The sequence below is a fragment of the Amblyomma mixtum genome, chromosome 8, assembly GCF_055824585.1.
Source record: "Amblyomma mixtum isolate Tamu chromosome 8, ASM5582458v1, whole genome shotgun sequence".
Lineage (NCBI taxonomy): Eukaryota > Metazoa > Arthropoda > Arachnida > Ixodida > Ixodidae > Amblyomma > Amblyomma mixtum.
In genome coordinates, this window is record NC_143019.1 from 77,045,287 (window position 1) to 77,159,700 (window position 114,414).

At 49.2% G+C, this 114,414-nt stretch overlaps 4 protein-coding genes across 4 annotated transcripts; 2 read left to right on the forward strand and 2 right to left on the reverse strand.

The window, feature by feature from the left end:
* The first annotated feature begins 17,034 nt into the window (after positions 1-17,034).
* On the forward strand, positions 17,035-20,855 carry LOC149333084 (putative protein-lysine deacylase ABHD14B). Its single transcript, XM_089555983.1, has 2 exons — positions 17,035-17,124; positions 19,992-20,855. The coding sequence occupies exons 1-2, from the start codon at positions 17,040-17,042 to the stop codon at positions 20,834-20,836; spliced, it is 930 nt and encodes a 309-aa protein (XP_089412109.1). The 5' UTR covers positions 17,035-17,039; the 3' UTR covers positions 20,837-20,855.
* Positions 20,856-31,820: 10,965 nt separating this feature from the next.
* LOC149333085 (uncharacterized) lies at positions 31,821-40,955 on the reverse strand. Its single transcript, XM_089558554.1, has 2 exons — positions 40,626-40,955; positions 31,821-34,990 (listed from the first exon to the last, which is right to left on the reverse strand). Exons 1-2 carry the CDS (start codon positions 40,635-40,637, stop codon positions 32,993-32,995), a joined length of 2,010 nt encoding a protein of 669 aa, XP_089414680.1. The 5' UTR covers positions 40,638-40,955; the 3' UTR covers positions 31,821-32,992.
* Positions 40,956-53,110: 12,155 nt separating this feature from the next.
* Vha36-1 (V-type proton ATPase subunit Vha36-1) lies at positions 53,111-76,921 on the reverse strand. The gene is made up of 7 exons (XM_089558555.1): positions 76,769-76,921; positions 76,493-76,610; positions 70,259-70,406; positions 65,956-66,000; positions 61,525-61,695; positions 55,739-55,817; positions 53,111-53,451 (listed from the first exon to the last, which is right to left on the reverse strand). The coding sequence occupies exons 1-7, from the start codon at positions 76,807-76,809 to the stop codon at positions 53,295-53,297; spliced, it is 759 nt and encodes a 252-aa protein (XP_089414681.1). The 5' UTR covers positions 76,810-76,921; the 3' UTR covers positions 53,111-53,294.
* Positions 76,922-88,451: 11,530 nt separating this feature from the next.
* On the forward strand, positions 88,452-110,166 carry LOC149333087 (uncharacterized). The gene is made up of 4 exons (XM_089555984.1): positions 88,452-88,493; positions 90,289-90,555; positions 100,627-100,935; positions 109,894-110,166. The coding sequence occupies exons 1-4, from the start codon at positions 88,452-88,454 to the stop codon at positions 110,083-110,085; spliced, it is 810 nt and encodes a 269-aa protein (XP_089412110.1). The 3' UTR covers positions 110,086-110,166.
* The last annotated feature ends 4,248 nt before the right edge of the window (positions 110,167-114,414 follow it).

Here is a 114,414-nt window from a genome sequence, read left to right on the forward strand (position 1 = left end):
GGAAGAAGAGGAACATCAGCGCTGCTAATAAGGCTGGCAGTTAGCCTCTCTATACATGTGCGCCATTAGTTGTTTGGATCATCATCATCCGTACTATGATGGGCTATTTTTCATTCGAAGACGACAACAACAGCAGCCTGCCTTGCTTCTCGATGCGCTCACTCCTGATCTAGTAAGGAACGCCCAGTCGGACCTAGGACTGCATGGGTGAGGCCTTTTTTTTTCAGCATTTGCCATTGTCTGCCTCCTAGTTAGTTTTTGTTGTTGTAGACGCGCAGCAGCTTTTGAGGTGTACTCATAGCCACGAAGCTCGAGGAAATCCCTGATTAGAGCAGACAGCTTTCGAAGAGCCATTACGTGAGCGCGATTCTACGGAATGCTATGCAACAGCTCCAATCTTACTCCTTTTAGTTTCTCATTTCAGTATGTTTGGCTCTAAGGCATTGACTGCACCTGTGTTGTCCCAGCGGCATAACAGAGTTTCTACAAAGTTAACGTCAGCTTAGGTGGTAGCGTGTTGCAACCGGAAACTCAGTCGGTCGTCTGCTGCCGAAAGGGAATTTTATCCTGGTGGACTTAGTCACGAGAGGTACGTGAGTTGTGAACCGACGAGTTAGTGCTTTCGCGAATGTATCGGTTGTGGTCACGTGGTTTTTATGGTCCTCGGAAGGGATGGCTGGGAATAGGGTACTGTACACCTTGCGCAGCCAGCTTTCGGGTACTCTGGCGTGCGACCTGTGCCAATCCACTAAACCGTGCGGCAGACTAGACAGAAGCGCGACTCGCATCGCGCGTCGCCTCGTTTTTACGTCACGCAGAGCACGGTCATTCAAAAATATTCATGAGCATGACAGCTACGTCCTAAGCGCAATAGTTTTTTTTGTGTGTGTGCTGCGCGTTATGCACCTCAAGGCGATGGCAAGAGCTTGGATGATAGGAAGACGTGGGGGATGGCTTGAAGCTGGTCAGCGAGTGTCGCCATGCCCGTCTTAAAGAGAGCAGGAGAGAGGGCGGACCATTCGGTGGTGGTGGTGGTGGTGAAAAACTTTAATCAAAGAGAGCTCGAGGGTTAAAAAAAAAACCCTGCTGCATGGTCGGTATCCTTAGTCCGGGACACCGCATGACGAGGCCCCATCTCGCGCCCGCTTGACCAGAGCCCTTTGGGACTCCAGTGTGGAGCAGTTGAGGAGGGCAGTCTCCCATGCCTCTCGGGTGGGGGTGGGGGAGGGGGGAAGGTGAGGATTCTGAGTACATGCCCACACCATGTGAAAGATATCGCAGATCTCTCCACAGTGCGGGCAGCGCCCATCTGCTTTCGGATCGAAGTGTTTTGCTACTGCAGGACAGAGAAGGGTTCCTGTCTGCAGGCGCCGCAGAAATCACTCCTCCGCCTTACTCAGCCCCTTGGCAGGTGCCGGGTAGAGACGGTGGCTGTCGCAATAATAAATTAGTATTTCGCGGAACCGCAGAAGCGGTTTATGAGCTTCTGAGCCAGGAGAGCTAGGATGAGGAGCCCGGTGTGTGAGCGCTCGGGCGGCCGCATCAGCGGCCTCATTGCCGCGTAGACCCTGGTGGCCAGGAGCCCAGATCACTTTTGTGCGAGTTGGATCGGCGAGAGCGCGTCTTAGAATTTGCGAGGCAAGAGGTGATATTTCGCCTGCAAGATAATGTTCACAGGCCCGGCGAGAGTCTGTGATAACCGTTTTCGATTTTGGATCGGCCGCAGCGAGAGCTATTGCGACTTCCTCCGCTCGTGTTGAATTTGGGGCCCGAAAAGATAGCCCATCGACATTCATTCCCCGGTGGACTACGGCAGCCGTGAAGAATCCCGCGGGCGACGGCCCTGTGATGTCCACGTAATAGACGCCCTCTTTATAGCCATATTGCCTCTCAAGCGTGCGAACCCGCGCTTGTCGTCTGCCTTCATGTGAAGCCATGTCCATGCTACGCGGGAGCGGAGCGACCAAGAGCATGTGGCGCCACAGCACCGGGTTGTTCTCCGTCCCCTCTGGTATGCATGTGTGTTGGATGTGTAAGCGGTTTAGCAGGCGGCGCCCAGGCATCGTCTGCGATAGCCGCGTATATTGGTTCACGAGGTGGGCCTCCCGCAACTCCTGATAGGAGTTTACCACTCCCAACGCCTTCAGTTTGGCGTTGCAGGTAGCCACCGGGAGGTCCAGTGCTCGCTTTGTTGCCTTCCTGATGATGGCGTCAATGCGCTCGTCTTGTTGTTTGTTGGTGCGTAGGTACGGCACGGCGTAGAGGATCCGGCTGGTCACGAAGGCATAGGCGAGCTGTAGCGCGTCCCTGCCCCGCAGACCACCCCGCTTGTTGGAAACACGGCGGATCATGCGCCCTACCTGTTCACCTATGCTCTTGAGTTTCGCTATAGTAGAGTCCGGCCTAAGTTTGTTATTGATGAACAGACCCAGGATCCGGAGCTCCGCCACTTCTCTGATGGGACCGCCCGACAGAGATATGTGTAGAGACGTGTTGTCCTTGTGGTTTGTACTGACGTGTAGAAGCTCTGATTTGGCGGGAGCACATTGGAGACCACAGTCGGGGGTACAGTGGGTAGGTAGTCAGTGAGAGGATGGTTCACATCAAGCCACAAACAAGCCGTGCGATTTCGTAGAACGGTAAGAAAATACTTGCTCATGCATCCAAAGCTCTCCTCGAGAAGTAGAGGGCACTCTCCAAGTGGTCTTGGATGTCGGCGCCTCCCATCGTGCTCACTCTGTACTCCCAGGTATCTAGGAATGTTAAATAGAAAATGATCAATTTCGCATCTATGACGAATTTCGCATATAAGGATATAGACCAATGACTGTGTATTTTGTCTTTGTCTGAAGCTTGGTTGACCTTGAAAGCCGAGCCTCGAACCGCAGCTGAACTGAGAACCCGAGATGCTAACGCACATAATTCCCATTTGACATAACCACTCTAAATCGTTCGCCATTTTATCTTAACAGCGGAGCCCCCTGAGAGGTCGCAGGTGCCTGCAGAGGGCCGTAAGTACCTTTACAACGAGAATAGTATTTAGCAGGGGTTTTAGCGTTGACAGCATCGTATACGCAGTACGACTACAGTCTGACCTCGCTATAACAAAACTGGTCATGACGAAATAATGGATTTAACGAATGAATAACGATTCCTCTAGGAAGCTCGGTCAACTCAGGCTGTAACGAATTTACGGCTGTAACGAAGTAATGGCCGCGCCACTTCTTTATAACTAGGTTTAACTGTAGTTCGTAAAGGAACGCTTGGTGACGAGACAGCTCCATATGACCGTATATACGTAAATACTACCAATAGTCAAGTGCAATGCAACGCAGCCATAACGTCGTGTGCCTCGGAAACATCAACTTTCGTAGCAGCGAATCGTTATCGCAATTGTGGTTCTTGATAAAGAACAAAAACAAGAACGCCCCGCGAAGGGGCCATAAAGCAGAGCCCACTGTGGTGCTTTTCATGCTCTGTGATGGCTGAAGGTGCAGTGGGACACGTTAAATGCCTGGTGAAGATCAGATTCTAGGTGTGGCGGAGGGGAACCTAGGCGAAAGCGTGCACGCCTGTTTCGCCACGTTTCGCCCCGTTGCGATGGCGCCGTGAAACATTCCACAAAAGATCAACGTGCGTTGAACCAGGTCATTACCTCTGTGGCATGGATGGTTCACCGGCCCTACTGACGTATTAGAGCGCAGCTCTTAAGCGCCCTTTTGTGAGTTGAGCCGCGTCGCCGTCGGCGTAACCGACCGAACGAGAGTACCGTCGCTCGCTCAAAGATGGCGCCAGAGTGGTGGCGTAGGTAAAGCCCATGGCGCGGGTGCGCGCCCTGCGTGCTGTCGTCCATCACTACTGCATGAGCGGAGGTGGGGAGGCTAGGAGAGGCTAGGTCTCTCTGCGGCGCTCCTTTGGCGGGTGGTGTTGTAAAATGTGCTGCACGCGATAGATTGTCCGCGTCGGCCCCGCCACTCGCATTGTTGTCTTTCTAGCATACACCATCTGCTTATATAATACTTTACAAAATAGTCTCATCCAGTTTATTCCGAAGAATAAGCGACGCAACCAGTGGAAATGCTTGATCTGCCGCTGCTGCTCAACGAGCTGCCCGTGCAGAGGCTCAGCGCCGCCGCCGAGAGACCTTCCCTTTCTTGCCGCCGATGCAGACAGAGCTGCGCTCATATATCGCGTTCGGGAGTATCGTAACTGTCCTTATAATTTTTTGTCACAGTTTTACTCTAAATATACATCTTATGAGCGCTGTTACATACATTTGTTAACTCTAATGAGATAGAAGAGCCACTAAGAATCACTGTGCAGGCTTTCTGGTGCCAGCAATACAGAGAGAGCATTGGAAAAGAAAATTTTTACGCTCTAGTGAAACGCTTTCAGGCGGTAAAGGGACAGGGCAGGGCTTATGGGGCAGCGAACCTATATTTCTAAAGAGATGATTTGCCTTGATTAGAAAAGAGTGTGTAAATACGAGGCGCTGCTAATAAAAATCGATGAAAACGTAGTAATAACGGTCACATGACAAAAGAACGCATAACTGCTCAACATAACTGTACATTACCTAACTTACGAGACGAGGCACAAAAAAAAAAGAATGAATACAGACACTTAAGACAGCTTACGTGTGGGAATGCGAAATCATTAGTTTTTGCGCGGCCAATTTTTTCTCTCAATTCTGTCTGCGAAATGGTTCGCCTGCATAGTTTGTTGTGCCCGAAGACCGAAACACGTTCGGAACTTCGAGCTGCACACAAGGAATGCAGACAAGGCAAAGCGCGCTACAGTGGGACCAGATGGCATCGCGTCTGGGGAGAGCCGTGGACGACCCTTCAAGGCCGAGTAAAGTCACTGGAACTCAGAGTTCCAGTGACTTTAAGGCCGAGAAGGCTGCAGCGCGCTGCATAGACAGGCGGCCGCGGCGAGAAAGTGCCCTGCGCGCGGGCGATCCCATCTTGGCCCCGACTCGGGGGGATCCGTCAGATGACGTCACTAAGCATGCGCCGTAATTCCTCCCCACCTGCCTCCCTCCCTCTTGAGTCGGAACAGGAGGGGAAAATCCCGCGCTCGGAGTCGGTGCCATGACGTCACCCTATATGACTGCGCCATCTATCGGCACAACGCATGCGCCATGCTCGGAGACGGCGTGATGACGTTATATTTTTGGAACCGTCTTTCGACCTCAACAACAACGACGGTCGCCGACGAAATTTCGTTTAATAGGGGTAGTAATGTTTTTGCGTTATTATGAAAGTAGCTAGGCGACGGTAGGCATCCCTCAGGCGGCGGCGTATCCTTTGGTACTCCCTATATGCGCGCCATTCTTTCGCGAAAACCCAAGCCGTCGATGTTGCGCCGGTTGAGCTGCAGCTAACGGAGCGCCTGCCAAAAAAGGCGGGCGTTGCGGTGTGATTGTCATGGAACGCAAGAGGTGACATGACATAGTTTCTTCATGGCCACATCCATGCATGTGGCAATAGCGGGGAGATCTTCAACTTCGAGTAAGTTCTGTAGGAGCTAAGCATACACCGGCGTTAGCGTCGGTCTGCCTCCCAAGATCATTCACACTGGCGTGCAACGGGAGCTACGCGTTGGGAAAAATCGTAACTCGCGCCGTACGTCGACAACGCACGCACTTGAACCTCTGTGTTGCATCTACGAGCTCCGGAGGCTCATCGTCCCTGGCGATCCAGCAGCGACTCTGAAACCACTGCAGGCACCCGCTAGCCGTAGCTTGCTGCAGTATATGTCACGCATGTCCTGTTACGTGGGAATTTTCCGAGCAATTTCAATGGATATCAGCAACATTCGATAGGTTTGGGGCAACCAAAAGGAAATAAAAATAATAAGCCCCTGCCTGCACCACGTACGTACAACAAGCTTAGCCCAATTTGGCAATAAAAGAATAGGCCCGTAGGCAAAATGTAATTTCACCACCCGTGGGTGGAAAAGTAAAATAAAAGGGAAAAGCTACTATAGCGACCCACAGCCGGGGGAGCGGGCCCGGGGAGACTCCCCTGATCTCCCCTGGGAAGTAGCGGAGAGGATGGACAAGTGGATGGGAAGAATGGTTGTAGGGAATGGGTTGGGACAAAGGCTGGGAATGGGGACAGCGAGGTTTTTGTTCGTATCCTTCGATTGTCTCGACTCCATTGCTGGCCTGCCTGGCCAGGGCAGGGAGGGCATCAAGATTGCCCAATGGTGCGGCCCCACTCACGGGATGGCCGACCACCCTCCATACGCAACGGGCTCCGACCGTCGGAGACAGGAAAACTTTACACGGGGTCAGTAGCTACCTGGGGCTCCTCTACAACACTAGGAGGCTATTCCAACCTGCCGGCTACTCACCGTCGAGTGCTTTTCGCGGTTTTTCAGACTCCGGAAGTATGTGTGATGCAACAGTAGGAGTAAGGGACAACGGCCTGAAGAACAAACTACGAGCCAACACAACGATTTGTACCGACTTGAATATGCTGACGGTGAGCCGGTAAAGCAAACGTCTTCAGAGAAAACTCATTTTGATAGCGCTCTGTGCCTTGTGAATAGAAAGCTTTTCCAGGATTTTCCGCATCAAATTTCAAAGCAATCTCAGCGTTACCACGACGCCGAAGTAATTTTATTTGTTTCCTTGTCTTCCAGAACCATCAACAGCGGCGCCATCAAGCGGTGGGTCCACTTTTTCGACACGGGATTTTTCCTTGACGAACTAGCACTAACAGTAATTGTAACCGAGATAATTCTTTACAACTCTTCAAGAATAGACACGAAAGGGGTATAAGAATAGTACTTTTTCCGAACCAAATCGAATCCAACTAATGTAGTTTCGCCTCCTAATCGAACACGAACTGAATATTGGCATAACCGCATGGTATTCAAAAATGACATAATTTTACCAATATTCGCTACTTGTACTAATATCCTGTATACAACGAGCAATCAAGTGAAACGCTGAAGCGAAAGCGACTCTGCGGTACTGTGCAATAACTTATGGAGTTAAAGCTACAGCCGTTAGGAGACGCAACATTAATTCCACTATGAGGTCTTAACCTGAAGTCAATATGTTGACTCAATTGCCGTCATATTATACGTATAAGAAAACTATCTTTTGGTGTTGACAACAGGAAAAAATAAAGTACAGCCACACCTCAGTTCATGAGTAGAACGACAGCTCTGTATGAGCCATGTTCTCCAGGATGGGCTACAAAGCCAGGGTTTGCTGAACTTGCTTGAGCCTTGTTGGGTGGCCCAGTCTTAGAGGCCGTGTATAAGCATTATGAACGCCGCCACATGAATGGACCGCGTCACGGCGCTGAACCCATTACCACGCGCATGCTAATCGCGGAAGGCTGGTACGCGGCGTCAGTGTACGCTCGGTTTGCAACAGTTGTCGAAGAAAATTACGGCAGCCCTTAATCGAACTTCATGCCATTACTTGAAAAGTGTTCAAAAACTTAACAACATATTCCATTCGTTTTGAATCATTTTGAAAGTACACCATCTGTTAAGCAACAAGGGAGTCATTACTCATTACAAATCTACTCTTCTTTGGGGGAGTCTCCTAGACATTTAATCAAGACTATCTGATTCGTTCGAACAATCGAGTAAAAGGATAATCTAATCAATATTCCAAAAATTTAAGGGGAGCACTTAGTTGACCTAAAGTGCGGTGAGGCGAAAGCCTTAAGCGCGGTGTTGCTGCTTGTGTCTCTGATGTGTGGTTAAGATGTACGTATCGCCTTTTAAGAGTGGAACGCGACAGCCTCTTGCAACGCTGCCAGGGAGTCCTATTCGGCTCTACGCCTTGCTCGACGGCAAATTGGTTTTTGAGGAAAGGAAATCCATCTTTCTCTGGCATATATCTCGGTGGACACCTGAATCTCGCCGTAAGGGAAGGGAGGAAGATGGGAGTGAACGAAGACGCCGTATTAGCTAGACGCGCCTTTGTTCATTCCAAACCACCGCGTTGGCATGGCGGAACCCCATCCTCATTTTGCTGATAGGCCTCCACTGTGTATAGCGCTCCAGAATGGCAGGCTACTATTGTGACAAAGACACAAGACCTGCCCGAACTTACTTCCGGGAAAGCATGGACTGGTTTCGAGCCATCCAGAGAGCCGCTGCGGAGCCTCCGGAGTGGCTCTCGAGACTAGAGCCCCTCTGCAATTTGCGTCAATTTTAATGTGACGAAGCCAGATTCATGCTGGCAGACCACGACAGTGCCGTGTGTATGTACATAGCGTTTAGTGTGCTTTGTTGATTGTGTGTTTTGTTGAATGTTATGTGTAAAAGCCAGGCAATAAAGAAAAAAATGCTGGCATGGCGGAGTGCTTAGCATGTTCGTCTCGCACTCCGGAGGCCCTGGTTCGATTCCCCAACTCGATCAATTTCTTACTCGGTTTTATTTATTCGGGTGAAAGCCTTTAATATCTCATGCTGTCGTTAGCAATCCGTGTCGGAAGCCGTGTCTGCGTCCGTGTCTGCAGCCGTGTCGACAGATGTGTCCGCGTTTTGAGGGATGTCCACCGAGATATGTGAGACAGTTACTGCGTATTTTCCTTTCCTCAAATACAATTTCCAGTTTCTTCATTACGGCCCCTCTTTCTTTTTTCACTGCCACTTCCTCCCTTCCTGTACGGTGCGGTTAAGGTGTCCACCGGGATGACCGAGAATTACAGCGCCATTTACTTTCCTCAAAAAGCGTTGCGTTCAAAGGGCAAGGCATGGCGCCGAACGGATGGTGGCGTTCCGTGGACTCCCTGGCAACGCTACAACACGCTGTCGTGTTCCACTCCTAAAGAAGAAGCTTAGGCGCCATTAATTAGCAGTCAATTAGTCCTGAGTGATTAATCAGTAATAAGTCATTAATTAGTGATTTGTCATAACTTCGTCATCAATTATGTGTGACGACATCCAGTGGTGACGTCACCAGTGTCATATAGGCAAAGTGGTGCGGAAAACGCTTTCGCCTCTACGCACTTTAGACAATCAAAGTGCCCCCTGAATTTGTTCTGTGGTCTGACATGAAAGGTTAATTAGACTAATTGGTCTTTATAATTGTTCTAATGTCATGTATCATGTCCTGTCACTCACCGGTCAAGTGGTGGAACTCTCTAGAATTTTTGACGCAATGTCTATGAAACGTCTAGAAAGGTATAACTATTAATGAAGTTTAATTATAGTTAAGCATGACTTCCACATTTCGTGGTACAAGTTAAGGTCACGTTTACTATAACTATTAACGTGACCTTAACTAGTACACTGATTAATTAGTTTTAGTTAAGGTGCAGGCACAGTCCCACATGCCACTTCTTAACTACTACCAATTACCAATTAATCATTCAGTCATTAAGTACAATGATATAATCATGAAATCCCTTTACATCATGTTCCGATGTCTTTCGATTGCACCCGATTAAGTATCGATTGGCTATTGATTGGCATATGTCCATATAAGGCGTGCATCCGAAACGCGGACACATTTGCTAACAAGACTTCGTCACGACAGTGTGAGGCGTTAAAGGCTTTCGCCTTAAAATTTTAATGCCAAAGCACTCATACGCGCTCACCAACACTAACCGAGAATCTTGTCAGCTACTTACGCACTGCAGTCAGGTCTCTTAACCCGAACGCTGGACAGTGTGCCTTGGACTGACGCCAGCGCCGCGAAGCATTGGCTGCTGTTGCCGAGATAATGGCTCGCTATGTTTGCGGCGGAGGATGATATCTGGAGCGCATCTCCATTTGACTTATCTGCCACTTGTGTCTGAACGACGGGGAGAGCGCTCTCAGTTCACAATCCCGCTTCGCGACATTTCGCTCGTAGCTGCGGTTTCCCTCGCGCCCAAAATTGGATTGAAAAACATTTATTCACCGGCAGAAAGAGTTTCAAGGTGAGGTCTTCGTCGCGCTAGATGGCCGTCAGCCCGTGGCTTACGGCGACCTCGTTGGCTCGCTCCAATTCCTGGAGTTGGATCACCAGGTCGGAGCTTGGTAGCATGGCCTCCCACTGCTCGGAAGTTAGGAGCTGAATTAGGTCCAGGGCAGAAGGATCCACCGGACAGTTCCACAGGATGTGCTATAGTGTGGCTCTGTCTCCGCACTTATTACATTGGGGGAGTATTGCCCGGGGTACATGAGCGAAAGTACCGCCGGGTTCGGGTGGGAATGGGTTTGCAAGCGACGCCAGGTGGTCTCCTGGGTCTCTGTGAGCGATTTATGCGGTGGAGGGAAGGTTCACCAGGGTGGAAATTTGGGCAAGTCGGTATTGATCCATAACGTAAGAGTAGCGCAAAGCCAGGACGACGGACACAAGGGGAGAGAACACACACCAACAACACAGGCGCTAACTTCCGACTGACGAAGAAAACCAAACCCAACCAAGTGAACGGAACCTCAGCAAAAGTAGCGCATGCGCTGACCTAAGATAAAAAATCGAAAAAGAAAAAAAAAAGGTGCGAAAAATGCGATAAAAAATGTGAGATCACGGATGTTTTGAACCCAAGAAGGCCAGCTCTCGTTTAGACAAGGAAATGGACGGAGTACTAACGCAGTTATCTTGTAAGGCAGCAATCTGTGCAGCTTCCACAATTTCGCGAGTTAGCTTATCTCTACTCTTAGCAACGACTGAGCATTTGTCCAAAAAAGGCACGCACTTGCAATCTTTGCAGTGCAAAGCTAGATTGCTGCCGGTATAAGTCTTCATGTTATTATTGTGCTCTCGAAGCCTATCGTTCAGGCACCTACCGGATTGCCCAATATACTGCTTGCCACAGGAGAGCGGAATGTTGTACACAATGCCCTCAGTACATTTAACAAATCTTTTCCTGTGGCAAGCAGTATATTGGGCAATGCGGTAGGTGCCTGAACGATAGGCTTCGAGAGCACAATAATAACATGAAGACTTATACCGGCAGCAATCTAGCTTTGCACTGCAAAGATTGCAAGTGCGTGCCTTTTTTGGACAAATGCTCAGTCGTTGCTAAGAGTAGAGATAAGCTAACTCGCGAAATTGTGGAAGCTGCACAGACTGCTGCCTTACAAGATAACTGCGTTAGTACTCCGTCCATTTCCTTGTCTAAACGAGAGCTGGCCTTCTTGGGTTCAAAACATCCGTGATCTCACATTTTTTATCGCATTTTTCGCACCTTTTTTTTCTTTTTCGATTTTTTATCTTAGGTCAGCGCATGCGCTACTTTTGCTCAGGTTCCGTTCACTTGGTTGGGTTTGGTTTTCTTCGTCAGTCGGAAGTTAGCGCCTGTGTTGTTGGTGTGTGTTCTCTCCCCTTGTGTCCGTCGTACTGGCTTTGCGCTACTCTTACGTTATGGAGGGAAGGTGCGTCTTTCGAGACGAAAGTGGTGTGTTCAGGCGATCCCTCCCGAAACGCTGGTCATTGAAGCCCACTGCCCGGCCGCGAAACCTCGGCCGTAATAGTAGGCTACCTCGTTCCCCGGGTTTCCCGAGTGAGCCGGAACCCATAACAGCCGATCTCCTTGCGGGTGTGGTGGGTGCTACCGAGGATTTGGAGGGAGATGGAGGAGACGCGTCCCCTCACAAAGTTGCGTATGGCTGCTTTTGAATCGCTGAAAATAATGTCAGCTGAGGTGTTTGCTATGGCTAATGCAATTGCCGCTTCGTCCGCCGTCTCGGAGCAGCTGGTGTATACTGTGGCGGCTAAGGGCGAACCGATCCCGGTCACTGCGCCTATCGTGTACGCTTTGTGCGGTGTGAGGTATAGCGCCGCGTCCACGTAAGCTGCCGCGGGTTAGTGTGTAAGGCGCGGGCTCCCGCCTTGCGCCTTCCCTCACGGTGCGTAGGGTGCATGTGCTTAGGTATGTATTTGACAGTGAGCTTACCGGGTTCTTCGGGAAGGAGTTGTTTCATGTCTTCGGTTAGGGGCTCAGCGTTGATCTTTATACGGTGCAGGATGGCCTTGGATAGCGTAAGACATGCGTATTAGAAGGTGAGGTGTGCTTCGCACACTTCGGGTTGTGTGTTGTGTATGCCGAGGGCTAACAATCTGTCAGCAGGCGTGCTGTGCAGAAGACTTGGCCCTGTCTTGTAAGCTTGACGGATGAGACATTCTATCTTGGTATTCTCTGCTTGATAGAGGTGCAGGTACAATAGAGTGTACGCGAACCTATACTGAGGACGAATGCCTGGATCAGTCGGTAAAGGTTGTTCTCCCTCATGCCGCGTCTCTTGCTGGCTATTCGTCGAATGAGCCGGGTGGGTTCAGTGACTGTGGCGGTAAGTTTGCGTATTGTTTTGTTATTCGTGTGGTTGCTCTGAATGAGCATCCCGAGAATTCTAATAGTAATGAGCATCCCGAGAATTCTAATAGTAATGAGCATCCCGAGAATTCTAATAGTAATGAGCATCCCGAGAATTCTAATAGTAGGTGCTTCCTTGATAGGGTGTCCTCCTACAGTTTGTTTGGTTTGGTTTATTGAGGTTTAACGTCCCAAAGCAACTCACGTTATGAGAGACGCCGTAGTGAAGGGCTCCGGAAATTTCGACCACCTGGGGTTCTTTAACGTGCACTGACATTCTGTGTAGTGAAGGCGGGGGTGCCTGGCATCTGAGACTATCAGCTCCAGCAATTCCGATTTAGGATGCGAGCATTGGAGCCCCGCGCCCGAGGCATGGGACTCGATTACGTTCACGGCCTCCTGCAGCGTCTCCACTATTTGGCCGTCACTGCCAGTGAACATCCACAGGGTGATGTCGTCCGCTTATAAGCTGTGTGGTAGACCCTCGTTTGTGGCCAATTTCGGGGGTAGCGTAATTAGGGAGAGGTTGAATAGGAAGAGCGAGAGGACCTAGACTTGCGGCGTGCCTCTGTTTCCTGGGGGATGGGATCCGACGTGAGACCTCCGAGCGATAGCTCAGCCGTTCTCTCCGAGAGGAAAGAGAGAATGTAATTGAACGTTCTCTCCCCTGGGTCGATGCGCGAGAGGTTCGTGAGAATGGCTTCATGTGGGATATTGTAGAAAGCCTTTTTTATGTCTTAACCTAAGATCGCCTTCGTGCCTTTCCTGTATGCAGGGTCAAGTTCGTTGCGGTTTGCTTTTTTTTTTATCGCACACTCGCCACAAAGGGACAATTTGGGTTCACTTTATACTAATTAAAGGAAATCATGTAAGGTGTTTTCATGCAGGAACCAGAGAAGGATCCTGCTCTATTGTTGTCGGTCAGCCACTTGGAGAAACCCTCCTCCCTCGTCGCCGTTAATCCCACTTCGTGTAAAATTCGTGTCCTTGAAGCTCTTGTCCCAGCACAAGTCCGCAGCAGGTCGCGAGCGTACACCTCTGCAGCCGGTGTGGAACACTTCGGGCAGGTGGTGGGTACTGCGTCTTCTTCAGAGCCTAATCAGCACGTGACCGACGGAGTAGGGGCCGCCTCTGCCCTGATATTTCTAAGGGATACCTCCTCCAACCTCGATAAGTTATGAGGGAGGGGAAAAGTGCGCGAGGGAATGAGGCACGTGTACATTTCCTTAAAGAAATTGCTGCGATGGGGACAGCAGAGCGGACATCAAAAGGGAGCCAAGGGAGGAGGGGGGAAGCATTAGTGTTTGGTACTTGGTCTGTACGGTTGTTTACTTTATCTCTGCATAGCGACATGGCGCGCGACAGCTCGCGCGCATTTTAAATTGTGCTTCAAAGGTGCCGCTTGAAAGAAATGAAGATTTACGAAAAGCAAATAACATGTGGCAGCATTTTATAAACATTCTCAATACGCTCCTCGAGAGTTTCGCTAATCGTTGCTGCCCCCTGTTACGTCAGTGCCTCAGCTGGGAAGAATTTTCCTTCGCTGTCTTCGAAGCGAAAGGCAGTGGGGACTAGTGGCGAAGGAATAGAGAATGGATCGCACAAATAAGCGTTGTTAAATGCCCCTTTTGCTTAAGAAAAGGAGATAGCACTGTGATGGATGTCAAGTTCTTATAGCCTCATATTGTCGCCATACTATCATCGCCTACTCAGTGTTGACTACTTTCAACTGCGGTAAGAAGGCGATGACTGAGGAAACGTGTTGTATGTTTTGTGCAGTCGAAACCAAGCAATGAAATGAGCCAGGCAGCTGTCTTTTTTGAATATTAGTCACTTCTGATCACTATTTTTTGGCTACGTGTCTGTTTAGTATCCTGTATTTTGTCAGTGTATGCACTAATGCGAATACGAGTGCGACGAATCAAGAAATCCTTGTCTTGCTTTCATTTTCAGCCGTCGCAGAGTAAGTAGATGGTTCTTACTGTACACACGCGTGTACATATACATTACAAAATACAGAAATTTCTGGTTCAGCGTCTCGATCACACACCCGGAAAATACGCGAAAAGGTAGTTAACATGAAAGCGAAATGTTCAAAGCAATACCGCCGAAGTTCTGGCTATAGGATCAAATTACACGGCCGTCTTCGTACGCGTCCTCTACTAAACACACAAAAATTGAAGCTAATACTAGTTTTTGACCCAGTACCGTAAGGTATCCATGCACAGCCAAGAGAAATATTAAAGGAACACTCAATTTTCATCCAAGATCGAAGCCTGAATTTCTGCATCGGATCTAAAAGACTTTTATTTATTTCGAAAAAACAACTGAACACCAGGTATGTTTGTGGCTAATATCCATGGGGAGTGATCGTTGACTCCCTATAAGATGTTATAGTTCTTCGGCCAGCGATTCTATTGCGGTCGCGTCTCTCAAAGAGAAAAATTTCAGACCACCTAGTAATTAGCCACTGCGCCGATTGCCGTATCACTAAAAGTGTAAAGGCGCACCGAAGAGAATTCTTTCCGCAAACTAACGGAATCCTGATGCATGATGTGACACAGGGGAAGGACTTTATAACACATTCGCTGTATGTGAAAAATCTGCAGAAATAGGAAAAACTATGAAAATACAGCTAGGGCTGTATTAAAATCATCCCTCCTCCTCCCCAGCCGTCGCCTTTATGAGTCGGCCATAGGTCCGCTCAGCGCACACGCAAAATAAGACGGGTGTGGTCGATGGCCAACAACAGAAAAGCCGCGAAAATGTTTGGTTGGTTTATGGGGTTTAACGTCCCAAAGCGACTAAGGCTATGAGAGACGCCGTAGTGAAGGGCTCCGGAAATTTCGACCACCTGGGGTTCTTTAACGTGCACTGACATCGCACAGCACACGGGCCTCTAGAATTTCTCCTCCAAAGAAATTCCAGCCGCCGCGGCCGGGATCGAACTCGCGTCTTTTGGGTCAGCAGCCGACCGTGAAAATGAATGGAAGGTAATCGACGCGGCAACACGAGATAAGAGCGCATAGCAGAAAAGGCAACGAATTCGCTCTAGAGCCGTGCTGAGAAGCCCAGCTTCGATGGCGTGCCTCCCAAAGGCGGGGAATTAAGGCAGCGAATTATTTCCACGGTGGTAGTTAGCCTCATCTTGCTGTGGGAAATGCTTTAGCAGCGTGCCGTCTGTGTCCATGGGTGTTGTAACCACCCCTTTATGCTTAGACGAACCAGGCCAAGCCATTACTCCTAGTGGGACTCCTCGGTCCAAGTCATCGAGGTATCCTGGGCTGATAGAATGTGGAACATGGACATAAAGACCTACCGAATGATGACACGCATAGCGCGGTCTCAGGCTACAGCTTCTGTAAAGAAATGATGCAGGTCCCTTCACGGAATTCGGGACGGTGTGGCGAAGCTAACTTGCCTCTGTTTGCGCTCTCAATACCTTAAACCCAAGTTTAGCAACATCATGACATACACACATCTGTTAATAAAAGCAAGCCTCTGAAATATAAACCCTTTTAAGCCTTCTTGAGCAGGATGGAAGTGCAATAGTGAGCGTAATTTTAGCGTCAATAAGGTTCAATAGGATTTAAAACAAGAAGCCTCCACCAGGATAAAGTTACCACATATAAGGGAAAGAAGTGGGAGGTGCAGGGAAACAGATAATCAGGAATGCCTGCCTCCGCATTCAGTCCTCTGGCAAAAGTTCTGAGATCTACGATTCTAGAATGCAAACTAGCATATACCCTATATAGTAAGGAACAGGTAAAGGCACAGGAGTTAAGATAGCGGTTTCAGGAGAACCGCCTCTTAGCGACGTTCCGAAGCTAATTTGCGATTATTAATGGCGCCATGAAATCGAAAACGCCTAGAAAGTATTCTAATTTTATTTGTATTTACATCGACAAACCTCAGCCTTAAGAAGCCTTGTGCTTGCATTGTTTTTTAAGGTACGCATGCGTGCAAACAATTATTTAGGTATAAAATTTAAAACTGGTAAGGTGTTGGGTTATCGCCTGATTCTGTTCCAGGTCGATGTTTGAATGCGGGCCTGTTTCACCAAGCTTGCGAACAAGAGGGTTTCCTTCAGTACCCAATTTCGATTGTATAAGCGAACAATTTATTTCATCCATGGCACATTGCTTTATAAGGAAATGTCCTGACATAAACAGGATGATCTGTTGTCACTGCCATGTTCAACTGTACCTATCCTTTCCAAAAAAATCATTAACAGGCAGCTCCTAACAAATGTTTCTTCGGCTGCAGCACAACATAAAGTGCAGTCATAAGCGGCGGTGACCAGAATTAACGTGCGCTGTGCGCGAAAATTCCTTTTCATTCTAGCCAGTTTTGAATTTCCCCGTAGTGCATGCTTGTCGCCGTTTTTGTTGTTGTGACTGGGAGAAGGATGAAAAGGAAATTACACGGGCCCGCCTACAGGCTCGAGCCGAGCCACCACCGCTGCCGCGTGCAGATAGAGGAGAATTAAAAGGTCAGAGGACAGAGAAAAAGAAAAGAAAAGACGCGCCTCGCAGCAAAAACCGCGTCCGCCGAAGCGGACGCTGCTGAAAAAACAGATACGCGGCCGAAGCCGCTGTCGCTCCACCATCCGACTCGCCGTTTTTGTGAAAGGTCACGCATTTTCATAAAGCACGTACACGCTTGTGTGCATGTGAGGCAGTAAGAGGGAGTGAACGAGTGAGTGTCTGCATTTATAACTTCGCACGCAGAGGAGCGGCGGCTAACGGCAGTTCCAACATGCCGCTGGTCATTGGCGCCGTTGTTGGTCTCCTGCTTTTGAGCGCTGCTGTTGGCTTCGTGGCGCTGTCGCGGAAAACTGATGGTGAGTGTGTCTTCTTTTACACATCAGATAGTAGCAAGCGGGGGCTAAGGTATTGGAAAATAGAAGAAAACATTTTCTTCTGTCACGACAGAGTTTCCTGTAGTACTTTGGGATCGGACAACACAAATTTTTGCAGCAACAGGATTTTGAGCAGTATTGAGCAGCCTCCTGTCGTAACGACAGACATTTCTGTCGTAACAACAGAAAACTTCGCAATATTTTTGAAAGATCTGTCCGAACGAAAGAGTGACAGAAAATCCTGTTGCATTTTGGGACCGGCTCTGTCGTATGTATCGATTGGGCTTGCAAATCACGCAATACTACGTATGCCTCTCCATCGACGCAATGTAGTCCTCAGCGTCCTTTGAGAACGAGACAGTTGGATAATGGATGTAATTCTGCCGACATCAATGCAGGTCTACGCCATTAGGTCACCTTGCCTGTCATGTATCGCTAGCACAAGGGGACACGTATAGAGTACGAGAGCAGAACGACGGTGCTCGCGCTTCTGTGTCGCCATTCATTTCTGGCTCTCTGTCAGTTACCTCAGCCGTTAGTGGCATGGCTCTAAGGAAAACAAATTTGACTAGTTTGTCACGCTCACTGCTTTGCTTGTTGTGTTGCTAAAATTGGCTGCCGTCATGATGGACAGCCTTCGTAAAATGTCGTCAAGCCAGATGGTGTGCTTTCGAGCCTTGCACAGAGTATTAGGGCCCCTCTGGAACTGAATCCCTGGATTGGAAGGCTCGCCCGTATAATGACATCAGCTTTATGTACGCGCACGCGAAGGCGAAAAGGTGGCTGAGGTGGCCGAACGTGTCGCTAAAGCCAAATGAGAACAGGTCAGCGCTATGGCACGTCAAGTATAGCAAGCCGCGACTGATATTGAGCACACCGTCCAGCGCAAAAAGTCAAGGGGCTGGAATCGACGGGCCGCAAACGGTCAAGAGCGGAGAGGAATGTCGAGACCTCTCTCTCCAGCTGAAAGTAAAGGTGGAAGCGAAGCAGGTTCGGGAGCAAAGGGGTTACTTCTATGGCTTACGCCACACAAGTAGCCAGAGGAAGACTAATTACGCTGACCAGTTTGAATAATAGAAGCAAGCATAGATGGTATCATGTCAGTCAGCCAAAGCGCTTGGCAGAAAACTTAGTGCTGATGCCATCATCTATGAGCCGTTTTGTAATGTGCAACGTCTTAGCTACTATCGATCTGCTGTTAGCACCTGCTCTCGTCGAAGACAATGACTACAAGTTACTTTTTCTGCCATCAGGTAGTGAACTGAGCTGGCTGCCGCGACTTATGCTGGTTGTATATCTCGCATTTGCACTGGCGTCCGGGTAAAATTATGCTCTCGTGAGACGTCGCTGTCAGGGCAATTAGGATTTCTCATGCGGTTCCCATGTTAGGTCAGGCCACGTGACACGACGTCGATTTTGACTCCTAACTGCCCACGTTCGAAACTGAAACCGCAAAGGTGAAATCTGTTCTGCCATTGTACTGTTTGAGTGACGCCGACATCTGTGCGTCCGGTAATTTCGCCTTAGTATCACAGCATCAATGTAGCGAACAGGCCACAAAACTACCTTTGCGTGTCTGTACCAGTTTAACCTTTGGCAGCTCTTTGTGTGATGTCTTGAACAAATTATTTATTCAGTTACCTTGTTTTCCGCGCAGAATTGGACCCAGATGTGTCAGGTAAGCTCGCCCATTCCGCTCATGACATCTCTGTCCGCTCAGACTTTAAAATAATTCAGGTATAATATGTTTCACTAAGAGCCGCACGAAAGTGGACCAGGAGGCGAAGGTCAGCGAGCACACAGTGCTTCACGGAAGCAGTAAAATGTGGCAAGCGCCATTTTGATTTGCCCAGAAGCGATTTGTGTTCATTATACGAGGCCAGCTATCAGGTCAAGAAATGTAAAAGGTGCCATAAATAAGATGTTCTTACTTATTCTTAGAAACTAAGTGAAACCGACCACATTTGAAGAAAGCACGCTGTTAAATGCATTTCAGGAAAAAAAATGAAGTCTGTGACAACGCTGGTTCTTCCCAGTTGCCAAAGAAGTGCTCCAGTAAACCGTAGTGGTGGTCATAGATAAATGGATGATAATGATTATGTGGATGAACGATAAAACTGCCCTCTTTGAAATAAAATGAAAGAGGAGGCCATTTTCTCAACAGGTATATATTAGCGCCACACAGCCGGTAATGTTTCTATCCTAGCGGCAAAAGCTTGAACTAGAACATGCGAGCTGGAGCAGTGCCATGTGTGCAGGTGTGCAGTTTAGTAGGTCTTGCTTTCCGGGAAGGAGTTCGAGCGCTCTACATAAGTGTGTGGACGACTGTGCTAATCTAGACACAGCAAGCACATAAAGACACCTTTAATGATTGTCACTACCATACAAGGAGAACTTTTGGAGACTGTGGCTATGGCAGGGCTCTCAAGTGCAATGCAAATGTGTATGGTAAGGACCAGAAACGGACGTTTTCATTCATACGTTTTTAAGCTGGTAATATGTCTAGTAGCAACAACCTGTGCCCTGAGTGTCCGCGCAACTTTTCGGAACCTCGAAACCTGCTAGAACACCTTTGTAGAGCCCTGGACGCGCAGCCAGAACTCATGATGGCGGGCAGTATCCCAAATGTTACAAAGGTAAACTCGATAACAGGGTGCACGCTGAAGTGGCGATACGAATAAAGTTTTTCGCGGTTGTCGTGCTCTGAATGCTAAGTTACCCTTCCTCTTTCCCTTCGTTCGTTGTTCCCCTCTTCTCTTCCCTTCCTTGCAAGCGTTAAACCTTGTGCTGCTTGCTATTTAGCCTCACCTAATGTCTTTCCTTTGTCTCTTCTCATCCTATGACATTAGAAGACAAGAAGACACCCATCATCCCCAAGAGTGACATTGCTCCTCCAACCTCTGCTGACGTCAAGAGCTCGTGGCGCTCATTCGACTACAAGAAGATGGACGTACCGAGCAGCGTCAGCACCGGAGCCAAACAGGTGAAGCCAACAGAGGCGACTGTCGTCGTCGATGGCCTCACTGTCTTCTATCGAGAGGTGAACCCTGTGGGGGCCTTCCCCGAATTGAGCGTCTTCATGCTACACGGCGCGGCCTTCAAGTCGGAGACTTGGCTGAAGCTCGGAACACTTGGCACGCTAGGCCTGATGGGATACCGAGTGGTGGCCATTGACATGCCCGGCTTTGGCAATTCTCCGAGCGGCACAGTCCCTGATCCGGCTGCGTTTGTCCAGCACATTCTGGCTACACTTCACCTTGAGCGTCCTGTGATTGTAAGCCCAAGCCTGAGCGGCCAGCTAAGCCTGCCCTTTTTGGTCAAGCACTGGCAACTGATGGCTGGTTACGTTCCGGTTGCCCCCGTCGGCTGGAATGTGTTGCAGAAAGTGCAATGCGATTCTGGTGACGCTCCGGTGGACAAGTCTGCAGTGTACCCACCGCTCCAGGCTCACTTGCCCCAGCAGGTTCCCAACCTCAGCTGCATAAAGGTACCGACGCTGGTGGTGTTTGGCGAGCATGATCGAAGTACCAGCTCGGCGGTGCTTCAGCTGCTTCCCAACAGCGTGGCAGTAGAGGTACCCCAGGGTTCGCATCCGGCCTACCTGGACAATCCTGACCTGTGGCACCAGGCACTGTATAATTTTCTGCTACGCCTGCGCCACGAGGCGGGGGCCACCGCCGCTCGCGGTCAGTGATTTACTATCAGGCTTGATGATTTTTACGCACCCGACATGTGGGAAGGAGAGTGGTGATGTGAGTTTGTCGAACTATCGAACGTTAATGCCCCGAGTATTCATTGGCCATCCCTAGGTGTTTTGGAAAGGACATTTTTCAATTTGCACTGAGGTAGTGTAGTGAGGTAGGTAGTGTAAGTAGTGCAGTAGTGTTTGATAATATGAACGCTATATAAAATGCAGTGAACACTGGCGACAGTGCTAAGAAAAGTAAAAGAGGTGTTTTTTTGTGCAAAGTGAAATTGCTTCTTTTATCTACGCGGAAACAAACGCGGTTTAATGACCTTTGACGAAATCAAGAGGAATAAATAGCTCCGGTAGGGCAACTAGACTCTCAAAGGAATGACTAGACCCCAATAAAAGGGAACCTTAGCGGTGGTCGGCAGAAAGTTAGGCGGGCGGATGAGATTAGGAAGTTTGAGGGCATAGGTTGGGCAGTTGGCACTGGATATGGTTAATTCAAGAGATATGGGAAAGGACTTTGTCCTGCAGTGGGCGTATTAAAGATGATTATGATGATGAAGAAGATGGGCCGATAAAGCTGCTCAGGTGCGTCAAACCATTCATCGTGTTGCGTAAATCGCCGCAGCGGGCGACGGTCGTCCTATGTAACATGGTGTAACATGGGCGCGTTTATGCGAAGTGGCAACATGGTCGTGTTTCTACTCCTAACAGCGTGATTCATGCCCCGCGGGCTATTTCACTTGGACCAGCAGCCAATAACGGCGGAGAAAATGAAATGAAGTGTTACAAAGTACTGGCGGGGACTAGACTGTTCTAACATCTCCACCGCATGTTGTAACCTGCGCCTGTTTGCCCACTGCGGAATAAAAAAATAAACTTGTCGAGATGTCGGTTTTGTTCTGCGATGTTACTGAATGTTTAAAATACAGAAAAAAATGTTGATATAAAAAGTGAAAACAGGCACATGGACACTCATTTGCAGCGTTCAATCTGGGAAAACCTTGCATTGACTGGGAAAGTTAGCAATTGGCGAAAGTGGTAAAGGCAGGCAATAAAATTTGGAAAAAAGAATTTCAAGAAAGAAAAAAGGGTATCCCTTCGTGAACATTTTCTTTCTGATGCCCACAGCTTTCGCTCGTTTCTTGGAGAAGGAAAAATGTGATTCCTACCCTATATAGAAAACAAGAGAGAAGCGAATGTCCTTTATCGAGAGTACTCGTATTGAGTGAATAAACTTTATTGCCATAACTTGAATCAATGAGGCATGGTGGGGCGGCGTGGCCCCCAGGTGGGGCGACTGCTTGGGCCCACGGCGTGAGAGCGACTTGTTGTAATTTTTCTGTAGTTGTGAACCGTCCATTCCATCCCTCTTCCGTGGGAGCTGGCAGTAGGGCGTGTGGGGGCGGTTCTTTGGCTCACCCCCATAAGATATGAGCCTGTGTTCCCGGGGTACCATTGTTACGATTTGGGCAAGGAGGGTCGAATTCACGGATGGTGATAAGCGCCAAACGGGAGTGACTGAGTAGCGGATGAGTTTGTGTTCGACGGCGCAGTGTGGCTGAAGCTCTGTCGAGGTCAGGATAAGGGGCAGGGGGGGGGGGGGGGGGGGGAGGGGGGTACATTCGGCGTTGTCTATAACCACCACCTGGGATTGCATACAAGCCAGACCGAAAGCAATGACCATCTCTTCCGCTTCCTCTGCACTCTTATCCATATTGCTTATCTTAATAACTTATCCATTATATTTATATCTTATCCATATTGCTAATGGCATTGCCCTCTTTGTCTCTCTGGTTTTAGAGCGCAGCTCTTTGGCGCCCCTGGCCTCGCCGCGGTGGCTCGGTGGTTACGGCGCTCTGCTGCTGACACGAAAGACGCGGGTTCGATCCCGGCCGCGGCAGCCGAATTTCGATGAAGGCGAAATTCTAGAGGCCCGTGTGCTGTGCGATGCAGTGCACGTTAAAGAACCCCAGGTGGTCGAAAGTTCCGGAGCCCTTCACTAAGGCGTCCCTCATAGCCTGAGTCGCTTTGGGGCGTTAAACCCCAATGAACCTAAACCTAATCTTTGGCGCCCATTTTTGGATTTCGCGGCGTCGCCGTTGTCCGTTCTAAATAGCAGGGGACACCTTAGTCGCCCTTAGGGCAACTGCCGCAATTCTTTGATAATTTCGCGACATTCAAGGATTCAAATCTATATATGCTGTAGGTAAAGCATGCCAAGTATTTTTGTACTAGCATTTAAAATAGTGACATAATCGACGATTGAATTTTGCGCTTCTGCTCAATGCACCGGAGGAGTGCAGAGAAATTCAGCCTGACGTCACGGAAGGTATGAATTCAAATTACCGCTGTCGTCTGCCACACTCTCACCCGACTCGTTAGACGCTGCCAAACAACTCTAGGCAGGGTTTGCCTTCGGTGGCGTTGTTTTTCCTTCAGCAGGCGTTTGTGCAATGGAAACTTACCGATACCTTCGCTGACATCATCATGCGCCCCCCATTTGGCGTTGTGCGCTGCGGAGAAGCTTGAAGGGCGTCCGGATTTTAACCGCCGATTACTTCACTATTTCAAGTGCTAGCCCAAAAAGACTTCGCATGCTTTACCTGCAAGTTCCACATATTCAACCCTTAAGCTCGCTGATTTCTAAAACCTATGCAGTTTCCCTTTAAGCTGCGAAACCAATGGAGCGGGAGCTTGGAACGCTCAACTGCCGTCTTGGAACACTGGACACTTCAATCGTGCTTTAAGCTACGTGGCGGTAGTGACAGATGTGCGCTGCATGCGTTGGCACTAAAAACGTTGTGCGAGAAACGCGGCGCTGAAGCCATGACCTCTTTCTCTCTTCTTTCGCTCCCACTTTCCTCCTTTCCTTTGCGGCGCGGCTCAGGTGTCCACAGAGATATGAGAGACGGATACTGCTCGGCTGCTGACCCGAAAGACGCGTGTTCGATCCCAGCTGTGGTGGTCGATTCTAGAGGTCCGTGTACTGTGCGCTGTCAATGTGCGTCAAAGAACCCCAGGTGGTCGAAATTTCCGAAGCCCTTCACTACAGCGTCCCACATAGCCTGAGTTGCTTTGGGACATTAAACTCCATAAACCAAAACCAAACATGTGGTTTTTAACTATGCCTATAGTTTCCTCTTCATCGATTTGAGGCCACCTCCGTTCTTTAGAGCATGCTCGATTCTCTCCATATTAAACTTCCTTGCGGTCGGCTACTTCGAACTTTATTAAATTGATAGTTCTGCTATCTCTATTTTGTCGGTATCCTATCGAACCATCCTTCCGCCTACTTTTACGGCGCACTCAGCAATGATAGCTGTGAGATCATCGTTCATTGTTTGAACATTGTCGTCCTCAGTTAAAGCCGAATATCTGTTCCGTAGAGCAATTCTGAATTCCTCTTGCGGCTAACTCGTCAATGCGCTTCCGCTTCACTAGTTTCTTCCGTTCACTATTCAAATCTATAAGCTAATTCGAGACCTTACCATTCTGTGGTCGCTGAAACGCACCTTTCCGAGGAGCTCCACATCCTGCACGATGCCGAGAGGAGCGCACAGCATGAAGTCTATTTCATTTTTAGTCTCACCATTGGGGCTCTTCCACGTCCACTTCCCGATTGCTCGTTTGCGGAAGGAGGTATTCATGATCCCTAAATTATTTCTATCTGCGAACTCTACTAATGACTCTCCCCTGCTATTCCTATAGAACCTATGCCATAGTCTCCAACCGCCTGGTCTACAGCCTGCTGCTTGCCTACCTTCGTATTGAAGTCGCGTATCGGTAGACTGTACTGTGATTTTACTTTATCACCGATTCCACGTCTTCATAGAGGCTTTCAACGACCTGGTCATCATGGCTTGATGTAGGCGCGTAGGCTGGCACCACCTTCAGCTTGTACTATCAGCAAATGAAACGCGAACAAGACAATTGATCTCAACGGGAAGCTCGGTAACAGCTGAGGTGATTTTAAATCGAAAGTGCAAAAACCCTTCTTCACAAGTGTTATTCAACCTCGCTTGTATTTCTTCTCCAGGAGATAATATACTGGTTGTTTCTGTATTGCCACCTCAGTTTTTCTGTTCGCGTTTCATTCGCTGCTTATAGTACGTCTTATTAAACCTCGACCAAATGTTTAGGGGAATCCCCCAAGGTGGAGTAGATTTGTAATCATCATCATCATCATCATCATCATCATCAGCCTGACTACACCCACTGCAGGGCAAAGGCCTCTCCCATGTCTCTCCAATTAACCCTGTCCTTTGCTAGTCGCCGCCACTGTATCCCCGCAAACTTCTTAATCTCATCCGCCCACCTAACTTTCTGCCGTCCCCTGCTACGTTTGCTTTCTCTTGGAATCCACTCCGTTACCCTTAAGGACCAGCGGTTATCTTGCCTTCGCATTACATGCCCTGCCCAAGCCCACTTCTTCTTGATTTCAACTAGGATGTCATTAACCCGCGTTTGTTCCCTCACCCACTCCTCCCTCTTCCGATCTCTTAACGTTACACCTATCATTTTCCTTTCCATAGCTCGCTGCGTAGTTCTTAACTTAAGCTGAACCCTCTTTGTTAGCCTCCACGTTTCTGCCCGTAGGTGAGTACCGGTAGGATACAGCTGTTATATACTTTTCTCTTCATGGATATTGGTAAGCTACCATTCATGACCTGAGAGAACCTACCATACGCGCTCCACCCCATTCTTATTCTTCTAGTTATTTCCCTCTCATGATCCGGATCTGCGGTCACTACCTGCCCTAAGTATACATATTCTCTTACTACTTCTAGCACCTCGATACCAATTGCGAACTGCTGTTCCCTTGCAAGGCTATTGAACATTACTTTGGTTTTCTGCATGTTAATTCTTAGCCCCACCGTTCTACTCTGCCTGTCTAGCTGATTGATCATGCTTTGCAGTTCTTGTCCTGAGTGGCTTAGCAAGGCAATGTCATCAGCGAATAGCAAATTACTCAGGTATTCTCCGTTAACTATTATCCCCAACTCTTCCCATTCCAGTCCCCGGAATACCTCCTGTAAGCAGGCAGTGAAGAGCATTGGCGAGATCGTGTCTCCCTGCCTGACACCTTTCCGTATTGGAATTTTATTGCTGACTTTATGGAGAACTATAGTAGCTGTGCAATCGTTATAAATATCTTCCAATATTTTCACATAGCACTCTTCCACACCCTGATTCCGCAATGCCTGCATGACAGCTGAGGTTTCCACTGAGTCGAATGCTTTCTCGTAATCAATGAAGGCTATATATAGGGGTTGGTTATATTCTGCGCATTTCTCTATCACCTGATTGATAGTGTGAATGTGGTCTATTGTCGAGTATCCTTTACGAAAGCCTGCCTGATCATTTGGTTGACTAAAGTCCAAGGTTGTCCTGGCTCTATTAGCGATTACCTTAGTAAATACCTTGTAGGCAACGGACAATAAGCTGATTGGTCTGTAATAAGGGAGTAATTACTCATATGGTAGGGCTCTCGCCCTACCATGAGCTTGCCGTCCCGCTTAGCTCAATTGGTAGAGCGACTGCTCCGGTGAAGCGGTGGTCCCGGGTTCGATCTCCGGACCAGGACGAATTTTTCTTTAACTACGAAGATTCTGAGAAAGCTGTATAGCTTTCCTTTGTAGCCGTATGGCTGCGCTCGGGTGGACGTCAATGAGTAATTACTCCCTTATTACAAATCTACTCCACCTTGGGGGATTCCCCTAAACATTTGGTCAACACTGTTCCCACTTCGAGTTATTGTTCAATTCGCTCTCGCCCTACCATAAGTTTGTCGTCCCGGTTAGCTCAATTGGTAGAGCGACTGCTCCGGTGAAGCGGTGGCCCCGGGTTCGATCTCCGGACCAGGACGAATTTTTCTTTAACTACGAAGATTCTGAGAAAGCTGTATAGCTTTCCTTTGTAGCCGTATGGCTGCCCTCGGGTGGACGTCAATGAGTAATTACTCCCTTATTACAAATCTACTCCACCTTGGGGGATTCCCCTAAACATTTGGTCAACACTGTTCCCACTTCGAGTTATTGTTCAATTCGCTCTCGCCCTACCATAAGTTTGTCGTCCCGGTTAGCTCAATTGGTAGAGCGACTGCTCCGGTGAAGCGGTGGCCCCGGGTTCGATCTCCGGACCAGGACGAATTTTTCTTTAACTACGAAGATTCTGAGAAAGCTGTATAGCTTTCCTTTGTAGCCGTATGGCTGCCCTCGGGTGGACGTCAATGAGTAATTACTCCCTTATTACAAATCTACTCCACCTTGGGGGATTTCCCTAAACATTTGGTCAACACTGTTCCCACTTCGAGTTATTGTTCAATTCGCTCTCGCCCTACCATAAGCTTGCCGTCCCGGTTAGCTCAGTTGGTAGAGCGACTGCTCCGGTGAAGCGGTGGTCCCGGGTTCGATCTCCGGACCAGGACGAATTTTTCTTTAACTACGAAGGTTCTGAGAAAGCTGTATAGCTTTCCTTTGTAGCCGTATGGCTGCGCTCGGGTGGACGTCGATGAGTAATTACTCCCTTATTACAAATCTACTCCACCTTGGGGGATTCCCCTAAACATTTGGTCAACACTGTTCCCACTTCGAGTTATTGTTCAATTCGCTCTCGCCCTACCATAAGCTTGCCGTCCCGGTTAGCTCAATTGGTAGAGCGACTGCTCCGGTGAGCGGTGGTCCCGGGTTCGATCTCCGGACCAGGACGAATTTTTCTTTAACTACGAAGATTCTGAGAAAGCTGTATAGCTTTCCTTTGTAGCCGTATGGCTGCGCGATCGGGTGGACGTCAATGAGTAATTACTCCCTTATTACAAATCTACTCCACCTTGGGGGATTCCCCTAAACATTTGGTCAACACTGTTCCCACTTCGAGTTATTGTTCAATTCGCTCTCGCCCTATCATAAGCTTGCCGTCCCGGTTAGCTCAATTGGCAGAGCGACTGCTCCGGTGAAGCGGTGGCCCCGGGTTCGATCTCCGGACCAGGACGAATTTTTCTTTAACTACGAAGATTCTGAGAAAGCTGTATAGCTTTCCTTTGTAGCCGTATGGCTGCCCTCGGGTGGACGTCAATGAGTAATTACTCCCTTATTACAAATCTACTCCACCTTGGGGGATTCCCCTAAACATTTGGTCAACACTGTTCCCACTTCGAGTTATTGTTCAATTCGCTCTCGCCCTACCATAAGTTTGTCGTCCCGGTTAGCTCAATTGGTAGAGCGACTGCTCCGGTGAAGCGGTGGCCCCGGGTTCGATCTCCGGACCAGGACGAATTTTTCTTTAACTACGAAGATTCTGAGAAAGCTGTATAGCTTTCCTTTGTAGCCGTATGGCTGCCCTCGGGTGGACGTCAATGAGTAATTACTCCCTTATTACAAATCTACTCCACCTTGGGGGATTCCCCTAAACATTTGGTCAACACTGTTCCCACTTCGAGTTATTGTTCAATTCGCTCTCGCCCTACCATAAGTTTGTCGTCCCGGTTAGCTCAATTGGTAGAGCGACTGCTCCGGTGAAGCGGTGGCCCCGGGTTCGATCTCCGGACCAGGACGAATTTTTCTTTAACTACGAAGATTCTGAGAAAGCTGTATAGCTTTCCTTTGTAGCCGTATGGCTGCCCTCGGGTGGACGTCAATGAGTAATTACTCCCTTATTACAAATCTACTCCACCTTGGGGGATTTCCCTAAACATTTGGTCAACACTGTTCCCACTTCGAGTTATTGTTCAATTCGCTCTCGCCCTACCATAAGCTTGCCGTCCCGGTTAGCTCAGTTGGTAGAGCGACTGCTCCGGTGAAGCGGTGGTCCCGGGTTCGATCTCCGGACCAGGACGAATTTTTCTTTAACTACGAAGATTCTGAGAAAGCTGTATAGTTTTCCTTTGTAGCCGTATGGCTGCGCGATCGGGTGGACGTCAATGAGTAATTACTCCCTTATTACAAATCTACTCCACCTTGGGGGATTCCCCTAAACATTTGGTCAACACTGTTCCCACTTCGAGTTATTGTTCAATTCGCTCTCGCCCTACCATAAGTTTGTCGTCCCGGTTAGCTCAATTGGTAGAGCGACTGCTCCGGTGAAGCGGTGGCCCCGGGTTCGATCTCCGGACCAGGACGAATTTTTCTTTAACTACGAAGATTCTGAGAAAGCTGTATAGCTTTCCTTTGTAGCCGTATGGCTGCGCTCGGGTGGACGTCGATGAGTAATTACTCCCTTATTACAAATCTACTCCACCTTGGGGGATTCCCCTAAACATTTGGTCAACACTGTTCCCACTTCGAGTTATTGTTCAATTCGCTCTCGCCCTACCATAAGCTTGCCGTCCCGGTTAGCTCAATTGGTAGAGCGACTGCTCCGGTGAGCGGTGGTCCCGGGTTCGATCTCCGGACCAGGACGAATTTTTCTTTAACTACGAAGATTCTGAGAAAGCTGTATAGCTTTCCTTTGTAGCCGTATGGCTGCGCGATCGGGTGGACGTCAATGAGTAATTACTCCCTTATTACAAATCTACTCCACCTTGGGGGATTCCCCTAAACATTTGGTCAACACTGTTCCCACTTCGAGTTATTGTTCAATTCGCTCTCGCCCTACCATAAGTTTGTCGTCCCGGTTAGCTCAATTGGTAGAGCGACTGCTCCGGTGAAGCGGTGGCCCCGGGTTCGATCTCCGGACCAGGACGAATTTTTCTTTAACTACGAAGATTCTGAGAAAGCTGTATAGCTTTCCTTTGTAGCCGTATGGCTGCCCTCGGGTGGACGTCAATGAGTGATTACTCCCTTATTACAAATCTACTCCACCTTGGGGGATTCCCCTAAACATTTGGTCAACACTGTTCCCACATCGAGTTATTGTTCAATTCGCTCTCGCCCTACCGTAAGTTTGTCGTCCCGGTTAGCTCAATTGGTAGAGCGACTGCTCCGGTGAAGCGGTGGCCCCGGGTTCGATCTCCGGACCAGGACGAATTTTTCTTTAACTACGAAGATTCTGAGAAAGCTGTATAGCTTTCCTTTGTAGCCGTATGGCTGCCCTCGGGTGGACGTCAATGAGTAATTACTCCCTTATTACAAATCTACTCCACCTTGGGGGATTTCCCTAAACATTTGGTCAACACTGTTCCCACTTCGAGTTATTGTTCAATTCGCTCTCGCCCTACCATAAGCTTGCCGTCCCGGTTAGCTCAGTTGGTAGAGCGACTGCTCCGGTGAAGCGGTGGTCCCGGGTTCGATCTCCGGACCAGGACGAATTTTTCTTTAACTACGAAGGTTCTGAGAAAGCTGTATAGCTTTCCTTTGTAGCCGTATGGCTGCGCTCGGGTGGACGTCGATGAGTAATTACTCCCTTATTACAAATCTACTCCACCTTGGGGGATTCCCCTAAACATTTGGTCAACACTGTTCCCACTTCGAGTTATTGTTCAATTCGCTCTCGCCCTACCATAAGCTTGCCGTCCCGGTTAGCTCAATTGGTAGAGCGACTGCTCCGGTGAGCGGTGGTCCCGGGTTCGATCTCCGGACCAGGACGAATTTTTCTTTAACTACGAAGATTCTGAGAAAGCTGTTAGAGATTCTGAGAAAGCTGTATAGCTTTCCTTTGTAGCCGTATGGCTGCGCTCGGGTGGACGTCAATGAGTAATTACTCCCTTATTATTAAGCCTCATTACGATAGCTGCCACCCTCTCGTTAATACTGTAAATTCCATGTTGCAAGCTATATTTTGATGGATGAGGAATCCTACGCCTAGTTCTCGCCTGTCCGCTAATCCACAATAGCACAGTATGTACCCCCTTTGTCAAAAGTAACCGAGCAACAAGTTCCTGCTTCTCAAACGTATAACGGAGCATTTACAGCAGCCCTAAAGACCGAACGGTGCCATAATGTAAGGACAAGGTCTCACCTTTCTTTACACAGAATCAGAGCTTAAGGGCTGCCATGAGTGATTCGCTACGCGGCTAAGGAAGGAACCACCTGTGCCAGGTTACTTTTGTCAAAGGCTGTACAATGCCGCCCATTAGTACTGTACACGCCTTATCTAAGCCCTATCACAACCCATTTAATACCCGCTAGTTCCTCGAACAGGACTGCTAGGCTAGCCTCATTGGATAATTGTTCTAGCGTTAAGCGTTGCCAGATTAAGTTTCCACTAGTGGCCTGTCCGGAGTTAATGACTCTTAGCACCCTCCGCTGCGTGACAGCTCTGACCGTCGCCCCGGTCAGTTGCGGCTCTGCCGCTGGGCACTGAGGGCCGAGGGTTAATTGGTTAGTTCATAGAAGCCAAGTACTACACCAGGGTGGCCAAATCCGGTTCTGGTGAAGGAGTGCGCTGTCGGTTCTGGTCACAAAGATCAGCCCGCACCCGAGGCCTGGTTATGCAATTCCGTCGACGTAAAGAGTTTTTTTTTAACCCGGTGGAGAACTGCGCGGCACCAAGATTCGAACCCCGGTCTTCTTGCACGCAAGGCGGATACTCTACCTCTACGCCATCGCTGCCATCTGGAAGACAGGGTTCATGTTACTCGGAAGTGGACAATTTTCTTTTGTTCGCGCTGGAATACGAGCTGGCACAAGACCATCCGATTCATGCAGCCATGCGTTCTGCTCGCGCGCGCGACTGAGCACAGAAGTACAATGAACACCGTGGATACATGAGCCACATCCACCTTAGAATCGTTGAGGGGACGAGAGTTCACAGTTCAGACGTACACAGTGGACTTTGACATGCAAGTCTGCCTCGGAAAAGGCATTGCACATAGCATCCTTAGGAGTCCGTTCCAAAATGCAGGTGAATACGTTAGACTGCAACAACAGTTCGGACTGCAGGCGAACACAGTAAACGGTTCCCTCCCGTGTGCCTTCTGCTATCTTGCTAGCAAGCACCTAAGATTCTTCATCTGGGACCTCTAAGAAAGGTCCCAGATGAAGAATCTTAGGAAAGCAGTCTCAAAGAAGTCAGGGCGGGCACAAGAACGACCTCACAGTATTAATATTTTTTCAAGCTGTAGTAGAAAAAAGTTTAAGGGTCGTTGTATTTCAAGCCTCAAAATGTGGTTCAACTGTGTGCGAGTAAAAGACGCCAGTACTTTCCAATATAAAGCATGTTGTGAACACTTCGCAGTAGCCAGCCTAAACTACACTCTTAAGCGTGCCTCAATCCCATAACCCATTTTCCCTTGAAAAATTTGTAGCAACTCATCCCTAGTAACCACATTCACGTGACTGCAGTTTCACATGCTAGTGCACTTCCCCTAGTATCGCGGCTCTAACGTGCACTGGTTAATTCACGACGGGCAATGCGCCGATTACTGCTAATATTTCAGGGTACTCCAATGTAGCTTATAAAAAAACACAGGATTGCAAAAAATTACATATTTGCTGCCGTTCCCAGCTGGACTGCTCATAAATGTGTAACACAAGGCAGTTTCCATTACAGAGGCGAAAGCAAAGCTGACAATCCTGAAACATAAGCCCATCCAAGAGTGTTTAGGCGATATAACCCTGCTGAAAAAAAGTTCTATGATGCAATAACCTTATAGATCATTCATCGTAGAATATCATCTGTATGATATATCATACAATTCGTATGATATTCTATGACATATCTCTATGATGAATGTATGATTTTACAGAAATGTATGACATTTGAATGATAATTTCCTATGGTTTGTATGATAAGTCTATGATATTTATATGATAAACTGTATGAGTTTATTGCATCATACAACTTTTTTCAGCAGGGAAGTAGTAACGCTAGATGGTAAAATGAAAATACCGACTAATGAATAAGGTCGAGCACTTAAAGTTTGAAAAGCTTCAGAAGCTTAACCTCAGCTCAAAAAAAAAGCGTTAGAATGACACGTTCGGAATGACAAAACATGGGCGATGAACATCATGGACAGAAATGCGCGACAAAACTAACAAAGAAAACTAACATAAAGAAACAGAACATCCATGAAAGCAGACCAGAGCAAGATTCTATAAAGTGCGCTGTAGTATTTGAGACCGACCTATCCTAATAAAAATGCGATGCTGTCAAACAGGTACAGGAAATTATAACAGGCATAAGGATCACATTAAAAATTTCGGACAAGTAAACAATAACATCGTTGACAACGGTGCAGCTGCGCAAATAACGGTGAAGATGAATGATCCATCATATTCACCACACGGCGCACTGGCTTGCCGTCGTCATGGGCGACTGACGCGGGCACCTGAAGAGGTCTTCGAACTGGCCCGTCTGGCGAGCGGGTTCGTCGCAGCGGCGCGGGTCATGTGCTGTGCACATCAGCAGGCAGCTGTTGAAAAGCAGCCGGTTCCCTTCGCCGCCCCGATGCTCCTTCCGCCTTTTCCCCAACGCCCGAAGCGCCGCGCCCACGGCCATCACGTCCGCCAGACGCGACGAATGCGAACGCATCGATCGGTTCAGGAGCAGGCACCGGCCCACGGCGTCGAAATGGGCCGTCGTCTCTACGTCATGCGGATCTGGCAGCGGCTGCAGCCCAGTCAGGCCGAGGCTATGCGCGACGGCCCTCATCACTGCCACGCCTATAAAGCCGTAGTTCTTGGGCCCCGAGTCCTCGTAGTCGAACAGCGGTGGAACCAACGCAGCAGCAGGAATGTACACCGTGTTGTTGGTGCTGAGGACGTTAGGCACAGAGGAGAGCAGCGGGAACGGATCAGTCGCGCGCCTCAACGACCAGTTCCAAAAAGCCCGCACGGCATCAGTGTAGTCTCGCGCAAAGTTGCCCGTACCCGGCGGAAGGTACTCGTAGTAGTTGTTGAGCTGCGACGTACCGTTGTGGCGCGCGGGTACTCCGAGTACGAACTCGATCCCGTAGACGCGAGTGGTCATGCGTTCCTGCTGCTTCGAGGATAGCCAGCTGGCCTCGGCAAGGGCGGTAATCATGTAGTCCCTGACGCTCTGCAAGAAGAAGCTGATCTTGGCCTGGTGCACAGCATCGTGGCTGGCGATCAGGAACGGGGCGTGGGCCGCGAGGCCGGCCACTCGCTCGACGCAATCGAAGCAGCTGTTGACGAGCGTCTTTTCCTCGATCCCAGTCTGAGCACCGCAGGCTCGCCGGTGTCGAACAAACTCCCACGCCACGTACGCCTTGACGTTCTCAATCTGGAGTACCTCTGCCAGGAATGGAAGCAGCGCTCCGTTGCCCACTTCGATGCGCTCAGCCTCGACATACTGCAACGTACCTCCCTGGTTCAGCACTTCCATCAGGGTTGCTGAGCTTAGCCCGAACCTGTCGAGCTCCCTGACGGCTACAACCTGCGGAGAGTATGCACGCAGGTTTCCCGCTTTTTTCCACGCCGTGTACACGCGGTCCCTGACATTCAAGATGTTCCGGCCGATATCGGGAGTGTGCGACTTCTCTGAGGCTTCCGTTGCCACTGGTGAGCGACGTCTTCGGCGGCGGCTTGTCGAGTCCCTGGACTCAGCGTACTGCAAGTACTGCGCGTTCGTCTTGAGCTGAAGGCGCCTCTTCACTCCTCGGCGCGTGGGAGCGACGTCCAGCCAGAAAAACGCGCCGTCCTGGTAGAGGGCCGCCAGACGCGTCGCCAGCTCACCAGCGCTCTCGTTGGTGGTGAGGAACGGTGCGAGCTCAGCGACGTCCACGTCGTGTCGGTTATTACTCTGCGCTTCACCGTCGGGCTCTGCGCTCTTGCGGCACGCTTTGTATAAAGCAGAGGTGCGGTCGACGGCGGTCCAGTTCTGGTAACGCCTCGGTCTCCAGGTGGCCAGGGCTTCGGCAGCTAGTGACCGTAAGAAGCCCCTCACGAGGCTCTGGATGGGCCGGCCGTAGCACAATCCCTCGCCGCAGACGAAACCGGACAGCCCGTCACACGGCGACTTGTCCGCCCGGGCCATGCAAGACGTAATGAGACCAGCGTAGCGATTGCACAGCGTCGAGTTGCAAGAGACGCCGCCCAGCAAGTCGCCGCCGGGATGAGGGAGTGGTTTGGTGTCGTTGCGGTCGGGGCTCCAGTTCCACATGCTCTCCAGCAGGAACGCCAGGCCCGTGATTAAGACAAGAATGACCACTGCGATCATCGTGGCCAATATCCAGCGGTGGAACTCGATTTCGCCGCCCACCTCGTATGTGTTGGCCGTCGACGGATGACGCGCTGACGCCACCGAAACCCGAAACTGCAAACAACCGAGAGATAAAAGAGGGAAATGCGGTAAGAACGACGCAGGCACTGCATTTTGTTCCTCATGGGTCGTTCAGGATCTGCAAACTCGTATCGCCTTCTCTTTTGGATACAAACGGCAGTAAAAAGCACTGTCCAGCCAACTTTCTTATTGCTACAATCAGACACTGGATCAAAGACATTTTACAATGAATAGTGCAAGTAGACAGCCAAAAGGAACATCACTCTGGCACGCGATTTTTTACCATGTCCACGCCTCTGCGGTGCAGTTGGCAGAATGCGAAGCCTGCGAGACCGATGCTTCTCTTTGATAAAGTACTGTCTCCGCCAAATGTAACAAAGCAACGGCAAAAAGTATAATGCAGCCCTTACGGCACCTCTAAACAAAAATGTCTAGATAGTTTAGGACAATGGTGTAGAGGGCGCTGGTTCGGCTCTATAAATAGAGACGCTGGCAAGAATAAAGGGTCTTTGGCTTCCGGTCTTGAGAGCGTTCACTGCTGCGGCTCCATCCGCTAGCATGGGTCCAGGCTAGGCCTAGTAGCCGGCCCAACTCTGCAACCCTGCCATCTCGGCAATCTCTACATGGTGTCAGAAGTGTTTGGATTCTGATTTTTCCTTTTTTTTTGAAATCTTTAGGCTATCTCAAGACCATCTCAAGACCATCTCAAGACCAAGACCATCTGCAGCGCCATGGACGCGTCGTCTTCGACTCAGACGCAACCTCGATTCGCGGGATTGTCTGGCCTAGCGCCGCCACCAGCGTTCGACTTCGATGACCCGGCCTCCTGGTCATCGTGGGTGGAGCAATTTGAAGATTTTGCTGTCGCCACGGGTGCGTCTTCAGCAACGGATGAAGTAAGGATTCGCACACTTCTTTATTGCATGGGTGTTCAAGCGCGCCGCATCCTCTATTCTCTTGGGCTCACCGAGCTGGAAAGCGCGTCGTATGCCGAAGTTAAACAACGTTTCACGGCTCACTTCATTCATCCTGTGAACGAAGTTCATGAAAGCTTTCGCTTCCATAAGCGTGTACAACAACCATCCGAGAGCGTGGACGCGTTCTATTCCACCCTGCGTTCGATGGTAAAGAAATGCAATTACGGCTCTTCCAGCGTAGAAAACAGACTGGTTCGTGACCGCTTCGTTGTTGGCCTGTTCGACACTAAGCTTTCGGAACAGCTTTGCCGAACGCCGGATTTGACTCTCGAGAAGGCGCTTTTACATGCACGCATGTATGAAGACGCGCAGAAGGAAAGCCAGGAACGAGCGCACAACGGTACTTTGCCTGTGCATGCGGACGCCACCGCGTGTCGCAAATCCATAACGAGAGACGCTCGTCGAAACGCTTCGGAAAAACCCTGCAACTTCTGCGGACGCGAAGCTCATACACGTGATAATTGCCCTGCGCGGAACGCTGCATGCAGATTCTGCAAAAAGAAGGGTCATTTTGAGAGCGTCTGCGTCTCCAAGCAACGCTCATCCGCAAGACACTCGCACTCCATTTCTGTGCATCCTATCAAGAAGGAGAAGACGGAGAACGCCAAGTTCGTGTGTGTCAAGGTCAACGGACTTCCTCTTGAATTTAAAGTGGACTCTGGTGCAGAAGTGACTGTGGTTCCCGCCACTTTTCCAGGTATTCCGTCGCGGCTGGACGCGCCGGAGGGTCGCCTCACCGGTCCAGACAACCGGCAGTTGAGGGTTGCTGGTCAATTTTTAGCTACCCTCGAATGGAAAGGTCGCACTTCGCAGCAGAGAGTCTACGTCCTGCCTTCGCAGTCGACGCCACTTCTGGGTTATCCAGCCATCACAGCTCTTGGAGTCGTTCATTTCGTTGATGCGCTGGCACGTTCGCAAGTAAGTCAGGCTCCTCCTTCTCATTCTCCTGGTCAGTTGCCGACGCAGGATATTTTTGAAGGCATAGGGACTTTTGGTGCGGAGTACACTATCCGACTAAAACCGAACGCTGTACCTTTTGCTTTGAGCGTCCCACGTAGGATTCCCCTGCCCCTCCATAACGTGGTTAAAGATGAACTTGACTCGCTTGAAAGACAGGGAGTTATTAGGCGTATTGACAAGCCAACGGCATGGTGTGCAGGCTTGGTGGTAGTTCCAAAAGTTTCAGGTGGATACCGCCTCTGTGTGGATCTGACTAAACTTAACAAGGAAGTTCTCAGGGAAAGGCACGTTTTACCTACGGTTGAATGGGTGTTAGGACAACTAGGTGATGCCAAAGTTTTCTCAAAGCTGGACGCTACTGCCGGATTTCATCAAATCCGTCTTTCGGAAGATTGTCAGGAATTCACTACATTCATCACGCCTTTTGGTCGTTACTGCTACTGTCGTCTACCGTTTGGAATAACATCTGCTCCCGAATTCTTTCAAAGGGAAATGGCTAGAATCTTGGAAGGCCAATCTAATGTTGTTAATATGATTGATGACATTCTTGTTTTTGGGAAAGATAAAGAGGAACACGACCAGAAGTTATCTGAAGTTCTGGATCGTCTAAGCAAAGCAGGTGTAAAGCTTAACAAAAGCAAATGTTGTTTTGGCCAGCGGCAAATAGAATTTCTAGGCGTAGTTGTGAGTGAAAATGGTATTTCTCCGAGTCCTGACAAGCTTGAAGCTATCCGTTCTTTACCAACTCCGACAGATGTTCATAGTGTTCGCCGGTTTCTTGGTATGGTGAATCACATTGGTAGCTTCCTTCCAAACCTGTCACAGGCTACAGCACCGATTAGAGAACTTCTAAATAAGCATAGCGACTGGTACTGGGGTCCTATGCAAGAGTTAGCATTCAACAAGGTCAAGTCAATGCTCACGTCTTCACTGTGTGTAGCTAAGTATCATCCAAGCTACAACACCACTCTGTCATGTGATGCCAGCTCTTTTGGCATTGGCACAGTTCTTTTGCAAGAACAGCCCACTGGTGAGCTACGTCCTGTAGCATTTGCGTCTCGTGCTCTGTCAGAGGCAGAAAAACGCTACAGCCAGACCGAAAAAGAGGCTCTAGCAGTGACATGGGCAATTTACCGGTTTGACCAGTTCATTCGTGGTATCTCCTTTATTGTGGAAACGGATCATCAACCTCTAGTAACTCTTCTAGGGAAATCAGATCTTGACATGATGCCACCTAGGATTCAGAGGTTCCGTATCAAACTGATGCGATATCAGTTCCGAGTTGTTTATATGCCTGGCAAGCAGCTTGCTACTGCAGACACGCTGTCTCGCACTCCAGTAGCTTCACCTCCCCAACAAGTGGATATGGTCGAAAAATTCTTACAGCTGCATATTTCAGCAATCACTGAGACTCGTCTAATCAGTCCTGATGATGTTCGCAGCCATCAACAGCATGATGGAGAATGTACCCTTTTAACTCAATACTGTACTCAGGGTTGGCCGCGTAAGGAAAGGCTTCCACAATATATGAAAAAGTATTGGGAGTATAGAGGTGATTTGTCCCTCATAGATAATATTCTCTTTAAGGACCATAGACTTGTCATCCCTGCTTCTCTCCAAAAGGTGACATTAGAACTTCTCCACGAAGGTCACCAGGGTATCAATAGAACTCGCCAACGGGCGCAAGAAGCTGTTTGGTGGTTTGGCATGTCTCAACAGATCCGTGACAAGGTACTCATGTGCCGACAATGTGCTTCAACACGAATCCCTCGTCAGGAGCCACTTATGGTTACAAAAACTCCTTTGATGCCATGGGAGGAGGTTGGCATAGATTTGTTCAAACACATAGGTCATGATTATCTGTTGGTAGTCGACTATTACTCGAGATATCCAGATGTCATTCACCTGAAGAATACAACTTCTGTTGATGTTATAAATGCCATCAAAAGCATCTTTGCTCGATTCGGCATACCCAAGCTAGTAAGAAGCGACAATGGACCTCAGTTCTCTTCAAAGCTCTTTTCCTCCTTTGCGGGTCAGTATGGTTTCGAACATAGAACGTCAAGCCCTAATTACCCGCAATCGAACGGTGAAGTTGAGCGAATGGTTCGCACCATCAAAGACATCTTCACCAAGTCTTCAGATCCATTTCTGGGATTGTTGGCCTATCGTAATACTCCGGGTGTCACTGGTTACAGCCCAGCGCAGCTATTGTTAGGTAGAAGATTGAGAACAAGGTTGCCAATGGCTAAGTGCCAGTTGAGACTCAAATGGCCGTCATCTACGACTTTCCACTCCAGGGATCGGCAGGCTCGCCAGCTTCAGAAGAAGCATTACGGCAAAAGGCATGCAGCCAGTCGTCAGAGAGATCTAGAAGCTGGGGATCGTGTTTGGGTCCGAGACGTAAAAACTCCTGCGGTGGTACTTAGTCCAGCAGCCCGACCGCGCTGCTATGTGGTGGAGACGCCGACTAAGGTTCTAGTCCGCAACAGGATTCATTTGATGCCTTTTGTCAATGACATTTCTGTTCCGCAGTCGACAGAGCTTGTGTGGAATGAGAACGGGCACTCGACCTTGCCTACTCAAACTCAAGCAGCATCAGAGGAGTCCTCGGGCGCAAGCACTGAACCTCAGGCTTCAAGCACGCTGTCGTCTCCGACAAATGCACTTGACAGCAGCCCTGTTTCTACACCACCTCGAGGGTTGCACGGTCCCTCACCTCATCGTGAGATGCTTCAGTCTTCGCCAGAAGAAGTCCTGGACGCTCTCCCCTCTTCGTCACCACCTGGGCGCACTACAAGATCCGGCCGACGTGTGAGGACACCTCGCAGACTGAACCTGTGAACCTGTGTGACTGAACCTCGCAGACTGTGTGACAGTGAGCTGTGTCGTGTGCGTTATGGGGGTCAATGTGTCGGGAAGGGGAGATGTAGAGGGCGCTGGTTCGGCTCTATAAATAGAGACGCTGGCAAGAATAAAGGGTCTTTGGCTTCCGGTCTTGAGAGCGTTCACTGCTGCGGCTCCGTCCGCTAGCATGGGTCCAGGCTAGGCCTAGTAGCCGGCCCAACTCTGCAACCCTGCCATCTCGGCAATCTCTACAAATGGTTCTCCTCACATTGCACAGATTTGGATCCTAAGGGGCATGATTTAATTGCCCCGCTATAAGGGTAAGAAACAAACCCCACTGTTTGCTTGCTCTTAGCAAAGACTGTACATTAGACGAATATAGGAGCTACTCCCAATGCCTTTCGGTTTTACGGCTTTTTGGTGCCGGGGCAATAATACGAACCATGGGGGACGTCGTAGTGGAGGACTTGGGATTACTCTCGGCCACCTGGGGTTCTTTAAGGTGTTCCAAGATCTACGAACGCGGTTGCGGCGACGGTAATGTAATTTATTAATAATTTTCAAGTTCATCGGCTGTCACAGGTAGTGTCGAGGTGGAGCACAGACTCGTACGCGAATATCAACTGCCCTCGCGACACTGCCGCCCCAAGCGACGGCACCGCAATAAGCCCCTTCCGAACAAGGAAAAGGGCGCCTCAGAGCTACGCTCACAACGCCACTGATTGGTGGCGGCGAAAAATTCTGAGCCCCTTAGCCCTCAGGGATAGGTTGGAGCACTTCCTTATGGCTGCCTTAGAGTCCCTGTGTGAGCAAATGGAACGTGGTACCGGTTACACCGCTGCTGCGAGCGCAGAGAAGCATGACGGTAGGCGGCAGACACTAACCTGGGACTCCATCGATAGCGGCGGTAGCTCCAGGCACCCGGGACGTGGGACACGGGGGGCGGTTCAGCTTTTCCGGGGGCGGAGTAAGATGGCGCCTGCTCATACGCTCGAACTGCTTCTTCTGGAACTCGTGGACAGCGCTGTGCACGGGACTCGCTCGACTTCTTCTTTGACTGCCGCCCGCAGCGCGTGAGGTTAATAAAAATAACGAACCTCGGTTGGTCGAAATTATCCGGAGCCCTCCACTACGGCGTCCCTCATAGCCTCAGTCACTTTCGTACGTTAAACACCGTAAAATCAAAATGGCGCGCTTTACTTCCAAACATGTGCGGGAAAATAAACGGGACAAAATCATCTTAAAAGCAACTTGACTAGCCCCAACACCAATGTAGTGCCTGCAGCAAGGCACTGTAAAAGCAGCAATGAGAAAAGCGTAGAAGCAAAAAAGGCCACGTACTCAAGGCTAAGTGCTACTAACCAACTAATAAAAGGCTAAAAAGGATAACCACACCTCAACTTTTGAAGCCGTGTGAAAATCTACCAAGTGAAAATTGTTGCACGGACGGAGGAAAGGCGTGTATTGTGTAAGATTAGCTATGTTCGCGCAAGTGAAAAAAAAAGCACTCCTTTTACTGAGCACGTTAGGATGAATAACAGATGATGGTTGATATGAGGTGTGGTTGGAGACCTTAAAAGGTTCATAAGGTTTTTAACTCCGAATTCAAAAATTCTTCTAAAATGCAGTGTTTCTGTACTACTGCTGTACATTTTTGCCGCAATTCAGAAGCGGGTGAAGTCGGACTTGCGGGAAGAAGGACAGTTTCTACAGACTTTACTATAACGTGCAGAACTGCCCAACCAGTGGAAGGGTGGGAAATTGAAATTCGCTGTGGCTTAGCTTGGTTAAGCGCGGTAATTGCGAAAGCAATATCCGTACGTATACGCCATGGTACAGCTGGTAGTGTAGCTGGTGGTGGTGCTTGTGGTTAGACTTGTGGTGATGCATCGGTTATACAATCCATTCCAATACAATTCAATCCAATTCAATCCACTCCAATCCAATCCACTCCTATCCAATCCAATGTAATCTACTCTAATCTAATGTAATCTAATCCAATGCAATCCAGTCCAGTCCAGTCCAATCCAATCTAATGCAAACAAGGTCAAATGAAGGTCAATGGTGGTCACCGCCGCGGCACGGCAAAAGCGTGAAAGTGCAAGTAGTATTGCTTTCGCAATAATGCATGGGCTCCCCCTGGACACCACCGCAAGATACAAAATGGAGGGATACCGGAAAGCAACTGAGTGAAAGGCCACCAGCACGAGGTTGGTTGTTCGTGACGTTTTGAGTGAAGACGAAAGGGCAAGGTGTTGTGACGAAAACAACAAAGCTGGCAGTGGCGCGGGACGGAGCGCTCGCGCTAGGCCAGCGGCCAATAAATCTTCTCATTGCCAACAGTCAACTCGTCTCACTCTTCGGCCGGCCGCCACGTAATACTGTTTTGCATGCTTGGTATGGAACTTGAGTTTTCAAATAAACCGCTCTCTACTCTACAGTCTCTCTATGTAAACCTCATTTAGATAGTTTGTGTATTAACTGTGAGTTCATCCTGGCAGAAGTTGTGCACCTTCACAGAGCGTTGTTACTAAAGAAATATATTCTTTCCTAACGACACACAAACCTCTGCGTATACTGAGTGATGTAGTAATATAACACCTGCAGCACCGGTGCTGCAGATATTTCTCAATGATATCTGAAAAAAAAAAACAAGGAAATAGCACCAGCCTAACAGCATCGGCTACTGAGGATGCCTCTCGCCTAGGTGGACTGATGCCGTGTTTATAACCTCCGACTGCCTGAGAAGTCTTCTTCGTAGATGACCTTTTCTGAGTGAGAAAATGCACATCCAAAGCTGCAAGACTATCAAGACACTTCCAAGGACGGACCAACGCAGTGGCGGGTAAAAATGCTTTTTTGGTCACCTGTTGAAGTTTGCGCTAACCCAATCTGGGATTTCGTTTTTCTAGCGACTGAGGTATCGCTATTTGAAATTTCATATTAGTGGTCTGGACTAAGGAGAGCATACGCATTAGAAAGAACGCTTTTCAAACGTTTGAAAACTTTGTTCGCAGTTCGTTTTCTAAGGCTTGAAGCAGCATGCATCGGTCACGGACGGTAATTAATGCGTATTTCTTGCTTTCCGGAGCACGTTTAAAAACAAGTTTCCAATTAGGTTATTTGGAAACCCAGAAATCGGAAAATGCAACAACGAGAAACCCCACTACTTTGTCGAACAGCGCCGGTATGAACGAAAACATCTTCGACGGAGGTCCGTTTGGTTAGGTTTTTGAGATAGTTGAGAGAACAAAAACTGGCGCCAAGGCAACACCCCGCTGCTCTTGGCACACTTTAGTCACCCCTGAAGAAGGGACAGAGTTGGTCCCGAAACTTTGGGCAAAATTAAAATATTGGTTGGCGTCAGTTTTTTTTTCTCTCAACTAGCGCCGGTTTCGCATGCGCCTTTCTCTTTACCCCCGCACACGTTCCGCAGCGCGTGCTCGCCGGCAGCCTTAGCGCTACTGTAGTGCCGCGTCTCTCCACCAAGGGAAAAATCCAGCGCTAGCGCCGCGGAGCGAACTCCAGCTTGGGTTCCGTTTCCGCGGGGACCCTGGACGTTTAGGGACAGCAACGGGGCTTTAGTTGACCGGGTTGAGCTTTCCCTGAAGCACTCCTTTCATCTTGCCGGCGGAGGGAGCCTTCGGTGCTGAGAATACAATGAGCCAGGCGTCATAGGCGCGCAGAACACGTTCTTTTAAACAAATCGAACAATCAGGGTAGACGAGCGACGCCAAGATCGAAAGCCCCGTGACGAGGCGCGCAACCTGACACCTGCCGCGGGCAGGCTTCCACCAGCGCTTTACAACGGGTTCATCGGCACCAAATAAACAAAATAATGCGCGACAGGCAACCAACAACGCAAGGAACAAGGCTGATTGCGAGAAATTAAAATGAAGGCCAGTCCGCCATAATCTACCACCACCCGAATTCGGACAGCTCTAACGCCACGCGCGACGTTGAACTTTGTCATACTGTGCCCTGCGAGTATGCATAGGTTAAAGCGGAGGAATGCCTCTAGTTGATTGCAATCAACAATAAAGCCCCAACTCGATGGACACATCTAGGCGCACGGGCGACACGCCTACGCGCACGGGCGTACGCTGGAGCCTGTCTGCGCATGTGCGAGGCGCGACGCGCGAGCAGGCGCGAGCGGGGCACAGATATCTGTGCATGTCAGATATCGGCGTCTGCGCACGGGCGCTCGCGCGGGCGTTGGAAGCGGGGTCCGGTTTACAACAATGGGAGGAGCGCGGAGCTCTTGGGGACTCTTTTCTTCTTGGCTTGAAGCTCTTTCAGATTCCCCCAAGTTTTCTTGGAATTCTTGCAGCTCCCCAACCATCTTTTGTTCACTGCTTGACATTCTTTCAGACGGCTCGCGATTGGGAGCGAGCCAGCACCAGGAGCATGGAGGTGCATGCCACTTTTTGACGCCCGTCGCGGCGCGTAGTGGGCGCGCAGGCGCTTCGCGTGCACGCCTCGGAAGTGTCCATCGAGGTGGGGCTAAAATAGGCATGCGCAGGTATTTTTATAAGGATAGAAGTGGCGGAGGGATAAAGTCCGTGGCAGCGCCTGGTCATGTCTTCTGGATAGCAGGGTAGAATATGGGACAAAATATGCATATGCGCCCCCCTTCCTCATGCAAATTACAGGCGGATACACCCCCCCTCCCTGCGTGCACGCTTATGTCTGTTACAAAGGTAGCGGGTTTGAACGCAATCTGAAATGAAAGAAGTACTCCCTGCACACGCAAAAACGACGCGAGCGACACCCCTAATGCGTCTCCGCTTCCCTGGTTCTTTTGTTTAATGAAACCTTCGCAAAAACGGCAGCGCGATGGGCGATGCAACGTTTCGATCCAGCCCGGTTCAGGAAGAGGAGATGCTGTGCAAACTGAGCACCCGATAGGCCGTTCAAGCGGACCAGCGGCCCGCTCGGGAGCTTGTCGGAGGCGGTCGAGTGCATCAGGTGAAGAGGATGTCCTCGTCGCGGGCATCGTCCAGTATGCTTGACGGCTGCTGCTCCTGCTGTTGGCCGGCTTCCCCCTTGGGCTTCTGCAGCGCCAGCTCGGCCTCCCGGCGCAACCTGAGCTGCTTTTTCTTCTCTTGTATCTTCTTCAGCCTGCTCGACCGCGCCACGCAATAAAGCAATAATTCGTTAGAAAGAATATACCTTTTGGCATAGTGCTTACTGCTTCCTGCGAGCCGCCACAGCGCATGCTCTGATTGGTCCCGACACGGCAGGCGTGCGCGTAATGGACGGGAAGGTGGCGCCATCTGGTGGCCTCAGGGTAAAATGCGCAAGCGCGGTGGCGGCTCGCGGGAGTCGCGGTACGCAGTGACGGCTTGCGGTACGGTCAAGCGGTACGCGCTATGGAAAAAGTGTCTACGAAACTTTACGAACAGCTACTGTGCATTTATGCTATCGCACTATTTCATCATTATCATTAGTCTAACTATGCCCATTGCCTTACAAAGGACTCTTCCATTACACAACTAATCTTGCCCTATGGCAGCTGCGGCCATCTTGTCCCTGCAAATTTCATAATCACATCTGCTGACCAGATCCTGTCTCCCCCTGCTACGCTTGCCTCCATCTTGAAATAGACTGCGTTACACTGACGGACGATCGGTTACCTGCCCTTTACGTCACACGCTCTGCTCAAGCCAATTTCATGTTTGATTTCAACCAGGATATGATTAACTCGCGTTTGTTTCCTGATGCACTCTGTCCGCAACTTAATTTCAATACTTTTCGTTAGCCTCCGTCCTATTTGCGCACAAGAAAATCAATCGTAAGATAACTCCGACGAGGACTGACCGTGTTGAGCACTTAATTTGAAAAAAAAAAAAGAAGTCTGTACAAATTTCGCAGCTTCTTCAATACTTCAAAATTTGTAAACAGCGCCAGCGGGTTCAGCGGCACGCAGTCACCACCCTCTCCCCCTTCCTTGTGCACCACATTCTGTCCTCATATCCCGATCCCCCCATCGTGCCCTCCCTTCACAGCACATGCATTCCTTCTCTCGACGCAAAAGGTGTCCGCGTGCTGTGCGACGTCTGTGCACGTTAAAGATTCCCAGGTGGTCGAAATTATTCCGGAGACCTCCACTGCGGCACCTCTTTCTCTCTTTCACTCCTACCTTCCTCCCTTCCCTCACGGCGCGGCTGAGGTGTCCACCACAAAGAAGTGATATAGTTACTGCGGGATTTCCCTTCCTCAAAACCACTAATCATCCCCGCAGTGACACCTGTGCAACGGATTATTGTTGTGCTCCCAGAAAGCGTTGCCCATCCAACCATACAGCTTGAGTACCTAGAAGCGCTCGCTCGCCCATTGTCTACAATTTGTGCACAGTGTAGTGCTGGGTAAGTACAATGACTTTAGCTTTACAAATTATTTCTGCAGGTCGCGTAAATCTAGAGGAAGGGTAACTGACGGTGCATCGCGACTGTAACGGGATGCCAGGAGAACAGAAATTGAGCCTCCTACAGTCACGTGGCGAGATCCCACGTGACTATCCCTGGAAATTTCTTGGAATAGTCACGTAGGATCTCACCACGTGACTGTAGGAGGCTCCATTTCTGTTCTCCTGGCATCCTGTTTAGGGAAATTTTCTGGGATAGGGTCTAGGGCCGGCGCAGAACAGGGTCAAATACCATCAGCGGCAAAGGCGTTAGTCCTGCAATTGATATAGAAAGGCTGATAATCGCAATTTCCGTATGCAGAAACAGTTGTTACTGTAATCGCTCCAGGCTACCCAGCGACCCTCAGTGTTCTAAGCCTTCACTTGAGGAAGCGCAATACGATTGAGCCCAGCTCCTCGTTTGCTTCCTGAATGTCCACAAGTGCGACAACAGACTACGATGAAAGCGCTGCTTTTAACCCTAAGCTCGGATGCCGTCAGGAATGCGGTCATACCCTAACCCTTACTGATACCACGCGTGTAATATCCAGAACTCCTGGATAAACAGAGCGTCTAAATCAGCCCACGCAATCATAGGCGTTCTTGAAAGTCACGCACGGCGAAGTTAACAAGCCGCATATACCCCCAGCGGTTCAAAAGCTGCAACAGATCTCAGGCAACGGAGCGTAGAGGCGAACGTGCCGCTCAAGCGCAGTGTTCCCGAGCGCAAGCGTAATCGTGTCTTGACGGAACAACCACTTGTTGTTGAAGATCGATGCGTTACAAATTGTAAATTGTGGGGCTTGATAGGTCCCGACGCGACACATTGGTTACAATGAACGCCTTAGCGTTCGCCAACATCGCATAGCGCACGGGCCGTCTTTGTGCGTTCCGCCTCCACCGAAACGAGGCCGCCGCGGCCGGAACTGAAACCGGAACAACACATTAAGTATTGCACAAAGATGTATAGGCGAAACGCAAAGAAAGCGGCCTGAGAAACAGCCGTTACACGAAGGAACTCCCTCTCCAACTAGGCGCGATGCCAAGGAAGCGAATACGACTGGCGGATGGGCGAATAACAAAATTTAGGGCTTGTATGGCAAAGCAGATGCAAGGCATGCTGTACAGAGGAGGGCCCAGAATTTCGGCCACCTGGCGATCCTCAACGTGCGCCGAAACTTCACATCAGTGATTTTGCATTTCGATTCCATCCATGCGCGGTTGCTCTCGTTTGAACCAAAGACCAGGCCAGAATATTATACTCCATTAAGCCACAACTGCGGGCGAGAAATTCGTTTGAACTGTGAAGACTACAAAGACAAAGCGCAGGCTGTAAAAAAACCAGGGCCAGCGGTTCCATAGTCAAGCAACATGCTCATAAGCCCACCGCAAAACTAAGGTCTCCCGCATTCGCAATCCTTCAGCGCCCCGTCCTCATAAAGCCGCGGCTACTTTAGCAAACCTCATACGTTTTGGCCCTGGGTAGCTCATTTTTTCCTTTTCCTCAGGACCCACCATTTCACCCTAACGGACTCCCAGTCACCTCTTTACCGCATTACATACTGCGCCCGTGGTGTCGCTTTCGTTCATATATGTCTCCTGTCCTTGCACCTGCCATCTTTTAATGAAATGAACCAACTAGCCCGCAAGAACTGCTCATTCGGTGTTTGAGACCACCTCAAGCAGTATAAATGCTTTAGCCATGGTGCCCTTGAAATTATGTCAGCCCTATCGGGGGATGTCGTTAATTCGAGTTTGTTTAACCCGCGTTGCGGATCCCTCTGCGTCCTTTGACGCTAACCTAAGCGTTTTCAGTCCCACTGCTCAGTGCGCTGTGCTTGTTGAACTTGCAATATTTTCGAAACCTGCTAAGGTATGGCCCCACAGGTGAGCATGGGTTGCATGCTTTGAACTGTGGCGCACCTTTTTTTTTTTGTTAGCACTGCTATGAAGTTCTTGTACATACCTTGAGAGCTACCATCTCACTTCATGCCCCCCTTTCGTTTGCAAATTCTTTCTGAGATCTGCACCCACTACACTCGGCCTAAGATGTGGTACTACATACTACGTCCAGAAACTATATTCAATATTCCGATTCCGTTTAAAACATACAGATCCGTTTATATCGCCAGTTAGTGCTTCCCCAACGTTAAAAAACTTCTCCACAACCCCCCCCCCCCCCCCCCCCCCCTCCCAGGGTTAAAACTTCCCACAATAATAGTTTATTGAGGCGGTTTTCATTACCACGTGTACAACTACTCTGGAATTATACCCTATGAATAGCCGTCTTAAGGAAGCAGTGCAGAGATTCTCTGCCCCACTCCATTTTTCATTGGCAGACAAAGAAAGTAGTAGACATCAAATTCTGGTTGCACGTTATTTCTTTTTTACGATGCGCAGGATATCAGTAAACAACAATAGTCACAAAAAAATTAACGCACACCCACTACGTAACTCAATTTCCTCTCACGGATGCTGCTTCAGCTCCGAGGTGATCCCAAGCCAACCCTTGCCGGACCTCAGAAACCTTCATCTTCGTGATAAAGGACGCCAAATTCATCGGCGCACGCTCTTAACCGCCTGTAGTGGACCACCCATGTCTCCTACACGTTCGCCGAGCAGTAGGGTGGATTCCACCGCCAGCGTTGCACAGTTGACTTTGTCGCGGACGTCACCGCAAAGCTTGAGGTCACCCGCGGTGAAAAGGAGTCAGCCTATACCTTCTTATCCTGGACGTCGACTGCGCCTTCTACCGCCTTCCTCACAACTCCCGTCTCAGCCGTTCAGTGAACGGACACTCCGTGTTGACGTCAGCAGCGCCCTTAGTGACCCCCCCAGTTTAGCGTGGAGTGCCCGAAGGCAGTGTGTTGTCCTCTTTCCTTTTCAGCTTGGCTCTACCAAGGTGGCGTTCTCTAGCTGTCCCACGCGATGCCAGCTACCCCGTCTGCGTTTACATCTACGCCGGCAACTTCGCCCTTTAGAAAAGAGGTCCAACGAGCGAAGGTACTAACGTTCGTCGCGCCATACAACGCGCATTCGGCGCTCTCGATTAGCGCCTTTAGAATACGGGCCTGCAGCTCTCGGCAACGAAGACAGAGGCGATTAGGCGCACGCATGGCCCCTCTCATTGTGCTCACAGCAGTGTTCCCTGAGGCCCGTGCCGCGAATTCACCGCGCCCACGACGGCTCTACGCTCCTAACGTTCTAACCAGTCTTCGTACCTACCCAGCGCCGCATATACGGGCACTACCGCGGAGATCTTCACCGGCGCTCCGAGGTACACGCCGTTCTCCCACCATCGCCTCACCTTGAGTTCACTGCAATCGCATCAGTGTTCCCTGCGTATCCGTTTCACAGCGTCGTTATTATAGGTGACAGAATAAACTTCTACGTAGTTGGCAAGGGTAACTACGGAGATAACGTGAACGGACACGGAAACAATTCTGTAAATCGTTAAAGCAACACCTTGTGCACGAATCCGGGTCCAAAGGCTTTGGAAGCCCACCGTTCTACGAGAAATCTTTGCAATTCATTGCGCTTTCTGTCATGGCGACACAGGGCCGCGGTAGCCATATTTCTTGCAAGCCCTGGGGCGCAGGGAAAATTATCCTGAAAACTTATCCAGTGATTCTAGCTAGGGAGGCGCAATAAAGCCCCTCAAACGCGGATGGCCGCGCCCAGCTTGATGGGTAAAAAAAAAAATAGACAGAGGGGCGAGTACAAAGTCCGAGGGGCTTTAACAGCAGCGGGCACAGCGTTAAGCTGCTCAAGGTCACTCAAGAGTAGTGATGCTTGCGTCACGTGGCAGCGGTCCACGCTGACCCTCCGCGATCCGTTCCGTTTGCCTGAACCCACCTTAAACAGGAGGTCGCGACAGTCTCGAATGGCCCTCCACGGGTTTACCGATGGCTGTCCTTCCAGACATCGGCGTTGCCGCTGCTGCCTGCATCGCAGCAGTCATCGCCAAGAACCTCCAGTGCAGACTGGCATTGCTGACCTCTTTTTGCTGAAATTGCCGGCCTCCACCTGGTAGCCCACCTTACCGCTGAGCAACAGGCCTTGGTAGAAGCTTTCGACACCCTTACCCGGTCTGAAAGGAGCACGATTCAGCGACTCGCCGCGAAGCATCTCGCCCTTGAAGACCGCGGCTGCATCACAGTGTGCGCAAGATGGCATCGGCGGCAACGAGGCGGCTGACTAGCTGGCCAAAGCTGCCCAACTCGCTTAGACATCCGTCAGTGACGACATGGCACTTTTTGACGTACGTGAGAGAGACGACTCGGCGGGAGTTCAGCATCCGGACTCGCATGTCGCAGCCGGCCGACCGGCCCACCCACTTTCGTTCCGACGCCTGGCGCGTGTGGTCGCCTTCCTGCTCCCCTGCCTCAGGTTCGGCAGCTGCTTTCATACGGCGGTGCGCGCCTTTCGTCACGGGCGGCAGGCCTAACTACCTGCACACACTGCGACGGAGCCAGCGAGACGCTGGAACACCTTCTTCTGGAGTGCCCGCAACTTACCGCTCACGCCACCGCGTTGATGGCATCATGTGGCTGGGACTACCTTGCACACAAGAGGAATCTATCCTATATCCGCGCGGCGTCCGCCCTCCGAAATTCGGGCGTTCCACAGCATGTTCATTTCGCGCGCCGATTCTATAGCCTCGTACCCCGCTTCACCAGTTTCCAGCACCAACATTCCGGGACCCTTCCCTTAATTCTTTTTCAGCGGGAAATTCCCCTCCCTCCCGTTCGCCTGTTCTCCCTTCTTTTAACCCCCATTTCACCTACCTCGGCCTGGCATAGTTGAAGTACTATAGCAGAGCTCGGTGAACAGTTGCATGAGCCCGGCAAATTTACTCCAGCAATCACAATTTATCTCGTGCGGCGTGATTAACCTCGATGTTTCAAGGTCGTCGTGAAGCTGGCTTTTCCTCGCAGCTCAGCAGCCTGGTACGTAAGCTTGCTATTGGGATCAACAGTAAATTTGAAAAAAAAAAAAAAAAGAACGCTGTAATATTAGATTGCTGTCTAATTTCACAGGATGCGTTCTCAAGCAAGCAATTCAATGTACAAAAAGTTATATTCGCGTATATGCATCAACATTTCTTTCGACAGGCGCCAGTATCGTGAATGTTCTCGCAGAACCACGTTGCTGCCAAAACCGCAGCGCTCGAAACGTTAGCTTCCTTAAGTGGGTGAAATAATGATCAAAACATCGGCACAACTTTGTTCCTTATAAGATGCTACGTTCCAATATCCAGTTGATTTAAAACTAATCCCACTGCAATCTTAATCATTCCCTCGCATGTCCACTAACACATACTCAGCAACAAGAGTTACTGGCAATGCAGAGGAAGCTACGGAGCCGAAACAGGCACTCAGCAGTATATAATCCCGCTAGCCGTTCTCTCTTTTCTCTTTGAACATTTTATACTGCTAATATCTGTTGCTTAAAAGGCACATACTAACACAAGTGCCAACTTCTAATGTTATATAGAAAGTCGAGGAACAGGCTTCTCGATTACAATGAATTCAGGAAAGACTTCTTACAAGAAGCTTCCACAGATGGCTGCAGATAAGTTATGGACACTCCGCTCCAGTAGTCTTCCCTTCACTGCCAAGGAAAGCTGTTCCCGTATGTACCATTAAAAAATGTGGCTGCTAACACACTTCTAAGAAATGTGCCCACATCATTTTTCCCGGAATAACGAAATCACGGAAAACTAAGAGCCTCAAGCATAGCAAATGCTATACAGGGCTCCAAGCTTTCCTTTTCAAGTGGTTAACTGAAGCCAATGAAAGCAGTTTACCTGTTGCGCTGCATTCAGAGCTCATGACTCTCAAAACAATCCCCGCACTGCGCACCGAGGTATTGTTTCAAACTCCATTAGCTGAAGACAATTGGCACTCACCTGAAGAGAAAAAAACTCAAGGAGATTAACTTCTCGCCTTGGTTTTTGTGTCGAAGTCTGTTCGTTCACTGCACCTATACATTATATATATATATATATATATATATATATATAAAATGAGATATCAACTGGCCTCCTTCATAACTACACTGAAGTAGTATCTTTCAAATTCTCTCTGGAGGTACTAACAAGAGAGCGGAAGTTTATCCCTCCAGTGGTTCACTAATCTTCCGCTGGGTCCAGAGTGGTTGGGGCTGTTTTTCAGCTAAGAAGGACAAAACTGAGTAACACTTGTTTGCAATGCATCATTAAAGGCTTTTGCCAACATTTAAAGTCAATCCTCAGTGGGCGTTGTCAGCGACAGAAGTTTTGCACTTCACACATTTTCTGCTGTTGGAGTAGCAGGGCGCACAGTGACAAGACGGTTATGATGTGGCCCTTAAGTAACTCACATCAGAATTGCCTTACCTCGAACACCAGAACAATGCAGGAGAACAATGCAGGATCAGAAGTGACAAGGATAAGATGAGTATCAAATATAGATATGGATGAAGATGAATATATGATTAAGGAACAGAGGAGACAAGCAAAGCCTAAGTTACGCAAGGAGAGAGAAACGAATACATAACACATGCAGAAAAAGGTGCGGAAGAATGAAGGACATTCTGCAGCAGCAACCAAGCAGGCAACAAAGCAACGAAGTAAACAAATGTGCACAGAACAAGGTGTGCTTCAAGAACCCAGGGAACAGTGAAATGAGTGGCCCAAAACAAAAACAGGCAAGAAAGCTTGAGATGAAAAAAGCAGCGAAGGAACAGGAACACAAAACAAAGGAAACAAAGGAAGTTCAGAACCACCACCTCAATGGCCAGGAATGCAGAGTATTAGAGAAGGAATTATGAAACTCTGAATTCCCAGGAATGCATGCCACAGCTCTAATGGCACTCTGATGTCTCTTCGAGATATCCTAATACCAGCTAAGTGCCAGACAGTCAGGAACAAAACATCTCTCACCTGTCAACTCCAGCGGAAGTAGGGTTCAGATAAGAAACTCCAGCCTAGACCATTTATTGTCCAGTGGATTCCTCGTGGAACATTCTTGGAATGCCAACATCAAACAACAACAACATGTATTTTCTCGGCTACGTGGAAGTGCGACAAAGGAAGCACGGGGAAGGGATAACCGGGGAGAAGAAGGAGGTGCCTAACTAGCACAAGGGAGACATGTACCACTTCCTAATTGAACAAGATGTCTTCGTCGTGCGCGTCCTCTAAGATGTTGGGAGCGTGCTCGAAAGCCTCGGCGGTCATTCCCATCTCGGCATTGTGTTTGGCCAGCTCGGCTTCCTTGCGCGCCTTGATCTGCTTCTTCTTTTCCTGGATTTTCTTCAGCCTGCCCACCCAAGTGTCGAGTCACAATGCACAAAGTAAAAAAAAACGAAATTCACTTTTCATCACACCAAGTGTACTCAAGCATGCTGTCGAATGTTTTCTTTTGAGCGAAGCGAAACAGCAGTCTGGGTGCACATGCTGAGAGACAATTTGGAGCTGCATTTCAGCAAAATTTTCCGAATGCAGTCTTGGGTCAGAATCGCACCACTTTCATAAAGCAAGTCCAACAGCTGCTTCCACTGCCGCACAAAATGACAATATCAAGTCATCCTGATGAGGTCGAACTACGGCTAGGGTTCCGTAAAGAGCAGCTCCGCAACAAATCTCACAAAGAGAACAAGTTGTATATTAAGGAGAACTGTCCCAAAACCTCAACATGCTTCATTTCTTCTATGCCATTCACACATTTTTGTCCAGTTACATAGTATGCGCGCTAGTTCCTTCCCAATAAGGGACGAGGAAAACACCACGCATTCTCAGTGCTACTTTTGTGGAAAGGAATCTATCTGACGGTTAGCATCTACAAATAAAGTGACTGACTGATAGAGTGTGGGTAGATGGTGCTTGCGGGGGCTATGTATTTCATGTCATCCCTCATGCACTGCACATGCACTACACCTGCACTGCACCTGCACTGCACCTACACTGCATCTGCACTGCAGCTTCCTTTTCTCAAAACCAGCGGAAGAGAGCTGCATAACCAGCTCCCTGTGTCAGCAGACACTTCAAGAGCGCTTTGAGCTACATAGTACTGATGGCCACCTGCAAATAACTACTTTCGCACAATATTTCATGCTTAGCAATACTCAACTGCCAGCCATTTTTTTTTTAACTTGTTCAGCTTTTGAGCGTTTTTCATCAATCAGTCAACTGCCTCACAATACTTCTTGAAGCAATTTTCAGTTCTAATAGAAGTTGTCTAATGTGTCCGAACACAGAGGTAAGGATACATACCACACCTAGGCCTTTTTGCAAAGTCGTTCGTAAAACCACTTCCCTCTTTTTTTTACAAAACCAGTAGCTGAAACAGCTTGAAAGTGATGCCATTCAATTCCTAGAAATCATGGGATAAGCAGCGCTTGCTTACACAGATGGTGAAGGAGAAACAGGCACTCACAACTCCATCTGTCCTTGTCTGGAATCGCTGCTTTATCCCATGACAACTGAAAAGCACCCAGCCCAGCACCTTGCCCTTCTCGATTCCTTGAGCTATTTTGACAGTAATTTTTGCCGTTTGTATGCATGTGAGATACACACACAGCTTGTGCCTTTGTGGCATTTCTGAAGACATGCTATTTACAGGGACTATCTGCTCGCGGTGTTTTGGCAAACACTGCACAAAGGCGACAAGGAAACCAAGACGCGCTGGGAAAACACCACTAAACTTAGTGCGGTCTCCCGACTGGTTCAGGACAGACAGCACACACCAGGTCCGTGTGGCAAACAATCTGTGTACACGAAATCGTCAGGATGTGCTCTGATAGTGCGAAGCGTCCTCATGCACTAAGCTGGAGCGTCGCCGCAGTCAGCATGTCAGCAGTCACCAAAATTCTCCGCCAACATGGCTTAGTGTTCAACTTCAGAGCGTTAACTATGGCATTTTCAAGTGATTAGACTGGTGTGCTCAGAAAACATGGAGAAGACCAAATCCAAGCATCCGCGGACATTTCCTTTCCAGAAACATCCTTTCTAAGATCCAAGCAGCGTCATCTTCCTCATGGATTCTGCACTACTACCGATTTACAGCCACCTGGGATATATCCGATATATTTCCTCGTTAAATCAGCTAATAAATTTTATAAACGTGTGTACCACAACTCGACGAATCATTTGACACCATCCGGAACCCCCTGGGAAATCACGGTTCGGCCGTAATGGCTGTCTGAAAGTCCTCAGAATACACGGTTGGGGAGCAGAAAGGTCATCGCTGTGAATCCCACACATATTTTGGGCTTCATCTCAATTAGTAATTTTATCCTCAGGAACATGCCAAGCTATTTGACACCACTTTGAACATTCTGCATCAATCGGGCAGCCCCCAAAATTTTATGCAAATGGTTGTCCTTGAGGGGGGGGGGGGCACTTCGATAGCCGCTATACTGGCACATATATATAACAGATCAAAAGTATAGGTATCAACCGAAGTGCTACGTGCCCAGTGTTGCTACGTGATATAGTGTGATCCCGTGGTTACTGTCCAGGTCAATTTGACCCTCACTGCAGACAGATGCGTCCTTGACAGACCTAAGTGGTAAGAGCTGGCACTCTCGAAAAGGAGCTGCACCCACCTGAAAAATTCTTCCCTCTCCCTCTCATCCAACTCGGATGTGATGTAATCGAGAGTGCGGTCGATGCGAGGAATGATCACTGAAAAAACACCACAGGGAAAAAGCACAGTGAGCGCTCCTACCTGCCCGGCCATCAAAAAAATACAAGTAAAAAACTTGGACAATGTTTAACCTGGCTGTAACAATACAATGTGATTGACATTACATATCCCTCTCATGCGGGCACTCCTTCTTTTTTCACGGATTTGATAAGTGGTGCAGTGGTTGAGCGATGCACCACTAACCTAAAATTCGTGACCACAAGGAAGCAATAATCTAGCAGGGCAAAATAATGTTCACTTGACCAGACATAGACTAGAAATCGCTTAGACTGGGAATCATGAAGAGTTTGTATCTGATTTTCTTTTTATGGGCAATACCTCTGCCTTTTAGCCCCTGGTCATTCAACGCAAAAAAGGATGCAAATCGTATTATTATTAATAGTGGTTTTATCGATAAAATAAAAACAGAAGGAACAGACGGTTCCAGCCGCTGTATCTGCCATCGAAAGCTGAAGCACCTGAGCTGCGGCTAGAGGGAATAAAAGGACAGGAAAAGGGAGAGGGAGAAAAAGAGGTGACCAACTGAAAGAAAGGATAGGAGTGGTTTAACAAAGTGAAGGAACACACGGGCTATGACAGATGCTATTATGAAGAGCTCCAAATTAATTTTTGACACCTGGGGTGCTTCAACGTGCGCTGACATCGTGGATCGGAGGGGCGTCATTTGCCTCCACTGAACCTGGGTCCTCCGCCTCAGTAGCGGAGCGCCCTAACCACTGAGCTACTGCGACAGGTGCAAACAAGGATGGCTGTTGTCATTTTTAATCTCAGACCAACTGGAGGTTGCAGCAAAGATTAATGTTCTCTGCAGTTTTGTCTTCTCAGAAAAAGTTGTCAAGTTCCAGTTACTGTGCCTTTATTTTCAGCTTTAGCACTTGCTTCTTGCTTTCTTTTGTTTTCGATTTCTTGAAAACAGACCTTACCCTTGACTCACAAGACACACAGCAGTCTTCTACAACTTCCCGAATATCAGCACACTGAGGAGGCCGCTTTGGGTTATAACTTCATCACAGTTTACTGAGAAGTGTATTATAGTCCTGTGAAGTGTTTCAAAAAAGAATTGGTTCGTTAATGTAGAAGCCATTTTTCCTTACGCTGAGGACAACTTGGTTTGGTTTGGTTTATTGGGGTTTAACGTCCCAAAGCGACAGAGGCTATGAGAGACGCCATAGTGGAGGGCTCCAGAAATTTCGACCACCTGGGCTTCTTTAACGTGCACTGACATCGCACAGTACACGGACCTCGAATTTCTCCTCCAAAGAAAGGACAACCTGGACCGAAGTAACGCTCATGCACACATTCCTAACAATTAACCTCCAGTGTGCATAAAACTTGCTGTCAAACTACTGCTGCTGCATGCAGTATAGACACATGGTAGTGACAATGCTAGGGTCAACAGACGAGCAGATCGGCGTCGCTGAAATGAGCTCTTTACTGGGCTGACTTGTGCCCACAAAGCACTGAACAAATCGGTGGTGGCGATAGCAGCAAACGTGCTCGCCAGTCGTTGAACAGAATGCTCGCAGCTCTCAGCCGTAGTCAAATTACAGCGGGCAACGGGCTTTGCGGGAATTTCGGAATGCCGTATCCTTCCTTGGCCGGCGAGGGGTGCCATGGAGACTGGGGAAAGCGGAAGCTTTCCCCTCTCCTCACGGGTGAGCAACCAGGTGGTCCACTCGAGAGCACTGTGCTGCCCTCTTCCCCAAAGCGCAAGAGCGCACCGCCAGGCGCCGCAGAAGTGGTCGCTGATTGGCCGAAAGGGACAACGGGCAAGTGTGCCGAGATCGGTGGGGACCGGCTGCGGCTGGAGGGAAACAACAGTGAGCCGAGACAGCGAAAGGACGTCAGGCGAATGAATACCTTCCATTTTTCCCTCTTTTGTTGTCGTCATGTAGCTCCGTCAGCCGCACGACCAAGCCAGACGGCAAGCAAGGGTCAAAGACCAAGCAGCCAACGATTTTGTGAGAACCCAATAAACGTTTGGCTCCAGGCAAACCGTCCTGTTCTGTGTTGTGTCCTCGTTCGCTTTTTCCGCTGCGCCGCCGTGAGAACGGCAGCGCGTGCTTTGCGATACCGAGAGCTCGGAGTTCACGGCCTAGACCTCAAAGGAGGCTCAACAGCCTAGTAAGAACCCCCCCAACTGGCGCCCAACGTGGTTCTCACACACAGACGCGCACGAGCAACTCGCTCCCGAGGGACATGGCAGATCCACAGCATATGCTGACTGATCTGATGTGGCTCACAAAGCTCGGCCAGAGGTCTAGGGAGTGCCCTGCCCCTGGCACACCAGCAGTGGACGCAGCTCCACGGACGGCACACAGTACCACAGGCGTGACGTATGCAACACCGTGGATGCCGGAGAACTCCGCCACACGCCACGCTGAGACCACGCGAAGCACTGGCGTCCACTCACCATCGGCGCATGCCACCTGGGCACAGGGAGGCACAACGGCCTTTGTCTCACAGCGGCCAAACGGCGCAACCGAGACCGCGCCAGAAGCGACGAGGTCACCGCTCATCACGGCTCCTGACAGCGAGACACCCGCAAACGCGACAAATCTCGCCGAAGTTCTGGCCAGCGCGTTACAGCAAGCGCTGCAATCCGCGAAGCCCAGCCCACAAATCGGAACTCCCATCCCCAAATACAAAATACAGTGGCCATAGCTATTAAATGAGCGCCAACCAATTTTTGCTGGCTTTCGACCAGTACGATCAGACAACCGGCATGAATGAGCGGGATATGCTACGGAGTGATCCCCGTCGCGCTCGTCGATCAGGCCGCTCGGTGGCTCTGGTTGGTCGGCCACACCGCGAGCACGATGGCCGATTTCCGCAGGATGTTCAGGGAAGAGTTCCTGCCTTACGACTACCAGCTGCGGATGCAGCGGGAGTTGGTACTGCGCACGCAAGCCCCTGACAAATCCTTGGTCAAGTATGTCAGGATGATGCAGGAGCTATATGACTACGCCGATCCCAGGGCTTCGAATGGGGAGCGAGTGGAAAGGGTGGTCCGACAGAGCCACCCCACGTATGCTCTCTATCTGCAGGGAAGTTGCTGCGGAGACTTGAACAAGCTAGCTGTAGAAGCGCGTCGGGTACAAGCCGAAATCTTGGCAGCCCGCGCGTACCTGACCCCCCCCCCCCCTCTCCATCGGAATTTCTGGAGCCCAGCTGCACCTGGACCAGCAGCATGCGCCCACAAAGCGAATCCGCTCGGGCACCGGCTCAGTTCTCGGGCGAACATACACTTAAGAAGGTACAACAGGGTTCTTTTTTCGGTTTCATGCTGCACTCTGCCATTTTCATTGTTTACAGTCCGTCCACATTGCAGACCAAGCTGTCAGCGTTTGTTTGGTTAATGGTTTATTGGGGTTTAACCTCCCAAAGCACTCAGGCTATGAGGGGCGCCGTAGTGAAGGGCTCCGGAACATTCGACCACCTGGGGTTCTTTAACGTGCACTGACATCGCACAGTACACGGGCCTCTAGAATTTCACCTCCATCGAAATTCGACCACCACAGCCAGGATCGAGCCCGCGTCTTTCGGGTCACCAGCCGAGCACCATAACCACTGAGCCACCGCGGTGGCCTGTCACTGTTTGCCTTATCATGGACCCTGTAAATGTTTTACTGTAGCTGACCGATTTTTTGGACTCCAATAGTTCGGACTTGAGACTTGGCTGCAGGGCCATCATGCACCTCATAGAAACCTGTATATTTTCACGACCGATACTCGAACTTTGTGAAGCCCAAAAGTTGAGTGATTTTTTTAACCAAAGTAGACGCCAACAATACTGTGGAGGTCACTTTTCAACCGAAAGTTATTTTTTTCGGCCTAATATAGATCCGTGCTGGCACTGCTGTTACAATGACTCCTTCTCCACTGCCATGAAAGGCACCATCTTGACTTTAAATGGAGTTGGCGGGTGCTGATGGGAGTGAATTGGACAGACTGGCATGGATAAGCTGGGCTATTTGCTCTGCACCTTTGCCATCGAGACAAAAGCACGCTGTCCATTCCCATCAAGAAAGCGTACAAAGAGTGCGCAACCGTGTTGAAAACGGGACAGCTGCAGCATCCGCCACTGGCTTGGACGACGCTTACCATGGGGCGGGGCAGCAGATGCAGGTGTGCGTGCGTGTGTGTGTGTGTGTGTGTGTGGGGGGGGGTTACCTCTCCGCCTCTGTGAGCGCTGTTGCCCATGCAGACTGTTTGTTCTTAGTTTGCATGGCGCACGAATTCGTTCGCGGCCGTGTCACACTGTCTAGTATCATGATGAAAGGTGGTGCAGACATGACGAAAGCATAACTGTGGCTCAGATACAGTCTAATATTTTGACGAAGAAGACTAAGCTGGCAGTGGCGCAGGATGGAGCGCTCGCGCTAGGCAGGCAGTCATTTAATCATCTCACAGCCATGAGTCATCTTTTCTCATTCTTCGGCTGGCCGCCGTGTAACAATATTATTGCTTGCATGCGGAGCATGGGGAGCGGTGCATTTCGCGATTTTCAAATCCATTATTTTTTGCAGAAATGTTATTTTTTTGAAGTCCACAGGTTTGTTGGACTGTTTGATTATTTGGACCACTTTCCAGGTCCCGCAGAGTCCTAAAAATTGGTCGCCGACTGCACACTACACAGTGGGTGTGCATGCTCAGGGTGTGCTTTTCTGTTTTTTGAGGGGCGAGTGTTTGGGGGGTGGGAAGACTGCTGATGCCCTCCTCACTGTCCCAGAGGACTTCACTTTTACTTCGTCCGACTGTGCACACACGGCACCATTTGCAGACCTGTGAAAAAATAGCTACTGCCACCCAATTTTCTTGCATGAAGCAGTCGAAAATTAGAGAGATTTGTTTTAAGAAATAAAGGTATGTTGAAAAGGGACAATTTCTTGCGCCCTCTTCTCAGTCACCCTGACAACTCCACACTGTTAGATCGGACACACTCGCCGGCTCCTCAAATTATAAATTAAAGGGCTTCTTTGTTCCTCCTTGGCTTAGCTCGGCTTGACTTTGCGCCTGAGCAAATTGTCGTCAAGTCAAGGCAAGCGAAACCAAGAGATAAGCCACCAGTGAGAAAAGATGAAGGAGAGAAACAAGAAGACAGATTAAGTTGGGCTTGAAAGGAAATTAAAATAAAAACAAGAACCACAGAGAAAGAACAGAAGGGGAAGAAAATGGAGGGACACCGTTAGGGAGACAGAAACACACGACAGCTCGCACAGATTGTTTTAACTAAGGTATAGCCTAGTTTAATTAACCCAGTATAATTTTTAGGTTCGGTATATGGGGTTTAACGTCCCAAAGCGACTCAGGCTATGAGAGACGCCGTAGTGGAGGGCTCTGGAAATTTCGACCACCTGGGGTTCTTCAACGTGCACTGACATCGCACAGTACATGGGCCTCTAGAATTTCGCCGCCATCGAAATTCGGCCGCCGCGGCCGGGATCGAACCCGCGTCTTTCGGGTCAGCAGCCGAGTGCCATAACCAGTGAGCCACCGCGGTGGTGGTCCAGTATAATTTTTAAATCCCTCTTTCTCAGCCATAAGTGCACAAACAACATAACCAGAAAGAGCCTTGCAAAGAATAAATGAACTAGGCTGAAGTTCTTGCACCACAGCGCATCACTTGTTGAGCCCTGTACAGCAACAGCGTAGGGGAAGCGAAGGCAAACAAAACCCACTGACCGTACTCGATGGCGTTCACCCGTCGGTTGGTGGTCTTGATGACGCTGTCCAGGGTGATGAAGGAGGTCTGCAGGGAGGCCAGCTCCACGAGCAGCTTCACCGCCTCAAAGTAGTTCTTCTTGAGCTTGCCCAGCTTCTGGCCACCACGGGCCAGGCCGGCCAGCTCATTGGCTGCCAAGGAGGAGAGAGCGTCAGAACGGCACCAACGCAAGCTGCTTAGCGTCATCCAAAATTCAGTTACATTTGTGGTTCGAGCCCAAATTGTGCGTTAACAGTATGCTGGCGTACTCATTCAAAGCTCACTCTTGACGTGTTTTGCGTGCGGGCCTATCAGGTACCACAAACACTGGTCTCATAGTGGTATAGGTGTCTGGTCACATCCTTCATGTTTCGATGGCATCGAAATGGTATCCACTGTGAACTGCTTGGACGACAAATGAGAATTTAAAAGGTAGCCCGCTGCTTTATGCTCCCTTTGGAAAGGCAAGTGCAGCAACAATAAACAGAAACTGAGCAGGTTAGGTTACAATGAGCAACACACAAGAGTTATGGTATAGAAAGCTGCCTGAAAACAGTCAGAAATGCCTCTATTAGGGCTACTCGACATCAATACATTCAAAATGGTCAGAAATGCCTCTGTTAGGGCTACTCGACATCGATATATTGTTTCTGTGATCCAGTGTTTCATTTCCGACCACCTACCACACTGTATAATCATAAATTACTGCTCCCATACCAGACTGCTGAACCATGGGAGACGAAACTGGGTATGGCATGGCAGCTTCTCCAGCTCTCCTATTTCAGGACAAGCCATTAGAGGATCCCTCTAGCCTTTGCCGAAGGCAGCAGCTCTGAAGCTTGTACAGGTGCGTGAGATTTTGTGCACAGCTTGACATGCGTTTGAGGTAGATGTCCTCTACACCATGAGACCAGCATGAATTGAAATAAAAGTCCTCATGCGGACGTTAGGTCATGGTCAAAATCACACGGGATGAAGTCTGACGGAAAACAAATTCCCTGCGTTGCCTCATTACCAAGTCAACTCGTAATCATTTCGGCAGCTGGAGTACACATTTCCGCTCATACTTCCAGGCTTCTCAGTCATTTAGTTTGCCTTACTATACAGAGGTAAGCTAGCTTTTCCAATACACATGAGCCCCTATAAATCTTTTGTGCACGATTGTATGTCAACTAACGCTAGAATGACTTTGCACAGAGCATTTTAATTTTATACTTTGTAACATAGTGCGATCAATATATGCGGCCAGGAAAACAATTTAAATCTGTGCGGCTCACCACATATGCACCTACACATTTATCTGAGTGCGCGAGCAACATTTTCGGCTGAATGCTTTCCCTGGTTTTTCAGTGTACTTGCTGCTATTCATTTTCCCATTTGTTCTGTTTCAAAAAGGAATGTACACAATTGTTAACTGTTTCTGAGCTGTTCTTTTAAGGTAGCCAGAGGCTATGCTCTGGAATCGGGCATGCCGCTCGCATGAATGCACATGCAGAGATGTCACAGACATCCAAAGTTTCAAATGCAGAACACGCAACTTGTACCTCAGCTCGCATGAACCAACAAAACCTGCCTCAGCAGTAACGGGGCTCAGCACCATGCAGTTAAAAGGGGGGGGCTCGATATTTCCTCAGTCCAAATTTCTAGCTGTGCTTGTAAGTGCAAAAGAATCCTTGTTGACACTGCCATCCCACACATTGGCCAAAGCAATGTGTGGAAAGAAATTACGCAGCAATTTGGTCCTACACCTCTGTTTCCGTTTTACCAGTCCAGCTAGAAATGAATGCCCTTCCAAACTGAATACTAAACCACCTATTACAAGGTGCTCCGAGAGTGGAATGCACAAAAGAAACATGCGTGATAGATCAAAGGCTTGCATTACTAAATTGTTCTGTTCATTAAAAATTGCAACATTTTTAGCCATAAAAACCACAACAAATGCCCCTAGGCATAGCACTGATGATGAGGCACCCAGTCTGCGTGATGCTGCCCATTTTCACCACGAGCAAAAGCATGGCATGCGAGTCCTTCCATGTCTCTAGAGTGGTACAGTGGGCAGGTACAGTCTTTGTCAAAAGTAACCAGGCTCCATGGTTTGCTTCTCATTCATATAACAGAGCCCTCACGACTTCCCTAAAGATCAAAAGGTTTTTGAAGGTGAGAACATGGGTTCTGCTTACCGTACAGAGAATTAGAGCTCGAGGGCTGACATATATTTAGTATACGACTGAGAAGAAAAATGTGCAGCCTGGTTATTTTTGACAAAGACTGTTTGGTTTGGTTTATGGGGGTTTAACGTCCCGAAGCAACTAAGGCTGTACCTCAAGTCTGTTGCTGCTAGGAAGGAAGGGTTTACATACGCACGTACACCCAGCTGAAGAGCTTGATGGGTCACATGGGAAGTGAGATGAGCTTCCCAAGTACAGTCTTTGCCTTAAGTAACCAGACAATGTGGTTTGCTTCTCAGCCATATGTATAGTGGAATCCTAACGGCACCCCTAATGATCAAAAGGTCTCGAGAGGTGAGGACAAGGATTCTTCTCACTTTACACAGATTTGATTGGTTTATTGGTTTATTAGGGTTTAACGTCCCGAAGCAACTCAGGCCATGAGGGACGCCGTAGTGGAGGGCTCCGGAAATTTCGACCACCTGGGGTTCTTTAATGTACACTGACATTGCACAGTACACGGGCCTCAAGAATTTCGCCTTCATCGAAATTCGGCCGCCGCGGCCGGGATTGAACCCACGTCTTTCGGGTCAGCAGCCGAGCGCCGTAACCACTGAGCCACCGCGGCGGGGCTTACACAGATTTGAAGGTTACAAGATGCCATACGGGCTCCACTATACAGCCAAGAAGCAAACTGCACTACCTCGTTACTTTTAGTGAAGACTGTACAATTATACGAAGTACCATGTCTAATTAATGACAACTTCCATTATTACTTTCCATTGCCAATTTCCAAGACCGTTTTTGGCCATGAAAGGGTCATTTGCATTGGCAAGCCATTGAGTACTGGGGACTTGCTTTGTGTATGCCGAAAGCCTAGTGCCGGCCAGCACACAATGAACTTAATAAGGTGATAGGACCCATAGGTCCCTTCAGGGGTCTTGGTGCTAATTACGGCAAATTTACATCATTCCTTTCTGTAAGGCAAAGCTTTGAAGCTACAAAAACTGCCTCGTGGGAAGCCGTAATAGGCCTCACAATGAGTGGCTGTGCATGCCATGGTGTGGTGCAAAGAGTGCCCATACCCTTTGCTCCAATTATGCATTGAGTTTAACCGCACACATGCAGCCAAGGCCATCATGTGCCAAGTACAAGCTACAGGAAAAGTTTTCTGCAGAATTTTATAAAGATGTGAAAAGTGATGGGTGGTGCAGAGGGTCTAAAATGTCAGTTTTACTACCTAGTGAAGACAAAGGAATGACATTTTAAAAATGGCCATTAGTAAGAGCTTTAACCCTTAATCTGCCACTCCCGAGGTAACTCGGGCTACCACATATGCACACCCCCTGCCTCTTCAGAGTTAACTCGTTTGGGCTTTTTAACTCACCCCCTGCCGCTCCCGATAATACTCGCGTAAAAAAAAAAGTATGCAAACATGTAGCACCATCTATGGAGAGACGCTATAAACTCCTAGATCTTGCAGGGTAAATTTTACACAACAGATGGCGCGCATGTTTCCACATCCAAGTCGCTTCGTTCTGGTCTGCGCACCTCAGCCATGAGGCTATGTGCCACACTCGTCCGTGCTTTGACGGACGAAGAAATTCGAAATTGCTTGTCAATTCGGAGTCCAATGATAATGAGAACGAGGAAGGAGCCCACCTAAGTGCGTTGTCAAGTGATGACAGCGATGAAGTCCCCCTGCCACCGAAAAATCCGCGTAAGAACAGGAAATCCGACAGGCCAGATTGGTGCTGGAAGATTTCATTCATTACAACTAATATCTATAAGATTATCCTGAATAAACATGTCTACATGTCCTGCAGAGCATTTTAGTGCGTTACTAGCAAAAAATTTCCAGGAAACTAACATGCAAAAAAAACCCGGCAGGGTGTGTGCAGATGTGAGGAAAAAAACCTGGCAGTGAAAGGGTTAAAGAGGGTCGGGTAACCTCAGTGACTATCCTTGACTGGGCAAGGATCTTGAGGCTCCCGACAAGCAAAATAAACCTTTGCTCCAATTGCGCTGTCCCTGAGTGCCCAATCTAGGCAAGTGCATTCGACCCAATGCGCACCTCAAAGGCAGTAATATTCTGTGACGATAGGTAAAACTAGAAAAGGAATGAGGTGACGCCACGCTGCATTTTCCCCAATCAGTCTTTGCCTCTCAGTTCCTTTCGACCTGTATGTGCAGTCGTGAAGCAAACACTGAAAGAAATGAATGCAGAAAAAAACAGCCACTCACTGTCAGTGCCTTCCTGGTAGCACTCAAAAATCGGAAGGGTCACACCTGAAAGAGGGGCAAACAGTGTGGACAATATTAGCGGAGGTTGAATAAAAGGTGTCATAAGCTTTTGTAACAGCTGGAAGGGCATGACAACAGGAAAAGGAAACCACGAGGCTGCTTGCAATCAAAACCTTTAAGAAAGGGGGATATACCGTAAAAAATTGCGTATAATACGAGGTTTTTTTCCCATAATTAGCGTCCTAAATTTCCGCGTCGTACTATTTGCGGATCCGAACAAAAAGTTTCGAAGTTGCTCGAAGTTTTGGTTTCGTTATTGCGGCATGGCTACGGCTTGGCTTTGCTATTGGCGCGTGGCTACGGCTTGGCTTTGCTATTGGCGCGTGGCTACGGCTTGGCTTCGTTACTCTCGACAAACGACGTCACGGCGTCGTTTCTTTGTTGATCCGTTGGGTGCGCCGGGGGGTCGCGGTGTGCCGTGCGCCTGTTGACAACGCACGTGCTCGCATGTAAGGCACGCTTCGTGAAGTGGATATTGTTTTAGGGAGTACGATGTCACGGTCTCGAAAACAGTACTCGGCTACTTTCAAGCGATTTTGGCTGCGGAGAACATCGGCAACGGTGCGGCCGGGAGGCAGTTTGGTGTCGTCGAAGGAAGCATTCGTGGATGGCCACAACATAAAGAAGCCCTTTTCGCGTGCAGCGGAACGCGACGAAGCTTTCGCGGCCGCTTGATGGTTGTGTAAACAAACTGTTCAAGGACGCAGTCAAGCGGTGCTACGCAGAGCGGATGCGCTCAGGTGAGCCTGCAGTGACGCCAACCGGGCGGCTGAAGCGGGCTTAAGAAGCGCGGCATCTCGAACGCCCTCGATGGCACGGAAGATGAGTACATTTGGGATGATTTGTTGAACAAAGAAATGTCCGAAGAAAGCGCTACTGAAGAAGAAAGTAATTGAAGTGAAGTGCGGGATGCAATTTGAATAAATGTCTTCTATGAGCTTGTGTTACTCGTATTATACGCGGGTGAAACTTTTTTTTTCCATTTCGCGTCTCTAAAACTTAGCCTCGTATTATATTCGGGTTCGTATTATACGCGGGTTTTTACGGTACCTATTTAAGGCATACAACCTATGCATCCTACGCACCACAAAATAAACCCGTGTTCCTGTTTTCAGCGTCGCCGAGGCAACAGTTGTTATAGCATCCCATGGCATGGAAACGATTTTTTTTTTATTTCACAACCTTGGTGCCAAAATGTTTTGCAAGAGGCGTCATGGTCATACATGTTGAGAACGCCTTTATTCAACAAAAGGCTGGAACTAAGCTAGCTGATTCATTGTCAATTTTTTGAATACCCATAAGGGTATGACAACATGGAATGAAATAAAAACTTGAGACTCGAGATGTTGAACTGAAGATTAACACTGCAAAATACTTCTCAAGAGAGACAGAACGAAGTCACTGTTACACATTCTGGCTCAATTCTCTCTGTTGCAGCCAGTTACTCTAATAGCTGCATTTGGAGCGGAATGTTGGAGTTTTCAAATGTTTTTGTACGATTGAAAAGCTCAAGCACTGCACATAAATGCACATCCAAGAGCACTGATGCACTGTGTTGGCTCAAAAACTAAGGCACACAGAATCGTGGTTTGAAAATTTCACGCCCGAGACCTTGCATGAAAGTAGCAAGCACTTACAAATGTGACAGAAGCTATGTTTAGAGCAAAAACAACTGGGCCAGTCTGACAACGATTCCATCCAAAACGCATTAATTTTTTTGTTCCTACCCTTCTGACTGGCTCATGCCACACTAGATTCCCGCTGTTGTGCAAATTGTGGTGCGTGCAGGGCACTTATTTTTCTTTATTTTTACTGCCAAAACTAACTGACGTCACTGGGGCTTGAACCAAAGACAAGGAGAAAATGGGGGGCCATGCCAATGCTCAACCAATCACATCACGAGGAACGGCAAAAAAGAAATAAGAAAAAGAATTCACGCCAGGACACAATTATCCCGTTTATGCAGGAGGCCCTAGTTCCTGCAATGCTGACCGTCAGTGACGACCTATCAAGACACTGCACACTTGGATTGCTGAAGTATGGTGTTAGAGCAGAGGAAGCAGAGGAAGCAAGTGGCAAAATTCTTGCTGTATGCATTTGTGACAGAAACCGCTGAGAGAACCTCGCCGTAGTAAACTCAGACATAGTAAGTGAAACTGCGTTCCCATTTCACTGTCCATAGAGGACTGTCCATTTCTTGGCGGTTACAGTAAACATTTTTGTTTTTCAAAGAAACGGCTACAGTAAAGAGCGTCTGGCTGTGGCGATGCCTGGGGCCACTAGGGAAACAGATACTGAATCCGCTCTTTGAGGTGGCTTCACCACGAATCGAGAGCCGCGAGGAGAAGCCAACTTCTTGAAGGCCTTGGTGCCGTGAGGCACATTATACGGTTTGCATGGGAAAGAAAAAAAAGAAAAAGCTTCGTGGTTTATGGGGGTTTAATGTCCTAAAGCGACTCAGGCTATGAGGGATGCTCTAGTGGAGGGCTCCGGAAATTTCAACCATCTGGGGTTCTCATATTATAGCATTATAGTTACACTGTATTCATGCAAATGCGGTACTTCCACACGACGTGAATGAAATTGAAAACGTGACAACACAAAATGTGATAACTACAACTATATACCCCATAAAGGGACGATAAAAGCAGGGTGGAAAGTATTTCTGGGTCTCTTTTATAAACCAATACTTTGTGTGTAGTAAGTAGCCAATAGACCTTATGCAAAAACTAGCGCCCCCTTGCGTTGACCGCGCGAGTTTCCGCCATGTTGGGGGCTTACGGATACCGCATTATATGGCAGTGCGGGAATATATCGACGTGCACGCTGGCATTTATCGTCGTCCAAGATGCCCAAATACTACTCTGTACCTTGCTGTACACAAAGAGGACTCACGGATAACCAAGGAAACAAGGTAAGAGTGCTAGCTTCATGCACTTTTTTTTTATTTCTCGCCTGGAGCACGATGCGAGGCAGCAGGAAGCCTCTTGTGGGTGTCGAGTGCTTTTCGAGAGTTGAAAATCAGATTGTAGACGAAGTCGGAACACAAATAACATTTACAGAACTAAAAAGGCTAATAAGTTTGCTCATCTTGTATTTGCCGAGGAGCGCTCCTGCCTGCTAGCAGTTACGGCGCACTGCGTCGGTCAGCTAGTAGTTTCTCACGTGGGATTAGTTTTGTGTCTGCCGCTCGGCTTCATGTGCCCGTTTTTTTATCCTGAACCTTCGGTTTGCTTTTATGCAAGACTTATGCAATCTTAAATTTGGGAAGTGTCACAGGCGAACGGATCCGCAACGGACCTTCGCGTAGCCCGTGTCAGTGACTTGCGTACGTAGTAGGCAGCGTAAATCGATCATTTACCGTTTGTGGTCGGTTGTTCGATCGTCGCGTATTTTGTGAAGATCGTATTTTCCAAGGTATGACCCACAGTGCAGCGTCGCCAGTCATGGTCGGGCGATCACTTTGCCGAATACGAATAGTGGGGAGCAGAAATGCGAGCAACACAGATGTTCAGAGAGCATTCTCAAATCAGTCCCGACTGATATAGCAAGGACCATAATACAGTAAAAAATATTGCTGGTCTGAGTCACTTGACTACAGAGGGACTCTACTGTAATACTAAACCTCTTGCAAAAAAGAGCGCCCATGTCTATAGGGGAGCGGTCTATCAGGAGAGGAGGAGAAAAAATAAATAAAACCAGGTAGGAGATTGCCTGAGTTGGGGAATCGAACCAGGTTCTTCTGAGTGCGAGACGAGACGAGCACGCTAACCACTCCGCCATGCCAGCTTGGTGGTTTGGAATGAACAAAGGCGCGTCTGGTGAATACAGTGTCTTCGTTCACTCTTATCTTCCTCCCTTCCCTTACAGGGAGGTTCAGGTATACACTGAGATATGTGAGACATGCATTTCCTTTCCTCAAAAACCAATTTACCGACGAGCAAGGTGTAGAACCGAATGGGCAATGGCGTTCTATGGACTCCCTGGCAGCGTTGCAAGACGCTGTCGCGTTCCACTCTTAGAGGCGAAGCTTAACATCTTAACCACACATCAGTGGCACAAGCAGCAACACCGTGCTTAAGGCTTTCGTCTCACCGCACTTTAGGTCAACAAAGTGCCCCCCTGAATTTTTTTTCATATTTCACGCAAAATCAAGATCAACAGACACCGCGACATATTCAATAAAGGCATAGGAGGAAAGAGGCTGCATGGCATTAACCAAACACCATGTCCCCCAACGCACCGGCCACGTTGTCCTTGCGTGAGCGGACCTTGACCTGTGCCCGCGTCACGTTCTGCAGCACCACCTGGTTGAAGTCCCCACTGGTGAACTTGGCCTCGGCCAGGGAGAAGGCCGCCTCCTTCATCAGGTCACCCATCAGGGACTTGGTCTGCACGGCCCCACAGAGAGAGACCCATGAATAATACTAGAATGAGTGGAATTCCTATGCCACAAGACACACCAAATAGTGATGTTTACTTTAGTTTATGGGTGTTTAACATCCCAAAGCAACTCAGGCTATGAGAGACACCGTAGTAAAGGGCTCCGGAAATTTTTACCACTTGGAGTTCTTTAACGTGCTCTGTCATCGCACAACACACGGGCCTCTGGAATTTTGCCTCCATCGAAATTCGACCGCCATAGCCGGGATCGAACCCGCGTCTTTCAGGTCAGCAGTCGAGCGCCATAACCACTGAGCCATCGCGGCGGCGCCCAGCCACAAAAAAAGATGAGAACATAGCAGTAAAACCCATGCACCCTGGAATGAATGGAATTCGATGCCACAGGTCATACATGGCGCAAGAAAGTAAGTACCACCATCTTCTCGTTTCAATGACTGCCAGCACGCTGGGTCACTCCTTAGCCCGTTGTACGGCAGTGAGACACGCGTCCTGCTAGCTTCAAGCGCAGGTAAACGAAAAATGGTGCGCATCTAGGTACCAGATTTCTGAATACTCAATACTACCGAACAATCAAACAAACCATTCAGCATGTTTTCACCTTTTGCTAAATGGCCTCCTTGGTGTTTTTTAGTGTTTTTACAAGCGAGAATGTATGCCTCGACGAGGGTGCTGGGAGGAAAAAAAAATTGAAAAATTGCCGACCTTTTCAGCCACTCCTGTCAGTCAACTGCATCATGATACTTCCTTGAAGCAACTTTCAATTCTAGTAGTAAGGTGGAAAGTTGGGAAAGTTGAATCTTATTCATGACGAAGTTAGCGCCAACAACGAGGACCAAAGTGGGAGAAAGTCTTTTCTCCCACTTTTGTCCTCGTTTTTGGCACTAACCTCATCATGTTTCAATTCTAGTGCAAGCCATCTTATTCATCTAAAAGACTGACTTTTCTCTGTCTTCGACTCTGTCATAGACGCTCACCATAGATTGTAGGCCTGCTGAAGACATTACCTGTGACAAGCTACTGGCCTTGCAACTCAGTAACCTTATGCTTTGCCTAGTCTTTCATGTAGGCTTAAGAAATGCCAATTTCAGAGTCACACACATCACTTCAAGCAGTGCAACATTTAAACAGTGCTGCTTGCACTGGAGAGACTGAACACAGTGTGACTAAATATCTCTGCATGCAAGCTGATGAAATTTACTAAAAAAGAAAACATATCTGAACTTCACTACCCACAGAAGCACTAAATGTTTCAATTAAATGATCTATGCCAGCCAGCAGCCCAACACATGCCGCGTTTACAGAAGAACACAAGTTGACCAAAACTGGTAGCTGACCCCTACTCTCAAAATATGAAACTAATTTTGGTTGGTTGGTTTATTGGGGTTTAACGTTCCGAAACGACTCAGGCTATGAGGGACACCGTAGTGAAGGGCTCCGGAAATTTCCACCACCTGGGGTTCTTTAACGTGCACTGACATCGCACAGTACACGGGCCTCTAGAATTTCGCCTTCAAGAAATTCAGCCGCCGCGGCCGGGATCGAACCCGAGTCTTTCGGGTCAGCAGCCGAGCACCGTAACCACTGAGCCACTGCGGCGGCTGAAACTAATTTTGCATGATAGGGTCCACTCAATGCCAATTAAAATATATCAACTCTCTGCCATGTCTATGAGTGTTAAAGCTCTTACAGTATTCCAGAAACATAATCAAGCGAGAAAAAGAGAGCAAACTCCTATTTATGCCACGACCAAAAACGCTCCTCAAAATACCTCGGGTGATTGTTGAACCAAAATCAAGGTAAAAAAACTGATCCCTATGAGTCAAGGCAGCGCCTCCTCTATACTTTCTGTGCCTGGGAGAACGAGAGGCGAACAATGGGAGCCCGCCGTCGGGGCTAGTACGGCCTTTCGCCGCCACGCGCCGCCACCGGAGTAGGATCACTGCCGCGCCGTCGCTCCGTCGCTCATGGAAACGCAGACCGTTCGCAGTTGTTCTGTCGTTGAGTTTTCGGCTGCATTCAGCTGTTTCAAGTACAATCAAAACTTTTTTTAAAAGGGAGCTCAGAAGCACTTGTCGCTAAGGGTAACCGGACCATTTTAGTCGTGTCTTTCGCGGCTACTGCTGCGCAATGCGCTCGCGCGTCGTCTGCTGCGCTGATATGACAGCGCGCGCCTGCTTAAATCCACCGCGTGGAAAATTGTTCTGTCACCTTTAAGTTCGCTTGTCTGAGAGTCTCTATTTGAAAGCAGTGCTTGGCAGCAACTAATACTGAAAGCTTGGGCTCTGAAAGAGCTCCGTCGCGTGCTGTTGTTTACTCATGTAAGTAGCACGTAAAGCCGTTAGACTGCTTCCAAAGCGGTACCTGATCCCGCGTTTCCTTCGTAAAGTTTTTGAGAGTTACCATTGTCGCCACCGAAGCCAGAGTTGGCGCCAGAAAATGTAGAGCTTTGCCAACTGGTTTCATCATTTGATCTGCCCCGCACTTCCTGCAAGACTGCATGGTGTCTCGAGTCGCATCGTTGACGCTCAACTTTATCGTGTATGGTACGCGCGAAAAATGCGCCCTGCTGTCAGTGCCACCAGCTATGTAACGTGAGACGCTGCATCATCTGCCTGCACATAACGCTGCGCAGATATAGAGGTTCATATATTCAATATCAGTGCGTTGTGAGTCAACACTTACTCAAACTCGAAAAAAAGAGTATTTATTGTGGAGGCTAACTTCTACACGGCAGCAAAACGTACGTCATCCTCAGCATCCTCAGAGCCTCGCGTACTTTCGCGAAAGGGGCTTTTTTTGTGAAATGTTTAACTACGTCATGCTTGTCACTGACATTGAATGCGTAGTTGCAGAGAAGCGGCCTCAGGAAACGAACCGATATAAGGTTCATGAGCTCGTTGATGCCATCGCTCTTGCACTTCAGCAACTTTGAAGCACAAAGGGCTGGGACAGCGTGCTCTACTAATGTAGTGATAGGCTTTTTCAAGGTCTGATCGTCCTGCAGGGCGCGGTCAGCAAAAGCTCTTAATGTGTCGAGAACGAAGAGAAGTTGATCTGACGGGTAGAGCAGCCCACCTCGGTCTTGGCTGCGGGTGAACTGAAGGAGTGGCTGGTTGCTAACCGGCTTCGTACACAAAGTAAGGCAGTTCTCGCAATCCATATGCTCGCCAACAACTGGTGCAATGTAACCGCCCACATAAGCGGTAGCCGAGATCTGAAGCGACGGCAGGTGCTGTGGAAAAATTGTGGTAGTAAGCCTCAGAAGCACCAATCTTGCTCTCGACAGCTTCGGCGCTGCTTGCACAGTCGACGTCAGGGGAGGCTTTGGAGCTGAAGTAGAAGTTGGTTGCGCAGAAGAAAGGATGTCAGCGGGTAGGAGTCTTGACATCGAAGCACATTCTTTGTGGGCAATATTGGATACTGAATTAGACGCAGCGATCCCGGTCTTCAGTAGCTTTTCGAAACCTGACAATGCAGCCCGAACATCCAACATGTCGTTACACCTGGATGACATTCGCAAACTACCAAACAAGGATTCAATAGGATCGCTGCAGAATTTTCGGGTGGGGACGAAAAAGAACTCTTTAGTCAGCATGCTGACTGAAGAGTTATTTTTCGTCCCCACCTGAAAATTCAGCAGCGATCCTATTGCAGATATTTGACACACGCCACTGTAGAATAGGCAGTGATCAGAATTGCCTGATAGGTTTCGTCTGTGAGAAATTCACGGGTATGCCCAGATCTTTTTTTTAGACCTTCTAAATACATAGGGAAAGTGACTTCAAGCCATTCAAGCCGCGGATCAGCACTGTCGTCGAACTGGCGAGCATCCGGAAAATGTTGGTGTATGTGCTGCGTCGTGTTGCTGATGTCATGAAGCACGAACCACCAATAAACGTTCTTCATGAACGTAATGGTTGGCCCTGCAGCTGAAAATGACACGGCAGAAGTGCGCCCAGCCTGATGCTTGACAAAGAAACAAGAATCGTACTTCGCGCGGCCGATCAGCAGTAGCCGAGCTTCTCGTATCCTCGATGAGCGCGGGCATCGAGGCACCCGCCGCGCGCGACGTATTCTACTCACACAGCGCCTCCTTGCGGCAGCCGCGAGCGGCGGCAGAGCCAGCGCCCGACGGCCTGAGGAGAGCGTTCGCCCAGGCACAGAAAGTATAGAGGAGGCGCTGGTCAAGGAAGCCAATTATAGTCATTGAAACCACTGAAAGCATAGGGGAATGCTTTATTTAATTTATAGTGTTTACTAATCAGAAATTAGTAGATGTAATAAGCCACCAAAATAGATTCTGCACAAAAACCTCAAGAAATGAACCGCTGTTTTCCTTATGCTGAAAACATCTTGGTTGAGCACGCAGAAATTTGAGGGCTTAAACTAGGGTTGCATTTCCAGCTTATTTATTTGCAATCTATGGATAATACAGAGCTACTGTGGTAGGTATCAAACAAACTGGCGTTATATCCCAAAGAGCAGCAAGGATTTTCTTAAAACGGCATTGCTGTTATCAGCGCCAGCAAATTCACTCTAAAGTAATCCCCAAGATTTCAACGAGTGACACTACAGATTCTACATTAAGATTCTAGTGGCAGGGACTCTGAAATTTTATCTGACTATCAGATCTCACACATGACATTTACACAGAGTTTTCACTTCCAGAACAGGCATGCAACAGCCTGATGAAGCTCATCGCAAGATATCAAGACTGCAGTGTAATTTACACCTAATCCGCTGTAGAATGGCAAAGTAGAACATTTACACCATTCAGTATTACCATGAATGGTGCCAGACCACTGTTGCTGTACTGCTCAGTTCACTTTTCCCCCGTCTCAACACAAAATTTCCAATTTTTTCCTCAAATAATTTTAAAGTGAGTCGCAGCGAAGAATACATTATAAATAGGTAAATGCAGAGCCCATAAGCAATTAAGTGGCCCTCTGGAGTCTACGCAATGAACTCTTCCATCATTATTTCGAACTGGAACTACAGGTATTCAAATGGTATTCAATCAAGGTTACCCATATGAAGCATTTGTGGAGACACGTTGCTGCTTTAACTATAAAAATGAAGGGAATTATCATGACGGCAGTGCTTTTGACGATTTTGTGCGATTCAGACTTTTGTTTCTGACCATAAATAGACAAAACTCGGGCAAATTTCAACAAAGCAGTACCAAAGAAACATGGTTCTCACAATCCTTTTAATCTGATGCAGGCTACGCAGACAATCTTTTGCCGAACAGTTTGTATCATTTATGAAGAACTGCATGTGCTTTCTTGTTACGGTAAAGTTCGCATAGCAACTCTCCGAACGAGCATACAGTTCCTGAGTGACATGCACAGGACAGCCACTGCAATAATTACAGCCGTGCACGGCCAGTCTCTCTTCTTAACTTTCAAATCAGTAATTACTGTGAAAATTTGTATAGATTCGGCGTTTCAATGTGGCTAGTTGAAAAGTACTCTTCCACCTTGATTAGGTCAGAGGACATCGGCATGTCTTCGAAGTTCGTGCTTTGTGAGGTCTGAGACCAGATCTCGTCGAGGAACATGGTATTTAACGAGATCTCAGCTGAGAAAAATAAACCTGCATATATCTTCATTCCACAGGTATTAAACCCCAGCTAATGCTATAGAGCGAAGTACAACGACTGACCGCACCTTTTCGGAGATTACAGCTTTCACGGTCTTGATTTGCCAGAGAGCATCACCCAAAACCAAAGTTTTACATGAATCGCAAAAATTTCCCATATTCTGCACGGACTAAAATTTAATTTCCCTTTTTCCCTTAGCATGTCCAGATGTCCCAAAATATGGGAAATTTCCCGTGATTCGGCCACACTGCGCGGCTCAACGCACAAGCGTTTGGAAGCCGAGCTCGTGAGGTCGACGGTCCGAGCTGGCAAAAGAGCGATAACGCCGAAGGATTTCGCCCCGCGAAACAGCCACCGTTGCTGGCATCAAAACACGTTGCTTGTAGAAACGACTACAGAACCACATCAGCAGTCTTGCACAGGACATACGCGGTAAAACTGCGCCACCAGACCAAGCATACAGCTACGCACCTCAACGATTTTCTTCAGTATGGCTCTGAACCTCATCTGTAAAGCGTCGGCTTTCTTCTTCAGAAGGCTGTGACCTTTCTGGGCTCCTTTGAGTCGTAGCCGCATGAGAGTCATAGCCCTGAAACGACATTACATAAGCACTGAACAAAGCTTCAAAAGCGAAAGCCCGGCCCGTTTCCGAAACAGAAAGCATTTGCACTGTCAAACCGCGGCACCATCGACCGCGGATCGTCGAAGCATACAGCAAAACCTAAAGAGTTTGGGAGGTTTACTTACATACGAGATGGAAAGATGGGTATCCTGTCCCGCCCACTCATTTTTGCACGTGAAAACTGGACCTGGGGTCCTGAGATTTACGAAAAATTATTACTCAGAAGGGTTACACCTCCGACGAGACCGGAGATCATGCGCCCAGCCAGCCAGCAGCAACATCACGTGACAAATGCAACGCCACACCCAGCGCCACTGTGCGTGTCGCTAATTTCAGTTTCGGTTCTGGTTTCGGTATTGTTTGTGCTTAGGCTGGATGTTTGTTCTGCGAATGACATTTTTCTATACGATCGTTTTCACTTCAGCGATCACCAACACAGCATGAGGAAACCATATGAAACCTAATTCATCTGCATAAATGCTTTCCTTTCAATGATTTTCTCATAAACTGACTCCTGCCTTGGGCTACCCTCAGCAAGACCGCTCGCTATTGCTTCACTGAAAGAGTACCATTTTCGACAACCTCCAAGAACACAGATTAGAGTGGGCTAGGAAAAAAAAAATGCCCTGCCCGCACCATTTACCCTCCAAGAACAATAAATTCTCTGCGAAATGTCGACCGGGGATCTACGTAATTCACTTGACTGGTGAAACCTCCAAAGTTAGCGCAAAAGTTTCCGCATAGTTTGTTTTGCGTCACAAACGTAGTCTTTCTGTGCAAAGCTTTACTGTAAAGGCCTCAGCGTTAGTTTTAAAATTCCTGATGCTGATGATGTATTCTGCCTTTTTCTGCGTTTCATGATTACCCTTCATTTTCCTATCTTGAGTTAAACAGAAATGTTATAAAAATATGACAAATAAACTGCAATTAGCGCGAAAGTGCTGCTTCTGAAGAATTGTAACATCACACGCGTACATGTTCAAAGAATACGATCAACTTTAAAAGATAAAAACTGAAGGTGGCGTGGGCGCACTGTTTTCAGCAGCCCCGCCCACATGGCCCAATCCAGGCTTTGAAGCCTGCGTAAGTACAGTTCAAGCAAGAAGGCGCCGGTTTCAAGCTGGCCGGAGGGGGCGGTGCACGGGCTTGAACCATCCGAAGAAACGGAAAAGAGAAAAGGTCAGTCTGCTTACCTTTTATTTACTTTTTATTTTTAGTCTTAGTATCTATTGGCGTGCTGGCAAGAATTCTAGCCATGCTTGTGAGTGCTGAAGCTGCTCCTTCTGAGATGTGTCAGTGGTCATGCGCTCGGAAGCATCGATTGTAAGGTTACTTAAAGAAAACCTCTAATGGCTTATGATCAGAACTTAATACCAGTATATCAGGACGTGCGAAAGAAAAACTAAAGCATGCTTCTTGGTTGTGATAGAGAGCGCCGACTTGCACGAGTCAATCATTGTTGAGCGCCTAGCGTGATTGCTACTTCCTGGAAATAGCAATTTTTCGTTAATGCAAAAATAAAATCGGGCCTCGCTCAAATAAAATTAGTGCTGCACACGATGGTCCAGTCTGCATGCTAATGCTAGGCATTATGATCAAAGTACGGGTCACTTTGAACACTGCTCCAGAACACAATTTATCCAGTGGTATACGAAAAGCAGCAACAGGTATTTCTGTAATCCGATGTGTATGCAGTTTGAGGCGACAGCATTACAGCTCACGTTTGGAGGAAAGGCCGTGCTTTGTCACACTAGTTCAGCATTGGTCGGCATAGGTCGTGACGTCATATCACGGTCAACTAATGAGGATGAGGTATGACGTCATACACGCAGTCGAAGCACAGTCATGGTGTAGGGCGCGGTTTACCGGCGCGGTGTCAGATATGCAGCAGCCAGAGCGTGTGGAAACTTTCCACTCCTCTGCGCTTGGCGCTTCGAGTCATGTGACAGGGTGCATGACGCAGCTCTCTGAGCTCTGTGCGGGTAATGGAGCGGCGAAGGAGCGCTTCTTAAAAAGAAAGAAGCTCCTATAATGATGCCTGATGCTTTTTAAGGGTTGGTTAGGAGCTTGAAGTTCTTAAGTTGATCCCCTTGCTGTCTTCTCTGATAACAAAACTATGCAGATGACCCGCCGCGTTGTCTCAGTGGCTTTGAAATTCGGCTGCTGATCCTAAGGTGACGGGTTCGATCCCAGCCTCGGCGGTCGTATTTCGATGAAGGTGAAATGCAAATACGTCCGTGTGCGATGCATTGCCAGGGCACATGAAAGAACCCCAGGCGGTCTAAATTAAACCAGAACCCTCTGCTACGGCTACACTCTTTGCCTATGTGTCGCTTTAGGGACGATAAGCCCCACAATTTATATTTTTTTAAAACTATGCAGACTCCACCCGTCGAAGTTGTGCAGTCATGCGACCTATTCAGTAACTCGAATTTATTGCATATCGATTTCTCAGGCAGTTGCTGGGGGACCGCAACGCCCTGCAGGGTTTTTAGGCGAGGCGATAAATCTGCCTTTGCTGAACACGCCCCAGCATAGCCGGTCGTAGTAATGGGCAGTGACTTTTTACTTGCAAATACTGTGGGCCGCGGCCCGCTTGACAGTGGTGGGGCGTGACGCTTGAGGAGTAACATTATCACTTTCAGTTATACAAAAATACAAAGTGCATCCTCATCTACGCAGTCGCATTTCTTGCAACTGAATGCCTTATTTTACAGAAGCAGTGTTAATAAATGTTCACTTCGAAGTGAGTTAATTCGCACAAAAAAGAAAAAGGTGAACATTCCTACGCTTCCGCTCTTCACCTTAGGCGAGTTGCGATCAGCAAGCGGTTAGGCGTACGTATTGCATTGATAAAACATTTTCGTGCGAAGTGGAAATAGCTTTTTCAAGCGTTGTTAACGTACTGGACCGTAAGAGAGATGCTGGTAAATCATTAAATTCTGCTATCGTCCTCGGAGAGTAAGAATTAGCGTAAACATTAATGCGTGTGGTTTGGTTACAGTATTCATTGCTCGCTCACAGGGTGCGTAAGTTATTTGGGAACTAAGTAACCGGAACTATTGATATGGAAGGAGTTTATTGAAAACTGAATTAAAAATTGCAATATCGTCAATCGGCGACGTTCGGCTAGAGGTGGGACAGGTGGTACAACGATCGTCCCCGGGATCCGCCATTAGGCTGACCGTAATTGCATCAGTTTGACGGTTAGAAGGAAGAACATGACCACAACTTCTCTCAATTGCTTGCAAAACTATTCCGCTACTGCAGCAAACACCCGGCAGTGTCAAAGGCAGACAGCGCATGTTGATTCTGCTATAGACGGCTTTGTCGAATATTTTTTGTTTCTTTTTGCAACACTGAGATTTAGCCCCAAGACACTCCGTGTTTGAACGAAAGCTGACGCGTCACCTGTATCGGCGCCTTATCGAACACTGCGCGGAATCCTTCGCTTGCCCCGCTGCCTTATCAAAACCATCAACACACGCCTTGTCTTCATCAGCGCTTTTTCAATACCTACTCGACACGCGTCGTCAGCCCCGGCGCAAACCTTTTCAAACCTTTTCAAACCCCGAGCCCTTGATACCGGAAGCGCTTTGAGGCTAGTATCACCATCAGCACTATATTCTAACTGCATACCATAGCCAACTACTGCACGGACTACAAGACGTGTTTGCCAGAATTGGTGTCAACCAAGAAGCATAACTTAATAAATCGTTAAAACTTGCAAACTGAGGGCTTAATCCGAGTATACATAGCAGTCGCAAGCAACAAGATAAGCCAAGAGATAAGAAACAGCAAAATCACAGTAGAAGCCAGCAGGACTATCTCTCGACCATTCCGTGTAACAGAGGTAAATTGCAGTATTTTTTTTCATAAAATTCTTTTTTCTCCTTTCTTTTAGATCACCGACCGCGCGCTTTGATCACGTCAGAATCGCGTGAAATGTGGTTCGTGAGCGCACAGTCTCTCATGTCGCTGGCAACGGCGCCAAAGAAGGCGGGCAGGACGAGGCAGTAGAGAAAGAGCATAGGGAACTCGAGTGACTGTACGTGAACATTCGCAGTGGTGGTGGTGGTGGTGTAAAACATTTATTTATACTATATACAAGAGAGGTATTGCTTGGACCGTGCCTGAAGGGCCCGGCCCTCACAATCACTAGGAGGGATCCCTAGTCCGGGACCCCTGTGGCCTCCGCGGCGGCCCGGGCTCTTGTCACCAGGGCTCGTTGGTCCTGGAGAGTTGAGCAGCCGAGCAGGGCAGCCTCCCAGTCCTCCCAGTCCTCTCGGGTGGGGTGGGGGTGGGAAAGCAGGATTGGCAGGGCATGCCCACACCATGTGATACGTGTCCGCAAACACTTCCCCACAGTGTGGACACTCGCCCGAAAAAGCCGAATTCAAATGTTTGAGCACTGCCGGGCATAGTACCGTGTTGGTGTAGAGGCGAAGTAGCCAACGCTCCTCTGCCTTCTTGAGGCCTTTACAGGGGGGTGGGTATCGGCCGTGAGCGTTTTGATACAGGATAGAGATCTCCCGAAAAGTAATAGCCGGATTAAAATCAGTAGCCGGATCAGGCGGCGAGAGAGGCGATGCCCGGTGGTTAAGCGCGCGGGCGGTAGTGTCCGCTACCTTACTTCCCTCTATCCCCGCATGTGCTGGGGCCCAGATGATGGTGCGTCGGGTTCGGAAATCCCGGTAATCACATCTGTGTAAAATTTGGAAAGCACGATCTGGAATTTCGCCCTATTCAAAATTGCGGCAAGCTTCCCTTGAGTCGGTGATAATGACTCGGGACGCTGGATCCGCAGCTGCAAGTGCAATAGCAACTTCCTCCGCGAATGTAATGTTGGGGGCACGGAAGGTGAGGCCCTGAACTGGGTTGTTTTGGTGGACAACGGCTGCCGTGTACCAACCCCCATGGTGTGGACCTGCCGCGTCCGTGTAAAATACCCCTGGTCGAGCACCATACTGCTTGGAAATGGCCTCCGCTCGCGCGAGGCAGCGGCCATCATGGGCATCTTTTGTCATGTTATTGGGGAGGGGGCGAACCTTTAGTGCGAAGCGCCAGGCCTCGGGCATGGATACCCGCTTCTCCTCTTGGGTTGTGTAATTGATGTGGAGGCGGGTCAGTAGGCGGCTACCCGCACGTGTTTTGCTTAACCGCAAGTATTGATTGCTGAGATGAGCCTCGCGCAGCTCCCCAAAGGTGTTCGTCATCCCCAGGCCGAGGAGACGTTGGTTGGATGTTGCAATTGGGAGGTCGAGAGCTCTCTTATAGATTTTTCGGAGAATCACTTCGAGAGCGTTCTCATCGCATTTGCGCAGGTGGAGGTACGGTGCCGAATACAGGATTCGACTGGTTACGAATGCATTGGTCAGCCGCAGGGCGTCTTTGCATCGCAACCCCCCTCGTTTGTTTGATACTCGGCGGACCATACGGCCCACCTGATCCCCCACCTTGCGGAGTTTCTTCAGCGTGGTGTCAATCTTGCGGTTCTTTTTTATGTAGAGTCCCAGTACTCTGATTTCATCGTGTTCATGTATCGGGCCACTAAGCAGGGAGAGGGCAATTTTGGTTGTGCACCTTGGATTGGGACGTATGTGCACGAATTCTGATTTGCTCGGGGAGCACTCAAGGCCGCAGCGGTGTGCATAATCGTCCACAATAGCCGCCGCTTTCTGCAGGTTGGCCTCGATTTCTCCAACCGAACCGTGTGTTGCCCAGAGGGTGATGTCGTCCGCGTACAGGGCATGCTGCACACCCGGGAAATCACCCAGCAGGGTAGGGAGCTTCATCATCGCTAGATTGAAGAGAAGAGGCCAGAGGACTGCTCCCTGTGGAGTCCCTCGCGGTGGCCTTCGGTGGTGAGAGGATCCCATGCCAGCTTATGATGCCCAGAGAAAATTTAGATGTTTTTGAGGAAAGGCAATAGCGCGGTAACTTCACTGTTCACTTCTAGGTGGACACCTCATCCGCGCCGTGAGGGAAGGGATAAAGGAGGAAGTGAAGGAAGAAAGAGAGGAGGAGGTGCCGCAGTGGAGGTCTCCGGAATAATTTCGACCACCTGGGGATCTTTAACGTGCCCTGACATCGCACAGCACACGGGCGCCTCTTGCGTTTCGCCTCCACCGAAACGCGGCCGCCGCGGTCGAATATTCTTCACTAGAAAATTATACAACAGCTGTACAGCCGGCCAAATCTTTAGCTGGCGTGCGCGACGGCCGCGTTTTCCGTGCTCCTGCAGCTAATGGCGGCGCAAACTTGATAAAATTTCAAATTTAAGCAGAGGCTCACTAAACCCCTGCTTAATATTGAGCTTCCCCCAAGTTCGCTTCGTCGCAAAGTGCAGGAGCGCAGAAAAAGCTGCCATCGCGCACGCCAGCTAAAGATTTGGCCGGCTGTACCTTACCGGTACTCACCTACGCGGCAGAAACCCGGAGGATAACGAAAAGAGTTCAGCTTAAGTTAACGCAGCGAGCTATGGAAAGAAAAGATATAGGTGTAACGTTAAGAGATCGGAAGCAGGCATAGTGGGTGAGGGAACAAAAGCAGGTTAATGACATCCCGGTCGAAATGAAGAGTAAGAAATGGGCTTGGGCATCGACCTAATGCGAAAGTAAGATAACCGCTGGTCCTTAAGGGTAACGGAGTGGATTCCAAGAGAAGGCAAGCGCAGCAGGGGGCGACAGAACATTAGGTGGGCGGATGAGATTAAGAAATTTGCGAGGATAGGGTGGCCGCAACTGGCGAAGGACATGGTTAATTGGAGAGTCTTGTGAGGGGCTTTTGCCCTGCAGTAGGAGGCTGGTGGTGATGGTGACTCCGGATCAGCAGCCGAGCGCCCTAATCGCTAACCAACTGTGGCGAGGGCCCAGATAATCCACTCGTGCGCTTAGTTAAGTTTGGTTTGACCTTGTTAGGCATTGTACGCCATTGTCTCATCCACATCAAAATCAGAAGTTGTACACCGAGGAGTACAGCTCTTGTTCCAAAAAGGCAAAAACAAAATGCGGGTGTCGCTGTCACCGGAAAATTTCGCAAGTAATATGCTTGCGTCAACACCGATGTTTGGGCGCAGATCTAAGGAAGGACATGCTACACAGTCATTTACTTCGATATAACGGGAACCCATTCTTTTCGGTATATAGGTACGTAGTACATCACGAGTCTCAATCGACCGGCGGGGTGATTTTTAAATACAATTTTCTCCATAATAAATCCGTCTTTTGCTGGCGGACAAACGTCACAATAGCCGAAAAGAGACAGATAATCCATTCACTGAGAGCAATAACTGTTTTCCTTCAAGTGACCAGCCTGCTGTAAAACGTACTTATCTCCAATACCTCAAAGACCCCAGGGGTGTGTGGTTTTACATGTGGTGGTGGGCTAGACAAGATGAACATAAAATTTTTTATGCCAGTTTTGAAGTGTCTGGGATGAGAGTGAAGGATGACGTAATTGCGGCAAGATCGTCCCAGTCGATGGGCTGTCATTACAAAAAAGTAGTTGAGATGCGTCGTCGTTCGGACATGTGGCTCGATGATAAACGGCGATGTTATGGCAGATGCAGCTGGAGGTCCGGTGAAATAGCGTGATGACTGCTGCGCTAGGCGATAAGGCATAGTAGAATTTATGAAACCAGCGGACTCCAGATTTTTTTTGCGATGCGCTTGTTGGTTTGAAAGACCAGCTTTAACTTTTAGCTTGGTCACGCTTGTATCGCGAGAGTAGTGAATAGACTATAAAGTATCTTTCCGGCCGCGTAATCTGGTTACGCCACACCACCACCTTCATGTCCGCTTCTCTCAACCAACGAGTGGGCCAGTAACAGCTGCGCTGTAATATCTAGGCCACGTGAGAAGTAACCGGAGCGGCGTCTGGGTTTTGCTGCGCACAGTTTTCTGAAAACTTTTCTACCTAAACACTTCAACAGAGCGGCTTCAGTGTCACAGGATACCTAAAGCAAAGATAAGTAACTGCTCAGCTCATGATTCAAGATAGAGCAGTGATTTTGGCTATCCATCATCACTGATTATCCATACACTGTAAAACACGAAAGGTGCAAAAAAGCAAGTAATCTGTCCTCTAGCGCACCCTTTTAGGAACAGGGTGCGCTGACCAAGCCCTGGGTAGATTTCAGCCAATAAAATACGGAATACTTGCGGTTGGCAACGGAAACAAGCTCGCTCTTCAAAACATGTGAAGTTCTAGCTGCTACAAAGATTTTAAGGTTTCACCCACTTGCATTTACTAATCTCAAGACCACCGGTGCCGCGTTTAAGAGCCGGCCTCCACCCATTGCTAACAGTTACTGTGTTTTGCAGTGGGAATATACCTCTGTTGCCAAGAGTAAGTATTCCATATATTTAGTGAACGAAATATACTCCGGACCTTGGGCAACATACCCTGCCCCTAAAAGGGAGAGCACTAGAGTCCACTTACTCCATTTTTTACTCCCATATAGGCGTATTCGAATTTAAAGCGTATGAGAGCGCAGGGGTTTCCCCAGGAATGAAAATTAGGGAGGATGTCTGAATGTTTTTCGGGAAGGGGTGTTAGTAAGCCTAGGGGAGAAGCGGTGATCTTTAGTTTTCATCAGTGTAAGAAAAAAATCGCAACGAATTAAGGGGGTGCCTTCATAAAAACAACCGGACGCGTAGGGAAATCACTGGCGCATACGCTTAATTTGGTTTGGTTTTGTTTTTGGGGTGTAACGTCCCAAAGCAACTTAGGCTATGAGAGACGCCGTAGTGAAGGGTTCCGGAAATTTCCACCACCTGGGGTTCTTTAACGTGCACTGACATCGCACAGCACACGGGCCTCTAGAATTTCTCCTCCATCGAAATTCGACCGCCGCGGCCGGGATCGAACCCGCGTCTTTCGGGTCAGCAGCCGAGCACTGAGCCACCGCGGCGGCCCGCATACGCTTAACTTCAATGACAGAATTTCGCTTTCAGTCTACGCAAGACGCCTAGGTTCGTTAATGCGCCGTATTTAAAAATCAACGCTAACATTATTTTGCCACATTGCGAACAAGGCTCCCGTGGAGGAGCCGAAACGTCTTTCCATATTTTTTGGTCGGTGCCATCTACTTTCGTCATGTACGATCCCGACGAGACGTCACATCTTTGACTTCAAGCGTCACTTTTCTTGATGGGACACTGAAGACAAGGTGGTGATAGCGTGTATCGATAGATTACTAAGCTGTAATGCTAAAGAGGCCACTGTTACTAGAAACAGCTCTTATAAGGCAGAGAAGATAAACACAAATTGGCAGAGGCTTAGCTTGGTTAAGCCTAGTGGATTGCGAAAGCAAGCACCCAGATCAAGAGATGTTGAACGCATTCGCCTGGTTGCATAATATGCACGCCGTTTAGCTAAACGTTGTTCCCGCTCTTCGTAGTACGCGCTCGGCCTCCCTGCAGACTTTGGCAAAACTGAACTGCGACTAAACTGCAAGACAGAAGAGTAAGAATCAAGTGGTTTCCGGCGCACGCGGGCGACGCGTCGGAACGCAGTGCGAACCACAATGAGACGGCACATGCAGCGGCGCGAGCGCTAACCAACCGCGCCCCGGCAACAGACCGTCCGACGTGGTTCGGAGCCAAGGACCGCATGACCGACTACAGCGAAATCACGAAGGCCTACCGCCTGGCTCGCAGGACTCTCCCACCCCCGCACCCGAGGCTGAGTCGAGCGGAGGCGGTACTACTGAGACAGCTCCAGACCGGATCGCTACCGAGCCCGAGACTGATGCATCGCATGTACCCCGAGACCTACCCGACCGATACGTGTAGAGTCTGCCGGAGGGAGCCGGCAGATCACACGCACATCCTGTGGGACTGCATCAAAAATCCAAAGGAAGCAAGATCAGGAACAATCCCGCCGCGGATGGAGGCAGCCGCGAAGAGCAACGACCATGACCAACAGCTATGGGCCGTCCAGCAGGTCCTCGGGGCGCTCGAAAGGCAGGGATCCAGCGAGCCGGCAACGGCGAGCGGAGACCCGCGCCGAGTAACGGCAGCCTCGTAGACGACGTAGGCCCTCGTCGGGGCGCGCGAGCGTCCAACTGCAGGCACAAATAAAGTTTACTCCAATCCAATCCAATCCCGCTCTTCATCCCTTTCTTCCGCACGCCGCCGCTTCTTAGCTGCAGCACATCGTTGCAGCTTCACCTTATACACATCATCCGACATACCGTGGAGGATTCGCTGGGACGACTGCGACGCGCAGAGTTGAGGGGCCGCTTTTCAACAGCTGGCATGACGTCACGCAGAGCGAGCGCCTCCCCCACGGCAGCGGCGCGTGGAGGATTCGCTGGGACGATCGCGACGAGCCGAGGTGGGGGGGGGGGGGGGGGGGGGGCGGGCGCTTTTCCACAGCTGGCATGACGTCACGTACAGCGAGCGCCCCTCGCGGCAGCGGCGCGCAGCTGCGGCATGGAGGATTCGCTGGGACGATCGTGACGAGCCGAGTTGTGGGCCCGCTTTTCCACAACTGGTATGATGTTACACATAGGTCACGCTAAAAGTCAATGGTGGATTCTCCGAGACGACGGCAAAGAGCGGAAACCTCGAGCAGTATTGCTTTCGCAATAAAAATGAAACAGGTGTCGCCTTCCCCGGCCGATTTCGCAAACAAACTGCGATGTGCACACAGTTTCTTTACATCGAATCCCGGAGGCTGTAGGCTACACCATGATTCGTTTCAAAGCAAGGATCACTAAATCCCTTTTGGTACAGCCGTCACGAATTTTAATAGTGCGGGGAAAAAAATAATGCAATATTTTCAGCAATGAATGAGCTTTTGCTAGCGGACAAACATCACAAAAGCCAGAAATAGTCATAGAATTGATGTTAAGAACAAGAAAATGATAGGGGCTTAACGTAGTTAAACCGAGTACACCCGCGAAAGCAGGTGTTCATTTTTCAATAGGAGGGGGCACTTAAACTCCGCCTTAGGGGTGTGGCATGATATCTTTAGTGGGTTAATGCCCACGTATGCTGAATTGGTAATTCGTACTCAATGATTCATAGATGGCGGCGAGTCCTCATATACCACTACCAACGCAGTGGTGCAGCGATTAATCGCTGCGCCACTGCACTGGCAGGTGGCTGTTTCTGTCCCAGCCAACCGTCGGGACTTTGCGACCCATTCAGATCAGTTCAGCTTATTACCTATAAGTCCCCCGTAGGGGCATTACATAAGGGGTGGGTTTTATACAAACTGTAAGGATCATGGTAAACAATTATTGAAAAAATGGTCAGATACAAGTTGAAAAAACGAAGATGGGCAGGTAGCAGAAGCGATTTCGTGGGGAAGGCCGTTCCAGTCTGTGCCGGTTGCTCCCATGTTGCTCTTCCCGAGCAACCTCTCGCGCAGGTGGCACGACGCTCGTCCGAACTTACCCGAGCTTACCCGAGTAACTCGTGTAGCTCGGGTTGCTACTCAACGAGACAAGATCGTACGTGCCGTTTTTGCCAATACGCTTGTTGTTAAGCGTTTGGTTTAGCTCGTGCCGGCCCGTCATGAGCTGTGAAACCCAGCGCCTGTGCGAGGGTGGTGCCCTCTGGGTGTGTAGGCGACAGGCGGCGGCGGCGCGGCGCCATCTGTTGGAGCGCAGCTGAAGCGGTTGCTAGGCAACGGCGACTCAAGTTCTCTCGGTAGCCGCACCGCCACGTGCATACCCGACGAGCCGAGCTGAGCTCAAGTAGTGTTACTTTCGTAACAAAAACAAAAGCAGGGCTTCTTTGAGCTCCAGTATTCCAGTGTCCTCAGACTTCACTTTTTTTATTTGTAGTTACCCGGATGGCTGCTCCCGAGAAGCGTCCACGACAAAAGAAGGATCTGGTAAGCTGCCAAACACCATAGCTAAACAACCAAGAACGCGAACGTTTCGCGCCAGTATTAACCATTGGTGTGCAGTGCTGTAAGCACTACACTATAGGAACGCACTCGATCGGTTCAATTGAAACTCTCCTGTTTGTATGTAGAGGACATGTTCAGGATGAATGCAATGCTTGCTAGTTTTAGATTCTGGAATTTGGCTGTCCTCTGACAAAAGTAGTTGGAAGCATTGTGTCAAAGTTGAGGAGCGACATTTGTAGTATCTGCATTCCCCGCCTTCAGACAGTGACAGCATTTCGGCTCCTGCAGTTAGTATACAACAATTTCAACGTGGGCTACTGCTTGAACAAGGTTTTGGTTACCTGTCAGTAGTAATTTCTACAAGTCACCTGGCGTAAGATGGGCTCTGCATATCATCAGTGTGCACGTTACCATACTGCCGCTATTGATGCCAGTAGAAAGATAGCTAGCTTTATGAGGCTTCTTTACAAGGGCGAAATTGTAATAGATTTTCTAAGGCTTGCCTTCGGGCAGGACATTTCTCATGTTAGTTTTGAACGAGAAAAGGCTTAGAGTTTTAATTTCGAAAGCTGCTAACACTACTAGACTCGTATTTACCTGTGAAGTACGCACATCTCAGCATAAAGGGCAAGTGATTGCATAAGATAGCTGGAGAACGTTACTCTCACTGTCATGCTCCCGCGAGTGGCTGAAATGCCGTGCGATTCGGCGAATCTAAAAAGTAGCAAATTATTATTAGAAGGTGAAACAATTTTACTGCGGCAGTTTTTGATCAATACTTCCTTTGACTCCAAAAACTGCAGGCATGGGCTGATATAAGTCGGTGCGAACACTCCTGTGCGAAGCAGTTATCAGGAAAAGGTACACGATCTTGATTGTTTCCATGAGCAGAATTTAAAAAGAGAGAAGGTCGCCAGGTTTGTAACTCAGTGTGCAGAGTGCACCTTGTATTTAACCTGTTGCTTGCAACTGATCATTCGGCTTGAATGTAGTTCAAAAAGGGCGAACATTTGCAGCTAAAATAGACCTGAGTGAAGCTGTATGGCCACAAACGAAAAGTAGAGACTTCTTTTTTCCAACCTAAAGAAAAATTTCCCGTGATCCTGCCGGCGAACCCGGTACCACCGCCATAAGCGCACCCCTCATCTGAAATGTACCAAAAATACCCGATGCCAAGTCGCAAGTCAGTTGCAGGGCGACTGTTACTCCAAATAACATGTACTGAGCACTCTCCTGCGGCATCTGGGTCAAAGTTCGCTGATATCACTACTCTGATCTCCGCTCCTGATGTTCTCAAGCACCCGGCTAAATTAAATGTCCCACTGGTAACTATTCGGTTATCCTAACAGGCAAAATATTATTTGTCCCTGAAATTTCACGCCAAGCTATAGAAAGAAAAATGATAGGTGTAACGTTGAGATCGGAAGCGGACGGAGTGGGTGAGAGCACAAACGCGGGTTAATGACACCCTAGTTGAAATCAAGATGAAGTGGGCTTGGGCAGGGCATGTAATGCGAAGGCAAGATAACCGCTAGTCCTTAAGGGTAACGGACTGGATTCCAAGAGAAGGCAAGCGTAGCAGGGGGCGGCAGAAAGTGAGGTGGGCGGATGAGATTAACAAATTTGCGGGAATATGGTGGCCACAACTGGCGAAGGACAGGGTTAATTGGAGAGACATGGGAGAGGCCTTTGCCCTGCAGTGGGCGTAGTCAGGCTGATGATGGTGATGATGATGCTTTGTAAACTTAATGGACATGACCTCCCAATCTCTACGCAGAAGCGGCATGTGTCGCTCATGCGACAGGTGGCGCGGCAGGTGGTCAGCAGCCGTAGCCCGAATGACGCTCGGCCTGTGCCCAGTCCTCCGTGGTGGTCGACGGTGTTCTCAAGCCGCTACAAGACCGAGATGTGCCATCACCTGGAGGAGCAGGGCTTCTGCAGCTTCGGCGCCGGCTGCGTCTACGCTCACAGCGCTGCCGAACTTCGGCCCTTGCCACGTCACCCCAAGCACCGGTCGCAGCTCTGCAAGGACTTCCACGAGCACGTTCGTCACAGCTTTAAGCTCGCCAGCCCTACCACACTCATTATACTCGTATACAACTCAACAACGAAGCGGCTTTTCGCTATGAAAGGAGCCCCCTCCATCCGATGGCATAGGCAGATTCTCATGACCCTGCGCCGCCGGGGTGGCTCAGTGGTTACGGCGCTCGGCTGCTGTCCCGAAAGACGCTGGTTCGATCTCGGCCCGCGGCGGTTGAATTTCGATGAAGGCGAAATTCTAGAGGCCCGTGTACTGTGCGATGTCAGTGGACGTTAAAGAACCCCAGGTGGTCGAAATTTCCGGAGCCCTTCACTACGGCGTCCCTCATAGCCTTAGTTGCTTTGGGACCTTAAACCCCAATAAACCTAAACCAATCATGACCCCGCTAGCGTGGCAATTCAGCGAGCGGCGCGGCGATGCAGAGAGGGGACGATCCCCGACCTTGTAAGGAAAGACTATCCCCTTTCATCTGCATGCTATCAGGATGATGAGAATCGGCCGACGCCATTGGCTGGAAGGGGGGGGGGGATTCCTTTGACGGGGAAAAGCCGCTTCGTTCTTGAGTTGTACCTGACTACAGTGACCTACCATTCCTTTGAAAGGGTTCTCCAGTTGTAAAGCCGGGGTGTTTGCTTCCAGGTTCTGCACTGCAGCTCGTGCACTCTTATTGGTCCATCGTTCTAGAGCGAAATCAGTACGCGGCACTACTTGAGTCTTGAAGAGCAAGAATTACTACACATCCCACTACTTTGAAAGGATAATTAATCACGAGCGAATTTGGCAGGTTTCATTCTATAGCTAGCCTGCAGAGAGCGGAAGGCGCAGCAGTCGTCAATTTCATCAACTGTCCTTTTTTCTTCTCAAGTGGTTTGCCTTATTCCGAAGGAAGTATAGCGTTGGCAACATTTCTGACTTTCGTTTGATCGCTGTGGACGTACTCGTAAGGGGACAGATTCGAACGCAGAGTCCCGTCGGGGACTGTAACATTTAGAACTCTACTCCTTAACGATGCTGAGGTGGTGAATGATAATGCGTCAGGCAGACTAGGAAGGGGTTTGTCATGCCGCTAATCACGCCCACGTGTCGGAAGAACAGGAATGATCTCGGAAACTTCTTGGAGCTTAGGTTGCAGTGTATCTTCCATCCGATGCGCACCTTAGCTTGCTTCTGGTCTATTGGCAGTTACACTGGCACGCTTAAAGGAGTATCGACACCTAACTTTTGGATGTGGGTTTTCTTCTTTGTAATGATGTGTAAGGCATTGTTATAAATAGATCACCACGTAGTATTCTCCGATGACCGCTAAATTTATAATCGATTCCTTTCTCGTGCTGTTTCGGTTTCAATAGCCGAACAATGACGGTGACGTCAGTGTGCTTGTAGGTCACGTGTGGCATATAGTAATATCTGCATATAATATAATAGTGAGGCATATAATATAATATTGCCGCCAGGTGTCCCCGGGCGGCGCCGAAAGGACGAAGAAGTGTGGAACTCGCGTGCTCTCGGAGCTGAGACTCTGCTTCATACAGTTAGCTCGGCGCCGAAACCAATACGCAGCGCTTGTTACTTTAGATGTATCTAAAGCCTATGACAGCGTTGAGCACAGGACGCTCTTGCAAAGACTGCAGGCAGTAGGACTTCCGAGATACTTTGTGGCTTGGGTTGCTGAATTCCTTGCTGACAGGGAATTTTACTGCTTTCAGAACGGTGTTTCATCAAGCAAATTTCGACAATCGAGAGGAGTGCCCCAAGGGGCGGTCCTCTCCCCTGTACTTTTTAACATCTTACTCAGCAGTATTCCCTGCAGTCCTCAGGTGTCCACCTATGTGTATGCTGATGACATCGCCTTTTTTGCTTCAGAGAACGACATTTCCTCTTTGTACCAGTCCTTACAGTCCTACCTCAATGTCCTAGACCAATGGTTAGGAGACATTAATCTGTCCCTTAATGTCAATAAATGTGCTTTATTGGTTTTTCCGCTCTCTCGTCCAGTTAATATCTCTATTGTTTACCGGAACCATGTAATTCCTCAAGTGCAAAGTGTCAAATACCTCGGAGTAATTTATGATCCTTCTCTTTCCTGGGCGGCCCATATCGAGCAGATCACTGTGAAAGGAGTCCGAGCAGTCGGTATGCTGCGCAGGCTGAGCAGTGTTCGTTCTGGCATGAGAAGGCACTCACTTCTTATGATTTATAGAATGTACGTCCGTCCAGTCTTAGAGTTCGGCTGTGTTTTATTCTCTGGTGCACCAGCGTATAAACTTCGTCCCTTGATTCTCTTGGAGCGGGAGGCGTTGCGCCTTTGTTTGGGCCTTCCAAAATTTGTGGCGAATTCCGTTTTGTACCTGGAAGCGCGTACTCCATCATTGACTTCTAGGTTTCGGCTCTTAACGGTGAAAACGTTCGTAAGGATGTGCGATTCTTCGCTCCATGCCTCCAATTTGATCTTCCTTCGTCAGCCTAGGCTATTTTTCAACGAAACCTGGTCTCGTTTCCGTGCCCCTCAGATATGTTTGGTGCAATCCCTCCTGGACCCTTAAACGTCCGCATTTCGGACATCCGTCCGGTATGCGCCAACTCATCTATTGAGATTGTCTTCGATGACATCTTTCCAAAACATGCAAAGTTAATGCCTTCTCATTTGCTGAGCGGTTTATTGCAGGATTACCTGCTGTGCTTTAAATCTCATGTGCTCATAGCGACAGACGCCTCACAGTGTGAAGAAAAGGCCGGTGTTGGCATTTTCTCCATCTCCCTTGACTGGTCATTCTCACTCCGCCTTCCCGATTACACCCCTATTTATTTGGCCGAATTTCTAGCAGTAGTCTTAGCGTTGCGCAAATTAAACAGCTCCTTGTCTTCTGTCATAATTATGACAGATTCATTATCGTTGTGTTCCTCTCTCACCGCGCCTACAACATCTCAGGCACTTCGGTTACTGAAATGCTTGGTTCCACCCCACGTGTGTTCATTACGGTTGGTCTGGGTGCCTGGGCACAGAGGAATCCATTTGAATGAGGTTGCTGATACCCTGGCGAAGGCATCTCTTAAAGGCCCAGTCGTATCTGTGCTTCCACCCAGCGCATATATTACCGCGGCCAGGTTTCGCAGGTATCTGCTCTTGAAAGAATTCGCAGCATCAGCTCTGACCTCCTCTCCCGAATTCCGGCATCTCCTTTACCCGTGGTGCAGTAAAGGATGGCGATCACGCAAGCTTGAGGTTTCCTTCACGCGTCTACGTTGCCGCGTGCCTCTTTTAAACTTCTACCTTTATAGATCTGGTCTGGCGGTCTCCCCATTGTGCCCGTTCTGCGGAGAACCCGAAACGATAGATCATTTCTTGTTGACCTGCCGCCGTTTCTCCTCTTTACGGGGCCGCCTGCTGGAGCTTCCGTTACGACAGCTTGGTCTAAGTCTGTCAGCTGGGGTTGTTCTGTCTCTTGGGGCTTCCTCCCTTGGGCACAGCAACTGGAATGTGCTCTCCGCCATGCAAAACTTCCTTACAGATACTAAACGACTGCCGTCTTAAGCTCTGCTCTTTCTCATGATCAATATTTCTCTAGAATGAAAGCTTTCTGAAACGTGGAATATTTAGCCCCGTTCTCTATTTCAGTCACCGATCTCACAGCATTTGTTTAACCTATTTCAATTACACATCTGAGATCCTTTCATTTATTTCCTAATTGCTATTATTATCATGATTATTTTATTTTTCCCCACCATTATTTTCTTGTTTAACATTTTGTACACCTATCAGTTGCCGCCTGTGTCTTGGCCAATCCCCCGCAGTGGGTATGCGCCATTTTCTAGAGGACAACAACAACAACAACAACTCTGCTTCTCTGTTTGCGGCCTGTGCCTAGCCTGTGTGATTAAGGACCCATCTGTGACATTTGTGGTGGAGTGCGCTGGGTACATCGCCCTGGAATATGTCGCACCCCCCTCCTAACACCGAGGACCCCCAGACCTCTCCCTATCGACACGCCAGTGCATCGGGTCAGTCGCGGCAATCTAGGACTGGCCCCTGAGCATGGGCTGTTGGAGACTACCTCGACACCTGGCCGGCTGCCTCCTGAGCTCAGGCCATTTGACACTACCTCGGTGCCTGCCCCTCAACCAGTCATGCAAGGCACCGCGTACTACACCCTCCACAACCCACGGCTACCAAAATCCTTTCACGGGACTCAGCTGGAGGACGTGGAAGATTGGCTCCTCCGGTTTGAACGTGTCGCCGCATTTAACCAGTGGGATGACGCCGCCAAACTGAGGAACGTTTTCTTCAGCTTGGAGGACGGTGCTCGGACGTGGTACGAAAACCGTGAGGACGCTCTTTTGTCATGACATGAGTTCCGACGTCAATTGCTCGCCGCGTATGTCAGCGCTGATCGTCGGGAGCGAGCCGAACGCGCCCTGCAGTCCCGCATGCAGATGCCCAATGAAACGGTTACCATGTACGTCGAAGACATGACGCGACTCTTCCGACGGGCTGACCCAGCTATGTCGGAAGCCAAAAAGCTGCGCCACCTAATGCGTGGTGTGAAAGAACAGCTTTTCGCCGGCCTCGTGCGCAGCCCCCCAAGCACTGTTGCCGAGTTTCTAGCAGAGGCTATCACGATGGAGCAGGTTCTCCGGCAGCGTTCCACCGCGTACGACCGGCCAGTCCTTGCTGCTTCTGTTACAGAGCCTCTCCCGGCGTTCAACACCAATACCGACTTCCTCCGTGACATGATCCGCACTGTCGTCCGCGAGGAGCTGCAGAAGATCTGTGGTACGTCGCAGACCACGGCCAGCTCCTTTATGGGCGTTATCCGCGACGAGGTGCAGCAGGCTATCAGGCCACAGTTGCTACGCGGCGAACCACAGCCAGTACAGCCAGATTACTACCTCCCGACGTACGCTGAAGCTCTGCGACGCCCTGCCCCGAATCCAGCGGCATTTACACAGCCTATCGAGATGGACTACTGCCGCCCGACGTATGCTGACGCTTTACGACGCCCTGCCCCAAATGCAACGGCGTTTGTTCAAGCCAATCACGACGTCCCGCTATCCTCGGTGCAGCCAGTGCAGCACATCCCCAGTGACCGACGATCCCTGCGCAGAGCGGACGTCTGGCGTGGCCCAGACCGACGACGTTTGTGTTTCCATTGTGGGGAGCCCGGTCACCTGTTCCGGCGGTGCCCATATCGTGAACTTGGCCTGCAGGGTTTTTCCCCCGATGCGCCAAGACCCCGATTTGTTCAACGGCCCCCTGCGATTGAAGCGTACGTGACGCAGCAACCTATGTGGTCCATGGCGCGCCGTCAGTCCCGATCACCGTCCCCTCGCCGGTCATCATTTTCACCGAATCCGCAGAACTTTTCGCGAGCGACAGCGGACCGCTCGCCCAGTCCTCGCCGGGAAAACTGAAGACAGCGACCTCAGGGGCCTTGGTCGCTGGATATCGATGCTGTAAGGACCCCCTGACGACGCCGACATCCGATGATAGAGCTTTGTCGACGTCGACGACAGCAGGTGATCTAAAGGAGCGATTCTCACTCGACATACCCGTGCTTCTCGACGGTCACAGCATTAGCGCGTTGGTGGACACAGGAGCAGAGTTTTCAATTATTAGTGGCAAATAGGCAGCGCTTCTCAAGAAAGTCACGACTCCCTGCTCTGGCCTCCAGATCCGGACGGCGGGGGGCCATATCATTACTCCGCTTGGACAGTGCACGGCTAGGGTCCAGATCATCGATTCGACGTTCGTAGTGAGCTGCCTGGTGCTCCGCGACTGTTCTCGGGACCTGATTTTGGGCGTAGATTTTCTCCGTGAGAATGGGGCCGTTATCGACCTGCGGAACAGAACCGTTACGTTTTCTACAGCGAAAGCCGACGACACCTCCGATGTTCGTCAACGCAGCTCCGCCCTTCGTATTTCCACTGAGAGTGTTTTGATCCCGCCGCGCGCCAGTGTTTTGGCAAGAGTTGAATGCGATGATAGGCTACGTGATGGACCTGCAGTCGCCGAGGGTAACCTTTCCTTGCTACTGACACACGGCATTTGCTCGGCCCGAAGCCTTGTCCACCTCCGTAGCGGTCGGTCGGAGCTCCTGATTACTAATTTTACCAACGAACCTCGTCGCCTTTTCCGAGCTACTGCCATCGCGTGGGCCGACCAATTGGCAGATGTTCTTTAGTGTTTTGCGTCCGAGGACATGGTACAACCGGGCACGTCCCTGGATCGCATCGATATTAGCTCCGGGCTATCAGCGACTCAACAGCGCGACCTACGCGCCCTACTGCTTCAATACCGAACCTGCTTCGCATCCTCCTCGAAAGTGCGGCAAACGGCGGTCACAAAGCATCGAATCATCACTTCCGATGATGCTCGCCCCATTCGACAGCAGCCATACCGCATTTCCCCGAAGGAACGCGACGCCATCCAAACGCAGGTGAAGGAGATGCTTACAGACGGCATAATTCAGCCTTCTAAGAGCCCGTGGTCGTCGCCTGTTGTTCTGGTAAAGAAGAAGGATGGGACTTTGCGCTTTTGCGTTGATTACCGTAAGCTGAACACCATAACGAAAAAGGACGTCTACCCGCTGCCTCGCATCGACGACTCACTCGACAGACTTCGCCGCGCCAAGTATTTTTCATCGATCGACCTCAAGAGCGGATATTGGCAGATTGAGGTTGATGAACGTGACCGCGAAAAAACTGCCTTCATCACACCCGACGGCCTATATGAATTTAAGGTGTTGCCCTTCGGCCTTTGTTCAGTGCCTGCGACGTTTCAGCGCATGATGGACACTGTCCTGGTTGGCCTCAAATGGCAAACCTGTTTAGTTTGTCTAGATGACGTGGTGGTATTCTCAGAAACCTTCGACCAACACCTTGAACGCCTGCGGACCGTGCTGGCTGCCCTGCGATTGGCCGACTTAACACTTAAACCCGAGAAGTGCCACTCTGGCTACAAAGAGCTCAAGTTTCTTGGCCATGTTGTGAGCGCCGACGGTGTAAAACCCGACCCCGAGAAAACAGCCGCCGTAGCCGAGTTTCCCCGTCCTACTACAAAGAAAGCGCTCAAGCGCTTCTTGGGTTTGTGCGCCTACTACCGCCGTTTTATCGCAGACTTCTCCAGCATCGCTGAACCCTTGAACCGCTTAACGCGTGAAGATACACCGTTCGTCTGGACTGCCGCGCAAGAGGCTGCTTTCACAGAGCTGCGACGACGGCTGCACACTACCCCTGTGCTTGCTCACTTTGATGAGGAGGCTGCTACCGAGGTACACACCGACGCTAGCAATATTGGGCTTGGTGCCGTCCTCGTTCAGCATCAAGAAGGCGTGGAACGTGTGATCGCGTATGCGAGTCGCACACTCTCGCGCACCGAAATCAACTATTCCACCTCAGAAAAGGAGTGCCTCGCCGTCATCTGGGCCACGATGAAATTTCGGCCTTATATCTACGGTCGCCCTTTCAAAGTCGTCACAGACCACCATTCCTTGTGCTGGCTGACAAATCTCCGGGACCCATCAGGCCGCCTGGCACGCTGGAGCCTTCGCCTTCAGGAATTTGATTATACAATTGTCTATAAGTCCGGACGTAAACACGAAGATGCCGACACGCTCTCGCGCGCACCCGTTGAGCAAGCTGATGACAGCACAGAGGACGACAATCGTTTCCTAGGTGTGGTCAGCAGTTCGGACTTGGTGGCAAGGCAGCGTGCTGACGCTGACCTGCGGTCTGTCATGGATCACCTAGAGGGCCATGCTTCCAACGTACCTCGACCCTTTTCCCGCTACCTGTCCTCTTTTTGTATTCGCAATGGCGTACTCTACAAGAAAAACTCACGTAACGGTGACCGGACCTACCTCCTAGTCGTGCCATCAGACCTCCGCGACGACATCCTTTCAGCGTGTCAGGATGAGCCCACATCTGGCCACTTGGGATTTGCCCGCACGCTCGCCCGAGTGCATCAGGCCTATTATTGGCCTAAACTTGCAGCGACCATCCATCGCTACGTCAGAGGTTGCCGTGAGTGCCAGCGTCGTAAGTCGCCACCGCTAAAGCCTGCAGGTTTGCTCCATCCAATTGAACCACCTCGCACACCTTTTGACCAAGTCGGCATTGATCTTCTGGGCCTATTTCCTGTATCAGCATCTGGCAATAAGTGGATTATAGTTGCGACTGATTATTTGACGCGCTATGCGGAAACCAAGGCGGTGCCGCGCAGTACATCCTCGGAAATCGCGCATTTCTTCATACACCACATCGTTTTACGACACGGCGCCCCGTCTTCCGTAATCACCGACAGGGGCACTGCGTTTACTGCACAGCTCATGCACGAGGTGTTCCAGCTGAGTCACACGACCCACCGCTAGACTACTGCATACCACCCGCAGTCAAACGGGCTCACGGAGCGCCTCAACAAAACCTTAGCGGACATGCTCGCCATGTACGTCGATGTACAACACAAGACCTGGAACGAGATCCTCCCATACGTGACGTTTGCCTATAACACGGCGCTTCAGGAAACGACTCGCTTTACGCCGTTTCGCCTCGTCTACGGGCGTGACGTACAGACAATGCTCGACGCCATGCTTCCGTGCGCCCCCGACGACCAGGAGCTCACGTCGGACGCCGAGGAGTTTACCCGGCACGCAGAGGAAGCCCGGCAACTGGCCCGTATGCACATCCGACGGCAGCAGGTCACGGATGCACAACGCTACAACCAACGACATCGACACGTAGAGTACCACCCCGACGACAAAGTGTGGGCATGGACACCAGTACGTCGCCCAGGCCTTTCGGAGAAGCTCCTGAGCCGCTACTTTGGACCGTACACAGTGTTGCGCCGTATCACGGATGTGACGTATGAAGTCCTCCCCGATGGCACTCTACCGAGTTCGCGCCGTCGACCTCAGCCTGAGGTCGTGCACGTACTGCGCATGAAGCCTTACTGTACGCAGTAAGGGGCGTAGCCTCTTCCGCGTGTTCTTTTTTTTCTACCTGCAGCCGTTGAGCGGCATGTGACCGTTCACTTGCTTACTTCCTCCCGTTCACTCAATGTGCGCCCACGTTTTTGCTTTCTTTTTTGGGGGAGGGGGAATAATGCCGCCAGGTGTCCCCGGGCGGCGCCGAAAGGACGAAGAAGTGTGGAACTCGCGTGCTCTCGGAGCTGAGACTCTGCTTCTCATTTTTGCGGCCTGTGCCTAGCCTGTGTGATTAAGGACCCATCTGTGACAATATACTATAACTGCAATACAGTTGTTGCTCTTACAATAGTTGCCATTCTGGCTCTTCAGGAAGGCTGGCTTAAGCATCGCAGTGAATTAAAACGATGAAGCAACGATTACATAGCTGTTTTTCCATGTTTCACGTGACATATAAACACTTTGACGTCACAACCAGCATTCGGCTGTTGAAACCGAAACCGGAACAGAACAGAAAACTGGGCAAGTTGGAACGGATTCATCTTAAAGCAGCGCTAACAATGCAAGAGCGGGGGCTAGTTGGTGCTTCATACTAAGCACCAACTACCAAGCGCTTCGTCCGTTTGTGTTTCCGTGTGTATGTCCCTTGTAGCGCGAATTGATCAGTTAAAGCAGCGCGAAACACAGGACGTAGTGGAAGAACGGGAGACGACACGAGCGTTACCGGAACAGCATGACAGAAAAATTTGATTATAAATTATTAAGGGGTCGTTGGCGAATACAACATGGTGGCTTATGCACCGTGTTGTCTTCCGCAGCATTGTAGAGACGTAAAAATGCCACGAAACTTAGGAGACTACTCTTTTTAACAGCGATATCTGTTAAGGGCCCATTCTCCGCTTCTACGGCATCAGCCTGTAGCACCTCGCCGCGCCCATTGGTCAGCATGCACTGACGGCACTGCAACGCGCCACGCTGACTGGTCCGAACACTTGCGTCGCAAATGACCGCAGTGGCGTCACAGGCACTCGGCCGGAGAATATTAATAAGAACGAATGGACGATGTCTTCACCATAGCCAACAGTTTTCGCTCAACCTCGCGCTGCATAGTGGGAGCTCTCCTGTGAGTTTTTCCTTGCTTCCTCGCCGTGTGCAGGGCTTCTGCACCTTTGGCTCCCGCTGTAGCTTCATCCACACCCGACGCGAGACGGCCGACATCGTGGAGGATGTGCTGAACAACATGCGGTTAGCGCCACCCATGCCCGAGAACCCCGCGTCGGCGGCTGCCGCCGGCTCCGGCTCTGCGGCCGGGTCTTCCTCGCAGACTCCGGCCAAGTGGGGTGGCTCCGAGCTGAGCGACACCACACACAGTTCCTCGGTGGACACCGGTGCACCTCCGGCCAGCGGGGACGTCACGCCGCCGCCCAAGAGGCGCAAGAGGCGCGCCCCGGGAAAGAAGAGCGCGGTCAGTGCACTTCCGTCGAAATATTGCCGCATTTACTGGCATAAAGAAGGCACTTTTTTTTCCCGCTAAAAAATCTCCGAAAATTTAGAGTTGTGTTCATAACGCCGGGTAAATTATTGAGAAGAAATCTGAATGACCCAGTTGGTGTATAAAACAAAGCGTACCCTTCAACATAGTTTTTGTGTTGTTAAATATTGTCAACTTTGATCTAAATCCGGACTTTTTTTAAAGACAGTACAACTAAAGTACACTCGCACAACGCACGTCATTCAGAGTGAAGCTAAGGCGCAACAAGTTGCTGTGATCCTTAATATGGCAGATAAAAAAAAAAAACCTTAGGGATTGACCTTGGTTTCTATTGGTTCTCAGATTCTACACGGTATAATCTTATCGGATCTTCGTCTCGTAGGGTGCGTTATATAGGTATAGTAGGCTTCACATTTCGATACATAATGCTTACAATATTGCGCAGATCCCAAAAAAGGGCCGTTGCTAGCATTCAATGTCATCAGCAGGCTGCCGTCAGATGAAAGGAGTAAGTTTATTACGTGGTGTAGGCTCAAACAGCGCACAAAGAGTAGGACGGAAAGTGACGAAAACGAACTGAAGACTATGCTCGTCTTCACTCTTCGTCCTCGTATTTGTGCGCCATTTGAATTTACACCATGGAATACCAACTAGCCCAACGAAAGACTGTTCACGTTTGTTACGTGAGCGAAAAAACTACAGAGAATGTTTACTACATTGGAGTCACGGGGAAAGCACGGATTTTTGTACAGTAGTTAAGACGACGATGAGCGGGCAGTGCAGCGGGACGGAGCGCTCGTGACAGGCGCACAGTGTCACAACTCGGGTAGCGTGGCCAGTTATTACGTCTCCCTGGGGCTCGTCCGAGATGAGGAAACGGTCTGAAGCTTCGAAGGTTGGGGATACGAAATCACAGGTTTAATGGCACTTTTTAAGACACTTATTTACATAATGAAAGGCAGAAAAGCTAAGAAACAAAAGTTAAGAGTTCAAAGCGTCGAGCCACTGGATGAGCCTGTTACCCAAGGCCCAGAGCGTTCGTGCTCACTTTGGGCGCAGTTTAAATAATTTAGCCCAAGGCTCCGCCCTTTCACCAGGCGGCAATTCATCGCGACACAAAGGTCGGCACTACACAACACAGCAAACGAAGACACCTGTTGTAGAGTCCACCCGTGGGAACTGGCGAGGAGGAGACGTAAGTCTGCAGCTCTTTCGCACTGCTGTGCAACAATACTGTTAGCAGCTCGTGTCCATCGAACACAGGTGTGGTATGACGGCGCCGCGGCCGCAGCTGCACTGGCTTCCTCTGATTCGTTCCGGGTCTTCTCAGACGAGGTACATCCTTTCTTCCCCTGTTGTGGGTCCTTCTAGAAGGGAAGGTCGTTGGCACCGAGCCGAGCGTGGGAAGAGCTCCATCGACCATTTCCCAGCTAGTCATTCCTTTTGGTGGGGTCATCTTGGGGGTCAAACGACCTTTCGAAATTTCCGCTGTTGAATCCGCCACCGTTATCATCGCGGGTCTGAAGTTGGGTCGTAACAGCTTCCTCCCCCTCCAGACGAGTCTCGGCGGGTAGCAGTCTAACTGCTGCACGAAGAGACGACTTGGGCTAATTTCTCGCAGAAGTATGCCAGAAGCCCTCTGCCGTTCGCAACGTTGTCTTCTATTACGTCGGCCAAATTCTTGGAGGCGTCTCTGTAACTTCAACCACATGCCCAAGCAAGCACTCAACTTCCCTCCGAGCAAACCAGTTCCAAAAGAGGGATTCAATTTCGGTAGTATAGTTGTTAAGAATAGCTCACACTGAAACTTCTCAGGACCCACACAAGCTAAGAAAACCGAACTTGCTACTATACACATTCGCTCAAAAAACACACGAAAAAAGTAGCTATTTTGGTTCATGAAGAGCATCCCGGACTGCTTAAAAAGAACGGCTAAGTAAGTCCGCGTCCTTTCATGCATGTACGTTTTTTAAAAAAACGAACATCTTCAAAAACTGCACAATAAAGCGAAAATCTACGTTGTCACAAAACCACTAAGCAGTACCACGAAAAACCGGAAACTTGTTTGCCTTCACCCCTGTCTCGTTTTTTTTTTTACAGTGAGTCAATGCAACAAAAAAAGGCACACTTATTCCCCCAACTTGACATTCTTCAGCCGCGCCCTGCGTGGTCGTGGTCGTACGGCCGGTCCACAAGCCGATACCTCGAAAAAACTGCGGGGTTGATTGGTTCCGCCTCCGCGCGACCTGCCGCGGAAAGGGCGCCTTCTCCATTTTTTTGTCCCTGCTTGTCGCGTCCCCCTCCTACTCACGCGCTCTCTGCAGCGCCCCTTTGTGTGGCGGTCGCGCGCTATTCTCCATGGCCCGTCGCATGCGTCACATGCCCAGGGGCCATGCCGTCTGTGTACCCTCAATGGAGAAGAGCGCTTTCGCCCTGCAAGGGCAGTCAACTTCGCTTTCATTGTGCGCATCCGCCTTCGGGAAAATTTCACCGTTGATTTTCCCTTTCCGTCAACAGCTTTCGCGGTGCCGTCCCGAGTTAATGTTCCTGCCCTCGCATCAGCATTAACACCTGCCCTAGCCTTTCTCAATCGCGTGTCGCGTTCGCGATTTTTCCTGCGCAGCGACGCTACTTGCGGTTTGCTCTCTATCCTAGGCGACGGCCCACCTGAAGAACTGTTAGCTTCTGTTTCCTCCGAACACGGTAGCTCATTTTCCTGCGGTCTGTCACTAGCCGCTCTGATTTGGCTTTCGCTGAGCTGCTGTTTCGATGCAGTGCTGAGCCGCATTCTGCGCTTGCTATCGAAATGTCAGGGGGTGCCATGAGTCGGCCACTGCCCGTCGGAAACTCAAAACAACCTGTCTGCATTCCACTATCTGCAGAGCTTAATACTTCGCTGTCCTGAAGTCGACAGTTTGGAGCAGCGTTACTAATGTTCTCGGTTACCGCAACAATCCGAGTAGCATCGCCCCTTTCAGCTAGCTCTGCGCTCTGACTTGGCGCCTCAGCGCTGCTATCCGGTAACTCTCCGTGACGCTCTTTCTCGGAAAGCTGTCTTTCGGTGCGGTGGCATTCCAACTCCCTACACTCTTTCTGGCGCGGAACCTTGGTCTCTTTTGCCATACCGGCATCTCTCCCAGGGCTAGGACCGGCCTTCTCACTACCTTCCTTAATGCCTGCACCTTGCACCAAACTATCCCCTGTGTCTTTATTAGTGCTGGCTGTGCTGCAGCCCTCTTTCTCCACCTCTAAATCCACAAATGCTGCCCCTGCAGCTGCCGAGCTGGAATTTCTTTCTGGGCTCAAACGTGCCCTGTCGTCACTCTGCTGAGTAATTTCTGTGTCCCTAGCTGACCAAGCGGGGTCCCTAGGCTGGTCGCTGATACTCAGATGGGCGCGCTGACCGCTACCAACACTTCGACTTTCATAGTCGGCCTCTACACGTATGCCAAAATACTCGTAAAGAGCGCTTTTCGCTGTCTCATAGTTGCCGAGCTCCTCGTCGGAAAGGCGCCCAATACTTCGCTAACCTCACATGGGAGGATGGCCACCAACATCGTAGACCAATAAAACCCAGGTCTAGCTCTTCCACTGCGCAAATCTCTAAATTTGCGATGAATCCTCTGAAGCTTTCTCCTCTCCGAAAGACTCTCAAACGATTTCTCGCTCTTTCCCATTTCAGCAACTGAACTTTACAGCTACGCTCCTGCAGCTCTTGTTCGCGTAGTTTATCTAGCTCAGCCCGTCTCTCGCTACACTTCGCCTCGCGAAGTTTTCGCCTTTCTTCTTTCTCCACGCGGAGGCTTTGCTGCGGAAAAGTTTCACACTTCTCGCCTGCCTCCTTGTTGAGAAGAGGTACCACTTGCTGGGGACAACTGCCCGACCTCTTGCTCAACTCCATATCTAGCTTACTGAGCTCAGCCTTTAGCTTCAGCGATTTTGCTTCATTCTCACGTTCGCGCTGACGCCTCTTTTCCTCTTTCCCGCTCTTTCTGCTGTCTGAGCTGCTCTTTTTCCTGCTCTTTCTGCTGTCTGAGCTGCTCTTCCTTTTTTTGTTCGATGAGGCTCCACGCTTCACTGAGCTCCTCATCATCTGCCCCCAAATCAGTAATTGCCTGAATGATCACGGGTTTTCGTGCCAAACCCCTTGTGTCAATCCCCAATTCCTCACACAACAGCAACAGGTCCGGCTTCTGCAGTTTCTGTAGGTCCATGATAGTCCTGAGTCTGAGCTATTTCCAAAACAACTATGCAAAAATACCAAACTTCTAGGATTTAAGCACAGGTGTCTACCAGTTCTAAATTTTAACCCTCTTTTAGAACCTGGTCCACATCAGAGGAAAAGCCAAGCACTCACCCACACACGTGATCATGTCCCGAGACAGCTGCACTCTCGCTGGCCGACCGTTGTTGTCGCTTGCAGCCTCAGATCCCCATCGCTGATCCACAGTTGTTGGGTCTTCGGATCTCAGGCTTCGAATCCCACCGCTGCCACCAGTTATTGCAACTCGGGTAGCATGGCGAGTTGTTACGGGGCAGGTAGGAGCATCCTTGGGGGCTCGTCCGGGATGAAGGAGCAGTCTGAAGCTTCGAAGGTTGGGGATACGAAAACAAGCAGGTTTAATTGCACTTTTAAAGACTCTTATTTACATAATGAAAGGCAGAAAAGCTAAGAAACAAAAATTAAGAGTTCAAAGCGTCGAACGACTGGATGAGCCTGTTACCGAAGGCTCAGAGCGTTCGTGCTCACTTTGGGCGCAGTTTAAATAATTTAGCCCAAGGCTAAATTATTTCACCAGGCGGCACCTTTCACCAGGCGGCAATTCATCGCGACACAAAGGTCGGCACTACACAACACAGCAAACGAAGACACCTGTTGTAGAGTCCACCCGTGGGAACTGGCGAGGAGGAGACGAAAGTCTGCAGCTCTTTCACACTGCGGTGCAACAATGCTGTTAGCAGCTCGTGTCCATCGAACACAGGTGTGGCATGATGGCGCCGCGGCCGCAGCTGCTCTCGCTTCCTCTGATTCGTTCCGGGCCTTCTCAGACGAGGTACATCCTTTCTTCCCCATCGTCGCTCCTTCTAGAAGGGAAGGTCGTTGGCACCGAGCCAAGCGTGGGAAGAGCTCCATCGATCATTTCCCAGCTAGTGATTCTTTTTGGTGGGGTCATCTTGGGGGTCAAAAGACCTTTCGAAATTTTCGCTGTTGAATCCCCCACCGTTATCACCGCGGGTCTGAAGTTGGGTCGTAACAACAGACAACGGGATAACGGACTTCGCTCGGGGTTTGTACCAATCGGATTAGTGCATACGCACTAAAAGATATTGTACTTCTTGGCAGCCAAGGAAGGCGGGAGGGGCGTACGTTCATTACGCGAGCGCGTCCGTTACGCGAGGTAATACGGCATATGCACTTTTGATTGCGAAGGAAAGGCCAGTTCTCGTGCAGAAACGCTTGCTCGCGTTACATAGAACTTTTAGCAGGTGCCTGGCAAATCCTCTGCCGACTGCGAAAATGGTGGATATGATTCCTTGCGGACAATTTTTAAAATCAGCTACCGCAAGAAACGGAACGACAGAATAAGGACACACCACGATTATGTACAGGGTTGGTCAGAAGTCCCGAGACAACAGGGTCCGCTTTTGAGCATCATAGTCGGGCTTTTAAGGCACCTAAAATCCAATATGTCACTCAGGAAGGAGGATGACTCTCGTGTTTACCCCCTCGGAGGTTTTGAGCTTCGGTGCTGTCATGAATGCTATTATACAAGGCTTAAAAGCGGAGCTTTTGGTCTGGGCACTTTTGCACCTGTAGCTGCATTTCAATCGCGCCCAAGCGTAACAGGCGTTATCGTAGTGTCATCGCACAAAACTCTCCCGTTATTTTGGTGGCCACTTATGCTGTCGTTCTAACCCAGGCACTGGTTCTGCGGATCAGTGGAGCGTCGGCTGCTCAACTGGGCTGTGCCGTACAATGGCCGGTTGTTGTGAGAACACGCTCGTTGATCAAGGCGTTCCTACGGATAGCACCATAGAGTTCTTACTATTACCTAGAGGGAAAGCTGGCGACGCGTCTATGGGAGTTTGCATGGAGGCCCCTCGAGACCACTTCAGCCACCTTGGGCGCTCAAAGCATCATGGGGCGGTTAGCTACCGACTGCAGAACTACAACTTTTGGCCAAAAAATAATAAAAAAATAAAGCTGTTCGATAACTACGAATGTCCTAACATTCAATATCTTGCCTACAAACTGCAACAAATGAGCAGAAAAGCATGTAAATGCAAAGTTTGCCGAAAATAAGAAATGGCTAGCTTTCCTATTGGCCAAGTAATGAACACTCCAAAAACTAATATTTCGTAATTAACAGGCGCACTTTTAAAAGGAAATATATTTTCAGAAAAAGTATTCTTGCTTGGATACTTTAAGAGGTTTTTTAGCGGCATTTCGGAAAAGTGAAACCTTTTATTGGCGTCGTGTGTCGTTGCGTTTTCACTACTATGGCTTTTGCACACTGCATTCACGCGAAAGACGTATGCGCACACACGAACAGCGTGGTTTCCGGAATGAAACATCTCAGTAGTGCCACTCCGTGTTCCCGAAAAAATACGACTGTCCCGCAACAAGTAGCTCACCGCCCCATGATGCTTTGAGCGTCCATGTTGGCTGAAGTGCAGCGCCGCCAGCTTTCCCTCTAGGTAATATTAAGAAACTCTATGGATAGCACAGACAAGCGGACTAGTTGGTGCTCGAATAGGAATACATAATACAAAAGAACAGAGGTGGAACAAAGGAGAGACAGGTATCCGGGCCTTGTTCTCTCTTCTTGCTTGCGTCCCTCTTTGTCTGCGCAGTTACATTGTGCCCCTGTAGAAGACGTTAACCTTGAGGCGAGTGAGGCGGTCGAGTGGCTCAAGAATGACGATTCAGCTTAGGAAGGTAGTATCTCTTGCTAGGTCGAGCAGTTGGCTTTGTACTTTATGCAATTGTTAGTACAGCTTATGACGAGATAACAAACGTAATCGAGGGCGACAATGAAATTAGTGTGGTGATGAGATTGACTGACTGGCTGACTGATTTACTGACTGACTGATTTATTTACCGACTAGCTGACTGATTTATTTACCGACTAACTGACTGATTTATTTACCGACTAACTGACTGATTTATTTACCGACTAACTGACTGATTTATTTACCGACTAACTGACTGATTTATTTACCGACTAACTGAGTGATTTATTTACCGACCGACTGAATGATTTATTTACCGACCGACTGAATGATTTATTTACCGACCGACTGAATGATTTATTTACCGACTGATTTATTTACCGACTGATTTATTTACCGACTGATTTATTTACCGACTGATTTATTTACCGACTGATTTATTTACCGACTGATTTATTTACCGACTGATTTATTTACCGACTGATTTATTTACCGACTGATTTATTTACCGTGATTTATTTACCGTGATTTATTTACCGTGATTTATTTACCGTGATTTATTTACCGTGATTTATTTACCGTGATTTATTTACCGTGATTTATTTACCGTGATTTATTTACCGTGATTTATTTACTGATTTACTTAGTGGCTGATTTACTTACTGACTGCTCTATTTACTTACTGACTGCTCTATTTACTTACTGGCTGCTCTATTTACTTACTGGCTGCTCTATTTACTTACTGGCTGCTCTATTTACTTACTGGCTGCTCTATTTACTTACTGGCTGCTCTATTTACTTACTGGCTGCTCTATTTACTTACTGGCTGCTCTATTTACTTACTGGCTGCTCTATTTACTTACTGGCTGCTCTATTTACTTACTGGCTGCTCTATTTACTTACTGGCTGCTCTATTTACTGGCTGTTTTATTTACTGGCTGTTTTATTTACTTACTGCTTTATTTACTGACTGACTGAAAACGCACTAAGCTCACTCCGTTCAGTATACAAACGCTCGATGGCTGGTACGAAGTTCGGAGAGGTGGAGGATATCAGCCTGCAATGATGAAGTTAGCAAGTCTGCTACGTAGAATGGCTGCAGCGGTTACGGGAGAGACAGTGGAACAGAAAGGCAAGAGGTTAACCGACTAATGCCAGGTTGAATACTGCAATAAAGGTCGAGAAAGAGAGGAATGAAAATGCAAGGATAGCCTAACGGTACAGCATCCGGCTGATGTGCTCGAAGTAATCGGTTCGAGCCAGTATTAATGCACTAGCATTTGAAGCCTCATCACAGAAAGCACCCAGCGTTGTCTGCTAAAATTTCCTGATTGGTCGAGGTGGTTTTATGACGTCATCAGGAAAACTGACGTGCCTCCTGCCACCTCCCCCACGCCACCCGTCTCCAGCTGCCACAACTGCCAATCGTCCTTCTCTCCTGCTGCCCCTTCTCTCTCTCTCCCCTCTGCGTTAGAAGCGTCATCATGGAAAAGATCCGGTGTTGTGGTTTGTCATTGGTAGAGCCACACCTGCTTCCTGCTAACCGTGCGCAGCATCGCTAGAACACACACAAGCGCCAGCCAGCGCCTGCACTTGCAAGCGCATTATCACACGTAATGAGCGATTAAGTTTCCCCTTCATTTTTTTTTTCATCGCACGGGGGACCTACCGCTTTTCTAATGGGGACATGCTCGCAAGGCCGGCTAGATACTCGGCTTCTTCGGGCGGCACTTGTGTAAGGTGCTACCTTATTGGAGGTCGTGTGTGCTACTCCAAACTTAACCAGCGTGGCAATGACGTGGCTCCAAAGAACATTTCCCAACCATTCTTTGCTTTCCATATATATGCTGTTGTTGTTTCGCCCCATTAAACAGTTGGTAGTTGCGCTCGTGAACTGTTGTATGTGTTTCTTTCTGTGTCCTGTCTAAGTTGTTGCGTATTTCACTTATATACTATTCTTTGCTTTGTGTCCCGCAGTCCACGGACCCTCGCTGGAACTCTGGCAACTGGAAACGCGAGGAGACCGACATCCCTCCCATACCCTTGGAACCGACACTGCTCGACGCGTCGCTGGAGGTGGACTTCCGTCGTCACTGGACCTGGCGCTGGAAGGAGATGCCCTATCGGCGCCTGGACGTCTTCGAGCAACTATGCCCGCGCACCGACTGATCTTTCAACCGTCGTCGACGTGAATCATGTGACAAGGGCCCCTTTACAGCCCAGCTAATCTGAGCGGCGGTTCAACGCCATGCTAACGACTATGCGCGCACTTCCAACACAGGCAGTGCGCGATACGACTGTGCCTTAACTATAAAAGAGTAGACAAAGAGATTTTTTACGAGGTGAAAAGACGCTAAATGCAATGCCAAACTTAACTCTGGCTGGTTAAAGGGCTGTGGGAGGGAGCCGTAGAAGTTTAAAGAAGATTCACGGTAGTTAGATGAAAAAGCAGCTACGGCTACTACTTATCCGTGAGTGGTGTCTGAACTATGTAAAACGTGCGCTTGCACTTAACAAGCACTGCTTTCCCTCCAACACACCAGTTCCGAGGCATGTTCTTCCACTTTGAAAGTGTTTAACAAATTAGCTAATTTTCAGCCAGCAGTTTTAGTTTTGGGAAGAGCAAAGTGTGTGTATTTGGACCTGAAAAATTCAATTCCTGCAACCCTTTCAAGTGAGGCGCAGCCATACAATGCTTAGTTTTATATATTCAATTCTACAGGAAGCCAGCAGATTGCTTCCACTGGAAAACGAATATAAGTGTAGACGATCGGAAGGCCACTTTGTTGTTAAGCTTTTAAAAGTGGCCCAGGTTGAGAAAATCTAATGGGAGAATGGACAATGTAGAGTTGAAAGCCGCGAGGACAATACGCGTGAAAAGTCGTTACGTTACTAGCCTGCTCGCTTCTTTGCCCGTAATTATCTTTGAATCGCGTGATGGCATGCTCTTTTCTGGAGAATGTCCGGTGGGAACTAGATGCCAGCACCACGAACTTTTTAAAACCAGTGCTAAAAGAGATCGCGTTCAACTACTCACGTGGCCAATACAGCTTAGATGAGTAGTTGCCTTTTTAATTTAGTAGGCAGGAGGTTTGAACATTGACCTGAATTATATTTTACGACTATTATACAAAAAAGTGTCATCAGGTATGCTTTCTACTTGACGAGCGCCCAGTTTTGGCGTCATACTCATGGTCCAGCCTGTATGAATTGTTAAATAGGGCCGTCTTTATCGTACCTGACCGTGTGGTGTCTTTGACATTACGAGTGCAATAAAAGTCTTTGAAACTGTGTGAGAGGTATTCTATGCACGCACAAAGGACCGTGAGAAAGTCGTTTAGTTTTTCTGCAGCGCCCAATGAAATGTACAGTTCTCGCATTAAAAGAAGTCGCAGTAGTATCCATGATACATTGACGCGCAACCACCACTAATCGCTTTGATAAAGAAATGAAGACACGTAAGCCAAGTTATCACCAATACATTACTACGTAACAAGGGTGAGGAATTCTTTCTTTTTGTACTGCGTGTTTCAAAGACCACTAAACAGCCAGGGACTGCACGCGTGCTCGCGACCTTTGCAGTGTTCACACCGACGAGTTTGAGCTGCTGCGGGGCATTGGCTTCAAGGACAATGGTGCAATGCACACAGTAGTGTGGCGGCCCACTTGTTAGCACCGCAACGGAACCTACGAGCGCGAGGCTACGGCTTCCACAAGGATGTGGTTTAGAAGCGAGATAACAGCACGGTTATGGGAGCCATTGTCTTGAGAGCGTAGACGCCACCAGCATAATGAGTTGCACTCGTTCCTCATTACATCACCAGCAGCGTGTTGCTGCTGCATGCTTCAGCGCCTCCTGATGGCGGTTGAAGTGTATCTTTGTACTAGCATTTAATTCAATGTTCGTTGTCATCGAGGTTCAGGAATTTCAGAGGGCACATATTTGCCGGCGGTGCCCGCTTCGTTAAGGTACTAGTCTTCATGCTCGGGTGGAGTGTGAACGCTGTTGATTTACGAACCACTTACAATTAATTTATTACTATCACTGTATTGAGTGGCTGTGCTGTTAAGCTGCGGAGTTCAAGGTTGGGGTATCGTTTTACAGCGAACACTCGAAACAGAAACGCGTAAGAAGGGAGTAAGCTGTTCCCCAGCTGTCATTTTATGAAAGGCACTCCGCTGGAGGTCATTTTACTGCCGTTTTACAACCATATAGGCGTATTTTTGTTCAGTGTATGGCTCTTAGGCGCAGATTCCTGTCCGTTCCGGGTCGTAGTCGGCCCCGGCATTGTCCGCGTAACTGGTTTCAAGTATAGCAGAGTGAAAGGCCACCTGCCACGGCGAAAGCGGAAGAACGAACACCCGGAAGGTGGACGGTACGGGTAGATCCTGGAGAATGGCTAGTTGCGCAACACGTAATCTGCCAGCGGTAGCAGATGGCCTGTGAAGAGCAGCGCTCCATTTTTCACGTTACCCACTATCGTAATCGTCTGTAAATTTTTCCTGGAGACGAAATGTAAACATACCCGTCTGCTCTGCGTTAAGAAAACCCCAGATGATCGAAACTAAACTCTTCATTGCAACGTCTCTTAAAGCCCGTGTACATCTTACTGGATGTTAACTGCCTTTTACCATATCATTAACGCCGCCGCGGTGGCTCAGCGGTTATGGTGCTCGGCTGCTGACCCAAAAGACGCGGGTTCGATCCCGGCCGCGGCAGCTAGAATTTCTTTGGAGGAGAAATTCTAGAGGCCCGTGTACTGTGCGATGTCAGTGCACGTTAAAGAACCCCAGGTGGTCGAAATTTCCGGAGCCCTCCACTACGGCGTCTCTCATAGCCTTAGTCGCTTTGGGACGTTAAACCCCATAAACCAAACCAAACCAACCATATCATTAACCGAATACCGCAACGCACTATACCGTACCGTAACATGATGGTTTATTGGGGTTTACCGTCCCAAAGCGACACATGCTATGAGAGACGCCGTAGTGAAGGGCTCCGGAAATTTCGACCACCTGGGGTTCTTTGACGTGCACTCACATCACACAGTACACGGGCCTCAAGAATTTTGCCTCCATCGACATTTGGCCGCCGCAGCCTGGATCGAACCCGCATCTTTCGAGCCAGCAGCCGAGCGCCCTAACCACTGAGCCACCGCGACGGGGTATACTGTAGCATGAGAAACTATGAACACACGCTGGAGACTGAGGCGCGTCCTTCGCTTAAGATTCAACCCGTGAACGAGGCGCATTGTCGTGCTTGTGAATTTCCGTGAAAACGAGCAAAGCATCGCTGCAGTCATCGTCATGCCTACAGTCAGTAGACAAAGCTTTTACTACGCTAAATGTTGCCCAGTCCTCTGGAACTAAGTAGAAGTTAGACGTGTAGCATTATCGTTCAAATTATATGCGCCAGGTTTTAACAATTTCTGCCCCCCCCCCCCCCCCCCCCGCCTCCAGGTCTTCCTATAATTCTAGAAAGTACACGCGTTAATACACGGCTTATAGTACAGAAATGTCTAAAAGCGGCGGCGAAAAGTACTCCGCTTGCAAGGTTCATTCTGAAACGATATGGATTCCATTTCAGCCAAAATGTTCAGCGCACAGGAAAGATGAAGTCACTGCAGCAACCTGAGTCGCCGTGAAGACTTAAGATGCGCCCAAAAGGTCTGTATCGATGGGAGGTATTTGCATACGGTGCCTATGAAATTCGCCAATGAATTTTGGGATTCCATACAACGTAGCGCGGCAGTTTTTTTTCCTAAAGCTCTCTGTATGCACATTCGCCTGTATAGAGGTTTTCAGTTGCTTTCCTACTGTAAATGAAACTCCTGCGTAAGGCTTTTGTACATTGCCCAGATTATCCGTGCCGCGGCGTGCTGTCGATTGTAGCTGTCTGAATAGAATAGAGACCAGTGCAATCCCGTACATCCATAACCTCAAGAATCAGACTTCATGCGGTCCTGCATAAAGCGCGCCGAATTGCAAATTATTTATTCGTATATTACTCATTTATCTGAAAAATGAACAAACGCATTGAATATTGCATCCTACTCTGCATTTATTTTAAAAACTAACTCTTTGCTCATGACACTCTAAGCACAGCCCTCTGCTTCCTACTGGAAGGGTTCTTCTGTATTAAAAACGGCAGCTTGTCTCCCTGTAATCCACCGTTGGCACTGGGTTGGCTCTATCCCGTAGCAAACTTCGCAAGGGGAGCTTTATGAACAGCAAAGCTATATGTCAGAGGTCTTTGCTTATGATACACTCAAGCACTATCTGCGTTTTCAATAGGTATTATGCATGTGCGTAGTGACACGTGGTCCCAAACGCAGTGGCTAAAGCGCAGAACTATACTAGCGTCCGAAGGGATGAGCATTTGCGGAAAATGTGTATTGATAAAACTGAGCATGAGCCCTGTGGTTGAAGTCCCTGTTTCAGCATTCCATGGGTTGAAGCTGCTACGGTGGCCCTGTTTACGAGCTATTCCTGGCCCTC

What these genes read in the sequence shown, in the direction of transcription:
- LOC149333084 (XM_089555983.1), top strand. Translation starts at nt 17,040, where the DNA reads ATGCCGCTGGTCATTGGCGCCGTTGTTGGTCTCCTGCTTTTGAGCGCT. An exon ending in GCTGTCGCGGAAAACTGATG is followed by an intron (nt 17,125 to 19,991) that starts GTGAGTGTGTCT and finishes CTATGACATTAG; the next exon opens with AAGACAAGAAGACACCCATC.
- LOC149333087 (XM_089555984.1), top strand. Translation starts at nt 88,452, where the DNA reads ATGGCTGCTCCCGAGAAGCGTCCACGACAAAAGAAGGATCTG. An exon ending in GCAAGGACTTCCACGAGCAC is followed by an intron (nt 90,556 to 100,626) that starts GTTCGTCACAGC and finishes CGCCGTGTGCAG; the next exon opens with GGCTTCTGCACCTTTGGCTC. An exon ending in CCCCGGGAAAGAAGAGCGCG is followed by an intron (nt 100,936 to 109,893) that starts GTCAGTGCACTT and finishes TGTGTCCCGCAG; the next exon opens with TCCACGGACCCTCGCTGGAA.
- Vha36-1 (XM_089558555.1), bottom strand. Translation starts at nt 76,809, where the DNA reads ATGAGTGGGCGGGACAGGATACCCATCTTTCCATCTCGTAT. An exon ending in CCCATCTTTCCATCTCGTAT is followed by an intron (nt 76,611 to 76,768) that starts GTAAGTAAACCT and finishes ATGTCGTTTCAG; the next exon opens with GGCTATGACTCTCATGCGGC. An exon ending in TACTGAAGAAAATCGTTGAG is followed by an intron (nt 70,407 to 76,492) that starts GTGCGTAGCTGT and finishes GGGGCCGTGCAG; the next exon opens with ACCAAGTCCCTGATGGGTGA.